We start from the raw sequence: 138,949 nt of genomic DNA on the forward strand, positions 1-138,949 counted from the left end.
TGTGAAAGCTTTGATGGTGGAAAGAAGAAATGGAAGCCCCTGGAAATCGCCCCATCTATATTAGGCCAGTCTTTCATTGCTATAAAGAAATACCTGACGGGGGAGGGATAGCATTAGGAGATTTACCTAATGTAAATGACAAGTTAATGGGTGCAGCACACCAACAAGGCACAGGTATACATATGTAACAAACCTGCACGTTGTGCACATGTGCCCTAGAACTTAAAGTATAAAAAAAAAAAAAAAATACCTGGCCGGGCGCGGTGGCTCAAGCCTGTAATCCCAGCACTTTGGGAGGCCGAGACGGGCGGATCACGAGGTCAGGAGATCGAGACCATCCTGGCTAACACGGTGAAACCCCGTCTCTACTAAAAAAAATACAAAAAACTAGCCGGGCGAGGTGGCGGGAGCCTGTAGTCCCAGCTACTCAGGAGGCTGAGGCAGGAGAATGGCGTGAACCCGGGAGGCGGAGCTTGCAGTGAGCTGAGATCCGGCCACTGCACTCCAGCCTGGGCGACAGAGCGAGACTCTGTCTCAAAAAAAAAAGAAAAAGAAAAAAAAAAAAGAAAGACCTGAGACGGGGTAATTTATAGAGAAAAGAGATTTAACTGGCTCGCGGTTCGGTTCCGCAGGCTGTGCAGGAAGCATGGTGCTGGCATCTGTCCAGCTTCTGGGGAGGCCTCCGGGAGTTTTCCCACTCATAGCAGAAGGTGAAGAGGGAGCAGGCACATAACATGTCGAAAGCAGAAGCAAGAGAGAGAGGACGGGAGGTGCCACACACTTTTTAAAATTTTATTATTATTAAAATGTTGAGATATCACCCAGGCTGGAGTGCAGTGGCACCATCTTGGCTCACTGCAACCTCCACCTCCTGGGTTCAACTCCCAGCTAATTTTTGTATTTTTAGTAGAGATAAGGTTTCACCATGTTGCCCAGGCTGGTCTCAAACTCCTGACCTCAGGCGATCCACGCACCTCGGCCTCCCAAAGTGCTGAGATGACAGGTGTGAGTCACCACGCCAGGCCTTGCCACGCAGTTTAAAATAACCAGATGTCTTGTGAGCTCACTCATCACCATGGGGATGGTACTGTAGCGGGACGAGCCGCAGACGAAACTCCTCAGACACTGGATTAAAGAAGGAAGAGGTTGGCCGAGCGCAGTGGCTCAGGCCTGTAATCCCAGCACTTTGGGAGGCCGAGGCGGGCGGATCACGAGGTCAGGAGATCGAGACCATGGTGAAACCCCATCTCTAAAAATACAAAAAAGTAGCCGGGCGCGGTGGCGGGCACCTGTAGTCCCAGCTACTCAGGAGGCTGAGGCAGGAGAATGGTGTGAACCCGGGAGGCGGAGCTTGCAGTGAGCCGAGATCGCACCACTGCACTCCAGCCTGGGCGACAGAGCGAGACTCCCTCTCAAAAAAAAAAAAAAAAAAAAAGAAGGAAGAAGTTTTTTATTTTCATTTATTTAATTATGAGCATGTTGTATGGCTATTTTTAAAGCCTGCATTTGCTTTTGTTAAGGTTAATTTCTTTAGTTTCTGGAGGTCACCTTTAATTTAACTTATGATTTGGAGATGGCCGACTGAACAAAATCTTATAGGGCAAATACCTAGTTTGTTTGGTGGGGGTGCACCTGACTCGGAGGAGGACCATAGGCAGAAACCTGATTTTATCTTAAATGAGCAAACAAGCACTAGCATGTACCGATAACCTCCAGCACAGGTACTTCTGTGAAGTCTACAAACAAGTTTTCACAAGGTATGGCTCTTTTTCCTGTTTCAGTTTCTTAGAGGAGGGATTCTTCTCCCCCCATTTGTAACTCTATTTAGTGGCTTAGCCTTCAGCGAGAAATTGGAATCCAAATACGGCAGAATCTTGCTGTTTTTAGCTTCTAATGTGACCATAAGCTCCCGGGAGCCTAATGAGAAGGTGCATATTCTGCCCTAGTCTTTACATTCTTCAGCTCCTGTCAGTCTGATCAGATCAGTATTTGGTTCCTCCAAGGTGAGGCAGCCCTTGGCCAATGGCCTCTTTGTCTTGTGGCCTTGGCCATTTTCTTTATTGCCTTGTGAACATTTACCCTTCTAGTGTCCTTTCTTTCTGCACCTCGCATATTAATCTCTCTCTAGCCTTGTCTGGCTCTTGAATCTTTGCCTAACTTGACTTTTTTTTTACACTTACATCCACGTTCATGTCCTCTCACATTGCTAATTTTTCTTTTTTGTACTCACTCTTAGTCTTTCTTTTTTCTACCAGCTCTTAACCTCTGCAGAAGTGCTTCTCAGTACTTCTGCAAATGTTGAAGCTGAATTGCATTTTCTGGGTGTTTTTCTCCTTTTTCCTAGAGCTTAACAGGCTCTTTTCTTTTATATAATTTTTCGTTCACTTGGAGGGTGAAACAGGCATACCGAGAGTCCGTGTAAATGTTTACAGTCTTAACTTCACTGAGTTCTAAGGCCTGAATTAAAGCAATGGGCTCAGCTTAACGACAGTGTCCAGGGTTACCACCGCATGCTCTGCACATCTCTCTCCTTGTGGGTTGATGAAGCTGTTCCCGTCCACGAATAGCTCCTGGTCTACTGATGCCCAAGACTGGTCCCGGAGGTCAGGTCTGCTGGAGTAAACTTGAGTCCAACACCTCTACACAGTCATGCTCCACAGGGCTCTAGCTGCCAGGAGCAAGGTGGCGGGTTCAGGGTGTTTCCAGTTTACTAGATCAGTGGTTGAAAAGGGCTGATAGATGAAAGTCTGTTGCCCCTATGGGTGTGGGTCTGGTCACTATAATAGACAGGTCCTCGCGTCTCCCTGAGACGCATTTGCATAGCTCGAGCAAGACCAGATCTGAGACGGCCCACCTGGCTATCTTGACTTCCTTCCTTGGTCTCTCGAGACTCCGATCCTCCCCTTCCAGGTGAGACCTGGGGCGTGTTAGCTCCTGAATCTTGTTTCTGAGGGGCTGTTGGCCTCGGTAAAGCGGGGTAGCCTGGGACACATGGAGAAAGAATTTCTGTTATCTCTGACGGCTCCTGCAAAACTGGCTTCTCTTGCTGTTTCTGGGACTGTCTTTTTTAACTGTGTCTGCTGGTGAAGCTGCTCTTACTTTTACTTTTGGCTTTTCTGCAATAAGCTGTTAAACAGGGCTAAATTTATGCTGGTTTTGTCTGTGTTGTATTTAACCATGAGTCAATATAAAAGAACTTGGTCTAGGTACACTGGCTGTCCTCCGACCCTGTCACCACCTGAAATACATGGCCAATTGTTCCTTGTCTATAGTTCCTTCGGTGGGCCATCCAACACCAAAAGAGGGCAATTCTAATTCACACAGAGATCTTAACCTCTAAGGGGTTAACTTAACTCTATAATTTCCTGCAAAACCTTTCTTAAGGTTCTGTAACCTGCATTTTAATAGAGTAAGTTTTGATGATCTGATGACTTTCCTTTTTTTTTTTTTTTTTTTGAAATGTTTTAACACAGTTCCTAGCAGAGTGGGCTTACTGTGTGTCCGACCTATTTTTCTCTCGAGACAAAACAACATTCACACTACAAGAAGGAAAGGGTAAAAGGTCACTCACTCATCTCATTCACACGAAATCAAAACCAAAACTAAAACCAAGTGTTGTTAAAGGCACACCTGTTCGTCAAGCAATTTAAGCCAAGTCAAAATAAAGGCACACCAATAAAGGCATGCCTGTTTATCAAGTCATTCAAGTCAAGTCAAAATAAAAACTAAAACCAAAGTATCAAGCAATTAATTCAAGTCAAATCAAAAACAAAAACCAAAGTGCCGGTACAGGTGGGTGATCAGGCCACGCTTCCACTCAAATGGAGTGAGCGAGTTCCAAAGACCAGTCTTACCAAGTTTCAGATGTCCGGACTTAAAGTGCCAGTTCGTTCCCGGTGTTCAGCCCCTGTGTGGATCCTCCGTAGGGGCCTGCTGTGCACTGCTCTGATGAGGCGTTCCACCGGGGCAAATGCCTACCCAGGAGCGCTCTCAGGATCCGCGTCACTCAAGCTGGCCAGAGTCTCCCGCAGGGATGCTCTACAGGGCAGGCATAAGCTGCCTAAGGGGCTGCCTCCACCGTCCTTTAATCATCTCGCTTCCCGGTCAGGGAACCAAGAAAGGTAGCAGGACGAGCTGCAGACAAAACTCCTCAGACACCGGATTAAAGAAGGAAGAGGTTTTTTATTCCGCCGTGAGTGTTGGCAGACTCGCGTCTTAAGAGCCGAGCTCCCTGAAAAAGAAATTCTTGGCCTTTTTAAAGGCTTACAACTTTAAAGGGTCCACGTGAAAGGGTCGTGATAAATCGAGCAAGCGTGGGAAGCGTGGCTGGGGGCTACGTGCATCAGCTAACAGAACAAAAAGTTTTTACAATGCTTTTTTCATACAGTGTCTGGAATTTACAGATAACACAAGTAGTTTAGGCCAGGGGTTGATGTTATTATTATTACTTTTTTTAACTCCTAGGGCCGGGTGGTGGTGCCAAGGTTGTCTGGCTATTTATCTTACTTTTGTTTCTTTCTCTCTTTCCTCCTGTCTTGTGAACGAGGCAAGGTCGGGGGAGAAGGGCAGCAGGAGTAGTGGTCTCCTTCCTTAGTACTAAATCATTCACGAGGGGTCCACCCCCAAGATCCAAACACCTTCCACCAAGTCCCGCCTCCAACACTGGGGATTCCATTTCAACATGAGATTTGGCGGGGACACAGATCCAAACTATAGTATCATCCTTCCCAGATAGTCAACCCAGGGAATCACAGAGATTAACGCCAGCATCAAGCCTTGGAAGACATGGGGGGGTGGATGGGAGGGTGATTCCTAGAACATTATCCTTTGATTCACAAGATTAATCTGTGCGGGAGCTGATGGATCTTGGAAGACAGAAGTAAGAAATGGTGATACCAGCCGGGCTTGGTGGCTCACGCCTGTAATCCCAGCACTTTGGGAGGACGAGGTGAGCAGATCATGAGGTCAGGAGATTGAGACCATCCTGGCTAACACGGTGAAACCCCCTCCCTACTAAAAATTCAAAAAATTAGCCAGGTGTGGTGGGGGTGCCTGTAGTCCCAGCTACTTGGGAGGCTGAGGCAGGAGAATGGTGTGAACCCGGGAGGCGGAGCTTGCAGTGAGCCGAGATCGCACCACTGCACTCCAGCCTGGGCAACATAGGGAAACTCCCGACTCAAAAATAAAAAAGATGAAAAAAAGAAAAGAAAAGAAACAAAGAAAAGAAAGAAAAAAGAAAGGGTGATACCTTCGGGGGTGGCTGGCCTTCTCAGGGTAAGGTCTCTTCAGCAGATCAACACAGCCTCTGGCCCCTGGTATTCAGCAAGTGAACTGGAAAAGGCATTTTGCCTATAGAAGTTAGCCTGAATGAAGAGTTTTCTTTACTCCAACAGTTTGATTCCCTTTAGACTGTCTGGGACCTCGGTCATCTTATCAACCCATAAGACATCACACTGTTCCCCCTCACTCCTGGGTAGCAATTTATCCTCACTGGGATGGATACTTATAGATGTTTATTCATTTCTCAGTAAGATTTGTTGAATGAATTAATTAATGATTTCTTTTTTTTTTTTTTTGAGACAGAGTCTCGCTCTGTCGCCCAGGCTGGAGTGCAGTGGCCGGATCTCAGCTCACTGCAAGCTCCGCCTCCCGGGTTTATGTCATTCTCCTGCCTCAGCCTCCCGAGTAGCTGGGACTACAGGCTCCCGCCACCTCGCCTGGCTAGTTTTTTGTATTTTTTAGTAGAGACGGGGTTTCACCGTGTTAGCCAGGATGGTCTCAATCTCCTGACCTCGTGATCCGCCCGTCTTGGCCTCCCAAAGTGCTGGGATTACAGGCTTGAGCCACCGCGCCCGGCCGAATGAATGATTTCTTTAGCATGAGATTGGAGTTCTTTCAGATCTGCTCTCTGCCCACCTCACCAGCCTCTTCTCCTATCTTTACTCCAGCTACCCAGATGTCTGTGAATGTTTTTCTCAGCACTCTAGGTTGATTCAAACCTCAGGGCCTTTGCACACACCGTTCCCTCTGCCTGGTAAAATCTTTCTCCACCAGCCAGGGCCTACTTCTCTTTCTACTTCTGGTTGACCCCAGATACAGTTGGCTATTCCCTCCTATGTTTGAAGTCAAACTAAACAAATCTCTTATTATAATACTCATCACATTGTCTGTGGCTTTGCCTGTTTTTCCTTTCTTTTATCAGAGTGAAAAAAGCTTCTTCAGGGTAGAGACAAGTCTATTCATCTTAGGGGATATCAGGCTAACTCCACACCGAATGCTGATGAAACCTCAGGCAATATCGCTTAATCTGAATCTGACTATGTGTGTCACGTTATCCAGGTCCACACTCGGGGATCTGGTCTGCGTTTTCATGTAAGCTTACTTCACTCTCACTTTCCCTGGACTTTCATCCGGGATTAGATTTTCTTTTTCTTTGAAATGGAATCTCGTTCTGTCACCCAGGCTGGAGTGCAGCGGCGTCATCTTGGCTCACTGCAACCTCTGCCTCGCTGCAACCTCTGCCTCCTGGGTTCAAGCGATTCTCCTGCCTTGGCCTCCCGAGTAGCTGGGATTACAGGCATGCGCCCGCACGCCCAGCTAATTTTTGTATTTTTAGTAGAGATGGGGTTTTGCCATGTTGGCTAGGCTGTTCTCGAACTCCTGACCTCATGTGATCCACCGGCCTCAGCCTCCCAAAGTGCTGGGATTACAGGCATGAGCCACCATGCCCGGCCGCGATTAGATCTTTGATCTCATTTCAGGTGAACCAGTCCACACCCCTACCCGGGTTTTCCGGCTTGCTCGCTCCTCACACTGTGTCCTGTGTTGCTCGTTTCCACCGAATCCAGCCCGTGTTTTCGCTCTTCCTGGCCTTGCGGGGAGCCAGGATGGAAAGATCCCGGAAGTGACAGGGGCCTGACTCATCATTTTGTAAGAGAGCTGGGGTTCTCCTAGCTCCATCCTCGCACCCAGGCCAGAAATGAGGAGCCAGGGCAGGGAGCCTCTTGGGGGTGGGCTGCCAACCCCGGGGCAGGCAGGGAGTGGCGATTTTCACTTGTATCGTGGCGGGTGTCACGCACAGACGTGAATCGGAACAGCCTGGACCGTGTCCTGAGGTCAGAGGTGGGGCCAGCCAGGACCTGCCCGGGGGCTACTACCTGTCAATCAATATCTCCCGGGGCCCTACGTTGACACCCAGGGCCTCCCACTCTCCACCCTCCTTCCTGCGTGAGGCACGTAGTGCTCACTGGGCGTCTGTGTAGTGGGTTGAAGGCTGGGGCTGGAATAAGGGCGTGGCGGCCGCAGGCTCCAGGGCACGACGGTCCTCCCTCTTCCACTTCTCAGCCCCATCTGGGGCTCCATCCCTGCCGCCAAGGCTCCCTGGCGCTGTCCTTGGTGCTGACGCGGTTCTGGAAGTGCGGTTCCAGGATGGCTGGTGCCGCTCCCGACGGAAAACCCCACCAACCCCACAAAGCGCAGACTCAGGAGAGAACGCACCACACGTCTTTAGCGAATCTTACCAGCCCAGGGCCAGAGCGTCCTGCACCCCAGAGCAGCACTCGTGGTGGGAACACAGGCTGATGAAATCAACAGAAAAGTGACTGCGGAGGATGGGGAAGGTGGGATGTCCTTAGCGTCCCATGGAAAAAAACATATTTCCTCCAGAGGGGATCATCAATAACTTTTTTGAGTCTTGAGTCAATAACCATGGGCCGGGCGCGGTGGCTCAAACCTGAAATCCCAGCACTTTGGGAGGCCGAGGCAGGTGGATCACTAGAGGTCAGGAGTTCGAGACCAGCCTGGCCAATATGGTGAAAACCCCGTCTCTACTAAAAATACAAAAATTAGCTGGGCGTGGTGGCATGCTCCTGTAATCCCAGCTACTCGGGAGGCTGAGGCAGGAGAATTGCTTGAATGCGAGAGGCAGAGGTTGCAGTGAGCTGAGATGGTGCCACTGCACTCCAACCTTGGTGACAGAGTGAGACTCCGTCTCAAAAAAAGAAACGAAGGGCCGGGCGCGGTGGCTCAAGCCTGTAATCCCAGCACTTTGGAAGGCCGAGATGGGCGAATCACGAGGTCAGGAGATCGAGACCATCCTGGCTAACATGGTGAAACCCCGTCTCTACTAAAAATACAAAAATTAACCGGGCGCTGTGGTGGGCGCCTGTAGTCCCAGCTACACGGGAGGCTGAGGCAGGAGAATGGCGTGAACCCGGGAGGCGGAGCTTGCAGTGAGTGGAGATCCGGCCACCGCACTCCAGCCTGGGCGACAGAGTGAGACTCCGTGTCAAAAAAAAAAAAAAAAAAAAAAAAAAAAAAAAAGAAAAAGAAGAGAAGAGAAGAGAAGAAAGAGAAAAGATAGACTATGAGAAAATTCCATCCCCCAATTGTTCAGAACCCAGGAATCTGGGCACAGTTGAGTTTTCCATAAAAACTGGTATATTCGTTTGCTAGGGCTACTGCGACAAAGAGTACAGACTAGGTGACCCAAACAGCAGAGATCTGTTTTCTCACCGTTCTGGAGGCTGGAGGTTCAAGATGAAGATGTGGGCAGGTTTGGTTCCTCCTGAGGCCTCGCTCTCCTTGGCTTGCAAATGGCCACCTTCTCCCTTGTCTTCCAGGTGTCTGTGCCCTAACCTCCTCTTCTAATAAGGACACCAGTCAGGTTGGATTATGGCCCACCCTAGTGACTTTTTTTTTTTTTTGAGATGGAGTCTCGCTCTGTTGCCCAGGCTGGAGTGCAATGCCGTGATCTCGGCTCACTGCAACTTCTGCCTCCAGTATTCAAGAGATTCTCCTGTCTCAGCCTCCTGAGTAGCTGGGATTACAGGCACCCACCACCACACCCAGCTAACTTTTTTGTATTTTTAGTTGAGATGGGGGTTTCACCATGGTGGCCAGGCTGGTCTTGAACTCTTGACCTCAGGTGATCCACCCGCCTCAGCTTCTCAAAGTGCTGGGATTACAGGCGTGAGCCACTGCGCCTGGCCTAATTTTTGTATTTTTAAGTAGAGACAGGGTTTCACCATGTTGGCCAGGCTGGTCTTGAACTCCTAACCTCAAGCGATCCACTTGCCTCTGCCTCCCAAAGTGCTGGGACTACAGGTATCAGCCACCGTGCCCAGCCTGGCTAACTTAAAAAAATTTTTTTTTTTTTTTTTTGGAGATGGGGTTCTCACCATGCTGCCTAGGTAGATTTCAAACTCCTGGGCTCAAGCGATCCATCTGCCTCACAATCCCAAACTGACCTCATTTTAACTTAATCACTTCTTCAAAGACCCTATCTCCAAATACAATCACATTCTGAGGTACCAGAGGTTAGGACGCCAACTCACAAATTTTTGAAGGAGGATGTAGTTCAGTTCATAATAGCAGTGATGAGCTTTGTGGCTTCTGAAAAAGACATACTTCCCCAGGTGGATTCACCTCTTGGTGGTTTTGTTTGTTCTGAGACAGAGTCTCACTCTGTCACCCAGGCTGCAGTGCCGTGGCATGATCTTGGCTCACTGTAACCTCCACCTCCCGGGTTCAAGCAATTATCCTGCCTCACCCTCCCGAGTAGCTGGGATTACTGGCACCCACCACCATGCCCAGCTAATTTTTGTGTTTTCAGTAGAGATATATTGGCCAGGTTCAGTAGAGATATATATCGCCATATTGGCCAGTCTGGTCTGGAAATCCTGACCTCACTTGGTCTCCCAAAGGGTTTTTTTTTGTTTGTTTGGTTTTTTTTTTTTTTCTTTCGAGATGGGGTCTCGCTCTGTCACCCAGGCTGGAGTGCAGTGGTGCCATCTCAGCTCACTGCAAGCTCCGCCTCCCAGGTTCACGCCGTTCTCCTGCCTCAGCCTCCCAAGTAGCTGGAACTACAGGCCCCCTCCACCAGGCCCGGCTAATTTTTTGATTTTTTGTGTTTTTAGTAGAAACGGGGTTTCACCGTGTTAGCCAGGATGGTCTCAATCTCCTGACCTCGTGGTCCTCCCGCCTCAGCCTCCCAAAGTGCTGGGATTACCGGCGTGAGCCACCACGCCTGGCCCCAAAGTGCTTTCAAAGTCTTAATTCAAAACTATGGCACAATCCCACCCCACTGCTCAGAACCCAGGGAGCACTGGGTTTGGTTAATTCCTTCTTCCACACCCAGAGTAAGTTTTCTCAGCTCCATTCCCCAAATGACGCTGACTTGGGGCAGGGGAAGAATGCTTTGGTAGCTCAGGGGAAAGGACTGTGGAGTTCCTGCCTTTTCCCCTTCCAGGATCCAAGGGTGCTAGAGACCTTTCTGTGTTCCTGGTCAGAACTGAGGAGGTAGAAAGACCAGGAGCCACAGCTCTTAGTCATCTCACAGACAAGAAACATCCAACAGAGGCCAGCTACTGTGGGGCACACTGGACCACATCATTTTTGCCAGTGTCCTGGAATAAGGAAGTGAAGGAAGGCAGACCGTGGGGCTCCTCCCGACCATGCTCATCAGGGTACCCAGGTGAGGGGTGAAGTTGTCCTAAAGGCTTCCCAGAACTCACATACACGTGTCCCCACCTCTCCCTTCCTTGATCAGGTCTCCATTTTAGGTATTTACTGATCATCTTATGCTATTGTTAAAGTCGAAGCTGAGGGGTGAAACCACAGCAGAAAGCAAGGAACGCTCAACCCCAGATCACGGAGGAAGAGGTGGACAGAGAGCATGGTTCCGCCCATTTGCAGCCATTTCTGGGCCTCTAGGCTCTGGCGGCTCCTGGGATCGCTGTCCTCGGTGCTGAATACACGTTTGTTAGGGGCACACCTGACAAGTCTGTCATTCTCACGGAAAACCCAGTCTCTTGGTGCTGAGAAGAAACCATGGCACAGCCCTTCTCAGTTCTCCAGCAACCCTGGACTCTGCAGGAGAACAGAGAGACTCCCTACATTTGTTTCTATGAGAGAAAGGAAGGCTGGAGCAGGGAGTGGGGGAAATCTCTGCAGTCCTCTCGGAAAGCAAACCCTTCCACACCTGTGATCCCACGCGATTTAGCAGAGCCCTGAGTTAAAACTAGGCCATTGCTGGGTGTGGTAGCTCATGCCTGTAATCCCAGCACTTTGGGAGGCCGAGGTGGGCAGATCACAAGGTCAGAAGATCGAGACCATCCTGGCTAATACCGTGAAACCCCGTCTCTACTAAAAATACAAAAAATTAGCCGGGTGTGGTGGTGGGCACCTGTAGTCCCAGCTGCTGGGGAGGCTGAGGCAGGAGAATGGTGTAAACCCAGGAGGCGGAGCTTGCAGTGAGCCAAGATGGCGCCACTGCACTCCAGCCTGGGTGACAGAGCGAGACTCCGTCTCAAAAAAAAAAAAAAACAAACAAACAAACAAAAAAAAAACTAGGCCATGATGACGCTTAGTGACACAAACATCTGACAAAAGAGCTGTACCCTTTATATTTTCAAAGGCTTCCTACAAATTAAGGGAGGCAGAAGACCCATTTAATGGGCAATGGACTTGAAGAGACATTTTACCAAGAAGGATATCCAAATGGCCACACACACACACACACACACAAATGGGAAGGTGTTCAACTTCATTAGTCATTATGGAAATTAAACCACAAGGAAGTATCAAAACACTGCAGCAGCATAACTAAAATGGAAAAGATGAACAACCAACTATTTGCAAGTATATGGGGCAAATGAAGCTTCCTCACATTGCTGGCAGGATGGTAACCTGGGAAGCTGCTTTCAGAAATGGTTTGTCAGTAACCATGAAAGCTAAAGGTACATATATCATCACTGAGCAATTCCACTGCTAGGCAGACACCTGAGAGAAAGAACTTTCTGTGTGCTCCAAAAGACATGGACAGAAATGTTCATGGTAGCTTTATTTATAGGAGCCCAAAACTAGAAATACAAATTGTTCATGAAGAGAGGGATGAAACAATAAATTGCAATACATTCATATGATAAATACTACACAGCAATAAAAATAAAAACACACAGCATGGATCCACACTTCATCCACAGTGTTGAGTGAAGAAAGCCAGGATCAAATAACTATATACTGTATAATTCCCCTTAGAGAAGGTTCAAGGACAGACTACACTAATTTACGGTGATAAAGATCAGGAGACTGGCCACTCTTGGGGAAGGCGGGTACAAACTGGAGAGGAGGCAGGAGAACCTGCTAAGATGCAGAAAATTTATTTTTGAGACGGAGTTTTGCTCTTGTTGCCCAGGCTGGAGTGCAGGGGTGTGATCTCGGCTCACCACAACCTCCGCCTCCTGGGTTCAAGCGATTCTACAGGCATGTGCCACCATACCCGGCTAGTTATATATTTTTAGTAGAGACGGGGTTTCTCCATGTTGGTCAGGCTGGTGTCCAACTCCCTACCTCAGGTGATCCGCCCGCCGTGGCCTCCCAAAGTGCTGGGATTGCAGGCGTGAGCCACCACACCAGGCTATTTGAGACAGAGTCTCACTTTGTCACCCAGGCTAGAGTGCAATGGCACGATCTAGGCTCACTGAAACCTCTAGTTCCCGAATTGAAGCAATTCTCCTGCCTCAGGCTCTCGAGTAGCTGAGATTACAGTCATGTGCCACCATGCCCAGCTAATTTTTGTATTTTTAGTAGAGATGGGGTTGCATCATGTTGTCCAGGCTGATCTTGAACTCCTGACCTGGTGATCTGCCTGCCTTGGCCTCCCAAAGTGTTGGGATTACAGGCGTGAGCCACCATGCCTGGCTATTTATTTTTGGAGACGGAGTTTTGCTCTGGTCACCCAGGCTGGAGTGCAGTGGCGCGATCTTGGCTCACTGCAACCTCCACCTCCCGTGTTCAAGCGATTCTCCTGCCTCAGTCTCCTGAGTAGCTGGGATTACAGGCATGCACCACCACATCCAGCTAATTTTCTTGTATTTTTAGTAGAGACAGGGTTTCATCATGTTGGCCAGGCTGGTCTTGAGCTCCTGACCTCAGGTCATCTGCCCACCTTGGCCTCCCAAAGTGCAGGGATTACAGGCGTGAGCCACCGCACCTTTCAGCCCACACAATGAAGGTTTATGAAGCCCCAGATTCCAGGGCCTCCACCACGACTCCCTCTCTGCCACATTTCTGGTCCCACTGGGGACTGTGGTCCCTGCCCACTGGACCCAGTAGGTGTAGGTGTGGGGGTCTGGGCCCAGCGGGGATATACACCTTAGTGTCACAGAACTCGGGGTCTAAGCCTGTATCCTCAGATCCACGACCTGACCGGGCAAGGAAAGGAAGGGAAGGGGGTCAGGGTTCCTGCAGGAAGGTTCTCTGAGTGGCCTTAAACAGACCCAGTTGTCTCTTACTTGTAGTTCTCAAAAGTAACTGTAGAATGTGCTGGGAATGCAACATCCCGAGATATGGAGGGACCGGCCAGGCAGCCTGGGCTCCATTCCCGCCTACCCTAGAGACAGAATGCCCTTCAATGCTTGAGCCCAGTGACTCAGGTTTCACCCAGAGTAGAAAACCCAGGGCTGGGTACTTTTTGGGGTCCCTCAACTGCCATACAAGTGAGACACACACAATTGTGACCCTATCCTGCCTAGGCCACTTTCCTAAGCCTTGGGGGATCAGCTCACAATGGATCCTGTCCCTTGCTGCCCATCTGTGAGGAACAAACCCACTTCACGTAACTTTTTGCATGTGTGGCGTTCTGTCTCATCGGGCTCTGGTAAGTTGGTAACCAGTGCACAGGGAACCTGCTTCACAGACCACACGCCATAGTCCCCGGGCCTCCAGAGCCAAGGGAAGCATCCCCTCCTTCCCACAGCCCTTCTTGTTATGGAGGCACGCACCCTATCAGTGGAGCCCAGAAGCCAGAGGCCTTACTCCCCAAGCCCGGGGTGCTCTCGCCCCTCTCACCTGTGGCCTCTGTGAGCATCTGGCCGGGGCTGTTGACCTCATGCTACTGCGCCCACATGCTGGTCCCTGCAGTCAGGCCCTCCACAGGCACCCTGATGTCTGAGGAGTCACTGGCCCAGTGGAGCCAGTAGGGGCAGGTCTTGGGGTCTGGGCCTGTAGGGGCCTCAGGGTGAGGGAGCTGGTGGTCTGAGCCTGCGTGACCAGGCCAGGGACTAGTTTGGGAATGTGGAAAGAAGAGTCATTTGATGAAGTTTGTTTGTGGCTCTAATCATGAGAATAAAGTGCACAGCCTGGCACTTTTTACAAATGTGCACACACACACGCACGTGCACACACAGGCACACACGCACATGTTGCTGGGCAGTGGACAGGTGGTCCCTCTTACCTGTGGACATGCTCAGGACGTCCCTGGGGCCACCTATTCCTTTCCTCTCGGCCCACACAGAGAAGGTGTAGAGGGTCTCAGGCTGAAGTCCCTCCACTCCTAGCCAGCAGTCTGACGTGCTTGTGTTCCCGCTGGTCATGCCCGCCCCCGGACCCAGTAGATGGAAGTCTGCAGGTCTGGGTCCTTGGGGCTGCCCAGCTCAGGGTGATGGAGCTGGAGGTCCGAGCCTCCGCACTCAGGATTCTGACTGCCTTGGGGGCTGAGACATGAGGAGAAGGCTCTGTGGTGAACAGAAGAGGGAATCCCACGGCCCTTCCTAGACGTGCAGGATGGAGGCTGATGGGGTCACTAACCTGCTGCTGTGGCCTCTGTCCTCCAGAGGGCCTGGGGAGGGACCAGACAGGGAATCAGACCCAGGGGTGGTCTGACCTGCAGGATCGGAATGAAGGCTGCTGAGTCCCACCCCACCTCATCCCCACCAGCCACCCTGACTTGAGAGGGAAGATGGAGACGGCGTTTTGCTCCTTGCCCCAGGTCTGGGTCCTGGCAGGGCTGGAAGGAGCCTGAGGGGGATGTGCACAGCGCCTCTGAGAGCTCTGCTTTAGAGAAACACGAATCAGACTGTGAGAAAGCAGACCTTTGAAAAGTCAGACGAAAGGTCGTCCGGGGGCCAGAATCAGGGAGGAGAGACAGGATGCTGGGGCTGCGGGATGCTGACAGGAGAGCAGCGTCCTGTCGCTTTGGACAGCCACGTCTGCAGGCCCCATGCACCCCTGGAATCTGCACACCCAGAGCCCCGTCCCTCCAGCTGCACTTTCCTGTGGAATTTCCTCTTTCCCCGCCTTTCATCAGGTCTGAGTGGAGAGGAGGGTAGGAGATGAGGAGGAAGTGGAGGTTTCAAGCCTGAGTGCAATTCTTCAGATCCTCCTCACGCCTGACTCTTACTGAGGGAAATCCCTCAGCTTCTACTTCTCCTCATTCCAACTGTGGATTCCTGTCCTCACTTTCCTTCCTGGTCCCTGTCCTCCAGGATCCCCACCTTCCCTTCCCACCTCTGTACTCTCACATCCGAGAGTCCCGAAATACAGGTCCTGGATGGAGAAGTCGCCTCTCTGCTGTAAGAGTCTCTAAATGCTGACCATGGATGGAGAAGTCACCTCTCTGCTGTAAGAGTCTCTAAATGTTGACCAGGATGGAGAAGTCGCCTCTCTGCTGTAAGAGTCTCTAAATGCTGACCACGGATGGAGAAGTCGCCTCTCTGCTGTAAGAGTCTCTAAATGCTGACCACGGATGGAGAAGTCGCCTCTCTGCTGTAAGAGTCTCTAAATGCTGACCACGGATGGAGAAGTCGCCTCTCTGCTGTAAGAGTCTCTAAATGCTGACCACGGATGGAGAAGTCGCCTCTCTGCTGTAAGAGTCTCTAAATGCTGACCACGGATGGAGAAGTTGCCTCTCTGCTGTAAGAGTCTCTAAATGCTGACCACGGATGGAGAAGTTGCCTCTCTGCTGTAAGAGTCTCTAAATGCTGACCACGGATGGAGAAGTTGCCTCTCTGCTGTAAGAGTCTCTAAATGCTGACCACGGATGGAGAAGTTGCCTCTCTGCTATGAGTCACTGAAAGCACATCATGGATGCAGAAGTCAAATAGGGTCTTGGAGAGCAGCTTGGACCCTGTCAAGTATTCAGATGCAGAATCTGAGGACCAGAGAGGGACAGCAGCTTGCCAAGGTCACACAGCCTTGACAAGGAGCACAGCTGGGTTCCTCCTTCCCATTTGATTCCTACCCCCTTGCCACCCTCCCTCCTCATCCTCAGGCCTCCTACCCTTCTCCCGATACTGCATGTGACTGCAGCGGGTTCTGTCCCCTAAAAAGATATGTCCAAGTCCTAACCCCAGGTACCTATGCAGGTGACACTACTTACAAACAGGGTCTTTGCACACATACTTAAGGATCTTGAGATGGAATCACCCTGGGTTTATGGTGGGCCCTAAATCCAATAGCCTGTGTCCCTAGAAGGCTGCAGACACAGAGGGAGGCTGCCCGGTGAAGCCAGTCACGTGAAGACGGAGAGACACAGCCACAGGCCGAAGGAAGCCAGGGATTCCCGGGAGCCTCCAGAAGCCAAGAGGGCAAGGATGGATTCTTCCCGAGAGCCTTAAGAGGGAGCATGGGCAGGAAAACACCCTGATTTTGGACTTTGGGTCTCCAGAACTGCGGGAGAGTCCGTTCATCTTGTTTCAAAGCATCTAGTTCGGGGTAATTTATTTGTGGCGGCAGCCCCGGGAAACTAACACAGACCAAACAGTTCTCTTGGCTCAGTTCTGCACAGTCCTCACTTTATCTCCTCAAATCCACTCCCACCCGACGGCCAGGGAGGGTCCCACTGGGCACCAGGCCTGGTCCATGGGGAGTGACCAAGAACCGTTTGCTGTCATTAACCACGATGGTTAATCACAATGATCTTCCCTGAGGCCTCTCCCACGGCAACAGCAACATCGATGGTTCCACACCCACTTTACTAAGACAAGGAAAACGGATTCAGAGCAGGAGCTGGGGGCAGGCAGACTGTGGGGCCGACACAGAACACGGAGGCGGGCTGGTGGCTGGGAGGGCCACATGTGGGCCTGGCTGAGGAGCCAGGGATCTGGAGTCAGAACCTGGAGAAGGCAGCTGGAACGCAGCAGTGGACTTGGAATTCCGCAAATGGTCCTCAAACGTCTTCAGCTGGAAGCGGCGGCGGCGGTGGCGCCTGCAGACAGGCGTGAGGAAGCTTCGCTGCTGAGGGTGTTTCTCGGGCTGGGCTGATCTGGGAGGCCCAGGTCTTTGCAAGAGGAGAGCGCCTGAATACCGGCCCTTCAAGCTCTCTAGTCAGTCGGTCTTCGCCATCTGGCTCCTGAGGGCCGACAGTGTGATGAGGAGCTGGGCAGCGTAGTAGGTGGTCATGACCACCAGGCGGGCATGGGGCAGGGGCCGGACGAAGGTGTCCCAGGCCAGCACGCCATCAGAGAGTGTGAAGAGCAGCGCGCCCCAGCCGGCACTCCTGCCCCGGGCCAGGCCGCGCCACAGCATGGCCATCAGGATCAGCCCATAGGCTGCCACAGGCAGGCCCATATCCGGCTCAAGGTGCTGGAGCACAAGGCTGAGGTAGGGGCCAGAGGCCAGGATGATGAGCAGCAGCAGGCCAGGCTGCAGGGGAGAGAAGCCGAAGGCCCAGACGTAGAGAAGGTGGGTGGTGGCGAAGGCGGCCATGCCTGGTGGGAGAGGGGTGGGGTGCCAGTGAGGAAGGCCCATCCTGGGAATGGCCCCGAGGTCACCCCTCAGGGCCTAAAATAAGGGCCGTCCCAAAACACCAGGCCCCACCCTGGCCAAGCCTCCTTGCAGGCCTCCCCACATGCAGTGTCCATCCTTGCTCTGCTCAGAACCGACAGGAGGCCCCATCTTCTCTTGGCCTCCAAAGCCCCATGCCCTCCGGCTCACCAGCCACTCTGCCCGGTCACCCTGGCCTGCCTGGCCACAAGCACCTGGCACACCCCTGTCCCGGAGCCTTTGCACTTGCCCTTCCCCCACACAGGCACACAGCACCTTCTGCTCTGCCCAAATGTGACTTCCTCAGCGACACCTTCCTCAGCAACCCTGCTTCAAACTGCAGCACCCCCAGCGGGTCCTCACTGCCCTTGCCACCCCCAGCTACTGCCCTACACCGCCAGCCCCCATCCCTCGCTGGAGCGTGAGCTGCCTGGGTCATGGCTGCACCCCCCACCGTGCCTCTGACCACCAGAGCTCTCACAGGAGCCCTCTGCACCGCAGGCTCCCATCCAAGTGCTGGGGCCTCCCTCACACGGGTATCCGGAAGGCGTCATGGCAGCTTCCGCTCACCAGGGAGGAAGGCTCCAGGCCAGATGAGGCAGGCGTCCCCCACTGCCGAGCACAAGAGGGCTCCCTGGAGGAGCCGGCTGTAGCCCCCGCCCGGGCACACGACCCACAGGAACCCGGCCAGGCCGAGGATGGGCAGGCACTTGACCAGGGCAGCGACCCAGGACGGCTGGTCCTCGGGAATCCAGAGGCAGAAGTACACGCAGCAGGAGAGGATGAAGGGGCTCAGCCACCTGCAGACATCTGGGCGCTTTGGGGAATGGGGAGCTGCTGAGCCGAAACCCACCCCAGCCCCCGTTCTTGGGACTGAGATCTTGTGGCTCCTGTCCCACCCCTACCTGGGACCCCAGCTGTACAGGCTATACCCATTCAGGGACCAGGCTGCCAGAACCCAGCTTCCCAGGGTCCCAACCAACTCAAGGACAGCAGCTCCCAGACCCACCGGCTGCTGGGGTTCCAGGGGCCTGGCCCCCAGCCCCAGGCACACCTCAGAAGGCTCTCACCTGGGCTGAGCAGCGAGTCTTCAGGGTCTGCCCCGCTTTGCCAGCGTCCATGCTGGCCTGATACCCCCAGAGCGACCTAATCTGGGAGCGAGTGGCTTCAGGGGGTGGCGGGGACGGCTCATGGTTACACGTTAACCCAAGGAGCGTCCTGTGGACTCTGTGACTGATAACAGGGCCCGGAGAGATGTTGTCCTCACCCTGGGGACGGCCTTGCCTGGCACCCGCTGATAAAGCACTGTTGGCATCGGGGGTCCCTCTGCCCTGCCTGCTGGGACATGGTTTCCTCCTCCTGTCTGCCTGGGGGGGGTGAGGCCCACAAATGCCCGTCCCCTTGTCCTGGGCCCAATCAGCAGAGATGGAGTGCAGAATTCCAACGGCCACCCCTTCATGAAAGCGGGGGAGGGGCTGGCTGGCAGGAGCACCCCTGGAGGGATGGGAAGGCGAGTCCGTCCTTCACTTGCTGCCCTAGCCATCTCCCTCCCTGCTCCACGAAACCTTCCCTCATTCTGCTCAACCCCACCAAGCCCTCATGGGCTCCACCACAAACACTGCTTCAGTGGGTGACGAGGAGGGACCACCATGAATGCGGCGAATAAGCACCCTCTCCTGTTAGCTGAGTGAGCCCCGGGTGACCTCCAAGCCAACTGCCATCCAAGTGAGGACACTGTCCTCATGGCCCGGTCCACACGCTCCGGTTTCCCAGCGCCGCTCACCCGTGCCACTCGCTGCACACCCAGCCTACATTTCCACCTTCCACCTGAAAGACTCAGACCTACTGGGCGCCAGAGCCCAGCCTCAATGCTGGGCTTGGTTACTGGGGGTAAGTGCGGGCAGGAGCAGGGATGTGAGCACGTCGGTGGCTTCTATTCTCTGCCCACAGGCCTGCCCACAGGTGGGGTAGGCCTGGTAGGAGCCCTCACAGCCAGCGCCTGGCCCAGCCTGGGGCCTCTGCAGCCTCAGGCTTCCCCCTGGCAGGACGCAGTGTTGGGACAGACTGGGTCAGAAGCACCCCCAGCCTCTGAGGTGCAGGGATAACACAGGCTCCCCACCCCGCATCCCAGAACGTAAGGTCTGACCAGCAGAATCGTAAACTGTCTTCCTTTATTTATATTTGCAATATGAAATAGAAGCTCGGCACGAACGCACGCACACTCACACCAGCCTGGAGGAGGGAGCTGGGGACAAGGCCACTTGGCAACAGGGCTGGGACCCCAGACCCTCAAGGCCCCTAGGGGTGTTGCCGGGGAGGCCCCTGCTCCCCAGAGCCGGACTGGCCTGGTTGAAAGTGCAGGGTCTGGGCAAAGGCACGGCCCCCACTCGGGATCCTCTGGCACCCCCACCTGCGCTGGGCCGTCCCCCATGGTGGACCTGAGCTGAAAGGCTGGGTATGGGCGTGGCCATCTGCGCTGGAGCATGGGACGGCTGGGCACGTGGGCGGCAACCTTGGGACCCCTAACACCAGCCCCCGCTGGGACGGAACAGGGAAGGCTGTGCTTTGGAGCCGCCAGCCCAGCTTGGTGTCCTCACTTTCTCTCGCTCTCCTCCCTCTCTCTCTATATAATATATAATATACGTTTCTCTCTCTCCATTCTCTCTATTTGACTCTCTTTATCTTTATTCTAGGAGGCAATGCTCCAAAACTTCTCTTCTCAGTGCAAATGGGGGTGGGTTGGGCCTGTCTCCCTGACACCCGCCTCCTGGGGGTCCAGAGGAGAGAATGTGGGGGGTTCAGGGTGATGAGGGCACTGGGGGCCATCATGGGACCCGCCCTGCCCCCACCCTGGGAGATCCACGGAAGGACGGAAGATTTGGCCGCCGCTGCCGCACCAGGCAGCTATCTGGAAACAGAGGGAGACGTCGTGTGAGGGTCCAGCAGGCCCAGCCCCACCTACCCAGCCCCAGGCTGCAGCCACACTCACTGGGAGCCTGGGGATGCAGGCCCTTCCGGGGCAGAGCCATTGGGTATCGGAGGAGGCGTGAGGGCCTGGGCACTGTCACGGGAGAGAGGGGATGTACAGAGGTCACTTCCTGCCCCACCAGCCCTGCCGCGCCCCGCTGCCCTGGTGCTCACCTCTGGCTTTGGGGAAGCCCCAAGGGCTCTGGGCTCTTCTCCCCATCTGTGGTCTGGGGGCGCTGGTGGGCCCCGGAGGCTGGGACAGAGGTAGCGGGGTCTCTGGTTGCACTGTGGGTGAGGAAAGTGCGGCTGTCAGCGTGGCCCCCACTGTCACCTGCTGACACCCTCACACCCCAGACGACTGCAGTCGGCTCACTGGGTGTGTGTCTGCCACCTGCCCGACCAGGAGGGGCCTCCCAAGGACTCAGCTGGCTCAGCGTGGAGGGATGGCATGGCCCTGGGCAGGAAGACAAGCAACCCTCTTCCCGCCTCCTGTCCCTGTGGAAGAGGCACTCGAGGCCAGCTGAGACAGCCCCAAGGGGCCTTCTGCATGCTCTCACCCTCCCAATCCTTCACACCCTCCAACGAGCCTTTCCCAACCCTGGGGCTCAAGGGCCCCAAGCATCCCAGGCTACTAAGAGAAGAACCAGCCTACAGAGTGCAGGGGGCCGGGGCACAACATGAGGCTAGGCCTGGGGGTCCTGCCAAGGAGACCTGGAGCAGCTCAGGGACAAGATGAACCCAGAGCCCACCTCACCGCGGAGGAGAAAAGGCTTCTCCTGACACGCGGCCCTCACCTTAGCAAGCCCCACCTCGCCGCTCACCTGTCCGAGGAGTTGGGGGCAGAACGGATCCCGTGGAAGGTGGCCTGAAGGTCCCCGATGCTAACCAAGGCCTGGCAGGGGGCTGTGGGGGATGAGAGATCTCAGCTGCAGCCTCCCAGCAAGCTCAGAGCTGGCCAGGCTGCTGTCTCTGCCCAGGGCCACAGGTGGGCAGGGCAAACTGGGGCTCACCTGAGGGCTCTATGACTTTGCTGCCTTCTGTGGCTTCCTGAGGTGCTGAGGGGGGTGTGGGGTCCTGAGACCTGGCAGATGAGAGGCAGCCCAAGGGGGCAGCTAGGGTTAGCACTCGAGCCTATGAGAGGACTGGGACCCCATGGCCACCTCCTGGTCTCGGGATACCAGCGCCATCCAGCCCGTCCCATCTGGTTCTCACCTGAGCTGCAGGGCATCACGGGCAGGAGGGCTGGCCAGGTCCTCGGTGGGGAGGTCCTGGGACACACTGAGGGGTCCCTGTGGGGCTGGAGGCCCAGTGTGCAGCTCTTCCTCCCTGGAGACTCGGGGGCTGGTCGGGGCATCTGTAGGCACTGGGTCAAAGGTGGCTGTCCAGCTGGGGCCTGGGATGGAGTTGGGGGAGCGGCACAGAGGGTGAACTCGGTAGCAGGCAGACAGCCCAGTGTACACCTGACCACACCGCCCATTCATTCACCTGGAGGCTGAGGGCCAGGGCTGGGGTAGGACATGGGGGTGGCCCCTCCACGGGCTGCACAGCCAATGCCCTCCTCGTCTTCCTCCTCCTCCTCGTCCTCCTCTTCTTCATCCTCACTGTCTGTGCTGCCTCCACTCCTGCCCCAGAAACCGCCTCGTCAGCTAGCTGTGTGGGACAGACCAGCCGACACCCATCCCGTTCCCTGCAGCCCAGGGTCAGCCCGAGGAGAGTGGGCTGGGATGACCGGCAGGTCACAGAAGGGGTCAGGGAGTTTGGGGTGTGGTGACACCAGGAGAGGCTGGGAGAGTTCTGAGCCAAAGGTGAGAACACAAGCGGGCAGGGACAGAATGAAGCCGTAAGGAGACCATTCGTCCCCAATCATCCATGCAGAGTAGGCCCTAGGAAGTGGGCTGAGACTCAGCCATGGCAGCCAGAGCAGACAGACCCACTCACCAGCTCTCAAGTCACCTCCCAGCTGTCATCTCACACTGTCACCACAGTGACAGGCCTTCCCACCAGCAGCCCCACCCTCTGGACGGAAGGCTTCACACTACTCTCTCTCTCCCTCCAACTAGAAACTCCAAGAAGGCAGAGATGGCTGACTCTTGCCACTGCTGTATCCTCAGCCCTGAGAAACCACCAGGCACCCATAGCTGCTCCAAAAATACTGGCTGAATGTTGACTAACACACACCTGTGAACATGAAGAAATCCAAGCAATCTATGTGCTGATCAACCAGGAAAGGGGTAAGCAAAGTCACATTAAAACTAAGCTTTAACAGGGAGAGTGCGTGCTGGAAAATGCAGCATTAGGAGATTTTACTATCGTGTGAACATTCTAGAGTGCACTTACACACACCTGGATGGGAGCGCCTACTACACACCTAGGCTCTATGGTATAGCCCTATTGCTCCTAGACTACAGACCCGTACAGCATGTTATGGTACTGAATACTATAGGCAATTATAACACAATGGTAAATGTCTGTGTATCTAAACATAGGAAAGAAACAGTAAAAACAGAGTATTATAATCTTACAGGACCACTGTCTCATATATGGTCCATTATTGACCCAAAGATGCAGTATGGGACTATATACTATGTCTAAAATGCTGACTAAATATTTTTGTCTTAACAGAGTAACTGACTACTTTAACTGGAAAGTAATATATCTGTATATAGTTAAAAGTAAACGAAAACACTCAATGACCAAGGAGTATAAAGGAAGCCCCTCAACCTAATACAAGGCATCTGTCCAACCCCACGACTAACAGCACACTTAAACGGTGAAAGGCTGCATGCTTCCCCTAAGATCAGGAACAAAACAAGGAGGCCTGTTCTTGCCACTTCTGTTCAACATTGTACTGGAGGCTAGCTAGGCAACCAGGCAAGAAAAGGAAATTAAAAGCATCCAGATTTGAAAGGAAGGAAAATGATCTCTATTCACATGACATGATTCTGTACCTAGAAAATCCTAAGGAATCCACTAAAACTATAAGAATTCATAAATTACTTCAGCAAGGTTGCAGGATAATAGATCAACATACAAAAACCTATTGTATTTTCATACACTTGTAACAATCTGAAAACAATTTCAAGAAAATTCCAATTACAATAGTATCAGAAAGAAGAAAACAGGAATAAACTTAAAAGAAATACAAACCTCATACTCTAAAACCTACGAAACACTGTTGAAAGAAATTTTATGACCTATATAAACAGACACCCATGTTCATGCATTACAAGAACCCTTTAAGAAACTTAGCTGGTTTCTTCTTTGAAATTAATAAGCTGATCCTAAAATTCACATGGAATCTCAAGAAATCCCAAATAGGTCAAAACAATCTTGAAAAAGAAGAACAAGGTTGGTAGACTAAAACCTTCCATTTTCTTTTTTTTGGGAGATGGGAGTTTCCTTCTTGTCACCCAGGCTGGAGGGCAATGGTGCAGTCTCAGCTCACTGCAACCTCTGCCTCCCAGGTTCAAGCGATATTCCTGCCTCAGCATCCTGAGTAGCTGGGATTACATACAGGAAACCACCACCACACCCGGCTAATTTTTGTATTTTTAGTAGAGACAGGGTTTCGCCATGTTGGCCAGGCTGGTCTCAAACTCCTGACCTCAGGTGATCCACCTGATTGGCCTCCCAGAGTGCTGGGATTGCAGGTGCAAGCCACCGTGCCCAACAAACCTCCCATTTTCAAAACTTACTATAAAGCAACAGCAACCAGGGCAGTGTGGTACTGGATAAAGACAGACTGATGGAACAGAACAGAGAGGGAAGAAACACTCTCTCACACATATGGTCAAATATTTCTTTTTTTACACAGGTGCCAAGATGATTCAGTGGAGAAAGGACAGTGTCTTCAACAACTGGTGCAGGGAAAACTGGTTATCTACACGTAAAGAGATGAAGCTGGACTGAACCCCCACCTCACACCATATACAAAATTTAGCTCAAAATGAATTGAAAACCATAGAAATAATGCTATAAAACTCTTAGAAGAAAACAAAGGGCTAAGTCAAGATGCTGGATCCTCCCAAAGTGCTCCTCCCAAAGTGCTGGGATTACAAGCTTGAGCCACTGTGCCTGGTTAATTTGTTGATTTCTTAATGCATCATCTAACCTTGTTTTTGAGACAGGTCTGGCTCTGTTGCCCAGACTGGAGTGCAGTGGTATGATCTCGGCTCACTGTAACCTCTGCCTCCCTGGCTCAAGCAATGACACACTTGTGCACCAACAACACGTTCAGGAGTATTCATAGCAGCTGCACTCACAGCAGTGATCAACAGGAACCTGCCCAAAGGCCTATCAACTGCAGAACAAGCAATTCAAGCTCATCACGTACAGCATGGCCCCACTACACGAGAGCAAGGGGCACCCAAACACACAATAGGGAAGGAACTCACGAGTGGAGTGCTGAGCAAAAGAGGTCAGACACAAAAGGAGATGCTACATGCTGTATTAAGTGAAAACAGAGACAAAACTCATCTACAGGGTTAGAAGCCAGGACAACTTGACCCTCAGGAGGGAGGATACTGGCTAGCAGAGGGGATGTGGGTACTGGGAAGGTCCTGCTCCTGGGTCTGGGCACTGAGGAAGGATGTCCATTGGCCACACACTCAGGATCTGTACAGTCGTCTATACTCACGTTACATGTCAATAAAAAGTGAAAACAGCCTAATTCCCAAATCAAAAGTCATAAGGCAAAAACTCAGTTGTAGATGGTGACTTAGTGTTCATGCTGTCAAATCTACATGGCATGAACCCATTTCATCACAGCAATTCTGGGGCGGGCCAGTAATAAGAGAAAAAAAACAATGTAACATTTGCACTAAAAACTGATCACAGCCTCACTGGAGAAGGACGTCATCAGCTCTCATTTTACTGGAATTAAGAGGAAAGAGAAGGTGCCTGGGACCATCTTACCCCCCTTTCTAGGAAAACATGCATGAGAGCTAACAAGAGGAAGTGAAGTTAAGGGATGAAGGAAGGAGAGGGGGGAGGCGGGGAGAGAGACGCACACAGACCAAGCCATATCTCAAGGACCTGCCTATTTTTTCAGCCACAGAGATTATCCCTTTCTATTTATAACTTAAACTCATTTGAATTATATTTCTTTTAATTTGTTGATTCTGTTTTTTTTTTTTTTTTGAGACCAGGTCTTGCTCTGTCACCCAGACTGGAGTGCAGTGGTGCGATCTCAACTCACTGCAACCTCCGCCTCCCAGGCTAAAGCGATCCTTCCACCTCAGCCTCTCAAGTAGCTGGGACTATAGGCGCATGTCACCAATCCAGGTGATTTTTGTATTTTTTTTGTAGACACAGGGTTTTGCTATGTTGCACAGGCTAGGTCTCAAACTCCTGAGCTCAAGTGATCCATCCACCTTGGCCTCCTCCCAAAGTGCTGGGATTACAAGCTTGAGCCACTGTGCCTGGTTAATTTGTTGATTTCTTAATGCATCATCTAACCTTTTTTTCTGAGACAGGTCTGGCTCTCTTGCCCAGACTGGGGTGCAGTGGTATGATCTCGGCTCACTGCAACCTCTGCCTCCCTGGCTCGAGCCATCCTCCCACCTCAACCTCCCAAGTAGCCAGTACTACAGGTGCACACCACCAAGCCCATCTAACTTTCATTTTTGTAGAGACAGGATCTCCCTATGTTGCCCAAGGCTGGTCTCAAACTCCTGAGCTCAAGGAATCCATCTGCCCTGGCTTCCCAAAGTGCTGGGATTACAGGCACTCACGAATTACATGAGCCCACCATGCTTGGCCTTGAATTAGACTTATATCACCACAAAAGTGGAAGTGCCCCCAACTAATACACACACCAATGCAGCTTCCTTATTTTTTTCATTCACTTCAGCCTCAGTCCAAATGTGTTGGTAGACCCCTTGGCCCTGCTGTGTGGTGGAAGCTTGGAGAAGGGAAACTGGAGGGGGACTCACCGGACACCAGGAGGCTGGCTCAGACGGGCCCCCCTGGCCAACTGGCTGCCCTGCCAGGCGCCATCTTCTCCATCAGACTCCCCTGAGCCCTGGGCCTCTTCCTCATCCTCCTCTTCCTCATCATCATCAAACTGCTGGATGCGGTCCTTGTAGCATATCTCAAGTAGGTTGGCGTTGGGCTGCAGGGCACAGGGGTAGGAGGATGGGCCACACTGCACACAGACCCACGCCCCTCCACTCGCCACAACCAGGGGACAGGGCAGTACTCACGTTGTCATCGTCGGCGTTGAGGGAGAAGGTGATGTTGGCTGTCTTGTCAAAAGGTGCGCTAGGAGAGAAGGTGAGGCATGGTGAGAGGGTACACCTGGGGATGGGGGCAGCACAGGACAAGGCCACATTCCTTTCTTCACTCAACGTAGAGCTGACCCTCACTACTTGCAGAGTCAGTATCTGCAAATTCACGCACAACCCAAGCCACTGGTCCTAAGGAGCAATGTATATATGAATATCAACATCTCACATAGATGATCACTTTAAATCCTTAAAACCACTCATTGAGGTAAATTGTTTCCCTTGGCTCTAGAAGTGAGAAAACAGGGCTCAGAAATGTTAAGTGACTCTCCTCAGGCTTCTCCAAGGACAGGTGCCAGAGAGGGATTCAGACCCATGCCCTTGTCCCCATCCTTGGGGCATCTGTAGGAGGCTAAGACTCACACCAGCCAGGCACAAGCAGCATGTGAGGCTACAGTCCAGTAAAGCACATCCCCTAACCTCAAGATGTCTATGGTCTGTGGCTGAAATTCTAAGTTATGGGCAAAAGAATCACATCAGAACTTGAACTGAGCCTGCCAGGACCCCACCTCCCTCAACATGAGGGTCCACATTCTGTCCCACGTGTTAGGGACACTTCAAGGGATCATTTGTCTCAAATTCATGAAAAATTGTGCCACAAAGATCAACGGATAAAGGGCAGTTAATTATTAATAAAGGACACTAGGCATGTGACAGACATCACTCACGCACTTCATTCTCCCAACCACCTTCCAAGGCAAGTGTCCTTAGTCCCTCCTAGACACTGAGAAGCAGAGGAGCAGAGATCACGCTGGGCACGCAGGGGATCTAGGGCGGGGCAGCCCATGTCCCCTCGGCACTGGCAGCCTCAGCTGACCTGGCTTCTCCTGCCACAGGAGCTCTGCAGGGCAGCATCTTCAGCCTTGAGGTGCTCAAACCAGTCATCCACTTTCCATTCCGGAACTCTTCCTAGGTTTCGTTTTGTTCGCTTAACTTTTTAACCTCTCTGGAATTTTCTTGGTAGAGGAAGTGCTAATAGTTTCATCCCAAAAGGGCAGCTGGTGATACTAATGCCATCTACCAGTCAGGCCCTTCATCCTCATGCCAGGATGGAGTTTTTTTTTTTTTTTCTTTTAATTAAAAAAGCAGAGATGGTCTCACAACATTGCCCAGGCTGGGCTGAAATTCCTGAACTCAAGCGATCCTCCTGCTTCGGCCTCCCTAAGTGCTGGGATTAAGATGTGAGCCACTGTGCCCAGCCCAGTTTTCACTTAAGCATCTTCTCCAGGGGTCTCGGCACAGGCCACTGACCCACAAAGACCAACACTCTGCAAGTCTCCACGCCGGGCACGGAGGCAGCACACACGGGGTCTCATGTCTGCACCTGAGAGGACCTCTGTCCAGCTGTGGACTAAGTGAGGCACAGCTGACTATCCCTCATCGTGGTGCCCCTCACGCTGTGCTGTACAGGAACCCCGGGGCAGCCATAGGCAGCCATCCAGCTCCCACACACTAACCGGCTATGTCCTGGGGACTCAGTCTCCCTGGCCGTAAATGAGCTCATTGTGGAGAGCGAGATGGAGTCTCGCTCTGTTGCCCAGGCTGGAGTGCAGTGGCACAATCTCAGCTCACTGCAACCTCTGCTTCCCGGGTCCAAGCGATTGTCCTAACTCAGCCTCCCAAGTAGCTGGGACTACAGGCACATGCCACCATGCCCGGCTAATTTTTGTATTTTTTGTAGAGACGGGGTTTCACCATATTGGCCAGGCTGGTCTCGAACTCCTGACCTCAGGTGATCCGCCTGCCTCAGCCTCCCAAAGTACTGGGATTACAGGCATGAGCCGCTCCGTCCAGTCACTTTTTTTCTGACTCTAGAAGCAACACACGCTTGTGGCAAGAAACTCAGAAAAGTTTATGATCATAACACCCAGAGGTGACTGATGTTAAGATGTTGTTGCCCCACAAATCAAAACAAGCAGAATTGGTAATTGGAAAAAAATGTTTAGTAACCTCGAGGCCTGTGGAGGGGAGAAGTGGACCCTCGTGTCTGGCAGACTCGTGACCCAGAGGGCATTCATGCAGGCGCAGTTTTGCCTCACAGTCCCTGCGCCAGGACCTGCTGGTCCCCACTACCCTGAGCCCCTCCCGCCTGGGACCCCTAAGGCTAGCTCCAGGAGTGGGAGGGACCTGCTCTGTGTCCCCAGCACAGAAGATGTTTGTGCCCCACCCTCATGGCCTGCCCCTCGGAGAGAAGAGACTGCAGAGCCGGAACTCATGTAAGAGGAGGCAGACACACGAGGCTGCAGACACGCACACAAGGCCATGGCCAACGTGTGCCCAGCAGCAGCCATAGCTGCAGGATGAGCCTCACAGGGCATGCAGGTGGGTGTGGGGGACAGACACAAGTAGGCGCGCCTGCTGCTGCAGAGGCAGGACAGGGCTCTGACCCTGCGCAAGAGACACTCACTTCACACTCTCCTCCTGCTCCCCAAACTCCTCATCATTGAAGCCAAAGTGGTCAATAAAGGCGGAGGTCATGCGCTGCATCTGGAAGTCCATGAAGGCCTGTGGGGGTGCGGAGGTTGGGGCTGGAGGGAGCTGGACGGGACCCCACTCCAGCACAGCCCCGCACAGCCCCAGGCCCACCTGCTGCAGCACGGCCTCCTCAGGGAAGTTGAACTCCTTGAGCCGGTCGTCCTCATCGTCACTGGAGGAGTGTAGGTGGTGGGTGTTCACCTGGGGAGAGGACGGGGCGTCAGGGCCTGCTGGAGCCCCCAGACGAGGGTGGGCAGGCAGCTATGAGGACGGGGAGGCTAAAACTGGCCGGAGAGAGAAGCGGTAGGAGAATCCGGGCCTCACCAGGTCCACCATGTTCTTCTTGTTGGTCTCCGCCAGGGGCCCCGATACAAAGGCTTCCCACTGCTCCTGCTGCTCGCTGGGCAGCTCTGCGTAGGTGAGAGGGGTGAAGACGTGAGGCATCCCCTGGCTTCAAGCCCCCCACGTACCCCTCAGGCTGGCCTGGGGACCCTCACCCTTCAGCAGCTGTCCCAGCTGCTCTGCATTGGGCCCCTTCTCTGTGCTCTGCACCAGGGCGTTGGCCATTCTCGTCAGGTGGCCCATGTAGCCTTTCCGAGGGCCTCCCGCAGACCTGGCAAGAGTGAAGGCCACGGCTAGAAGCCAGGACTGGACCCAACGATGCCCAGCCCCGACCCATCCCCCAACCCAGGCAGTTCCAGCCCAGCCCGACCCAGTCCCCCACCCAGACAGTCCCAGTCCCGACCCAGTCCCCCACCCAGACAGTCCCAGCCCCTGGAGACACAAAGGGCAGCAGGTGCTCACTGTACACGGTCGTTCTCCTCCCAGGAAGCCAGGATCCGCTCCACCAGGCGGCACTGCTGCAGCAGCTGTGGGACAGCAGGACAGGATGGCCTGGGGGGGTCTGCACACGTATGGGGAGCTCTGCACTGCGGCAGGGGTCCCTTCCTCAGCAGACGCTTCACCAGGCCCCAGCTCATCCACATGGGAGTGGGAAGGAGGGATGGAAGCTGGGGCTTGGGACCCTGGCATCCAGCCAAGTCTCCTGGTCTTTCTACGAAGAGTATGTGGTGCATGCACACACACTCACGTGTGCACACACATGCATACATGCTCACACACACACTCATGCATGCAGACTCACACATGCTCACACACGCATGCATGCACTGACACACTCATACACACGTGCACACACATGCATACATGCTCACACACATGCATGCAGACTCACACGTGCTCACACACGCATGCATGCACTAACACTCATACACACGCGTGCACACACATGCACACATGCTTACACACTCATGCGTGCACACACACACACATGCTCACACACATGCATGCACTAACAGACACGTGCTCACACACACTCATGTGTGCACACTCATGCACACACAGCCGCTCGCAGGTCTGCTCCCGCCCACCCCTAGCTCTTCGGTTCAAGTCAGGAGCCCACTGCTCCCTGCACCTGCATGTTTCATCCCCGTTTCTCCCTGGCCATGCCTCCCACATCCCATCTGGGTGCTGGCACCTAACACTACCCAACAAACACTTGTGGGAGGAAGAAGTGAGGAGTAGGCCTCTGGAGAGGGTGCGCCCACAGGGGATGGGCCCAGAAGGAGGGGATCAGGGAGTCCCAGCTCACATGTTTCACAACAGGGTTTTGGACGGGCGTCTCAGGGTTGCTGTCAGGAGGTGGCCCCAAGCTCAGCATGGTGCTCACGCATCCCTCCACTTGGGCATGCAGGAAGTTGTTGAAGACATAGTGGAAGAAGAGGTCCTATGGGAGGACACACGGTTGGTACCAGAGAGGCCCTGCCCCAGCCCCTGAGCCCCCAGCCCCTGAGCCCCCAGCGCCCGAGCCCCCAGCCCAGTCTGGTCCCCACCCTAGCCCCTGAGCCCCCACCCAGACCAGTCCCCACCCCAGCCCCCGAGCCCCCAGCCCAGTCCGGTCCCCACCCCAGCCCCTAAGCTCCCAGTCCCCAAGCCCCTAGCTCAGTCTGGTCCCCACCCCAGCCCCTAAGCCCCCAGCCCCCAAGCCCCTAGCTCAGTCCGGTCCCCACCCCAGCCCCTAAGCCCCCAGCCCCTGAGCCCCTAGCTCAGTCCGGTCCACACCCCAGCCCCTTAATCCCCAGCCCCCGAGCCCCTAGCTCAGTCCGGTCCCCCCCCAGCCCCCGAGCCCCTAGCTCAGTCCGGTCCCCACCCCAGCCCCTTAACCCCCAGCCCCCGAGCCCCTAGCCCAGTCCGGTCCCCACCCCAGCCCCTTAACCCCCAGCCCCCGAGCCCCTAGCCCAGTCCGGTCCCCACCCCAGCCGCTTAACCCCCAGCCCCCGAGCCCCCAGCCCAGTCCGGTCCCCACCCCAGCCGCTTAACCCCCAGCCCCCGAGCCCCCAGCCCAGTCCGGTCCCCACCCCAGCCCCTGAGCCCCCAGCCCCTGAGCCCCTAGCTCAGTCCGGTCCCACCCCAGCCCCTTAACCCCCAGCCCCTGAGCCCCCAGCCCAGTCCGGTCCCCACCCCAGCCCCTGAGCCCCCAGCCCCCGAGCCCCTAGCTCAGTCCGGTCCCACCCCAGCCCCCGAGCCCCCAGCCCCCGAGCCCCCAGCCCAGTCCGGTCCCCACCCCAGCCCCTGAGCCCCCAGCCCCCGAGCCCCTAGCTCAGTCTGGTCCCACCCCAGCCCCTAAGCCCCTAGCCCAGTCCAGTCCCGCACCAGCATGGTGTTGGGCACGTCCAGTGCCAGGAGCTCCTGCGTCAGGGCTGCATCATTGGCGCTCAGGGCGCTGGCCAGGAGCTTGACCACGTGCAGCCGCGTGTTGCCCAGAGGCGGAGCCAGCATGCCCCACGTCATCTGTAGCGGCTCCAGCTGCAGATACAGGGAGCCCTGGTTCCCAAGGGCTGCGCTTCCTGCTTCCCCCGCCTCCCCAAGGACCACAACCCCCGCCCCTGACCTTGGGAGGCTCCAGCAGGAGCTGGTGGAAGCAGCTGAGCCGCGGGCGCAGGGCGTGCAAGGCGCCCACACTGGACACAGTGCTTTCCAGGGCTCCCTGGGCCAGGAGCTCCAGCTGCCCATCCACACTGCTGAAGAAGTTGTTCACAGTCATGGACTCGGACCTGCAGCAGGGCAGGGTCAAAGGCAGAGTGAGCCTAGACGGCCTGCGTGCCCACACGACGCAAGGACCGAGTCTGCAGGGTCTGGAGGAAGACGAGGAGCCACATGCCCCCGGCTGCTCTCTTCTGAGGCCCTTCAGACTACACCTGGCTGGGGTGGGGTGGGGAGCTTGCCAGGTGGCAGCATTGGCAGTCCACTGTGGGGGCACCGGTGAGGGATGAGGGCGGGAAGGCACACCCAACAAGCTAGAGGCCTTTATGGTAAGGCAGGGGCACGGGGGCCTGAGGTCCCTCCCAACACAAGCTGCAGCAGTGGCCTCAGCCTCAGCGCCCTCATTTGTCAAACAAGACAGGAAGATTCCTCCCTTGGGCCCATACTGTCCACTGCACAGGGAGCACAAGCGGCCACCAGAGCAAGGCGCCACTTGGAGGCGGCAGTTTCACTTGGTGGACACCGAGACCCGCCTCTGAGGGGCCAGAGAGCCCCAGGGGATGGGCAGCATGCATGGTCTGCGGCCCATATCCCTCACCTCGGCCTCCTGGGCTCCAGCAGGGTCAGCAGCACCTGGATCCCACTGACGATGACAGACTGGCTCTGCTCCACCTCGAACATGTTGCTTAAGAGCTGCTCAATCGTCTCCTGCCTATGGGGGTGGGGGCGGGGGTCAGGGTGAGGGGCCAGGGGCCCAGGGCATCCCCAAGTCAGCTCCCCCCAGCCTTAGCTTCGCCCGCACACCCACTTCTCCAGGGTGGCCAGCAGCTGGTCAGGCTCCGGGCTGTCCTGGACTTGGATCATCTGCTCCCGGCTCAGGCGGACGATGTCACACAGGGACTGGGACGCGTTGGAATGTTGCTGGGATGGGGAGAGACAGGTGAGGATCCTGGGTGGGCCACCGGGCCCTCTGCAGCCTGGTGCTGGAAGCCCCTCCCCCGAGCTGACCATCCAGGGAAAAACGGTCACCCAGACACAGGGACACGAGTTAAGAAGAAGGGGGCACAGGCCGGGCGTGGTGGCTCAAGCCTGTAATCCCAGCACTTTGGGAGGCCGAGGCGGGCGGATCACGAGGTCAGGAGATCGAGACCATCCTGGCTAACACGGTGAAATCCCATCTCTACTAAAAAAAAAAAATACAAAAAAAACTAGCCGGGCGCGGTGGCGGGTGCCTGTAGTCCCAGCTCCTCGGGAGGCTGAGGCAGGAGAATGGCGTGAACCCAGGAGGCGGAGCTTGCAGTGAGCTGAGATCCGGCCACTGCACTCCAGCCTGGGCGGCAGAGCGAGACTCTGTCTCAAAAAAAAAAAAAAAAAAAGAAGAAGGGGTCACAGAAGCACCAATTGCTAGAGGAAAAATGGTGGAGAGAACAGGAACCCAGGAAGGCTCCCCAGGACAGGAGGCATCCACAGAAGGCCCGCGAGCTCGCACACAGGGCCGGCAGCACTGCCCGCAACGACCCAGACAGCTTCGACTGACGAGTGGGTATGCCCAACCTGGTCTGTCCGCACAGGGGAGGGCTAATCAGCCAAAAAAAGGAGTGTAACTGATCCACGCAACCACGTGAATGAGCCACAAAGACAGTGAAACTGATCCACACAGCCACGTGAATGAGCACAAAAACAGTGAAACTGATCCACGCAACCATGTGAATGAGCCACAAAAACAGTGAAACTGATCCACGCAACCACGTGAATGAGCCACAAAACATCATGCTAGTGAAAGAAACCAGACACAGACCACATGGTGTATGATCCCATTTTATGAAATGTCCAAAGACAAATCCAGAGACAGAATAGTCTGGTGGTTGCCAGGGGCTGAGAAGAGAAAGGGAAAAATTGGGAGGGGGTGCTAATGAATACAGGGTATCTTTTTTTTCTTTTTTCTGGAGAAAAGGTCTCAGCTGGGTGTGACAGCACATGTCTATAATCCCAGCACTTTGAAAGGCCGAGGTGGGAGCATCACTTGAGCCCAGGAGTTTGAGACCAGCCTGGGCAACGTGGCAAAAACTCCATCTCTACAAGTACAAAATAATTAGCCAGGAATGCTGGTATGCGCCTGTAGTTCCAGCCACTCATGTGGCGGAGGCAGGAGGATCGCTTGAGCCCAGGGGGTCAAGGCTGCAGTGAGGCAAGACCACACCACTGCACTCCAGCCTGGGACCACACTACTGCAGTCCAGCCTGGGCAACGGAGCAAGACCCTGTCTAAAAAAAAAAAAAAAGATACGGCCTCTACATCACCCCAGGCTGGAGTGCAGTGGTATCATCGTAGCTCACTGCAGCCTTGAACTCCTGGGCCCAACAGATCCTCCTGTCTCAGACTCTTGAGGAGCTAGGACTACAGGTGTGCACCACCAATGCCAGCTAAGTTTCAAATTTTTTGTAGAGACAAGGTCTTGCTATGTTGCCCAGGCTAGTCTCAAACTCCTGGGCTCAAGCGATCCTCCAGCCTCACCTGCCAAAACGCTGGGATTACAGGCAGGACTTGTTTTTTGGAATGATAAAAAATAATCTAAATTCAACAAGATGATAAACAACGCTGTGAATACACTAAAAGCACTGAACTGTAAGCTTCAGTGGGTGAGTCATATGCTGTGTAATTTATATCTCAGTAAAGCTGCTACAGAAGAGAAAAGCATAAGCAGAGCTGAGTCTAACCCAACGGGCAGCCGCCAGGGCTTGGCTGTGTTGCTCCCGGGCCATGCCTCAGGGCCCTCACAGGGACAGGCCCTAGCCTGGGTGAGCCCAGAGCCGTATCTCTGCTCTGCAGGCCTGTACGCCTCTCAGAGGCAGCAGCTGGCATGGGGAGGCACACGTTGCTCCCGGGGCCTCGGACGTCGGAGGCTCTTGACAAACACCTACTCTACACTAGGCCCTGTGCTGGACACCAGGACAGAGATGGAGACGTAAGCTGGAGAAACACATGGATGTGGGGCCCCCCCAGAACTAAAGGGGAGGATGTGAGGGTCCTTGAAAGCAAGGCTGCTGGATGGACCCTTAGAAGGACATGGAGGGGTTCAATCAGGCAGGAGACAGGGAAAAAGCTGCCAAGCCCAGCAACAGCACAGGTCAGGGTGGGCAGGGAAGGATGTGGGGCCAGGGCTGGGACAGGTGATGAGGAGGGCCCCTCCCTACAAGGCATTATGTGCCAAGTTCCTGGGTCATGAAAAAAACCTTTCTAGCACTTTCGGAGGCCAAGGTGGGAGAATCATTTGAGTCAAGTTTCCTTCCTTTTCTCAAAGGGCATGGATATACCTGGTTCTCAAGGCTCTCTTTTCTCACGAATTTCTTTTTTTCCTTTTTTGAGACGGGGTCTGTCACCCAGGCTGGAGTGCAGTGGTGTGATCATGACTCACTGTAGCCTTGACCTCCCAGCTCAAGCAATCCTCCTACCTGAGCTTCCCAAGTAGCAGGGACTCCAGGTGTGCACCACCACACTCAACACACATAAGTTTTTATGTAGAAATGGGTGTTACTATGTTGCCCAAGCTGGTCTCAAACTCATGGGCTCAAGAATCCTCCCACTTCGCCCTCCCAAAGTGCTGGAATTACAGGCTCGAGCCACCACGTGCAGCCCCAATTCCTCTTTTAAAAGCGGGGAGCTGGGCATGGGGAACGGACTCTAAGGGGAAGCTGCAGGGGCACCGGCAGCACTCACATTCTCATCCTTCGACGGGTGGATCTGCTCAATCAGCCGCTGGACGATCTTCTCCTCGTTGAGCCACTGAGGGTGAGAAGGCGGGGGCTGCATCACCATCCACCGTGTCCAGCCCCCTACCCCCAGAGGAGCCGGCCCTGCTCACATTGACAACGTCCTGCCTCAGCTGGGGCCGCTCCACACAGGTAAGCAGGCGCAGCAGCAGGTCCATGATGGCCGAGGTGCCGATGTGCTGCAGCAGCAGGTCCACGAAGTCATCCTTCTTCCGCAGAAAGGACACAAGCTGGGGGCGCATGGGCTGCGTCATGCACAGGGCCTGGCCCGGCCGCCACCCCCAACCCCACGTGGCATCAGGGTGGGGGCCAGGGCACCTGGTCCGTCTTGCGGTTGATGAGGATGCCCATGACCTTGCTGAAGAAGCTGGCCAGCAGCGGATTGAGGCTGCCGGTGCTCTGCAGGAAGCCGTAGAGCCGGTTCAGGAGGGACTCATCAGCACCCAGGGCGTCATTGATCTGCGGTACGTCTGAGGTCAGAATCTCGCAGGCCACACTGGGGTACCTGGGAGGCAAGCACAGGTGTGTGGGGGCTCAGGCTGGGGTAGGGGGCAAGGCTCTACCCTCTTCTCTGCACCGGGCACTGGGTTCCTGGGGCCGCAGAGACCCCATCCCGGAAGGGGAAAGGGCATGACAAGGCAGAGGACAGGGCTGACGCAGAAATAAGGGCCCACACCAGGCCTCCCCTACCCTGCTAACACCCAGCCGTCCCATCCTAGGCTCCTCACCACCCCCAAGACAAGCCTGGTCCTGAAGCTCCCGTGCTTCCCAATCCCCCAACAGCTAACGCTCATCCCTTCTGACTCAGCGGCTTCACTTGCGGCCCCGTACACTGCCCCAGTTCCGCAGACTCCTGGAACCTTGCTCAGCTTCCAGCCCCACCTCCTGCCTCCCTTCTCCAAACTCTCACACGGTGCCTGACGGCTCCAAGACAAGAGCCACCCCAGCAGCAGCCATTCAAGGCCCTGAGGGACCACAATCTGCTCTAGGACTGTGCGGAGGTGCCCCTTGGGAGGCCAAAGCAGGCAGATCACTTGAGGTCAGGAGTTTGAGACCAGCCTGGGCAACATGGCGAAACCCCGTCTCTACTAAAAATACAAAAATTAGCCAGGTGTGGTGACTTATAGTCCCAGCTACTGAGGAGGGTGAGGCAGGAGAATCACTTGAATCCGGGAGGCAGAGGTTGCAGTGAGACAATCAGGCCACTGCACTCCAACCTGGTGACACAGTGAGTCTCCAAAAACAAAAAAAAAGTGTCTTTTGAGTATCACTTGGATTAAAAAATAAGTAATCTTTTTTTTTTTTTTTTTTTTTTTGAGTCAGAGTCTCACTCTGTCACCCAGGCTGGGGTGCAGTGGCCGGATCTCAGCTCACTGCAGGCTCCGCCTCCCGGGTTTACGCCATTCTCCTGCCTCAGCCTCCCGAGTAGCTGGGACTACAGGCGCCGCCACCTCGCCCGGCTAGTTTTTTGTATTTTTTTAGTAGAGATGGGGTTTCACCGTGTTAGCCAGGATGGTCTCCATCTCCTGACCTCATGATCCGCCCGTCTCAGCCTCCCAAAGTGCTGGGATTACAGGCTTGAGCCACCGCGCCCGGCCAAAAAATAAGTAATCTTAAAATGTCTTCAATAGCAGACAAACGTCTCGCAAACACACAAAAAATTTTTTTAATAAAAAATAAATAAAATAAAAAGCGTCGAATAAACAGAAAAACCAGCCAGGCATGTTGTCACACACTTGTGGTCCCAGCTACTCGGGAGATTGAGGCGGGAGGATCGCTTGGGCCCATGACTTTGTGGCTCCTGTGACTATGCCACTGCATTCCTTGGTCTGCACTCAGTGAGCTGTGAGGCCTTGTGCAGGGGCCTGGCTGCTCCCTGCCTCGCTTTCCTGATCCCCAAACTGGAGTTTACTGATACTGACGCATTTCAGGGTAGCTGTGAGGCTTGCGTAGTGAAGGTATGTGTGATGCTGATAGGGACGGGCTGGCCAGGAGCCAGGGAACTCACTTGTAGCGAAGCCGCTCCTCACCGCTAGCGGGCGGCTCCTGGGTGACCCAGGCCACCATGGCCTGCAGGTGGGGTGGCTGCAGCAGGAAGTCCAGCAGCTTGCGGTTGACCACCTTGCACTCCTGCAGCACGTCTTCCTCGTCCAGCAGCTCCGGCAGGCTCAGGTCCTCCCGCTCCAGCAGCGTGTCCAGGTGTGAGCTTGTGTGCAGGTCAAACTTCCAAAACATGGCGCCCTGCAGGCACAGACGCAACCAGCGCCCCGTCAGACGCCCCAGGGGAGTCCCTGCTGGACGAGGGGCTGACCACAGGGGCTGAGTGCCCACCTTGGGCACAGCCTCTCCCCAAGACCCAGCCCTCTCCCTCACACTGAGCCCAGCCCCACCCTGGGACTGCCCACAGGCTCAGTGCCTCCATCACTCATGCTTAATAAGGCTCCCACTGAGTACCAGGCTCCTACAGCTGCCCTCGAGCCCACCCCTCTTCCCCACCTCCAGCCTCCAGGCCGCCTCGCCTGAGGTCCGGGGGGTCACTTCACACCCGAGGCCTCGGGCCTGGTGAAGTCCCCAGTGTGGACTGTGTGCAGGGCATGCGAGTAGAGGCTGGACGCTGTGCACTGAGAGGCCTCAGGCCCTGTCTCCCCATGAGGGTCTGGGCCCACTATCCCCACTTTTGGGTGGGACACTGCAGGGGCGGGGCCTGAACCTCTGTCTTCAAATTTGCTTCAACCTGTATTTGTTCAACAAACTCAAACGCCCGATGACTTTCAGCACACGGCTGCCGCTTGGCCCAGCAAATCACCCGAGGCTGCGTGGGAGGCATGGGGCGGGGGCAGGGGGAAGAGAGGAAGTCTGTGTGTCTCCAGGCTGTGGCCGTTGCCTGGACACCACTCACACACAAACACACCCCAACCATCCTCTCACCCAGCACCTGGGCTGGAACGAGGAAGAGGAAAAGCTGGAAGGGAGGGGCCCCCAGAACAGTCACTGACCAGGACCTGAAGGAACCCAGGGTAGGACAGACACATTCTGCAGAGGAAGAGCAAAGCCAGCAACACCCAGCCCTGACCCTGTCCCCATCTGGAGCTGGCTCCCGCCCTCTGGAGGACAGCGTCTGGCTCCTCGGCCTGGGTCCAGCCCCTAAACACTCCTGCACAGGAACTCACTGGCAATAAGGACACACACACAGAGCATTAACAAGATGCCAGGCAACCCCATTCTGAGCCCCTGCCCTGTACTATGTCACTGCTCCGCAGGGCCCTACAAAGCCTCCACACAGACCATCCACTGCAGAGCTCACCTGCGACGTGTGCTCTCGGCACCTGGTGACAATGGTCCTGGCTCTGCATGTGTGCTGTACACACGATGTCCAAGCCACCAGCAGCCCCCAAGCAAGCTGCCATCACCCGCCACAGAGGACAAGGGGCAACCAAAGCCCGGTAAGTCAGGCAGCATCCTGGCATCTCAAAGGCCAACTGGTCCCAGCAGACAGCCTTTGTGGAGTTCTCATCAGTTAAGACACTGACCAGAGCTCAGGCTCGTCACCGGCCTCCTGACAACCATATCACCGGCTAAGGCCACTGCTGCCCCCAACTCACCACAAAGCAGGCCGGGAACAGAGCAGAGCCGGCACGGGAGGCCGGGGTGCCTCTCCCACAGCCCTTCGCCGCCGTCACTCCCAGGCACACGTTAGTCCCTTTCCTTCAACGCCGTTCTGCAGCTTCTTCCAGTTCCGTCATTCCCTTAGCACAGGCCTCCACTGTGTCCTCCAGCCCCTCTGACCTGTCACCTCAGTGCCCATCAGCCGCCAGGCCTGACTCAGTCCCAGACCCCAGGGAAGAGACAGGGAGACATGGAGCACCAGGCCCAGGGAAGAGACTTCATCCAAGCTTAGGCGAGCAGTCCAGGCTGACAACGGGCAGGACAGAGTCCCACACATGGCCTCAGGCAGGTCAAACAAGCCGCCTAGGCCTCCTTTCCTCTCCTTCCCGCCTAACTTGAAGCCAGGCCAGCCTGGGGCCAGGATCTCCTCACTCATCCACCCTGACCACCCTAAGGCTGGGCTCAGCTTGGGAGGCTGCAGTCCAGACCTCGCTCCCAGGCTGCCGGTCTGCCTCGGTGACTCCAGGCTGGCAACAACCTTGATATGACACTATAGGTCCCTAAACCTGGCCAATGACATTTGAGAGTGGAGCAGAGGGAAGAGCTCTGTGACCAACGTCAGTCATGGCGGCAGCGGGAGGACTGGGGGAGACAGCAGCAGCCTCCAGGCATTTGAACCCCTGCTCCTCTGGGGGGTCTGCCAGGTCCCAGTCCGCAGCACCCAGCGACTCACCTCTTACCCCTCACCAGTCCACTTTTCCCAATAATCCTTTTTCTTTGAGATGGAGTCTCACTCTGTCGCCCAGGCTGGAGTGCAGTGGCACAATCTAGGTTCACCGCAACCTTCGCCTCCCGGGTTCAGGCAATTCTCCCGCCTCCGCCTCCCCAGTAGCTGTACTACATGCATCCGCCACCACGCCCGGCTAATTTTTGTATTTTAGTAGAAATGGGGTTTCACCATGTTGGCCAGGCTGGTTTCAAACTCCTAACCGTGGGTGATCCGCCCACCTGGGCCTCCCAAAGTGTTGGGATTACAGGCGTAAGCCACCACGCCCAGACTCCCAATATTCCTTCTAAGGTCGGGCACAGTGGCTCACACCTATAATCCCAGAACTTTGGGAAGCCCCGGCGGGCAGATCACCCGAGGTCAGGAGTTTGACACGAGCCTGGCCAACATGGTGAAACTCCATTTCTACTAAAAATACAAAAATTAGCCAAGTGTGGTGTTGGGTGCCTGTAGTCCCAGCTACTCGGGAGGCTGAGGCAGGAGAATCGCCTGAATCCGGGAGTGGAGGTTGCAGTGAACCAAGATTGCGCCACTGCACTCCAGCCTGGGTGACAGAGCAACACTCAGTCTTGGAAAAAAAAAAATTCTTTTAAAGCACAACCATGAGTACCTCCACCTGCTCAGTGATGTGCACTCCACCAAGCCTGCATCCAGGCTCCGATGCCCCTGCCCAGCCAGCTCACCGACTGACCTCCGTGCCCACGGTGACCCCAGTGCCCTGGGGAGGCCGTGCCCCACACCACCTCGCCAGTGCTCCTGGGGCTGCCACTTCAGGTGTTTCCTGCACAGCCCGTGGCTGCCTGAGGCACAGGGCTGGATGGATGTCCAGAAGGCCCTGCAGGTCTGGGTGGATGGGGGCATCCCAGGCACTCCAGGCAATGATGTCAATGGTATCGGCCAGGGCGCTCCGGCACCTGCACTGTGCTGACTGCTCTAAACAGAACTTCACAGCCATTACCTCCACCAACTCTCACAACCACCCTCCAGGGAATGGCCTCATTTTACAGGAGAGGAAACTGAGGCACACCAAAGTAAACGCCCATGCCCCAATCTAGGGGTTGGTGGGCAGTGAAGTCGGCACTCTCAGCCTTTAGAAGTTGAATTCTCAGGGTGCAGAGCCCCAGCACAGGGCCTGTGTAGTGGACACTTATGGGATGAACGAGCGAGTTCCGGCTGGGCCGGCTCCAGCACTCGCTCTGCCTGAGGGACTAGCCCTGCCCACAGTGACCCCGACTCTCATCTCAGGGAGGAACCTGTCATTCCAGGCCCACCCTGGAGGGACCTGTCTGGATGGTAAGCTCCCTGTCCGCCTTGTCCCAGCTCCTAGTGCTTACTCAACAGACACCCCTGGATTCAGGGTGGAGGGCTGTGGTCCTCAGGTCCCTCCCAGACCAGCTGTGACAGCACAGCTCGGCCAGAGACCTGAGTTCTCCTCCAGCCAGGCACCACCAGAAATCTAGGGACTTCTCAGGCCTCCCACCCCGACCCAGGCACCACTGACCTCCCCAAACATAACCATTCCACCCCTTCTGCCTGCATGACCACCAGGTGACAGCAGGCCCCCCACACTCGACCGCAGGTGCCCCCTGCTCATCCCCCTCCCCACAGCCATGCAGAGCTTGCTGAAGGGAAAATCAGACTTGCCCTCTCGTCAGGTCAGCGCCTGGGACTCTCAATGGCCTCCCACTTCCTACTCGCCCTGGCCACGCTGGCCTTCTGTTTCCAGAACACACTAAGCTTGGGTCTACCTCAGCGACTTTGTCTTCTTTTTGTCTCACTTCTTCTCATCTTCGGATCTCTTACCAAGCATTCAGCTCACAGAAGGGCCTTCCCTGGCCTGCCTGGCTCAAGCAGCGAGCCCCGCCTTTGTCACCACTGTCTCCGTCTCCCTGAGCTGTGCACTCTGACCTGCCGCCTGGAAGCATCTCTATGACACAGCAATGAAGCGCTGGAGGTGCACACTCGTGGCTCTACAAGGCTTCCTCTAGAACCTTCCTCCTAGGTTACCATGGGCACCTGAGGGCGGCACCTAGCACGGAACCTGGCCCTGGCAATAAATGCTCAGAAATATTAGCTGAAAAGCAAACCTCATTTTCACAAGGCCCTAGCTCCTCCCAGGCAAGGAGGCTGCCGCACCTCTCAGGGCGTGGACAAAGTGAAATCACTCCCACCCTGGCCCCTCCCAGCCACTCCTACAGGGTGCCTGAATCAAGAGGTGGGGGAAAGTGCAAGACCGCCCTGGGCAGGCTGGGGAGGCTGGGGCTGGCCCTCAGGGCCGACCCAGGCAGGCAATGGGTGTGTATTTTCCCCTGTGTCGAGAGTGACGAAGGCACCACCACCTCACAAGGAAATATAACTATGTCCTTTCCTTGCTCTGAGAACCTCTGTGTGCACAGCGGTAACTCCTCACCGCCACTTCTGCCCAGACGCTAGACCTCCTCGAGGGACCATCCCCTACTTCCCATCCCACTTGACAAGGAATGCGACGGGCCGACCACCAAGTGTCCATGTCACAGAAGAGAAAACTCAGGCTCAGCAAAGGTGACTCACCAGCGTGCTGACGGCAGCCGGGGCATGGATTTCCTGATCTGGGTGTACCTGGGACCAGAATAATCTCAAGGGGCAACCGCCACATTCATCATGACTCTGCCAATTTCCGGCCTAAGGCTGTGGCGAGCGAAGCACCGAGACGTGGCAAGCACACACACAGAGGCTCTTTCTCCGTGGGAGACCGGGCGGGCCGAAAGGCTGACCGCGCCACGCCAGCAAAGCCAGTCCCAAGGAGCGACACGCCACAGACTTCCACCTATGTGAAGCGTCCAGAACAGGCAAATCCATAGACACAGAAAGGAGATTATAGGCTTTCAGGAGCTGGAGCGGATGGGGGGAAGTTCCTGAAAGGAAAGGGTGATTTAAAAAAAGTTCCAAAATTAATTATGGTGATGTTTCCCCAATGTTGTGAATATACTAAGAACCACTGAATTGTATACTTTATTTATTATTGTTTTTCTTGAGACAGAGTCTCGCTCTGTTGCCCAGGATAGAGTGCAATGGCGCCATCTGGGCTCACTATAACCTTCAGTTCCCGGGTTCAAGCAATTCTCCTGCCTCAGCCTCCCGAGTAGTGGGGACTACAAGCACGCAACACGGTGCTTGGCTAATTTTTTTTTGGGACAGAGTCTTGCGCTGTCACCGAGGCTGGAGTGTAGTGGCGCAATCTCGGCTCACTGCAACCTCCGCCTCCCGGGTTCAAGCAATTCTCCTGCCTCAGCCTCCTGAGTACCTGGGATTACAGGTATGCGCCACCACGCACAGCTAATTTTTTTTTTGTATTTTTTTTTTTTTTAGTAAAGATGGGTTTCACCATGTTGGCCAGGCTGGTCTTGAATGCCTGACCTCAAGTGATCCGCCTGCCTCGGCCTCCCAAAGTGCTAGGCTTATAGGCGTGAGCCACCACTCCTGGCTGTGCACTCTAAATGGATGAACTGTATGGAATACCTCAATAAAAACTGTTGGAAAAAAAAAAAAAACCTGCCTCAGGCCATCGGCCATGGCAGGGCCAGAGCCCGGGCCAGGCTCAGGCCTTGTACTATGCCCCAGCGTCCACAGAGCTGACGAGATGCCGGCCAGCCTGGCAGAGCTGAAGCTGCCAAGGCTCCGCCCTGGGGCACTCACGCAGGTTACCCCTTCCTCATCCCTCACCACCAACAGCCCTAAGCTAGGTGAGCCCCTCCACCATGGGGGCAGGACAGGAGCAGCACCAAACCCACATCTGTAGAAAATCCATGGACCCGGCCGGGCGTGGTGGCTCAAGCCTGTAATCCCAGCACTTTGGGAGGCCGAGACGGGCGGATCACGAGTTCAGGAGATCGAGACCATCCTGGCTAACACGGTGAAACCCCGTCTCTACTAAAATACAAAAAAAATTAGCCGGGCGAGGTGGCGGGCGCCTGTACTCCCAGCTACTCGGGAGGCTGAGGCAGGAGAATGGCGTGAACCCGGGAGGCGGGGCTTGCAGTGAGCTGAGATCCGGCCACTGCACTCCAGCCTGGGCAACAGAGCTAGACTCCGTCTCAAAAAAAAAAAAAAAAAAAAAAAAAAAAAAAGAAAATCCATGGACCCGCACTTGCAGACACTTGTCTCAGCTCCACAACAAGACCAAGTGAAGAATTCTGATTATTCCGACAGTTTCATGTTGAAAAGGGGCCCAGAGCGGCGGAGCCACATGGCTAGCAAGAGGCTTCCAGGATGCCCTAGTCTCTAAACAAGAGGCAGAAATTCTCATACTGAGGCCCACCGTTCACTTCTAAGATACCTGATTAAAGGGCACAGGCCATAGCCCTCGGCCCCCAAACCCCCTACCCCTGCTACAGACTAACCCTCTGCTTCGGGGATAGTTAAGCATCACGCTTCCCCTCCAAACCCAGCTCCCCAGAGAACTGGGGCAGGGGCTGCCAGAACGAGACAGGAGGGTGCTTGCTGGTGCGTGGCATCCAAGAACCTTGGCCCCGAGAACCCAGACAGTCCCTTGAACTCTCCCCCTCAAGTGGCTCCTCTGAAAACCAGAGTAGACTGAAAGGCTCAAATGCAATCGGGTGGTCGACACTACAAACTTCAATTCTCAGGCTCTAAACAGAATGAAGATGCAAATACGGAAGAACAGAAAAAAAGAGAAAAAAAAAAAACTTTCTTCCACCACAAACTCTGAATGCACTATGGCCTGAAGCCCTCTCAGTCCCCTCTCCCAACTTAATGAAGCCTGCTAGAACCCCTGGGAATGGGGCAGGAGAGGTGGGTTTCACGCTCACTCTAACTAGGTGAACCTGGGCAGACACTTGACTTCTCTGAGTCTCATTTCCTCATCCGTGAAAACGAGACACAGCCCACCAGGGCGGGCTGCTGTGGAAAGGCACAGAGCTAAAGCAGGTGGCCCTGACACAGCAGGAGCTTGGCAGGTGCAAGTCCCTTTCGGTCCAACCCTGAGGCCACGTCCAGACGCTTCCTGGCAGGACAGGTAGGGACCGTCACTACCCCAAAGGTGATGGTGCTAAACACAGAGGAGCAGGAGACAGACTCTACCCATTTGCCTAAGTGACTCAAGCACTTTTCCTCAGACCATTCGGATACTACTGCAGGCGCCGTGCACCCCGCCACCCCCATTCTTTGCAACTTTTAGCAACTTCAAGAAAGCGGAAGTGACTACCACTAGTTTTTAGCTACCGTTTGAAAACCAAGAGTCTGGCTGCAAACGGAAGAAGGGGAAATTGTAAATGAGAAAGGAAGCCATTAAAAACGAAAACTACCTCTGCCGTTCTCCCTCCACCAGCTCTGCACTATTGCCTCTGGTTTCTTATTTTGCTGTGGTGTTCTAGGGCCTTCAACACCAGTCACCCCTCAAGGGCCTAACAGCCCCTTCCTTCCCCTGCTTGGACAGGCACTAACGGCGGCTCCCACAAAGCCATCCCCACTGCTGCAGGCATCCGTCCAAACACAGCTCTGCCGCCAGGGGACTGACGGGCCCACGCTTCATCTGTCACCCCTCCTCAACCCGCGCTGACCCATGAGCACCCAGAAATGGAGGCCAGGGCACAAAGGCCCCGGGGGCCTCCAGAGACAGCCGCCTGAGCTGCCCCCATGCTCAGCGGAAGCTCCAACGCCTGGCCCCCGGCCAGTACCCCAGGAAGAGAAAGAGCCTGCTACCAGCAGCAGGTTGGCCAGCACCCAGCTCCTTAAAGGGCCCAGAGTCCCAAGGACAGCAAGACCATCTCCCTCTAATATCTCCCAAGCCTCCGTCAGCTCTCAGCCAAATCTGAAAGGGGTTTGGGAACACCCAATTCCAGGGACGCAGCGACAGTAATGGCCACCCCACCATCTCTGAGCAGGACCTACGGGGTGTGCCAGCTGCAGAACCCAGCACCACCCACTCAGCAAGCAGGAATCAGGGACACCAATTTGGTAGAAGGGGACCTGTCCAAGACCCAACAAGATGATGAGCGAGGGCTTTCCTGTGGCTTGGGAAAGCCTTGGGGAGGGTCCCCACTTAAAGAGGACCCTCAGTGGCTCCCCCTCTGGCCCCAGAAGCACACCCTGCCAAGGGAGCTGGTAGCCCTGGTCCAACCCCAGGGAATGGAATAACTGGGAAACAGAAGAGTCTAGAAACACTGGCCGAGGACTGGGACGGGGACTTGAACGCCCACATTCAGATCGTCTCCTGAACTGGCCACAGGTTTAAAGGAAAAAAAGGAAAAGATCAACAAACAGATTTTGAAATAGCTCTCTGGAAAAACAGAATGGGGTAGAGTTAGTGTTACAATGTGATCCGAAGTCAGAAAAGCGTGCATTCCCATTTTACCTCCCCAAACTGAAATATCTGTGGCCCAGACCAAGGATCTCACCCCACCGAGCCCCAGTTTCCTTATCCGGGAAATACCTTACAGATGGGGCTACTGTAAGGCAGCACCCTGTGGAGAAAGACCCACAAAACTGGCGTGCAAAGGAAAAACCACGGTTTGGCATGGAAAGGCGGGTGAGCCCCACCAAGCCGGGTGCCGAGTGATTCCTACTCTGGGAAGGCCCCTCACTCTCACCAAAGCTCCCAGGCCTCTCTCACCTCATCTCTTGCTATCTCCCGCATGGGTGCCACACCTGACTGCCCTCGGCCCAGACTGGGCTACTCCCTCCTCCTTCCCTGAGCTCTTCGAGCCTGACTAGCTCCTCCTGGGTCCTTCAGGCCCCCACACAGACACCACTTCCTCCAGGGAGCCTCCCCACTGCATCTGTGTCAGGGGCCTGCTCCACACTGCTTCCACAGCATCCCACAGTCACCCGAGGACAGCACGTGAGCCTCGGCTCTGTGACAGGATGTACCTGTTCAGTCATCTGCCTCCCCTGAAACACGCTGACTTCCCAGGATCTAGCGTCAGGCCAGGCCCAACTAAAGCTACTTGTGAATTAATGAAAACTGAAGCCAGAGAAAGGTGTTCTGTTAAGATCACTGGGCCACACATCCCAGAAAAAAAAATGGGGAGGGTACCAGACAAGCAGGTTCTCCTCGAATGGAAAGAAACAGTAGATTAACCAACAAAAGCTAACGGCCACAAAGATGGTGGCAACTCGCAATACACAACTCACCAACACACAGCTCAGGAGTCACAACAGAGCAAATGAGCCACAACGACACACAGCACCCCGGCAGTGGAGCAAAGCTCTCCTCCTCTGCGCTGCCCACATTTGGGCTGGACAGTTCTTTTTGGTGCTGGGACTGCCCGTGCATTGGAGGACACTTAGCAACATCCCTGGCCTCCACCTCCACTCACCAGATACTGGCGGCACTCCCCCCAGTTGGAACAACCAAAAACATCTCCAGATATCGCCAACTGTCCCCAGCTGAGAACCACTGCAACAGACACTCCCAAATCAAATAACAATCGAAAGAACGGCCAGATATGGTGTCCCACACCTATAATCCCAGCTCTCTGGGAGGCTAGGCAGGAGGACTGCTTGAGCTCACGAGTTTGAAATCAGCCTGGGCACCATGGCAGGGCACCATAGCAAGACCCAGTCTTTACAAAAAATACAAACATTAGCTGGGCGTGTACAAAAAAATACAAAAATTGAGCAAGCATTGCAGCACGTGCCTGTAGTCGCAGCTACTCAGGAGGCTGAGGTGGGAAGATCACTTGAGTCCAGCAGTTCAAGGCTGCAGTGAGCAATGATTAGACCACTACACTCCAGGTTGGGCAAAGGAGCAAAACTCAGTCTCAAAATCATCACCATCATCCAAAGAGCTACTGATTGCAGAGCACAATGTACCTTGCATTCTGCCCCAGGCTTCTACAAATCTTGCACTTAATCCCTAGAACTACCCTCTGAGGAGAGCAGTCTGCTATCCCCACTTACAGATGAAGAACAACTTGTCCAAGGTCTCACCACTTGGAAAAGCAGAAGCCAGACTCGGCCTAGGTCTGTCTGACAAAAGGTCCTCTAACAATTAGCTGGACTGCCTTCTCATGATCCCAATCCCAGAACTAGAGTTAGGTGGTCTCATGTAACTTATGCAAAATGATACATGTTGGGCAAAAGTTAAAAAAAAAAAAAAAAAAAGCATAACATTTTAAACAGCACAAGCAGCTCCAACAGCCGTTCCACCACTAGTAAGCACACGTGGCCGGGTGCCGTGAGCATTTCCACGTGTGTTGTGCATGGATGTAAACCAAGTCCTCATCACGGGTTACTCAGGCAATCTCCAGTCCTTGCTGCATTTGCAGGGCACGGTGATGGTTAGATCCTCGCCCTTGGGCTGGATGAAATCCCACTGCAGTTTCTCTACAACTGTGAACCCAGTACCGCGCCTGACAGTCTACGCAGCTGCCTTTACTGAAACATCTTGCTTTTCAGGCGGATGTTTATGGTCATGTCTGTGTGTACAAAGAGCGAGCAAGAAAGACCCCAACCAGAGGTCCCATTCAAGGCCTGGACAAGTACCCCGGGCCGAGCTACTCTGCCCCTCACCCTCCCAACACATCTTCACTCAGGACTCCGACCTTCCTTCCTTGACATATCTGCACGTGCTGCTCCTTCCCCCCTCCCCGCCACGGAAGGCCCTTCTTCCCACTCTCCATCTGTCACCTCCTACTCATCCTTCCTAGACAGAAAAAGCCATCCATCCAGCCAGTCTCACCAGTGCCTTGCGCTCTGTGGCCCCCTGCAGCTCCCTAAGTTACCTCCATCACAACACACAGGAATTGTGACTGTCCGGTTCTGCCTTTGTCCCCCCCCCTCCAGGGACCGGCCCCACCTCCAGGGCAGGGCCTAGGACTGATGACCCCTCCTCGGAGCCCAGCGCCAGGCGCCCTGCCTGCCCTCAGCAGGCTTCATCTCACTGAAGCAGGCCGGAGTGGTGGCTGCTCCAGAGAAGCCCCGCTCCCAGGTCCCTCGCACAAGAAACCGGAGGCGGGAGAGGGTCGGTCAAGGTGAAGACAAGCCCCGCTCCCCCAGTCCTGAGCTCCGGGGTGACAGGCAACGGATCTAAGGAGGCTGCGCCGGGAAGAGGCGGCGGGGCAGAGATTGGGGCGAGAGAGATGGGTGTAAGCGGGCAAAGTCCAGGGTAACCAGGAGGAAAGACTCCTGGGGAGCCGGGGGACCGGCCAGAGAGGCAAGAGAGCGGACCTGAGGCTCAGGGACTGGGGAGCGCAGCTGCAAAGAGAGCGGGTGGGAAAAGCCCGAGGGCAAGAAACTGAGAGGTGGGTGGCGGGGGAGCTGAGGAGAGATTAAGAGACTGGAGAGGGTCGAGGGGGAAGAAACGGGGGCCCGTGGAGAGGGAACCCGAAGGAAGGAGGATCCCAAGCAGAAAAGACCGGCGGGGGTCCGGAGAGGGGAAGACGTGGGGGCCTGGTCCTGGAGAGGCAGGGTCGGGCGACACGGGCCGCTCACCTGCGAGGGGGGGCGGCGGCTCCTCGCACTCGGGGCTCATCGGGGCGCCCCCCCCGCCCCGCCGCCGGCGGCTCCGGCCCCTGCTGCGGGGCCCGGTAAGTAGGGGCGGGGGCGGCGTCGGGGACTTGCGCAGGCGCCGGGGCTCGCGGGGTCCGCGCAGGCGCCCGCGGGTCGTGGGGTCCTCGCGCGCCGGGTCCTGCAGAGTTGAGGGGGTCAGAGCCGGGTGGGGTTGCCGGCGGGCTGGGGCTGTCACGAGTCCGCGTAGGCGCCTCCGGGGTCCGCAGGCGAGGTGGGCGCGCCGACCAAGGCGGGTTGCGGGCGAGCCCGGTCGCGAGGCCCGCGCAGGCGCCTCAGCCGGGAAGACGGGGGAAGTTGCCTCGGTTTCCACACTCCAACCCAGCGCCCCGCGGGAGGGGAAGACGTCCTCCTCCGCGGTCCAAACGGGCCGCAGAGCCGAGCAGCGACCGACGGACGCCGAGGCCTACTTCCTTAACCGCCCCTTCCCCAAAGCCGCTCAGTCTCCGGGCTCTGCGGCCCGCCTCAGGGCCTCCGACGCCCGGCTCCCTCCGCCACTATCCCACAATCCCCCTAGCGCAGGACGACGCAGGAGGCCCCGCCCTCCCGCGGCGGTCTCGGTGCGCAGGTGCGGGAGGGGCCGCACGCCTGGGTGGTGCAGTGCGCGTGCGCCCGCGTGCTTCCGACCCCGCCCACTCCTGAACCCCGCCGCCGTAGACGCGCTTGCGCCCGTTGGTGCCAACGGTCTGGCCCGGAATAAACCCAGACAGCGCAATGAGCCGGAGCTGCGCACCGGCTCCGTTCCAAGTCCCCGTGAATATTCCGCCCCAGGATTTCCCTTCCCACTCGCTCCGTTTGGGAATCCGTTCGCTCTTCTGTCTCCTCTAATCATAGTCCGGCTTTGGCTCCAGGGTCGGGCTCTTGTGAAATCCAGACCTGGTTTTCACTCCAGCCAAGGCCAGGCGCCTTAGTCCCGCCCGGCTCTCGAGATAAGCGGCCTGCGAGCCTCAGGAACCCTCAGTCCTTTCCATTTGCTGGCGATAGTCCCGGCCGGGTCGCTAGTGTTGCCAGTTCCGCCCAAAGCCGCCTCTAATAGCATCAACTGGAAGAGACCACCTAGACCTTGTGTCTAGATTGATGAAGGCCCCATCTGGCTTTGAGCCTCAGTTTCCCCAACTTTAATAGCCCCCCCCCCGCCCATGTTAGAGGCCCACTGTAAAAATCGTGTGGGCGCGAGGAACTTTTTTTTTTTTTTTAAAGACTGCAAATTGGCCAGGCGCGGTGGCTCACGCCTGTAATCACAACACTTTGGAAGGCCCAAGGCAGAAGGATGGCATGAGCCCAGGAATTCGAGACCACCCTGGGCAGCCTAGGGAGACCCCCGTCTCTACAAAAGAAAATTTACAAAATTAGTGGGGCATGGTGGCCCGCGCCTGTAGCCTCAGCTATTCGGGAGGCTAAGGCAGGGGAATCGCTTGAGCCCAGGCTGCAGTGAGCCGGATTGCACTAGTGCACTCCGGCCTAGGAGACAGCGAGAACCTGTCTCAAAAACAAAGGGTCTGGCGCGGTGGCTCAGGCGTGTACCTGAGCTCAGGAGTTCCAGACTCCACACCTGTAATCCCAGCACTTTGGGAGGCCGAGGAGGGCGGATTGCGTGAGCTCAGGAGTTCGACACCAGCCTGGGCAACACGGTGAAACCCCGTTTCTACTAAAATACACAAAAAAGGCCGGACGTGGCGGTGTGCGCCTGTAATCCCAGCTACTCGGGAGGCTGAGGCAGGAGAATTGCTTGAATCCGGGAGGCAGATGTTGCAGTAAAAAAAAAAGGCCGGGCGCGGTGGCTCACGCCTGTAATCTCAGCACTTTGGGAGGCCGAGGCAGGCAGATCACAAGGTCAGGAGATGGAGACCATCCTAGCTAACACAGTGAAACCCCGTCTCCACTAAAAAATACAAGACAATTAGCCGGGCGTGGTGGCAGGCCCCTGTAGTCCCAGCTACTCGGGAGGCTGAGGCAGGAGAATGGTGTGAACCTGGCAGGAGAATGGCGTGAACCTGGGAGGCAGAGCTTGCAGTGAGCCGAGATCGCGCCGTCACGCCACAGCACTCCAGCCTGGGCAACAGCAAGACTCTGCCTCAAACAACAACAACAACAACAACAACAAAAATCCAATCCATTTGTCCTTCACATCTGTTACCTTTTATTTTTATTTATTTATTTTTTTTTGAGACGGAGGCTGCAGTGCAGTGGTATGATCTTGGCTCACTGCAACCTCTGCCTCCCGTGTTCAAGTAATTCTCATGCCTCAGCCTCCTGAGTAGCTGGGATTACAGGTATGCACCACCACTCTTGGCTTTTTTTTTTTTTTTTTTGAGAGACAGTCTCACTCTGTCACCCAGGCTGGAGTGCAATGGTGTAGTCTCAGCTCACTACAACCTCTGCCTCCTGGGTTCAAGTGATTCTCCCACCTCAGTCTCCTGAGTAGCTGGGACTACAGGTGCTCGCCACCACACTCGGCTAATTTTTGTATTTTTAGTAGAGACGGGGTTTCACTATGTTGGCTGGGCTGGTCTCAAACTCCTAACCTTGTGATCCGCCTGCCTCCGCCTCCCAAAGTGCTGGGATTACAGGTGTAAGCCACTGCGCCTGGCCTAATTATTGTATTTTCAGTAGAGATGGGGTTTCTCCATGTTGGCCGGGATGGTCTCGAACTCCTGACCTCACGTGACCCACCTGCCTCGGCCTCTCAAAGTGCTGGGATTACAGGCATGAACCGCCGTGCCCAGCCGTAATTGCTTCAACCTTTGTCACTTTCACCAGCATTCACTAATGAACACTTGTCAGCAGTTTGGTTTTTCAGCCATGTCTCTTCCGGTCTCTGCTATTTCTAGAGTTTTTGTTGAACACAGTGTTGTTCGGTCCCTGTGTTACCTATTGTTGCATGACAGTCTCAGTAGCGTGTGTCATGTGCACAGTTCGGAGCTGCAGGTATGAAGGTTGGTAAGACTGGTTCTGCTCCCCATCTTTCATGCACCATCTCATAATAAAAGGCAGGTACACATCAATGAAGCCCAACTGTGTTAGCATATTTCAAGTCTCCAGTGGCCTCCCATCTGCTACTGTCCGTTGATCAAACAAAGTCACATAATCCGGCCAGGCTCGGTGGCTCACGCCTGCAATTGCAGCACTTTGGGAGGTCGAGGTGGGTGGATCATGAGGTCAGGAGTTTAAGACCAGCCTGGCCAACATGGTGAAAACCCGTCTCCATTAGCCTGGCGCGGAGGCAGGTGCCTGTAGTCCTAGCTACTCGGGAGGCTGAGGCAGGAGAATTGCTTGAACCCGGGAGGCGGAGGTTGCAACAAGCCAAGATCGTGCCACTGCACTCCAGCCTGAGTGACAGAGCGAGACACCGTCTCGAGAGGAAAAAAAAAAAAGGAGAGAGCAAATTCACCCCTTCTTTGCCTTCTTTGTTCTATTGAGATCCTCAATGGATTGGATAATGCCAGTTCACATTGGTGAGGGAAGATCTTTATTCAGTCCGCTGATTCAAATGCTAGTCTCTTCCAGAAATACCCTCATAAACACACCCATAATGTTTTACCAGCTATCTGGACATTCCTTAGCCCAGTCAACACCTGAAATGAACCATCACAGAGAGGCATTTCCTTTTCCTTGTTTTCTATAGGGATGTTTTGTCTTTTACCAGCATTTGGCTTCCTTGTTTTTCTCCACAATGTGATGGCATCATTGCCACATTGTTTTAACACAGAGGTCAGGAACTGAGGGATAGGGATGTGGCTATTGTCCCTATCCTTCAAATGGAAGCTGGGAAGTTGTGGGGGCTTTAAGGACTGAAGTCTGGATTTCCACCCAGCAGAACTCACAGATAAACAATTGTGTTTGCATTAGAATTGGAACTTTTTATTTTCTTTTTTTTTTTTTTTTTTTTGAGACGGAGTCTTGCTCTGTCGCCCAGGCTGGAGTGCAGTGGCGCGATCTGGGCTCACTGCAAGCTCTGCCTCCCGGGTTCACGCCATTCTCCTGCCTCAGCCTCCCGAGTAGCTGGGACTACAGGCACCTGCCACCACGCCTGGCTAGTTTTCTTTTTTTTTTTTTTTTTTTTTTTTTTTTTGAGACGGAGTCTCACTCTGTCACCCAGGCTGGAGTGCAGTGGCCGGATTTCAGCTCACTGCAAGCTCCGCCTCCCGGGTTCACGCCATTCTCCTGCCTCAGCCTCCTGAGTAGCTGGGACTACAGGCGCCCGCCACCTCGCCCGGCTAGTTTTTTGTATTTTTTTAGTAGAGACGGGGTTTCACCGGGTTAGCCAGGATGGTCTCAATCTCCTGACCTTGTGATCCGCCCGTCTCGGCCTCCCAAAGTGCTGGGATTACGCCTGGCTAGTTTTCTTGTATTTTTTAGTAGAGACAGGGTTTCACCATGTTAGCCAGGATGGTCTCGATCTCCTGACCTCGTGATCCACCCGTCTCGGCCTCCCAAAGTGCCGGGATTACAGGCTTGAGCCACCGCGCCCGGCCAGGAACTTTTTTTTTAAGAGACAGGGTCTGGCTCTGTCGCCCAGGCTGGAGTGCATGGCACGATCACAGATCACTGCAGCCTTGGACTCCTGGGCTCAAGCAATCCTCTCACCTCAGCCTCCTGAGTAGCTGGGACTACAATTGGAACTTTTTTCTTGAGACAGGATCTCAGATCCTGCATCTACCTCTCAATTTATCCTGGATTTAGGAAGAGGGGTGATAAAAACCAATCCAAAAATCCCAGATGCACAAGAACAATCTACACAAAAGTAATGAGTCTGACATCAAATTGTCCTAGGAAACCAGTACACAAGAAACAGGAGGATTGGCCGGGCGCGGTGGCTCACGCCTGTAATCCCAGCACTTCGGGAGGCCAAGGAGGGTGGATCACGCAGTCAAGAGTTCAAGACCAGCCTGGCCAAGATGGTGAAACCTGGTCTGTACTAAAAATACAAAAATTAGCCGGGCACGGTGGCAGGCGCCTGTAATCCCAGCTACTCGGGAGGCTGAAGCAGGAGAATTGCTTGAACTCGGAGGGCGGAGGTTGCAGTGAGCCAAGATCGAGCCACTGCACTCCAGCATGGGTGACAGAGTGAGACTCCGTCTCAAAAAAAAAAAAAAAAAAAAAAAAAAAAGGAAAAAGAAAAAAAGAAAGAAAATAAAAGAGAAAGAAAAAGGAGGATGGCTCTGGAATTGGCCCAGGTGTGAATCCTGGCTGTGAACTTGGTCAGGGCTCAGCCTCCTCTGAGCTCAGCCTCCTCTCTTGAAAAACGACAGCAGTCAAAGCTCTTGTCTGCAAACGACAAAATTTCTTGTAGCTAAACAGAAAAGCAATTTATTAAAGGAGTTGAGGCAGCCCTCGACACCCCCACCTCCCACCCCAATCCCACATTTGAGAAAGCTACAGAATCCGCTTGGCGCTTTGCAGTCAGGAATGAAGCCCACACCCAGCCACAGGCCTGCTCCTGAGACACAGTGCAGCCTCTATCACCCGCACCTGGCTCAGACACTCCCGCCCGAATCTGTGCCAGCCCCCTCCAGAAGCCAGGTGTGTCTGCTCCTGTGCTAGCCAGAACGGAACCTGGGCGTGGGCATCTCCGCCGCCAGCTCTTGGCCCGAAGACCGGCGGGCTCTGATTGGTAGAGGAGCTAGACCACCAGCGGATTCTGATTGGTGTACGAAACATATTCCCAGGGAGAGTTCTGATTTGTGGAGCTAATGTCACATGACTACCCTACAGCAAAGGATGCTGGGAGGGGAAATGGCGGCTACCCTAGGGAAGATTTAGATGTCTAACCTGGGAAATTCCTCAAACCTAGAATTCAGGTCTGCCAGGTGGCCGAAAAAGGACAGATGTCCCACGCACTCTTGCTCAGGAAAGACAGGGAAGATTAAATGACACAATGGCTCTGTAGATGATAAACAGCAACACTTTTATTATTCCTCCAGTGGCTCCCCAAGTCCCTTAAACTCGTGCCCCTCCTCCCGTCCCCCATGCACCCTCCAAAGGAGGTGACAAAGGCGGCAGTGAAGGAGGAGGAGAAGGAAGAGAAACACCTTTATTGGAAGAGCTGTGTGGACAAGAGAACGGGGATGAGAGTGAGAGCATGGGAGGTGGGATCCAAGGAGCTGGTGCCTTTCTCAGCGGCCCTTCCAGGGACTGCACAGAGACGGGCTGGCACGCCCTGGGTCCAGGCACCTAGGCCGTGCGATCCCTTGGGAGAGGGCCTTGTAGGTGGGGAGGGAGGCAAGAGGCCTGGGGTTCCCACGGAGAAAGGGGCAAGAAGCCACCCGGTTTCACCGATCCATGCTGTCGTCCGTCGGGCTGGAGAAACAGGTCTGTAGCAGCTTTTCGCAGAACTCCAGCTCCTCCTGGATTGGGCAGGGGCAGGGAGCAAGCGGCCTGAGTGCAGAGGCCAGACCCTGCCTCCAACATTCTTGGCACCCAGAGGTGACTCCTCTTCTCTCCTGGCCACCACCCACCTCCCCTACACCAGAGGTTAGGGTTCTCTAATCACTGCTCGGATCCATGATTCACTGTCTTCACACTGGTGTCTGAACTACTTGAACTAGAACCCGAGGTCCCCCAGACTCGTCTCACTCCATTGGTCTGCCTCGTATCAGCACTCTTGGGCTCCTTCTAACTCCCAGATATTGACCACTGTTCAAAACTTTCTACAGATACAAACCCCAGAAACCATGAAAGAAAGCACTGACAGGTTAAACTACGTAATATAAAAGATACTCCCAGGGCAAAAAAAAAAAAAAAAAGAAAGAAAGAAAGAAAGAAAACGAGGTTGGGGAAAAATATTTGTGATTCATAGCACAAATGGCTAATATACTTAACACTTAAAGAGCTTAAAAAAATTGTTCGCAAAAACCATCACCCAATAAATAGATAAGTGGGCAAAGGATGAGAACAAACAGTTCACAAGAAAGAGAAAAGATGCCAAATTTCACTCATGGGAGAAATGTAAACTGGACTGGAGTACTACTTTTCAACAGTCGGCTTGAAAAAAGGTCAAATGGTTCATTGAGGCCACTTTATCCTGACCAAGATTTGGGGAGTTGGGCACCCTTATGACTGGAGTGTCAATGGTTGAACTCCTGTGGAGAGGAGCTTCGTGATAGCTAATGAAATGGCCCTTAACCCTTTAACATACCTGACCCCAGCCATTTCCCTCGTAGAAATTGTTCTACAGACATATGAAATAACATATACAAAAGGTTATTCTTTTAGCAGTGTTTGTCACAGTGGGAGTGTAGAAACAACCTGCATAACCACTCTACAGAAAAGAGGCAATCCGCACTGTACAGCTGCAAAATAAAAGAGCCGCAAGCGAGACATGCAGTGCCCGCAGAGCAAGGGGCAGAGCAGCCATCACAGCGTGGCGGGCTTATTTTAGATAACACAGAGAAAAAGGAGAATTCGTATGCACCTTTGTTCGTGTGCACCTAATATCTTAGGGAGGACACCTGAGCAACTGGGTAGCTAGAGGGAGGGGCAGGAAAGAGACTTTTCACTGTTTACCCTCCTGTGGGTCTTGTATTTTCAACCATGTGACTACGGAACCCACTCAGAAAGCATTAGTAAAATCTATTATAAATCTAATTTCAATGTTTCCACGGGTGTATACCTAAGTCAAAACTTCTTATGTAGTACACTATTTTTTTTTTTTTTTTTTGAGACGGAGTCTCGCTCTGTCGCCCAGGCTGGAGTGCAGTGGCACATCTTGGCTCACTGGAACCTCTGCCTCCCGGGTTCAAGCGATTCTCCTGCCTCAGCCTCCTGAGTAGCTGGGATTACAGGCGCCTGCCACTATGCCCAGCTAATTTTTTGTATTTTTAGTAGAGATGGGGTTTTACCATGTTGGCCAGGCTGGTCTCGAACTCCTGACCTCATGATTCGCCCGCCTCAGCCTCCCAAAGTGCTGGGATTACAGGCGTGAGCCACCATGCCCGGCCATGTAGTACACTCTCAATATGTACAGACACTTCACAGTGTCTACACAGGAATGAACTCAATAGAATAGAACGTCCCAAGGAGGTGGGTGCGTTTGCTAAGCTCGGCTTTGCTGAAGCACCAGCATTGATTCATTCGCTTCAACAAAGTAATACATTACTTAATCAATTAAGTATCTGAATTTTAATTAGTTGTGATTTAGCATTTGTTACTTATCTAAATCAAATGAGTTATTTGCCCCTTATCTATTTAATTAAATATCTGATGACTTGTTATTTGTCACTTGTTATTTACCTAAAATAACTGTTTATTATTTGCCATTATAATGGCAATTATATCTTGTCACCCTAAGAGCAGCCCTTAGGACCTCCCTCTAGAGGCCTCACTGACCCCACCCTATCGCCCGCCCCATCCCCTGGCTCACTCAGGAGCCCGGCAAGTCACTGCCACACAATGGGCCTCCGTTTCCCCTCTGCGGAACGGACCTCACGCTGCCCCTGGCCCAGGGTGGGTGCTGAGGGGCTCAGCACAGGGCCTGATATGTGTCAACTCTGGTGTGCTGTTCAGAGCTCCAGCATCATCTGATTAGAAATGGCAATTATATCTTGTCAATTTAAGGAAATAGTTAATCATTAAGACATTTGAGTGATATTATATTCAATTTACATTTATTTAATATAAACAACTGTATTAGGTAATTTAGATAATAATTCAGTGACTTGGTCAACCCTTTAACAGTCTCAGAGCTCCTGTCTCCTTGCTGTCTCTCCTACTCTGACACAGCACGGGACGAATGCTAGGCATGAAATAAATGTCTGCTGAATGCAGGATGAGTGAAACGCACGAGAACGCAAATGAAAGCCTGAACCAGCAGACCCAAGAGCCCCCAAGGGCAAGGACTGGCTGGCTCTGCCCCTACTAGGGTCCCTACTACCACACTTGGTCTAACCTGGGGAATTCCTCACCCCCAGGCCCCTCCCCCTCACACCTGATCTTCCTCACACCCTGTCCCTTCCCCAGCTCACCCGCCCTTCTGGAGCTGCTGTCCCCTCCCCCGGCACATGATCCTCTTTGAACCCCATCCCCTCCCCACACACCTGGTCCTCCTTGCACCCCGTCCCCTCCCCATATACCTGGTACTCCTCATGCTGCTGCAGCAGCTGACAGCGGTGGCGGAGAAGCTCCTCCAGGCCCAGTTCTGGCTCCCGACACTCGCGCACGCCCTGCGGGAAGTCTGTCACCAGGCTGTGAGGGACATAAGAGCAACCCTTAGGACCTCCCTCTAGAGGCCTCACTGACCCCACCCTATTGCCCGCCCCGTCCCCTGGCTCACTCAGGAGACCAGAGAAGTCGCTGCCCCACAATGGGCCTCCGTTTCCCCATCTGCAGAACGGACCTCATGCTGCCCCTGGCCCAGGGTGGTGCTGAGGGGCTCAGCACAGGACCTGATGTGTGTCAACTCTGGTATGCTGTTCAGAGCTCCAGCATCATCTGATTAGACACTAATTCACTGGTGGGGGCGTGTACAAAAGCCTCTCTCCCTCCCCCAGGGCCTCTGTGCCAGCCCTACTGGTGAGGAAACTGAGGCTCCCTGACTCCTACTTCTTTCTGGCCCCACACCCTTCCTCTCCACAGGGAAGGTCCTGACTCCTGAGTCCCTACGGGCTGATTCCTGAGCCACCCCCACCATGGGGCACCCACCCCAGGCCCCATCCTCTCAAGGAGCCAAAGTACCTGCACAGGGCTCCAAGCACGTGCTCGTGGAAGGGGCTGTGCTCTGTCCGCACCAGGGCCACCAGCTGCTGGACCATCCCCATGGAGCACAGGGTCCCTGGCGGGAGGGCTGCAGGGGTCAGAGGGGCAGCCCCACCCATCTCCTATGCCCTCCCCGGGATGCCTGTTCCTCCCCTTCTCCCACACCTGCACCCACCCCAGGGCGTCTGCTCCCCACTCCTGCCCTCACTCAAGGGCTGCCACACCTTTGTGTTCGGGGTGGCCCACCAGCAGGTTCTGAAGCAGAAATGCCGATTTGACCTTGAGCTTCTGCACCTGCTGCTGCATGGCCCGCATCAACACAGAGAAGCCGTCCAGGCGGAGGAACTGCAGCAGCCCAGCCTCCTGCTCTCGGACCAGACCTAGGAGAGGGGGACAGAGTCCTGAACTATCATCACCACTATCATCACGACCACCACCACCATCACCACCATCACCACCATCCTCACCACCACCACCATCACCATCATCACCATCCTCACCACCATCACCACCATCCTCACCACCACCACCATCATCACCACCACCATCTCTATCACCATCCTCACCATCACCATCATCACCACCATCACCATCATCCTCACCACCATCATCACCATCACCACCATCATCACCACCACCACCATCCTCACCACCACCACCATCACCATCATTGCCACCACCATCTCTATCACCATCCTCACCACCATCGCCACCATCATCACCACCATCACCACCATCCTCACCACCACCATCACCACCATCTCTATCACCATCCTCACCACCATCATCACCATCATCACCACCATCACCATCTCTATCACCATCCTCACCACCATCACCACCATCATCACCACCACTATCACTATCACCACCATCACCATCGCCTCCATCATTACCACCATCACCACCACCACCATCACCACCATCACCTCCATCACTACCACCATCACCAACACCACCATCACCATCTCACCATCACCTCCATCACTACCACCATCACCAACACCACCATTACCATCTCACCATCACCTCCATCACTACCACCATCACCAACACCACCATTACCATCTCACCATCACCTCCATCACTACCACCATCACCAACACCACCATTACCATCTCACCATCACCTCCGTCACTACCATCACCACTACCATCATCACCACCATCACCATCACCACCATCACCATCACCACCACCACCATCACCATCATCACCATCACCTCCATCACTACCACCATCATCAACACCACCATTACCATCTCACCATCACCTCCATCACTACCACCATCATCACCACTATCACCATCACCACCACCATTAACAATATATTCATTGTCAGTCATCATCACCATCATCATCACCACGAACCACCACCATCATTACTTGCCAAGGGCTGGCATATGCAAGCATCATCTTTTTTTGAAGTATGTTTTTGAGACATAATTCACAATCCACACAGTTCAGTCTTTTAAAGATATTCACAGGGCTGTATAACCATTGCCACTAACTCTAGGAAATGTTCATCACCCCCAGAGGAAACCCCGTACCTATGAGCAGTCATTCCCAATTTCCCCTCCCTCTGGGCCCTGCAACCACAGACATGCTTTCCGCCTCTGTGGATTTACCTGTCCCAGACACTTGATAGAAATGTGTTCATAAAATATGTGACCTTTTGTGTCTGACTGCTTTCACTTAGCATGGTGTTTTCCAGATCCATTCATGTTATAAGTGGTATCGACACTTCATTCCTTTTCATGGCTGAATAATATTCCATTGTATGGATATACCACATTTTATCCATTCCTCCACTGATGGAAGCATCATCTCTTTTTATTTTTAAATTTTATTTATTTACTTACTTATTTATTCATTTTGAGATGCAGTCTTGTTCTGTTGCCCAGGCTGGAGTGTGCAGTGGAGTGATCTGGCTCACTGCAACCTCTGCTCCCTGGTTCAAGCTATTCTTCAGCCTCAGCCTCCCAAGTAGCTGGGATTACAGTAACCTGCCACCACACCCAGCTAATTTTTGTATTTATAGTAGAGATAGGGTTCCACCACATTGGCCAGGTTGGTCTCAAGCTTCTGGCCTAAAGTGATCCACCCGCCTGGGCCTCTCAAAGTGCTGGGATTACAAGCGTGAGCCACTGTGCCCAGCCGCATCATATATTTTTTTTTTTTGAGACAGAGTCTCACTCTATTGCCCAGGCTAGAGTGCAACGGCAAGATCTCGGCTCACTGCAACCTCCGCCTCCTGGGTTCAAGCCATTCTCCTGGCTCAGAATCCCAAGGAGCTGCGATTATAGGCATGCACCACTACATCCCACTAATTTTTATATTTTGAGTAAAGACAGAGTTTCACCATATTGGCTTGGCTGGTCTTGAACTCCAGACCTCATAATCCACCCACCTCAGCCTCCCAAAGTGCTGGCATTACAGGTATGAGCCACCGTGTCCAGTCCACATCATCTTTTTTTTTTTTTTTTTTTTGAGACGGAGTCTCACTCTTTGCCCAGGCTGGAGTGCTGTGGCGTGATCTCAGCTCACTGCAACCTTCGCCTCCCAGGTTCACGCCATTCTCCTGCCTTAGCCTCTGGAGTAGCTGGGACTACAGGTGCCCGCCACCACGCCCAGCTAATTTTTTTTTTTTTGTATTTTTAGTAGAGATGGGGTTTCACTGCATTAGGCAGGATGGTCTCCATCTCCTGACCTCGTGATGCACCTGCCTCGGCCTCCCAAAGTGCTGGAATTACAGGCGTGAGCCACCGCGCCCGGCCATCTTTTTAATCCTCACAATTATCCTGGAGGGTGGGCTTTCAGAATTCTATTTTACAGATGAGGAAACTGAGGCCCAAAAGAGCCAGGCTACACAGCATGCATGACCTTTATCCAGAGGGCAATGAGAACTCTGGAAGGCCTCCCAGCAGGATGAGAACTGACCTTTGGGGGGCACCTCCAGTAAGGTGCTCGCTCCTTGGTAAGCTCTAGGTCTGGGCTGCCCAAGAAGGACAGAAGCCACTAGTAGCTTGTGGCCACTAAACACCTGATATGTGGCCAGTGCAACTAAGGAAAATAGTTGTTCATTTCATTTAAGTTCAATTCATTTAAACTTAAAATGAAAAACTGAAACAGTGTAAAATATTCTCCAGTAAACACAACGTTGACCAGGCGCGGTGGCTCACGCCTGTAATCCCAGCACTTTGGGAGGCCAAGGTGGGCAGATCACTTGAGGTCAGGAGTTCAAGACCAGCCTAGCCAACATGGTGAAACCCCATCTCTACTAAAAATAAAAAATTAGCCAGGCATGGTGGCAGGCGCCTCTAATCCCAGCTACTAGGGAGGCTGAGGCAGGAGAATCATTTGAACCTGGGAGGTGGAGGTTGCAGTGAGCTGAGATCACACCATTACACTGAGCCTGAGCAAAAAGAGCGAAACTCCATCTCACACACACAAAAAGAGAAAACCAAAAAGAAAAACATACACAACGTTGTTGCTCTGGTACACTCCACACCACCACTGAAAACTCACATCTGAGTTGTGATGTGCTTTATTTGTAAAATGTACACACTAGGTTTTGAAGACTTAGCATGGCAAAAAATATAAAATGTCTCATTAATATTCCATGTTAATTACACATTGAAATTATAATAGTTTGGATAGATTGGGTTAAATATTTATTTTATTTTATTTTATTTATGTATTTTTTTGAGACAGAGTCTCACTCTGTCACCCAGGCTGGAGTGCAGTGGCAGTTGGCTCACTGCGACATATGTCTCTTGGGTTCAAGCAATTTTTTTTTTTTTTTTTTTTTTTTTTGAGACGGACTCTCGCTGTGTTGCCCAGGCTGGAGTGCAGTGGTGCGATCTCGGCTTACTGCAAGCTCCACCTCCTGGGTTCACGCCATTCTCCCGCCTCAGCCTCGGAGTAGCTGGGACTACAGGTGCCGCCACCACGCCCGGCTAGTTTTTTGTATTTTTAGTAGAGATGGGGTTTCACCATGTTAGCCAGGATGGTCTCGATCTCCTGACCTCGTGATCCACCCGCCTCGGCCTCCCAAAGTGCTGGGATTACAGGCTTGTGCCACGGCGCCCGGCCGGTTCAAGCAATTTTTATGCCTCAACCTACCAAGTAGCTGGGATTACAGGCATGCCCCCACCACGCCTGGCTAATTTTTTGGTATTTTTAGTAGAGACGGAGTGTCACCATGTTGGCCAGGCTGGTCTTGAGCTCCTGGCCTCAAGTGATCCACCTGTCTCGGCCACCCAAAATGCTGAGATTATAGGCGTGAGTCACCGCGCCTGGCCAAATGTTATTTAATTAAAGAAAGAAAAGAGAACAGGCATGCAGGGAGTGGAAAACACGAAGATTTCTCTCATTCAATCTGTAAGCAAGGCCTGTCAGCTCTGCCTTCAAAATGTACCCAGGAGAGACCTGTCCCCTTTACGCCAGGGTTTCTCCACCTGGGCACGGTTGGTATCTGGGGCCAGATCATTCTGGATTGGGAGGCCCGTCCTGTGCATTGCAGGATGTTGAGCAGCATCCCTGGCCTCTACCCAGTAGATGCCAATAGTCCCTCTCTCCCAGCTGCGACAACTAAAAATGTCTCCAGACATCTGTCTAAATATCTTTTGGAGGACATGATTGCCCCCGTTTGAGAACCACTGCTCCCTACCACAACCTTGATCTCCTGCCTAGGTTATCGCCATAACCCCCTGGCTCACCGCCCACCATCCACCCCCCCTCGCCACATTCACCCTCTTCTCCGTGCAGCAGTTGGGGGCAGGGATCACAGTGTGGCTGCCGTCATTTTTGGAGAGAAAGCCAAAGTCATCACTGCAGCCCACACATCTCCCTTAAAAAAGTTACGCTTATTCAGCGCTAAAAAGAAATGAGCTATCAAGCCAAGAAAAGACATGGAGGAACCTTAAAAGCAGATTACTAAGCCAAAGAAGCCAGTCTGAAAAGGCTGCAGATTGCATGGTTCCAAGTATATGACATTCTGGAAAAGGCAAAACTATGGAGACAGTAAAAAGCTCGGGGGTGGGATGGCTAGCTGGAGCTCAGAGGATCTGTAGGGCAGTGAAATTCCTCTGTATAATACTACGGGGGGGGATCCATGTCATGATACAGTTGTCCAAACCCACAGTATGTACAACATCAAGAGTGAGCCCCGGTGTCAGCTGTGGACTCTGCGTGACAATGCTGTGTGCATGCAGGTTCTTCGATTGTAATAAATGTGCCACTCTGGTAGACTGTAACAAGGGACCACTTTGGAGTGGCTCAACAGAGGGGGAGTGAGTCCATCCCCTCCTGTCCTGCTGGCAAGGGCAGTGGCACCGCCGCCTCAGGCAGCAGGAGCTGAGGGGATGTAGCCTGCAAGTGGCTCCCAGCACGGAACTCCGGTAATGGTACTGGACAGCCACACAATGGCATACCCTGCAGCCACCAAAAAAAAAGGACAGATGCCACTGAATGGTATACTTTAACATTTTCATGCGAATTTTACCCCCAAGCAAAAAAAAAAAAAAAAAAAAAAAAGGGCATCCGAGCTCCCAGAGCTCTTGCCCTGCGCCGTGGACAGCTTTCGTTGGGGAAGCCGACCACCATGTGGTGAGGTCGCTCAAGCAGCCCAAGCTTCTGGCCAACAGCCAGTAAAACTCTAATAGCCCCAGGGCAAGCCACGGTGGAAGCCCATCTCTAGCACCCCTCCCTCGGAGGAGGATTGTGAGGGATTAACGAGGTGCGGCGCACAGGGCTGAGTGCAGTCAGACCTTCGGGTAACGCGGCCCGGCTCACGGCTGACCACAACCTCATGAAGACAAAGCCAGAAGCAGCCCTCCTCGATGGGGGCCACTCCTGCATTCCTAACCCACAGGAAGGGGAAAGATAAGCTACTGTGGCTTCAGAAAAAAGGACAGAGGCAGGTCAAGGTGCGCAACAGTCAGGATGGTCTGCCCAGCCGTGCACATCCGAGGAAAAGAGATGAATCTGTGTGTCTATGTGTGCACACACCACACACACCCACTACACACACCACACACCCTACACACACACCACACACGGCACACTCCATATATGCACACACCACACACCCTACACACACCACACACACCCTACACACACACACCACACACGGCACACTCCACATAGGCACACACCACACACCCTACACACACACCACACACACCCACTACACACACACCACACACACCCTACACACACACCACACACACCCACTACACACACACCACACACCCTACACACACCACACACACCCTACACACACACTACACACCCTACACACACACCACACACACCCTACACACACACCACACACGGCACACTCCACATATGCACACACCACACACCCCGCATACACCCACCACATACACACATCCCACACACCCTACACATGCACCACACACCCACTACACACACCACACACACCCTACACACACCACACACACCCTACACACACACCACACACCCTACACACACACCACACACGGCACACTCCACATATGCACACACCACACACCCTACACACACACCACACACGGCACACTCCACATATGCACACACCACACACCCTACACACACCACACACACCCTACACACACACCACACACACCCACTACACACACCACACACGGCACACTCCACATATGCACACACCACACACCCTACACACACACCACACACCCTACACACACACCACACACACCCTACACACACCACACACACCCTACACACACACCACACACACCCTACACACACACCACACACACCCACTACACACACCACACACCCCGCATACACCCACCACATACACACATCCCACACACCCTACACACGCCACACACACCCACTACACACACCACACACCCTACACACACACCACACACACCCTACACACACACCACACACACCACACACACACCACACACATCCTACACACACACCACACACACCCTACACACACACCACACACACCCTACACACACACCACACACACCCACTACACACACCACACACACCCTACACACACCACACACACCCACTACACACACCACACACACCCTACACACACCACACACACCCACTACACACACCACACACACCCACTACACACACCACACACACCCTACACACACCACACACACCCTACACACACCACACACACCCTACACACACACCACACACACCCTACACACACACCACACACGGCACACTCCACATATGCACACACCACACACGGCACACTCCACATATGCACACACCACACACCCTACACACACACACCACACACACCCTACACACACACCACACACACCCTACATACACACCACACACCCTACACACACACCACACACACCCTACACACACACCACACATGGCACACTCCACATATGCACACACCACACACCCTACACACACACCACACACATCACACACAGCCTACACACACACCACACACACCACACACACACCACACACACCCTACACACACACCACACACGGCACACTCCACATATGCACACACCACACACCCTACACACACACCACACACACCCACTACACACACCACACACACCCTACACACACCACACACACCCTACACACACCACACACACCCTACACACACCACACACACCCTACACACACACACCACACACACCCTACACACACACACCACACACACCCTACACACACCACACACACCCTACACACACACACCACACACACCCACATTTGTCCTTACAGATTTATCAAAATCTCTGGAAGCAGAAACTGGCATGACAGTGGTTTTCTCTGGAATGGGGACCAGGTTTGAGGACAGGGACCGTTTGCTATGTACTCTTTTGTACCTGGTGAACGACGTGACTGTCTCACAGGTTTTTTAAAATATGTAATGACTTTTTTTCTTTTTTTTGAGACAAGGTCTCACTCTGTCACCCAGACTGGAGTGCAGTGACACGATCTCAGCTGACTGCAGCCTCTGCCTCCCAGGCTCACATGATCCTCCCTCCTCAGCCTCCCAGGTAGCTGGGACCAGGTGTGAGCTACCAAGATGGCCTAAAGACTTCCTAGACATCCCCTTTTTTTTTTTTTTTTTTGAGACGGAGTCTCGCTCTGTCGCCCAGGCTGGAGTGCAGTGGCATGATCTCTGCTCACTGCAAGTTCCGCCCCCTGGGTACACGTCACTCTCCTGCCTCAGCCTCCCAAGTAGCTGGGACTACAGGCACCCGCCACCATGTCTGGCTAATTTTTTGTATATTTAGTAGAGACGGGGTTTCACCGTGTTAGCCAGGGTGGCCTTAATCTCTTGATCTCGTGATCTGCCCGCCTCAGCCTACCAAAGTGCTGGGATTACAGGCGTGAGCCACCGCGCCCGGCAAGACTTCTTTTTTAATGTAAGCTGTTGGAAGAAAACTCTGCCAGCCCCTCTCTACCCTGCTCTGACCCTCAAGGACACCATGTCCTTCTCTCTGCCCTTTGTGGCCAAGCTGCCCCATGTCTGTCGGTCCCTCTATCTCCCTAGTTTTGGCTGTGACTTTCCAAGTGCCACCTCCTCCAAAGCTCCTTTCCTCACCTCATCAGAATGCTTCCTTCTTCCAGAATCTCCTCCTACCCAAATCCTCCCTGTTCTCCTCCCAGCCTCTGCATGGCTGGGGCCACCAACTGCCGGGAACACAACACTGATTCCAGGGCTCAGGATACATGGAGGTGAGGGAGAGAAAGGGGGTGTTGGACCCCCCTCGCAACCCCCATTTCAATGACCACATAGGCTGCTGGAGTTAAAAAAATAGCCAACCTCAGGCCAGGCACGGTGGCTCACACCTATAATCCCAGCACTTAGGGAGGCTGAGGCTGGTGGATCATCTGAGGTCAGGAGTTTGAGACCAGCCTGGCCAACATGGTGAAACCCCATCTCTACTAAAAACACACACACAAAAAATTAGCCAGGCATGGTGGTGTGCGCCTGTAAACCCAGCTACTTGGGAGGCTGAGGCAGAGGAATCCCTTGAACCAGGGAGGTGGAGGTTGCAGTGAGCCGAGATTGCGCCACTGCACTCCAGCCTGGGCGACAGAGCGAGACTCCATCTCAAAAAACAAAAAAAGAAAGAAAAAAAGCCAACCTCGGACAGATTAAATGCAGAGTTACAATATGACCCAGGAGCTCCACTGCTAGGTATACACTCAAGAGAACGGAAAACAAATGTCAATGAAAAGACCTGTGCAGCCGTGTCCACAGGAGCACGAGAGCCCAGAGAGAGATGGAAACCAGGGGCTGTCAGCAGACAGGCGGAAGGAGAAGAAGGGCATGGTGGACCCACGCAACAGGACACATTCAGCCACAAGAAAGAGCACAGCACTGCCACCCGCCACCACTCGGGGACCTCGCGCTGTATGAAAGGAGCCAGCAGCACTGCCACCCACCACCACTCGGGGACCTCGCACTGTACAAAAGGAGCCAGCGGCACTGCCACCCGCCACCACTCAGGGACCTCGCAATGTATGAAAGGAGCCAGCGGCACTGCCACCTGCCACCACTCGGGGACCTTGCATGGTATGAAAGGAGCCAGTGGCACTGCCACCTACCACCACTCGGGGACCTTGCATGGTATGAAAGGAGCCAGTGGCACTGCCACCCACCACCACTCAGGGACCTTGCATGGTATGAAAGGAGCCAGTGGCACTGCCACCCACCACCACTCGGGGACCTTGCGCTGTATGAAAGGAGCCGGGCACAAAAGGCCTCACAGTGTGGGATTCCATTTGTACAAATGTCCCGGAGAGGGATATCCTTAGAGGCAGTAAGTAGATTCATGTTGCAGGGGCTGGGGGAGAGGATGGATGCCGACTGATTGCTTAACGGGTACAGAATTTCTGCCTGGGGGAGAGGATGAAAATGTTCTGAAATTTTGGCCAGGCGCAGTGGCTCACACCTGTAATCCCAGCACTTTGGGAGGCTAAGGCAGGTGGATTGCCTGAGGTCAGGAGTTCGAGACCAGCCTGGCTAACATGGTGAAACCCAGTCTCTACTAAAAATACAAAAATTAGCCAGGCGTGGTGGCAGGTGCCTGTAATCCCAGCTACTTGAGAGGCTGAGGCAGGAGAATTGCTTGAACCTGAGAGGAGGAGGTTGCAGTGAGCCAAGATCACGCCATTGCACTCCAGCCTGGGTGACAAGAGTGAGACTCTGTCTCAAAAAAAAAAAAAAGGAAAGACAGAAAAAAAGAAAATGTTCTGAAATTAGTGACTGCCGACAGCCATACCACCCGAACGCGCCTGATCTCATCTAAAATTAGAGAGTGATGATGGCTGCACAACACTGTGAATATACTAAGTACTACGTTGTTTTTTGGTTTTATTGTTTGTTTTCAGACAGGTCTTGCTCTGTCACGCAGGCTGGAGGTGCAATCATGGCTCACTGCAGCCTCAACTTCCCAGGCTCAGGTGATCCTACAACCTCAGTCTCCTGAGTAGCTGGAGTTACAGTCACGCACCACCAGATCCAGCTAATTTTTTAATTTTTGTAGAGACAGGGGTTTCCCTATGTTGCCCAGGCTGGTCTCAAACCCCTGGGCTTGAGCAATTCTCCTGCCTCGGCCTCCCAAAGTGTGGGGATTCCAGATGTGAGCCACCATGCCTGGCTAAAAGTACTAAGTTACACACTTTATTTTATTTTATTTTTATTTTTATTTTTTTGAGATGGAGTCTCGCTCTGTCACCAGGGCTGGAGTGCAATGGCCGGATCTCAGCTCACTGCAAGCTCCGCCTCCCGGGTTTACGCCATTCTCCTGCCTCAGCCTCCCAAGTGGCTGGGACTACAGGCACCCGCCACCTCGCCCGGCTAGTTTTTCGTATTTTTTAAGTAGAGACGGGGTTTCACTGTGTTGGCCAGGATGGTCTCAATCTCCTGACCTCGTGATCCACCCATCTTGGCCTCCCAAAGTGCTGGGATTACAGGCTTGAGCCACTGCGCCCGGCCAAGTTACACACTTTAAAAGGATGAATTGTGTGGCCTGTGAATTACATCTCAATAAAGCTGTCAGGGAAAATAAAAGGAAACAGCCCAGTGGGGGCGCTAGTGCAGCACATGCAGGCAGGCATCCAGCACACACGAAGAGCTCCCCGGGCTGGGACCCTGGTTCTGTGTGTCCTCTCCAGACCCCCGGCCTGATCCCTCCCGTGTGGAGGAGACACAGTGAGCCCAACTTCAGCAGGTGTGCATAAGGATTCAGCCAGGCAACACCTGGCATGGAGAAACTGCCCCACAGATGTTGGTTTTTGTCCCATCCCTGGCCCTGACCTGGCGCCTGTGTCCCAGGAGGCAGTGTATGGGGGAGTCCTGGCCAGATCTGCCCTGTGGAGCTGCACAAACCTGGCCATGTCCCTCTGCCCACACCTCAGTTTCTTCCCCTGTCAAATGAGGATGCAAACGGTCCCACTTCACAGGCCATTAGGATAAAAAGAATTTGTGGCTGGACATGGTGGATCACACCTGTAATCTCAACACTTTCAGAGGCCAAGGCGGGAGGATCCCTTGAGGCTAGGAGTTCAAGACTAGCCTGGGTAACAAAGCAAGTCCTGTCTCTATATAGGTTAAATTTAAAAGAAAATAATAAGAAGAATTCATGTACAGCAGGGGTTCTGACCATGGGGCTTTCTATGACATCTGGGGGCATCTGCGCTGTGGTAGGTGGGGTGACAGTATCTCTCCATGGCATGGAGGCCACCCACTAGATACTGCTCAATGTCCTGTAGTACATAGGATGACCCCTGAGAGAGTGAACCAGCCCCAGTGTGAACAGTGCCCAGCTAAAAAACTGCTGCGCGCAAAGCGTTCACGCTGAGGGCCGGGCAGTCTCCTCCCAAAGTGGTCATGTCTGCTTCGTGGCTAGCAGGGAGTCTGGCCGAGTGCCCCACTCACTCTGCCTGCGGCACTCAGTTGCCAGAGGCCCAACAAGCATGGGAATAAACGAGTGAAGGCGATGCCTGTCCCTCTGCCCCAGCAGATCCCGAGGGCCCACCCGACACCCCCCCAGCACCCCTGCCCCCAGCCCCACCCGGACACTCACAGGAGATGGCGAAGAGGGCCTTGACGCGCACTGTGTCGCAGGCGTCGCGGTCCAGCAGCCGCAGCAGCTTACGCAGGGCGCCCAGGCCCAGCACCTGCTCCTGGATGGCTGCCACGTTCTGGCTGCACGTGCCGATGAGCTGTGCCGCCCGCCACCGCAGCCCCGCAGCCCCCGCCTCCAGGTACCGGCCCACCAGCAGATGCATGCCCGACAGCTGGCAGAAGTCTGTGCCACAGAGGGGAGCAGAGAGAGGCCAGATGTTAGGGACTGAACTGTGCCCCCCAAAATGCATGGGTTGATGCTCTGACCCTCAGGACCTTGGAATGTGACTGTTCTTGGAGATGGGATCTTCAAAGAGATAATTCAGGTAAAATGAAGTCCTCAGGGTGGGCCCTACTGCAATCTGACCGCTGTCCTGATAAGAGGAGATGAGAACACAGACACCCACAGGGGGACAACATGGAGGGAGGACACAAAAAATGCCTTCTGCAAGCCAAGGAGAGAGGGGCTCAGGAGAAAGCAGCCCTGCCCACACCCTGATCTCAGACTTCTAGCCTCCAAAGCCGTGAGAAAATACATTTCTGTTTTTAAAGCCAGTAGTCTGTGGTGCTTGGCTAAGGTGGCCCTAAGCCGACTACCACAGCTGCTAAGGCCGGAAGAGCCAGGCTGTCTCCCACAGGGACCTGGTTCTCTCCAAACACCCAACCAGAGGTCCCTCCAAGCCCAGTACAACTCGGTTCCATCGGCACTTGGGGCATCAGGGCCCCAGGCTCCAGACTACTAAATGCCAGGACTGATCCTGGTTTTTGTGACAATCTGAATGTCCCCAGGGTCAGCAAACCACAGCCCACCTCCGGTTTTTATAAATAAAGTGGCATTGGAGAGCGTAGCCGTTGCTCAAAAAGTGAAACACAGATTCCCTGTGACCGAGCAATTCCACACCAAGGTACAGACTCAAGAGAACCAAAAGTAGGGACTCAGATACTTACACACTCAGGTTCATGGCAGCATCATTCACAAATGACCCAAATGTCCTTAAAGGATAAAGAGATAAATAAAAACTGCTCTAGCCATACAATGGAGTATTACTCAGCCATAAAAAGGAATGAAGCAGCCAGGCGTGGTGGCTCAAGCCCATAATTCCAGCACTTTGGGAGGACAAGGTGGGCAGATCACTTGAGTCCAGGAGTTCCAGACCAGCCTGGGTAACATAGCAAAACCCCGTTGCTACTAAAAATACAAAAATGCCAGGCCTGGCCAGGCACGGTGGCTCACGACTGTAATCCCAGCACTTTGGGAGGCCGAGGTGGGTGCATCACGAGGTCAGGAGTTCGAGACCAGCCTAGCCAACATGGTGAAACCTCATCTCTACTAAAAATAGAAAAATTAGCTGGGCGTGGTGGCGGGCGCCTATAATCCCAGCTACTCGGAAGGGCAAGGCAGGAGAATGGTTTGAACCCAGGAAGCAGAGGTTGCAGTGAGCTGAGATTGCGCCATTGCACTCCAGCCTGGGCGACAGGGTAAGACTCCGTCTCAGGAAAAAAAAAAAAAAAAAAAAAATTAGCCAGGCCTGATGGCATGCACCTGTAATCCCAGCTGTTTGGGAGGCTGAGGTATGAGAATCACTTAAACCCAGCAGGTGGAAGTTGCAGTGAGCTGAGATTGCACCACTGCACTCCAGCCTGGGAGACTGACTCAAAAAAAAAAAAAAAAAAAAAAGAATAAAACTCTGACACACACCACAACATGGGCATGCCTTTAGCACAATCAGCCAGACACAAAAGGTCACATGTTATAGGCATCTATATGAAATGTCCAGAATGGGCAAATTCATAGACCCAAAACACCGATTAGTTGTTGCCAGGGGGCCGGGGGAGGGCCTGCCTAATGGGTGCTGGGTCTCCTTTGTGGGCAATGGAAAAGTTCCGGAAATAGAGGTGGTGTTGCACAACACTGTGAATTGACAGTAAGTGGTAGAAACGGCCATGTGGGAGGATGTTCCCCTCAGCCCACCTTCATCAGCCCTGCGCATCCTCATTAAAACAGAAAAGATACACATATATATTTATATTTATATACAGAGACAGCGCCTAGGCCAGGGAGGAAGTGGTATCTTTGGCTTTCGTTCTCATTTGATTACTAATAAGGTATAAAATTGCTGCTGCTGTGATTGGACACTCAGCACAGTGCTTAGCACACAGCAGCTGCTCAACAGATATTTCCTGAACAAGCAAAAAATGAATGAAAGAGCAAAGTCGTTAAAAGCCATCCTGTGGACTGGAGCGGGAGTTCTCTGCCGGGTTAAGACTGGGAAACACTGGGGAGAAGTAAGCTGGGGGGTGGCAACTGCACTGCGGGTGTTCTCAGGGCACTAAATGCACTCACAGAGGAGGGCTTCACAAACGCTGTTCAGCCCCTGTCCAAAATGAAGACACCTGACTCCCATGCCTGACATGTTACGTGTACTCTGTGCCTGGGGTTGTGCAGGCCTGGGGTTTTCTCTCAGCCCATCCTCACGAGCCTGTGTACAAGAGGAAGTCACCAGGACCTGCCCAAACCAGACTGCCATGTAGCAGCATAGCCTGAACTATGAACCAAGGAAGTGACACCCCAAATCCACACCCTCAATGGCTATACCACACAACCCCTCCAAATGGAAGTGGGCTCTCCTCAAACCTTCTGTCAGCTCTGCTGCTTGCAGTAAAACAGCATTTACCTCGGTCTGCGAGGCCCTGCCCACCCCCACGCTGTTTCCTACGCCTGGCCCCTCACTCACTCTACTCTGCCTCAAGGGCCTGGCTGCTGTTCCTGAACACACCAGGCGCGCTCTGGCCTCAGGGCCTTTGCACTGGCTGTTCCCGCGGTCTGGAATGCTTTTCCCAGAGATCATCCCACGACTCGCACCTCACTTCAGGTCTCTGATCAAACGTTGCCCCGGAGAGGCCTTCTCTGCCACCCCACCCATGCCACTTTCTCTCTTGTACTCTGGGGAGTGGCAGTGGACACCCAGAGGACTAGGAGAGAAACAGCCATCTCAGAACTGATCAGGGAAGTGGGGGACCCCACCTGCCATGAGGGTGAGGAAGAGCCTTGCTCCTTATGGCAATGGAGGCAAAGAGGCTGATGGTGAGAGGGCAGCAGGGAGGCTGATGGTGTGATCCCCAAGAGTAGGGGCAAGAGCTGAGAGGCAGCAGGACATGTACAGAGAGGCAGGACGTCCCGGTGGGGGAAGTGGGGTACCTGCGGCATTGTCCATGTTCTCACACAGGTCGGCCAGCAGCTCCAGGGCCCCCTCTCGCTCTTGCTGGTCGGCTGCCTGCTCAGCCTCCCCAGCAGTGGGGGGCATGGGCTGTGACAGCACTCGGAGGCAGCTCTTCATCTGCTCCACCTCCTCCCGCTGGCCTCGGAAGGCAGCCGACATGGCCTCCTGCAACCACTGACGCCTCTGGGGACCAAGGCGAGGAAGAAAGGAGATCTATCAGTCATTAATTAAAAAGGAACAGCCATTAATAAAGACAGCCAACTGAGGGCTGATGTTCCTTCAGTCAACAAATATTGGCTGGGCGCTGTGGCTCACGCCTGTAATCCCACCACTTTGGGAGGTCAAGGTGGGCAGACTGCCTGAGCTCAGGAGTTTGAGACCAGCCTGGGCAACACGGTGAAACCCCATCTCTACTAAACTACAAAAAGTTAGCCGGGCATGATGGTCCGAGCCTGTGGTCACAGCTACTCCGGAGGCTGAGGCACGAGAATCACTTGAACCTGGGAGGCAGAGGTTGAGGTGAACCGAGATTGCAATATTGTACTCTAGCCTGGGCGACAGAATCCACTGAACGTCTATTTTTTTCACAGACACTTTTCTAGGTACTAAAGGCAGCCCTGGGCCAGACAGAAACTCCTACCCTGGGGGTGGGGCTCACATTCAGGTTGAAGAACAGTCAATAAAGAAAATAAGCAAAAGTGTAGCATTTGACATGGTGAGATTATAAGCGTCCTGGGGTAAGTAAGATTAAGCACAGTGGGGGATCTGGAGTGCCGAACTGTGGCTGCAGAATTAAACAGGTCGGGGCCGGGTGCGATGACTCACACCTGTAATACCAGCACTTTGGGAGGCTGAGGCAGGAGGATCACTTGAGCCCAGGAATTTAAGAGCAGCCTGGGTAACATGGCGATACCCCATCTCCACACAAAAAAAGTTTTAAATTAGCTGGGCATGGTGGTGCATGCCTGTGGTCCCAGTTACTCAGAAAGCTGAGTGGAGTGGATGGCTGGAGCCTAGGAATTTAAGGTTGCAGTGAGTGAGACCTTGTCTCTAAAAAAAAAGAAAAGAAAAAGAAATGGGTTGGTCATTGAGGGTCCCAGGGAGGCGACTTGCGAGAAAAGCAGTAGGTGAGGGACTGAGCCAGGCCACATCTAGAAGTGGTTGCAGGCAGAGGGCACCACCAGGAGGCCAGTGTGGTGGAGGCAGAGTGAGCAAGGAGAAAGGGAGAGGGGAGGGGAGCAGGTGATTATCAGGTCTTGCAAACTTTTGTAAAAACCTGGGATTTCCCTCTGAATAGGTGTGGGAGCTGCCGGAGGGCTCTAAGCAGAGGAGTGGGGACACCTGCATTGCTGTTGATTGAGAACAGATGGAGGAGGGGCAACGGCAGGTGCAGGAATATGAAACAGGAGGCTACGGCTGGGAGCAGGCAGGAGAGAAGGTGGTGTGGAGCAGGAAGGAGAGAGGAGTGGGGAGAAACGGTCAGACCCTGGACTGACTTTGAAAAGAGAGCCCGTTTGATTTAGTGAGATACGAGGTGTGACAGAAAGAGAGGTCAAGGATGACTCCGAGGTCTCTGTTCTGAGCAACCAGGAAAAGATGGGGAAATGGTGGGAAAAGCAGGTTTGGGGTGGGAAGAGCAGGGATTTCAGCTCATTTTCAAATGTGTCAAATTTGAGGGATCTATTACACACCCAAGGCAAAAGACTGAGGAAGCTGCCTGAAGCCCAGGCGGAGGTGCAGCCCGGACCAGGATTTCCCAACTTCAGCTTTACTGACACTTTGAGCTGGATAGTTCTCCGTGGTGTGACCGTCCCGTGAACCACAGGATGCTGAGCAGCATCCCTGGCCTTCACGCATTGGATGCCAGTATCCCCCTTCCTCCAGTTGTGACAACCAAGAATGTTTCCACACCAATTGTCCCCTGGGGAATAAAAATCACCCCCAGTGAAGGATCACTGGCCTAGAGATATAAATTTGAGATTTGTCAGAATAAAGCCTTACAACAATATGAGGCCGGGCACGGTGGCTCACGCCTGTAATCGAGCACTTTGGGAAGCTGAGGCGGGCCGATCGCCTTGAGGTCAGGAGTTCGAGACCAGAATGGCCAACATGGTGAAACCCCGTCTCTACTAAAAATACAAAAATTAGCCAGGCATGGTGGCGTGTGCCTGTAATCCCAGCTACTCGGGAGGCTGAGGCAAAGGGAATTGCCTGAACCTGAGAGACAGAGGTTGCATGAGCTGAGATCATACCACTGCACTCCAGCCGGGGCAACAGTGTGAGACTCTATCTCAAAGAAAAAGGAGATGAGCGCTAATAAGTGACTGCTGGAATTTTGGGGGGTGAGGGAGGGGAGCAGAGGTCTCCTTAGTCACAGTTCTAAGTAAATTTGAGTGAGCTATTTAATGTTTCTGTGCCTGTTTCATGCCTCACTGTCGTAAAGGTTCAATGACGTCATGTACGTAAGTGGGTTAGCATAATGCTCTGTATACAGTAATTGCCAATTAAACATTATATATAATAACTATTCCTATTAATCTGCAAAACAACTCTATGAGGTATATGTATTATTGTTATCCCCACTTCACAGACGAGAAAGTTGAGTCATAGAAAGGTTGAGACTTACCCAAGGTCACACAGTCAGCAATTGACAAAGCCTGAAATCAAACCCAAGCAGTCTAGGCTGGGCGTGGCGGCTCACATCTGTAATCTCACCACTTTGGGAGGCTGAAGCAGATGGATCACTTGAGGCCGGGAGTTCGAGACCAGCCTGGCCAATATAGTGAAACCCCTTCTCTACTAAAAATATGAAAACTAGCCAGGCATGGTGGCCCATGCCTCTAATCCCAGCTACTAGGGAGGCTGAGGCACGATAATTGTTTGAACCGGGAAGGCAGCGGTTGCAGTGAGCCAAGATTGCGCCTCTGCACTCCAACCGAGACTGTGTCCCCCACCCCTACCCCCAACCAAAAAAAAAAAAAAAAAAAAAAACAAGCAGTCCGACTACAGAGCCTGTGCTCTTCATGAAAACATACTGCTGTCTTCAGAAGCACTGCCTGTATGCTGGACACTGTGTGCAGCCCTACTTAAAGTAGAACCTCAGAACTACCCTATACCGTAGTTATTATTATTATCAATTTGTAAATGAAGAACTTGAGACTCAGAAAGATGAAGTAATATATCCAAGGTCACACAGCTGGACAATGCTGGATCCAGGTCGGTCTGGCTCTGGAGAGGATATGTCCCCCCAGACTCTCTTGAGATCTGACCTTCAGTCAACGACGACCCCATCTAGCACAAATTATAGCCTACAATGCCTCCACACCTGGACTCCTGCCACCCACCCAAGAAGACCCTAGTCTTCTTGTGGCTCCCCAAGTCACACTTCCCAAGACACCTCTATCTGTCTCCAGGCCCCTCACCCCAGCTTCTTGGGTCCCCATCTTTTACCTCCTCACTCATGGGTTCTGGAGGAGGGTCTGGCTCTTCAGAGCCCGCGGTGATGGCCATCTGCAGCAAGCCTTGGAGGTTGCGTGGGGGCCGGGAATTGCCCGAGCCCCCAGCCGAGGAGGAGCCGCCGCCGCCGCCGCCGCCGCCGCCGCCGCCCCCTGAAGAGCAACCCTGGGAGGCCGGGGGCAGCGCCAGGGGCAGGCGGCTGCCTCTTGAGCCTTCGTCTGACATGGGCCGTTTGTGAAGAAGGGAAGAATGTGTTAGGGGGAGAAGGTGGTCACCGCTGAAGCAGCTCTGGCGTCCTGATGGGTCGATTCTTGAGGGTCTGCTGAGAAGGTGGCGTTTTAGGGGAGCTCGGCGCCCCCCCATGACCCCAAACGACTCTGTCCCCAGCCCACTCAACCACAGCCCCTTTTCCTTCCTTCATACCCACAGGACCCTTCCCCAAAGTCATAAGCCCCTCCTTTCTCCCTAGCAACACGCCCCACCCACTCTCCCTGGCAACAACCCCCCTTCCCCATCTCCAATGCGTGCGTCCCGTCTCTTAGCAACCTCACTGCCCCGCCTCCGTAGCAACAAGCCCGCCCTTTGGTCTCCTTAGCAACAAGTCTTCTCCCTCCTCTCCGAAGAGGGGCGCCGGAATAGGGCGGATCTCACCTCCCCGGGTCCTCAAGCCGCCGCTGCTCCTACGGACAAAGTCGTCCGCACCTGACTCTACTGGGGGCCGCCATCTTAACCGGAAATACGCACGGTTTCACCCGGAAGTGCCTGGCGTACCCACCCAACTTCGTGCCGTGGATGCCGCTGAAGCTGCTTGCCAGACTATTAAGCTCTTCTCACCTGGCCGGATACTGCCCTCGGCCCCGCCCCTCCCATCCAGGCCCCGCCTCCAAGCTAGGACGCACCTTCGTGCGGGCCCCGCCCCTTCACGCTCAAGTCGCTGGTCAAAGCTCCGCCCCTGGCCCAGTTTTCGCACCTCAGCGAGTCCCGCCCCCGATCTTTATTGCAAGCTCCACCCCTGTTCTAATGTGTTCCCCGCCCCCAGGTCTGACCCCGCCCACACTACTATTCCCGCCCCTGTTCTAGGTGTTTCAGCCTCTCCCAGTTAGGCCCCGCCCCCTTTCCAGGCCCCTCCCACTCATTGCTGTGGGTCATCCTTAGAAGGTTTGGGGCCTCGCCCCCCTAATCTGACTTTCGCTTCCACCGGGGCCACCACCCCATCTACTGGAGCCCTGGGGCCGCAACTGTGATGGCTGGCCTGTGAGCCTTGGGCCCCCGGCAACCCCTCTCTCGGCCTCAGTTTCTCCATCTGTCAAATGGAGCTGCGGCATGGACCCGTCTCATCACCCAGCCTCTCGCTCATGGACTCTTCCCCATGTCCTGCCAGGTGGAGAGGAGAGGATTCTTGAGACCTGGAGCCGGAAAGCAAAGTGCCCCAGAGCCCAGCAAGATTCAGAGCGCCAGAGGAGCCAGCTTGGTGGGGAGGCCCGAGGCCTCCGTGCTCCAGAAGTGGGGTTTAGGCCTGGGCACGTGCTGATGCGGCCCCAGTCTGCAGAGGTGTTGGCCCTGTACTGGGCTTAAAGAAAGTCTCATGTTGGTGCTGGATAGGAGGCGTTTTCCCCCAGGAAAAGGTTGTGCTCAACGCAAAACGGGCACGCAGTCACAAACGTATCGAGCACCTGCTGGGTGTGGTTGTGCAAGGGGATATTTTGGGCAGAAACAGGAAGACCCAACAGATAGGCTGTGTGTGTGTGTGTGTATGTGTGTGTGTGTATGGTGTTTCCAGCACTGTGTTGTGAGATGCGTCTGGGCCTGTGGATGTGCTATTATATTAGTTTCCTATTGCTGCTGTTAACAAATTACTAAAAATGTGGTGGCTTAAAACAGCACACATTTATTATCTTGCAGTTTTGGAGGGCAGAAATCCAAAATGGGTTTCACAGAACTGAAATCAAACTGTCAGCAGGATTGCATCGCTTCTGGAGGCTCTCGAGGAGAATGTTTTTCTTGCCTTTTCCAGCTTCTAGAGGCCACACTCGTTCTTTGACAGGTGGCCCCATCACCCCAAGCTCTGCTTCCATCTTCCCGTCTCCATCACTGACTGCTCCTCCTGCCTCCTTCTCACAAATACTCTTGTGATTCCATCGAGCTCACCCAAATAACTGGGATAATCTCCCTATCTCAGTCACATGGGCAAAGTCCCTTCAGCCATGCAAGGTAACCTATGCACAGATCCTGGGAATTAGGATGCGGACATCTATGTACACGTCTATCAGTTTATAATACATGGCCGAGGGCAGTGGCTCAGGTCTATAATCTCAATACTTTGGGAGGCCAAGGTGGGAGGATCACTTGAACCCAAGAGTTCGAGACCAGCCTGGGCAACATAGTGTGACCGCATCCCTACAAAAAAATACAAGAATTAGCCATGTGTGATGGCATCTGCCTATAGTCACAGCTATGCAGGAGGCTGAGGCAGGAGGATCACTTGAGCCCGGGAGGACGAGGCTGCAGGGACCTATGATTGCCCCACTGCACCCCAGCCTGGGCAACAGGGGGAAGACCCTGTCTCAAAAAAACAAAACAAAACAAAATAAAAAGAGGGTAATCATATAATTTTTCATCTACAGCAAGACACTTGAGAGCAAAAAGGGACCCATTAATGCCTCCAGAACCAGGAGGCAGATCCCTCCTGTTAATAGTTACAGAGCCAGGCCAGGTGTGGTAGCTCATACCTGTAATCCCAGCACTTTGGGAGGCTGAGGTGGGCAGATCACTAGGTCAGGAGTTCGAGACCAGCCTGACCAACATGATGAAATCCCATCTCTACTAAAAATACAAAAATTAGCCTGGCACGGTGGCAGGTGCCTGTAATCCCAGCTACTCGGGAGGCTGAGGCAGGAGAACTGCTTGAACCTGGGATGTAGAGGTTGTAGTGAGCTGAGATTGCGCCATTGCACTCCAGCCTGGGTGACAGAGCAAGATTCCATCTCAAAAAAAAAAAAAAAAGTTACAGAACCAGCCTGGCCAACAGGGTGAAACCCCATCTCTACCAAAAATACAAAAAAAAAAAAAAAAGCTGGGTGCCTAAAATTGCACCCTGCTCAACAGGCCCCTCTTAACCCCCTTCCCTGCTGTGGTCACCTCCTCAGCATGGACATGATTATCTAACACACCATACATTTTGCCTATTGACCTTGTTGATCATCTGTTTCATCCACCTGCATGGAAGCTCCACAGGACAGGCCTTTTTGCTGATTTAGGTCACTGCCATGTTCTCACCAACAGGAACAGTGCCTGGCTGAGATTTGGCACTCATTAAAGATTTGTGGACTTAAGGTGTTGAATAGGGGACTTGGAAATATCACAGAAGCCAAAAGGCTCCTGTGTACACTTCATTTTATTTTATTTTTGTTAGAGACAGGGCTTCACTCTGTTGCTCAGGCGGGAGTGCAGTGGTGCAAACATAGCTCACTGCAGCCTCGAACTCACTGGCTCAAGCCTCAGCCTCCTACGTAGCTGGGACTACAGGCACATGCCACCACACCCGGCTAATTAAAAAAAAAAAAATTTGTAGGGATGGGGTCTGGCTGTGTTGCCGAGGCTGATCTCCCCACCTCGGTCTCCCAAAGTATTGGGATTACAGGCATGAGCCACCTTGCCCAGTCCTGGGTGTGCTTTATAGAGGATTTGAGAATTAAATAGGTGTCTAACACTTTCGGTTACATGACATAGAGGGATCTATGGTTTATGTGGAAAGCTAATGGGGGCAGGTGGGTCACTCACAGGCAGAGCACAGGCTTGTGGACATGCTACAGTGGGGATGTATGGGCTATACTGGGGCCCACATGAAGGTATAAAGGACCCTATCATGAGCACAGAGAATATATGGGGGTCTAAAAACATACACAGGGACCTCAGGGGGTTCTGGAAGCTTCTCTGTAGAAGTAAAGAGAATCCTAAATCACTCTGGGCTGTGGGTAGATATGCAGCCTTGACACTGGTGGGGACATAGACTTACCCTCACCCTGGATGGGTGGGCTTAGGGGGCTGGGGAAAGAGACATGAGTTTGGGGCCAGCAACTCCAAGAATTATTTCCCTTCTCTGTCTCTGTCTCCCTCGATATGTCCGCAGTTCTCCCCAGCACATGTCCCTCCACCTGTGTGTACCCCCTGGCCCCTCCCTGCAGCTCCACCTGCGCCCCCCTCTCTCCCACCTCTCTGGCTGGCCTTCCTCTCTCTGTCTCTCCGAATCTCTGAGTCTCTCCATCCCTCTGTCGGCTTCCAGCAGTTCTCTCTCCTTCTCCCTGTCTGTTTTCCCGGCTTGCCATACCTTCCTTCTCTTCTGTCCCTGCCCATCTCTGCCCTCCCTCCCTCTCTGCCTCAGCCTGTCTCTGGTGGTCTCCATCCCTCTTTCGTCTCTGCCGGTCTCTCGTCTCTGTGTCAGCCAGGATCTTTCTTTGTGTATCTCCATCTCTGCCCCATCCGTTGGGTCCTCTCCCTCTCTCTCCATCCTTCCCTCCATCCTCTCTCCTGCATCCTCCCACCTCCTCTCCATCCCTCCAGCTGAAGGCCCGCCCCTGTCCCCCCCCCCGCGCTCCCCCTCCCCCCTCCGAAAGGGTTAACTTTGGGGAAGGGCCCGGAGTCCCCGGATGGTGATGTCAGCGTGCCGGAGAGAAAGGACGAGGTGGCGGGGGGAGGCGGAGAGGAGGAGGAGGCGGAGGAGAGAGGGCGCGTGGGGGGGCGGGGGGGACCTCGGCCTGCAGCATCCGCCGGCCCGCACCTCAGACCCCCCCGGCGGGGGGAGGCGCAGGAAGCGGGGGGCCGGCCAGAAACGGGCTGGGGAGGGGGGGCCCCGCAGCCCCCCCGGGCCATGCTGACTCCCGGGGCCTGACCCCCCCGGGCCAGCCCCCCCTCCCCGAGCTCCGCGGCCCGCCGAGTGGGGGGGGCCAGCCCAGCCCCCTGGGGACCCCCGGAGAGGTGGGGGGCAGCCGGGGGGGCCGGGACGGAGCGGTCGCCGGCCCCCACCGGAGAGACGGGGCGACCGGCCGCAGGGGGGGCGGCCGGGGGACCGGTCGGGCCGGGACCAAGGGCACCATGTCGTCCGGGGCCAAGGAGGGAGGCGGGGGCTCTCCCGCCTACCACCTCCCCCACCCCCACCCACACCCACCGCAGCACGCCCAATATGTGGGCCCCTATCGGCTGGAGAAGACGCTGGGCAAAGGACAGACAGGTGAGGCCAGCAGAAGGGGACACCTGGGGGGGGCAGGGTGGAGGTGGCGGTAGAGGCGGGACTCAGGGTATTCAAATGGCAGGGGCTGGCTCCCCAGACCCCTGGGCCCCTCATAGAGAAGGGACTTGGGATTCAGACTCCTGGGTCCCAGGATGGAGGGGCTGGGGGCGCAGACTCTGAGGTCCTGGAGGAGAGGGGCTGGGGCCTGGACTGCTGGGTCTGAAGGAGGAAGGCCTGGGGGTCTGGACTCCTGGGTCGGAGGGAGGAGGGGCCGGGGGCCTGGACTCCTGGGTCTGAGGGAGGAGGGGCCGGGGGCCTGGACCCCTGGGTCTGAGGGAGGAGGGGCCGGGGGCCTGGACTCCTGGGTCTGAAGGAGGAAGGCCTGGGGGTCTGGACTCCTGGGTCTGAGGGAGGAGGGGCCGGGGGCTGGACTCCTGGGTCTGAGGGAGGAGGGCCTGGGGATCTGGACTCCTGGGTCTGAGGGAGGAGGGGCTGGGGGTCTGGACTCCTGGGTCTGAGGGAGGAGGGGCTGGGGGTCTGGACTCCTGGGTCTGAGGGAGGAGGGGCTGGGGGTCTGGACTCCTGGGTCTGAGGGAGGAGGGGCTGGGGGTCTGGACTCCTGGGTCTGAGGGAGGAGGGGCTGGGGGTCTGGACTCCTGGGTCTGAGGGAGGAGGGACTGGGGGTCTGGACTCCTGGGTCTGAGGGAGGAGGGACTAGGGTCCTGGACTTTTGGGTCTGAGGGAGAAGGGACTGGGGGCCTGGACTACTGAGTTTGAAGGAAGAGGGTCTGAGGTCTGGACTCCTGGGTCTGAGGGAGGAGGGCGGTCGGAACCTTGAGTGTTGGGACAGGGAGTTTGGGGCCCTAATGCTCCAGCCCCCATAGGGGCAGAGGCTGGAGGGGCTCCAGGGCCGGGGAGGGGATGGAGGCGGCCTGCGGAGCGGAGCCAGGCCGGGAGTGAGGTTCTTGCTGCAGTACAGCTGCAGACTGGGGAGGAGCGCATCCGTCCTGGGAAGCCTCTTCCCTCCGGACCGTCCTCTGGCCTCCTGCTCTCCAGGCAGCGAGCTGGGGTGACAGGGGCTGTAGGGCCTGGGACATTCTCCCCTTCTCCGGCATGCTGGCTCAGAGTGGCAAACAGGATGGAGGGTGGGAAGGTGGGCTGCAGCAGGCACGTCTCCCGGAGCGGCTGTGGAAAGGGCGTTTATCCTCTGCTGTTGCTGAACGCTGGCCACCGGCTGCGGCCTCCTTCCTGCCGGATGGATGGTGGGTGGAGGTGACATGGGAGCTGAACGCCCGGGGTCTCTATGAAGCTCAGGGCCAACAGGAGTGGGGACTGGGCTGTGACTGAGAGCTGAGACCCTAGGGAAAAGGAGAAGGTCAAAGCCCCAGGTCCTGAGTGGTGAGAGTGTGAAGGTGCTGCTGACCTGAATTCCTGAGTTACAGGAGAAGAAGGGGTCAGACCTGGACTGGGTCTGAGGGAGGAGGGACTGGGCCTAGAGTGCAGGGTCTGAAGGAGGAGGGGCTGGGGGTCTGGAGTGCTGGGTCTGAGGGAGGAGGGGGCTGGGGGGGCTGGAGTGCTGGGTCTGAGGGAGGAGGGGGCTGGGGGGGCTGGAGTGCTGGGTCTGAGGGAGGAAGGGGCTGGGGGGCTGGATTCTTGGGTCTGAGGGAGGATGGAATGGGGTCTGGACTCCTGGGTCCGAGGGAGGATGGAATGGGGTCTGGAGTGCTGGGTCTGAGGGAGGAGGGGCTGGGGTCTGGACTCCTGAGTCTGAGGGAGGATGGAATGGGGTCTGGACTCCTGGGTCTGAGGGAGGAGGGCTGGAAGTCTGGACTCCTGGGTCTGAGGGAGGAGGGGCTGGGGGTCTGAATTGCTGGGTCTGAGGGAGGAGGGGCTGGGGCCTGGACTCCTGGGTCTGAGGGAGGAGAGAATGGGGCCTGGACTTCTGGGTCTGAGGCAGGAGGGGCTGGGGGTCTGGACTCCTGGGTCTGAGGGAGGAGGGGCTGGGGGCCTGAATTGCTGGGTCTGAGGGAGGAGGGCTGGGGCTCTGAATTGCTGGGTCTGAGGGAGGAGGGGCTGGGGCCTGGACTCCTGGGTCTGAGGGAGGAGAGAATGGGGCCTGGACTTCTGGGTCTGAGGCAGGAGGGGCTGGAGGTCTGGACGCCTGGGCCTATGGCTTTAGGGGCTAGTCAGGGCTGGGTCTTTGGCTTTGGGGGCTCAGGTCCTGGAGTCGAGGGTCCTGAGGAGAGGTGTGGGCTAGGAGACAGGACACACTGTTGGTGTCTGTGCGCTGCCTGTTAGGGCTGCCATGAAGACACAGGAAGGCCGTTGGGGCTGGGGGTTCGGGAGGAGGCGGAGGGTGGTCTGGGGAGGGGGCAGATGTGAGATTAGATTCTTTGGGAGTCATAGGGTCTTCAAAAGACTGAAAAACAGAGAATATAAGGAAGCGATGGGGAGAGAGAAAGTCGCCGGGGGGTTTGGAGGAGACAGACTCGGGGAAACACGGTGAGGAAAGAATGCGTGACAGGCAGAGGACAGGGGCACCTGGCTGGATGGACAGTCAGGAGGAACGGACTGGCAGGAGGGAGGGGAAGGCTGGTTTTGTGGGAGTGCGGACTGTCAACCCCAGGAGTTCAGGTCCGATGTGTTCAGGCCATTGTTAAACAGCCAGGCCGGGAGGAAGGAGCAAACTGGGTGGCCAAGGGAGGACATAGGTGCTGGGAATGCAGGTGACCTGGCAGAACACCCCACATTTTCACCCTGCTCCCCCAGGGCTGGTTAAACTCGGGGTCCACTGCATCACGGGTCAGAAGGTCGCCATCAAGATCGTGAACCGGGAGAAGCTGTCGGAGTCGGTGCTGATGAAGGTGTGTACGCCTGCTAGCGTGTCTGCGGGGGAGGCTGTGGGGCTGAGGGCAGGCAGGGGGCCTTGCTGACCTCTGTTCCTGTGTCTGCGCCCCTCTTGACCCTCAGGTGGAGCGGGAGATCGCCATCCTGAAGCTCATCGAACACCCACATGTCCTCAAACTCCACGACGTCTACGAGAACAAGAAATATTTGTAGGTATTTATAGACACCCAGCCCTACCCCATCCTCCCTCTCCAGGTTACCAGGGTGGGACTTCTCCAGAAACAGGGCCTAGCGGGACCTGGGGGACCTGGAGCTCTCCAGGCTGGACCGCTGAAGGCCCAGTCCCTTGCCTGTTGCACAGGGAAGCTCCCAACTACTGTTCTCACGTTGTGTTGGGCCTGAGGCGAAAGACAACCATCCTCCTACTGTGTCCCCAGCGCCAGCTCCTTGGCCTGCAGCACTACATGGAATGCCCTCTGCTAGATAAGCAGGGTGCCCTCGACCAGACCCAATTTGCAAGTGATCCGCCCACTTCGGCCTCCCAAAGTGCTGGGATTACAGGTGTAAGCCACCATGTCCGGCCAGAAGTGGGGGTTTTTAACTTCTAGGCGCTGATGGGCAGATGCCTCCTGTATGTAAGGCAAGGGGCCTAGCAAAGCCCAAAGGATCTTCCCAAACCCCCACTCTGAGGCACCGGAGAGCCCCCCTCCTCCCCCGGCATAACCGCGGGTGCCGTGGCAGGACACCCCAACAATGGGCCGCCTTAGGAGTTCTGAGTCAGTATCTCAAAGTCAATTACCCGCCAGGAAGGATGGGGGTGGCGGTCCAGCTGTCCAGACTCTAGAGAATGGGCCTCTTTGTCCAAACTCTGGTGACCCAAAGGACAGCTGGACTGGGAAGCTGGAGAGGGGACAGCCCTCGTGCCCCACCCCGTCCCCGCACCCAGTCCCCAGGATGAACTGACATCAGGTCATCACTGCTGGTGCAGGTTTCACACACAGGGAGCTGTCTGCCTGGCGCTCATGAGGCTTGCTCTCAGGCTTCCCCAGGTGTGGCGGTAGGAAGGGGCTATTGTCCGGACCAGCGCACTCTCCACTCTTGGCGGTCGCTCCCACTCCACTCTTGGCGTAGGGTGGCAGGGCCATGGGAGCTGATGCTTTGGGTGGGAATCTAGCCATCGAAGAGCTCATAGAAATTGAGCTTTTGGGGCCAGGCACGGTGGCTCAAGCCTGTGATCCCAACACTTCGGGAAGCCAAGATGGGCAGATTGCTTGAAGAGTTCGAGACCAGCCTGAGCAACATCGCAAAACCCTGTCTCTTCAAAAAATACAAAAATTAGCCCGGTGTGGTGGTGCGTACCTGTAGCCCCAGCTGAAGTGGGGCTGAGGTGGGAGGATTGCCTGATCCTGGTAGGTTGAGGCTGGAGTGAGCCATTTTTGTGCCCCTGCACTCCAGCACAGAGTGAGACCCTGTCTCAAAAAAAAAAAAAAAAATTGAGCTTTTGTTTCCCAGAAGCTGATGGGAATTAGTTTTAACCTCCCAGAGCCTGATGGGATTTGGAGTCTAGAATCCAAATGGTTGATGGAGGCTGGGCGCAGTGGCTCACGCCTGTAATCCAGCACTTTCGGAGGCCGAGGCCAGTGGATCATGAGGTCAGGAGTTCAAGACCAACCTGGCCAAGATGGTGAAACCCCGTCTCTGCTAAAAATACAAAAAAATTAGCCAGGTGTGGTGGCAGGCACCTGTAATCTCAGCTACGTGGGAGGCTGAGGCAAAGAATTGCTTGAACCTGGGAGGTGGAGGTTGCAATGAGCTGAGATCGTGCCACTGCACTCCAGCCTGGGTGACAGAGCGAGACTCCATCTCAAAAAAAAAAAAAAAAGAACTATAAAAGTCGGGAGTTCGAGACCAGCCTGGCCAACATGGCAAAACTCCGTCTCTACTAAAAATACAAAAATTAACTGAGTGTGGTGGCGCATGCACCTGCATTCCTAGCTACCTGGGAGGCTGAAGTGGGATAATTTTTTTTTTTTTTTTTTTTTTTTTTTTTTTTTTTTTGAGACGGAGTCTCGCTCTGTCGCCCAGGCTGGAGTGCAGTGGCGCGATCTCGGCTCACTGCAAGCTCCGCCTCCCGGATTCACGCCATTCTCCTGCCTCAGTCTCCCGAGTAGCTGGGACTACAGGCGCCCACAACCGCGCCCGGCTAATTTTTTGTATTTTTAGTAGAGACGGGGTTTCACCGTGGTCTCGATCTCCTGACCTTGTGATCCGCCCGCCTCGGCCTCCCAAAGTGCTGGGATTACAGGCGTGAGCCACTGCGCCCGGCCAACGAAGTGGGAGAATTGCTTGAACCTGGGAGGCAGAGGCTGCAGTGAGCCAAGATCGTGCCGCTGCATTCCAGCATGGGCAACAGAGCAAGACTCTTATCTCAAAAAAAAAAAAAACTCTAAACAACAACAACAACAAAAACCTAATAGTTGATGGAAACTGGAACCCCGTGTCCCAGAGGCTTATGGGAAGTGGGTGTTTGGTTTTTTGGTTGTTCTGTTTTTTTGAGACAGAGTTTTGCTCTTGTTGCCCAGGCTGGAGTGCAATGGCTCGATCTCGGCTCACCAGAACCTCCACCTCCTGGGTTCAAGTGATTCTCCTGCCTCAGCCTCCTGAGTAGCTGGGATTACAGGCATGCGCCACCACACCTGGCTAATTTTGTATTTTTTGTAGAGACGGGGTTTCTCCATGTTGGTCAGGCTGGTCTCGAACTCTTGACCTCAAGTGATCCGCCCACCTCGGCCTCCCAAAGTGCTGGGATTACAGGCGTGAGCCACCACGTCCGGCCAGAAGTGGGGGGTTTTAACTTCTAGGCGCTGATGGGAGTTGTCGTCTGTTGCCTCACAGAAGCTGGCTCGGACTGGTGTACCTTGCAATCGTCAATACCTGAAAATGAATTCAAATTTGAGTTTCCTCATCCCAGAGGGAATTAGAGGCTGGGCTTTCTAGGGGCTAATAGGAGTGGGGGTATCTTCACTTCCTAGGGTCCTATAAGAATTGGGGTCTTTGTCTTTCAGGTGCTAATAGAACTGCCTTATCTCCTGAAACCATTAGGAGTCACAGTGTTGATTCCTCTCCGAAGCTGACATGGGAGGCTCCCTGCTGCCCGGGGCTAATGGGACTTGAGTTTGGTTTCCTAGAGGCTGGTGGAAACTGGAGTCACTTCCTCCCAGGGCGTGATGGGAATTGGAGTCTCATCCTCCCAGAAATTGATGGGAACTGGTGTCTCTTATTCCCAGGAATTGATGGCAACTGGAGTCTCTGCCTCCCTGGGACCCATGGGAATTGGAGTCTCTTTCTCCCATGGATCATGGGAATTGGAGTTCTCTGCCTCCAGGGGCCAATGGAAGTGGGAGACCAGGCCCTCTGGTCCTCCACATGCCCCTTCCAGCCCTCTGCCCCCTCTATATCCTTTAGGTACCTGGTTCTGGAGCACGTCTCGGGAGGTGAGCTATTCGACTACCTGGTAAAGAAGGGGAGACTGACGCCCAAGGAGGCCAGGAAGTTCTTCCGCCAGATTGTGTCTGCACTGGACTTCTGCCATAGCTACTCCATCTGGTGAGTGGGTAGCTTGAAGGGGAGGCAGGGCTGAGGGCTGCCCAGCAGTCAGGCCCTTGGGGGCATGGGGAGGGCTGAGCAAAAGCCATGTGGTCGGCCCCCAAACCTTTATCCCATTGAGACATAACTCGTATACCAGAAAATTCCTCCTTTTAGAGTGTGCAATTCAGTGGTTTTTGATATATTTGCAGTGGTATGTATCTGCCACTATGGAATTTTAGAACATTTTCATCACCCCGCACCCATTAAGTGAACAGTCTCTCCCCATTCCCCTCCTGCCTCCCAGCTCCTGGCAACCTATTTCCTGTCTATGTGGATTTACCTATTCTAGACATTTTATATAAATGGAATCATACAATACGTGGCTCTTTTTGTATTGTGTTGTGTTGTTTTGTTTTTGAGATGGAGTTTTGCTCTTGTTGCCCAGCAGGAGTGCAATGGTGTGCTCTTGGCTCACTGCAAACTCTGCCTCCCAGGTTCAATTGATTCTCCTGCCTCAGCCTCCCGAGTAGCTGGGATTACAGGTGCATGCCACTGCACCCAGCTACGTTTGTATTTTTTTAGTAGAGTCGGGGTTTCACCATGTTGGCCAGGCTGGTCTCGAACTCCTGACCTCAGGTGATACACACGCCTTGGCCTCCCAAAGTACTAGAATTACAGGCATGAGCCACTGCACCCTGCCTCTTTGCCCATCTTTAATTCGGTTATTTTTAAAAATTTGATTTAGTCTTTTTATTATTGATTTGTAACAATTTTTTATTATAGGAACAAGAGATTACTCTAGGAATAACTCCTAAAAATTATTCTGTATGATGACAGCAAGAACAAGGAGGAAAATTTAACAAAGAAAGGAATTGTTTATTCTAGATGCAAGTCTTTAATCAGTATACATTTTTAAACCATTTTTATCCAAGTCTGTGCCATGTTTTTACATTTTTATAACAGTCTTGCGAAAAGCAAAAGATTTTTCAATTTGATAAATTTCAGTTTGTTGATTTTTTTATTTTATGCCTCATGCTTTTTCTGTCCTATTTAAGAAATCTTTGCCTGGCTGGGCACAGTGGCTCACGCCTGTAATCCCAGCACTTTGGGAGGCCGAGGCGGGCAGATCACGAGGTCAGGAGATCAAGACCATTCTGGCTAACACAGTGAAACCCTGTCTCTACTTAAAATACAAAAAATTACCCGGGCATGGTGGTTCACGCCTATAGTCCCAGCTACTTGGGAGGCTGAGGCAGGAGAATGGTGTGAACCTGGGAGGCGGAGCTTGCAGTGAGCCAAGATCACACCATTGCACTCCAGCCTGGGTGACAGAGCAAGACTCCATCTCAAAAAAAAAAAAAGAAAGAAAGAAAGAAATGTCATTTTCTTGTATGTTTTCTAGAAGTTGTATAGTTTTAGGTCTTGCATTTAGGTCTGGGATCCATTTCAAGTTAATTTTTGTATATCATGTGAAGTAAGGGTTGTGTAAGGGTTATTTATTTATTTTTAGTTTAGTTTAGTTATTGAGACGGGGTCTTGCTATGTTGCCCAGGCTTGTCTCAAACTCCTGGGCTCAAGGTGTGAGCCAGTGCGCCTGGCCCATATGTCCACTTTCAAACAGTTTTTTTTTTGGCTGAGCATGGTGGCACATGCCTGTAATGCCAGCACTTTGGGAGGCCGAGATGGGCAGATCACTGGAGCTCAGGAGTTCAAGACCAGCCTGGGCAACAAAGTGAGACCCCCATCGCTCCAAAAAATAAAAATGATTAGCTGGGTGTGGTGGCGTGTGCCTGTGGTCCCAGCTGCTTGGGAGGGTGTGGTAGGAGGATTGCTTGAGTCCAGGAGGTTGAGGCTGCAGTGAGGCAACAGAGTGAGACCCTTTCTCAAAAAAAAAAAAAAAAAGTTACTATTTTTTTCATTGAATTGACTTTAGCCTCCAAATAAGATATTAAATGTGCGATATTTTTATAACTGTTAAGGTACAAAATGAACGCCTTCATCTTTGAGCCTCCTTCATTTGCACATCTCTCCCACTAAGATGTGTTTTAGAGATGGGGTAGGGATCAGGGTAGAGGGACTCAGACTTGGGGTAAAGCTTGTTGATAAAAAGGCCACCTATTTCAATTTTCAGTTTTTGTCTTTTTTTATTTTTTGAGATAGGGTCTCACTCTGTCACCCAGGCTGGAGTGCAGTGGCGCAATCTCAGCTCACTGCAACCTCCACCTCCCAGGTTCAAGCGATTCTCCTGTCTCAACCTCCTGAGTACCTGGGATTACAGGCACGTGCCACCACGCCCGGCTAATTTTTTGTATTTTTAGTAGAGACGGGGTTTTACCGTGTTGGCCAGGCTGGTCTCGAACTCCTGACCTCAAGTGATCCACCCACCTCGGCCTCCTGAAGTACTGGAATTACAGGCGTGAGCCACAGCACTTGACCCTGTTTAAATTTTCGACACCTTCCTGTTGACAACATTGTCAAAACCCTGATACGGAAACCCGGCCTCTAGGGGGAGATATTCAACATATTTAATAAGTATGACCCAGTTGGCTGGGCGCGGTGGCTCACGCCTGTAATCCCAGCACTTTGGGAGGCTGAGGCGGGCGGATCACGAGGTCAGGAGATTGAGACCATCCTGGCTAACACGGTGAAACCCCGTCTCTACTAAAAATACAAAAAAAAAAAAAATTAGCCGGTCATGGTGGCGGCGCCTGTAGTCCCAGCTACTCAGGAGGCTGAGGCAGGAGAATGGTGTGAACCCGGGAGGCGGAGCTTGCAGTGAGCTGAGATCGAGCCACTGCGCTCCAGCCTGGGTGACAGAGCGAGACTCTGTCTAAAAAAAAAAAAAAGTATGACCCAGTTAATGGACAGGCCAAATGGAAACTGCAGAATCCGACACTCCCTCGCTCCCCAGACATCCACCCTTAAACCTTGAGGGGTTTGGTTCGGGGTGGGAAGGTCCCAAGACAGGGACCAAGGATTTTAAGAACCAGCTCCCGGTGGCTCAAGCCTGTAATCCCAGCACTTTGGGAGGCCGAGGCGGGCGGATCACAAGGTCAGGAGATCGAGACCACAGTGAAACCCCGTCTCTACTAAAAATACAAAAAAAAAAATTAGCCGGGCGCGGTGGCGGGCGCCTGTAGTCCCAGCTACTCAGGAGGCTGAGGCAGGAGAATGGCGTGAACCCAGGAGGCGGAGCTTGCAGTGAGCCGAGATCGCGCCACTGCACTCCAGCCTGGGCGACAGCGTGAGACTCCGTCTCAAAAAAAAAAAAAAAAAAAAAAAAAAAAAGAACCAGCTCCATATCAGCTTTACCTCAAAATATCTCACGTTGTACATATTCAAATACTTATGGATGAACTAATACAATGTCTGGGATCTCCTACAAACTAATCTGGGTTGGGGAGGAGTACGTAAGGGACCGAGATGAGATGAGATTGGCCCTAAGCTGATCATGGATGAAGCTGGGAGATGGGTAAGTGAGGCTTCCTCTTACTTTCTCTCCAGTTTTAGGCACGTTTGTGATTGTCTGTTATAAAAAGTTTCCAGGCCGGGCGCGGTGGCTCACGCCTGTAATCCCAGCACTTTGGGAGGCCAAGGCAGGTGGATCACCTGAGGTCAAGAGTTCAAGACCAGCCTGGTCAACATGGTGAAACCCCATCTCTACTAAAAATACAAAAATTAGCCAGGCGTGGTGGCAGACACCTGTAATCCCAGCTACTCAGGGGGCTGAGGCAGGAGAATTACTTGAACTCGGGAGACGGAGGTTGCAATGAGCCGAGATCGTGCCACTGCACCCCAGCCTGGTGGACAAAGTGAGACTGTGTCTCAAAAAAAAAAAAGAGTTTCCAAAGCTGGACACGGTGATGCATGCCTGTGGTTCCAGCTACTCAAGAGGCTGAGGCCAGAGGATCACTTGAGCTGGGGAGGTCAAGGCTGCAGTGAGCTATGATCGTGCTACTGCACTCCAGGCCGGAGGCTGCAGTGAGCGATGATCGTGCTACTGCGCTCCAGGCCGGAGGCTGCAGTGAGCGGTGATCGTGCTACTGCGCTCCAGGCCGGAGGCTGCAGTGAGCGATGATCGTGCTACTGCACTCCAGGCCGGGCAGCAGAAAGGGACCTCATCTCTAAAACTACACTTGATCCTAACCAAACGGCCGAGAAGCGATGTCCATCTCTTAAAAATAAAAAATAAAATAGGCCATGTGCAGTGGCTCATACCTGTAATCCCAGCACTCTGGAGGCCAAGGCAGGCGGATCACCTGAGGTCAGGAGTTCAACATCAGTCTGGCCAACATGGTGAAACTCTGTCTCTACTAAAAATACAAAAATTAGGCCTGGCACGGTGGTTCATGCCTATAATCCCAGCACTTCTTGAACCCGGGAGGCGGAGGTTGTGATGAGCCGAGATTGCGCCATTGCACTCCAGCCTAGGCAACAGAACGAGACTTCGTCTCAAAAAAAATAAAAATACAAAACTTAGCTGGGTATGGTGGCACACGCCTGCAATCCCAGCTACTCGGGAGGCTGAGACAGGATAATCACTTGAACCCAGGATGCGGAGGTTGCAGTGAGCCGAGATCATGCCACCGCACTCCAGCCTGAGTGTAGAATGAGACTCCATCTCAATAAATAAATAAATAGGGCTGGGCGTTATGACTCACACCTGTAATCCCAGCACTTTGAGAGGCCAAGGCGGGCGGATCACGAGGTCAGGAGTTCGAGACCAGCCTGGTCAACATAATTAAACCCTGTCTCTACTAAAAACAGAAAAATCAGCCAGGCGTGGTGGTGCGGCCCGTAGTCCCAGCTACTCAGGAGGCTGAGGCAGGAGAATCGCTTGGACCGAGGAGACGGAGGTTGCAGTGAGCCGAAATCGTGCCACTGCGCTTCAGTCTGGGCAACAGAGCGAGACTCCATCTCGAAAAATAAATACATAAATAAATACAATTAAAAAAAAAACTTTTTTTTTTTTTTTTTTTTTTTTTGAGATGGAGTCTCGCTCTGTCACCCAGGCTGGAGTGCAGTGGCCGGATCTCAGCTCACTGCAAGCTCCGCCTCCCGGGTTCACGCCATTCTCCGGCCTCAGCCTCCCGAGTAGCTGGGACTACAGGCGCCCGCCACCTCGCCCGGCTAGTTTTTTGTATTTTTAGTAGAGACGGGGTTTCACCGTGTTAGCCAGGATGGTCTCGATCTCCTGACCTCGTGATCCGCCCGTCTCGGCCTCCCAAAGTGCTGGGATTACAGGCTTGAGCCACCGCGCCCGGCCAAAAAAAACTTTTTAAGACCAAAATAAATGAATGATAATAAATGGTCTCTCACCCCCTAAAAAACCAAGAAGTATGCAGAAGCGTTCCTCTGTGAGAGCCGGTGAGTGGGGCCTGGGCCTCCTGGGAGGAAGAAGAGGCCTGAGCCCCACCTGGCTGTCTCAGCCACAGAGACCTAAAGCCCGAGAACCTGCTTTTGGATGAGAAAAACAACATCCGCATTGCAGACTTCGGCATGGCGTCCCTGCAGGTGGGGGACAGCCTCCTGGAGACCAGCTGCGGGTGAGTGGGGGCCGGGCTCCCGAGGCCCTGGGCAGGGGCTTAGAAGCCGGCTGGAGGCTCACATCAGCTCTCTCCCTCAGGTCCCCCCATTATGCGTGTCCAGAGGTGATTAAGGTGAGTGAGGGGCGGATGGAGGGGAGAGGGGTGGAGGCAGCAGGGAGGAGCGATGAAGTCACAACCGGCCCTCCCTTCCAGGGGGAAAAGTATGACGGCCGCCGGGCAGACATGTGGAGCTGTGGAGTCATCCTCTTCGCCCTGCTCGTGGTAAGGCGCCCTCACCTCTCCTGCCATTTCTAGATCAATCCCATCTGGTGGGAGCATAGGACAGTACCTTCCATCCTCACCCAGGGGTCATCTCCTGAACTTATTTATGTATTTTATTTATTTATTTATTTATTTTGAGACAGAGTCTTGCCCTGTCACCCAGGCTGGAGTGCAGTGGCGCGATCTCAGCTCACCGCAACCTCTGCCTCCCAGCTTCAAGCAGTTCTCCTGCCTCAGCCTCCTGAGTAGCTGGGATTACAGGCGCCCACCACCACATCCGGATAGTTTTTGAATTTTTAGTAGAGACAGGGTTTCACCATGTTGGCCAGGCTGGTCTCGAACTCCTGACCTCAGGTGATCCACCCGCCTCTGCCTCCCAAGGTGCTGGGATTACAGGTGTGAGCCACCGTGCCCATCCTATTTATTTATTTATTTTGAGACAGGATCTTGCTCTGTTCTTGGCTTACTGCAACCTCTGCCTCCTGGGTTCAAGCTATTCTCCTGCCTCAGCTTCCCGAGTAGCTGGGACTACAGGCACCTGCCACTACACCTGGCTAATTTTTGTATCTTTAGTAGAGACAGGGTTTCACCATGTTGGCCAGGTTGGTTTCGAACTCCTGGCCTCAAGTTATCCACCCTCCTGTCTCCCAGAATGCTGGGATTACAAGCATGAGCCACCATGCCCGGCAGCTGAATTTATTTTATTTTATTTATGTATGTATGTATTTATTTGTTTATTTATTTTGAGACAGGGTTTCTGTCACCCAGCCTGGAGTGCAGTGGCACCATCACAGCTCACTGCAGCCTCAGTCTCCCGGGTTCAAGCAATCCTCCCACCTCAGCCTCCTGAGCAGCTGGGATTATAGGCTCTTGCCAACATACCCAGCTAATATTTGCATTTTTCATAGAGACAGGGTTTCTCTTTGTTTCCCTGGTCAGTCTCAAACTCCTGGGCTCAAGTGATCTGCCCACCTCAGTCTCCCAAAGTGCTGGGATTACATGCGTGAGGCCACCGAGCCCAGCCCATCTCTCGAAGATTTCACTGGTAATGGGAAAGATATTACATTAACCAACAGACCAAGATTCTGGGGCTCCCCCACTCTGTGCAGAGCTAACCTTTCATTCACAGAACTGTGGGATAAAAAGATAAAAGAACTATGGGATAGTCTCCAGGAGGAACCCCAGAAAGGAACGAGGCATCCAGGAGCACCTGGAGGGCTTGATACCATGACCGTTTACCAGCTGATTCTAGAGCATTGCGATACTGTGATAACAAGTATAACCAGGCCAGGCGCGGAAGCTCACACCTGTCATCCCAGCACTGCAGGAGGCCGAGCGGGGGCAGATCACCTGGGGCCAGAAGTTTGAGACCAGCTTGGCCAACATGGTAAAACCCCATCTCTACTAAAAGTACAAAAATTAGCCGGGCTTGGTGGCGCATGCCTGTAGTCCCAGCTACTCAGGAGGCTGAGGCAGGAGAATCGCTTGAACTTGGGAGGTGGAGTTTGCAGTGAGTCGAGATCATGCCACTGCACTCTAGCCTGGGTGACAGAGTGAGACCCTGTCTAAAAAAATATATGTATAGCTAGATCATAGGCTATCAGCCCTGCTCCTACCACAGGGCCTTTGTGCCTGGGACACTCTGCTACCTACTAGCCTTATTGTTCACCTAGTTCATATCTAGACTTCTTCACGCTCTCTGCTCAGTTGTCACATTTCCAGGAAGCTTCGCCTGCCCCCGCTCTTCTTCCCCACTCCTGTGAGGTCAGACCCCCTGTGGTAGGCTCCCTTTTCCTGGCAACGATCAGAGTTGTTGCTGTGCATTTTGTTGCTTATTTCTTTTTTTTTTTTTTTTGAGACTGAGTCTGGCTCTGTCGCCCAGTCTGGAGTGCAGTGGCCGGATCTCAGCTCACTGCAAGCTCCGCCTCCCGGGTTCACGCCATTCTCCTGCCTCAGCCTCCGGAGTAGCTGGGACCACAGGCGCCCGCCACCTCACCCGGCCAGTGTTTTGTATTTTTTAGTAGAGACGGGGTTTCACCGTGTTAGCCAGGATGGTCTCGATCTCCTGACCTTGTGATCCGCCCGTCTCGGCCTCCCAAAGTGCTGGGATTACAGGCTTGAGCCACCGCGCCCAGCTTGTTGCTTATTTCTTTGAGTGGCATCTCCCTTCCTTTCTGTATCATCAGCTCCCGGAGGTCAGGGCCGATGTCTGGGCCGTTTCTCTTTGTGTGTTTTATTTCATTTTGTTGGCTGGCCTTTGCAAACCTAAAGTTGACACATGTAAGACCCTAATAAACACCTGTAGCGAGAATAAATGAGCAATTGGCCGGGCGCAGTGACTCACGCCAGTAATCCCAGCACTTTGGGAGGCCAAGGTGGAAGGATCGCTTGAGCCCAGGAGTTCAAGACCAGCCTGGGCAACATAGCAAGCAAGACCCCATCTCAAAAGAAAGTTAAAAAATTAGCCAGGCATGGCCGGGCACGGTGGCTCATGCCTCTAATACCAGCGCTTTGGGAGGCTGAGGCGGGAGAATGGCGTGAACCCAGGAAGCGGAGCTTGCAGTGAGCTGAGGTCGCACCACTGCACTTCAGCCTGAGTAACAGAGCAAGACTCCGTCTCAAAAAAAAAAAATTAGCCAGGTGTGGTGGCTCGTGCCCGTAGTCCCAGTTACTCAGGAGGCCGAGGTGGGAAGATTGCTCGAGCCCTGGAGGTCAAGGCTGTAGTGAGCCATGATCATGCCCCCGAACTCCAGCCTGGATGACAGAGTAAGACCTCATCTCAAAAGTAAAAAATAAAAATACAATAAAATAAAAAATAAGTAGAAAAGAAAAAGAATACATAAGTTTTTTGTTTGTTTGTCTTTGAGACAGATTCTTGCTCTGTCACACATGATGGAATGCAGTGGCGCCATCTCAACTCACTGCAACCTCCACCTCCTGGATTCAAGCAATTCTCCTGCCTCAGCCTCCCAAGTAGCGGGGACTACAGGCGTGTGCCACCATGCCCGGATAATTTTTGTATTTTTAGTAGACATGGGGTTTCACCATTTTAGCCAGGCTGGTCTCCAACTCGACCTCAGGCGATCTGCCCGCCTCAGCCTCCCAGAGTGCTGGGATTACAGGTGTGAGCCGCCGCACCCGGCCATAAGCAGCTTTTTTTATGCCAGGCACTGTTCCGAGCATGTTATTCCACATAATTATCTCAGCAGTCCCAGAGAGGGGAAGTGACTGGCCCACGGGCACGCAGCTAAGCGGCAGGCCTGGGGTTGGTCAGTCCTTGGTCTCTTCACCACCAGGCTACATAATGGATACTGAGGGCAATGAGGCCAGCTCCAAGCTGCCTTCCCGGGGCTCACCGCTGCATGGGGAGAGCAGCTGAGGTGCTCTGGGGACCAGCTCAGAACGTTCAGAACTCAGCCCTCCTTCACCTGGTGGCTAAAAGCCCTGTTCCCGAGCCCATCCAGCCGAGTTCCAATCCCTGCTCCCTCTCCCTGAGCAAGCCAGTCACCTTCCCTCAGTGTCCTCATCTGCAGCATGGGAATACACATCATATCTATCATTGTAAGGGTTTCGTTTTCATTTTTATTTTATTTATTTATTTTTTTAATTGTGAGACGGAGTTTCGCTCTTGTCACCCAGGCTGGTGTGCAATAGTGTGATCTCAGCTCACAGCAACCTCCGCCTCCCAGGTTCAAGCGATTCTCCTGCCTCAGCCTCCCTAGTAGCTGGGACTACAGGCACCTGCCACCATGCCCGGCTAATTTTTTTTGTATTTTTAGTAGAGATGGGGGGTTTCTCCATGTTGACCAGGCTGGTCTCGAACACCTGACCTCAGGTGATCCACCCACCTCGGCCTCCCAAAGTGCTGGGATTACAGGCGTGAGCCACTGCGCCTGGCCCATTGTGAGGGTTTAAAATTAAATGCTGCACATGAAGCCCCCGGCACAATGCTGGATGATTATTAGTAGTAGTTTATTCTTTTTTTCTTTTTCTTCTTCTTCTTCTTTTTTTTTTTTTTTTTTTTTGTTTTTTTGTTTTTTGAGATGAAGTCTTAGTGTTGCTCTATAGCCCAGGCTGGAGTGCAATGGCTCGATCTTGTTCGCAGCAACCTCCGCCTCCTGGGTTCAAGTGATTTCCGGCTAGTTTTTGTATTTTTAGTAGAGATGGGGTTTCACCATGTTGGCCAGGCTGGTCTTGAACTCCTGACCTCAAGTAATCTGCCCACCTCGGCCTACCAATGTGCTGGGATTACAGGCGTGAGCCACTGTGCCTGGTCTAGTAGTTTATTCTTGTTCCAGTAGTTCCTCATCATTTGCAGATTCCATATTTGCAAATTTGCCTACCTGTCAAAATGTATCTGTAACCCAAAATCAGTCCTGGAGGTACTTTTACAGTCATTGGCAGACATGCCCAGAGCAGGGGAGACCTGAGCCGCCACCCAAGGTGCAGGTTCCTGGCTGAGGTCAAAGTGACCCTGTTTCAGCTCTCATCCTGTAAACAATCCCCCTGTCGCCACCTGTTTTGTGTCATGTCTCTCGCATTTTTGTGGTGTTGGTGGCGATTTCGCTGTTTAAAGTGGCCGTGAAGCCAAGTGCTTCTGAAGTACCCTCTGGTGTTCCTAAGCGCGGGAGGCTGTGATGTCCCTTCTGGAGAAAGCCCCTGTGATGGGCGTGCTCTGTTCAGGAATGATTTGTAGTGCTGCTGGCCGTGAGTTCGGAGTCAATGACACAGTATATGTGAAAGGTGTCTTGAGGCCAGGCACGGTGGCTCACGCCTGTCATCCCAGCACTTTGGGAGGCTGAGGCGGGCGGATCATGAGGTCAGGAGTTCGAGACCAGCCTGGCCAATACGGTGAAACCGCGTCTCTACTAAAAATACAAAAATTAGCCAAAATTAGCCAGGCATGGTGGCAGGCGCCTGTAGTCTCAGCTACTCGGGAGCCTGAGGCAGGAGAATCTCTTGAACCCGGGAGGCGGAGGTTGCAGTGAGCTGAGATCGTGCCACTGCACTCTGGGCTACAGCGCTAGACTCCGTCTTAAAAAAAAGAAAAGTGTCTTTAAACAGAAACACATACAAACAAGGTTATGTAATGACTGGTTGACAAAAATGTGATGAGAGGATCAAAGGAACCTAACTAACTATATAGTTCCTCCAGTAGCCGTGACTCGTTCAGTAGTTGAGAGTTTGCAGTGACTTCATAGAACAGAACTCTCGAGAATAACAAGAATCAATTGTATTGTTGTTATAATTTTTTTTTTTTTTTTTTTTTTTTTTTGCGATGGAGCCTTTCTCTGTCACCCAGGCTGGAGTGCAGTGGTGCAATCTCGGCTCACTGCAGCTTCCGCCTCCCGGGTTCAAGCGATTCTCCTGCCTCAGCCTCCCGAGCAGCTGGGATTACAGGCGCCCGCCACTTCGCCCAGCTAATTTTTGTATTTTTAGTAGAGATGGGGTTTCACCATGTTGGCCAGGCTGGTGTCAAACTCCTGATATCAAGTGATCCTCCCCCCTTGGCCTCCCAAAGTGCTAGGATTACAGGTGTGAGCCACTGTGCCCAGCCTGTTATTACAACATCTAATCCATACCATACCCCTCCTGGCAGGATCATTGTGTCCATGTTTCACGGAGGAAACCGAGGCTCCGTGCTTGAGCATCAGGCAACCAGAAGTCAAACCCAGGCTTCTGTACCCCAAGATCGGCATTCAGAGGTGCCTTCTCTGTATCTCCCCATTCTCCGTCCATAGGCCTCAGATACCAGGGGCAGCTGGGAGCTTGCAACACCTGGAAAAGCCCTCAAAGGCTCACATCGTCACCTCCCATGAGTCTTTGTCCAATGGCAGCTCCTCCATGGCGGGTCACCATGGCTTCCCTCCAACCCTTGGCCTGGCAATTGGAAGCATTCCCTCCCGTCCCATATGATATGTTCATTTGTTTGTTACCTGTCCCCTCTGGAATGCAACTTCTCTGCTCATTCCACTGCCCTTGCTGATGACTTGAGCATCCAGTGTGTGTCAGGCAGTGTGCCAGGCCAACTCCAGGAGGGCAGGGATGTGATTTAGTGCCCTGCTTCATTGCTGGTGGCTACATCAAAATGCAGGATGTAGTGGGGTCTCTGGTAATGCATCACAGCGGCCAGCGTGTAACAGTCCTGACTGTGGGCCCGGCACTGTCATGTGCTAAGTCAGTTCATTCTGCTGCAGCCTGTGAGGTGGCTGCTGTGACAACCCATTGCCATTTTCAGAGCAGTGGCTTGCCTGAGGTCATGCAGGTATAAGCCCCAGAGCAAAGATTCAAAGCAAGGCAGGGGGCCGGGCGCAGTGGCTCACACCTGAAACCCCAACACTTTGGGAGGTTGAGGCGGGTGGATCACCTGAGGTCAGGAGTTCAAGACCAGCCTGGCCAACGTGGCGAAACCCCATCTCTGCCAAAAATACAAAAATTAGGCTGGGTGTGGTGGGTCACACCTGTAATCCCAGCACTTTGGGAGGCCGAGGCAGGTGGATCACTTGAGGTTGGGCGTTCGAGACCAGCCTGGCCAACATGGTGAAACCCCGACTCTATTAAAAATACAAAACTTAGCCAGGCATGGTGGCATGTGCCTGTAATCCCAGCTACTCAGGAGGTTGAGGCAGGAGGATCGCTTGAACCTGGGAGAGGCAGAGGTTGCAGTCAGCCAAGATCGCCTCATTGCACACGAGCCTGGGCGACAAGAGCGAAACTCCATCTCAAAAAAGAAAGAAAGAAAAGAAAAGGTGTCAGCAGCGCCCTGCTTCCTCTGGAGGCTCTAGGGAAGGATCCTTCCTTGCCTCTTCTAGCTTCTGGTGTCCTTGGCATTCCTTCAGTTGCAGCTGTTTCACTCCCATCACTGCCTGCATCATCACATGACTGTTCTGTGTCTGCGTCCTCCTCTCCTCTTATAAGGACACCAGTCATTGATTTAGGGCTCAGCCTCATTCAGGTCTCTGCTCCCATTACATCTCCTGGGAGAAACCTCACTCGGTTGCTCGTCATTGTATAGCTATTTGTCTGGAGCTGTGCAAGGCCAGAGGCCTGTCCACTGCTGGATCCCTGACCCATAACGGATGCTCACCTTTTGTTGAATGAGTGAATGACTGACAACCCCTTCGAAACTGCTGTGGGGGGAAACCTGTCTAAAAGGAACAGCCTCCACGCTGCAATTCTAGCCTCGTAAGCAGGGCTCCAAGCTGCTCCTTGCCAAGTGCCTGCTCTGCCACGGATGAGCTAGGGGCCTTGGGCAAATTGCTGAGCCTCTCTGTGCCTCAGTTTCCCTGCCCGTAAGGTGGAGATCACCGTAGTTCCCCACCTCCAGTGCTTGTGGTGAGGGTGAAATGTGCTAATGAGGGGTCCTGGTTATCTCTTGCTCAGGGGGCTCTGCCCTTTGATGACGACAACCTCCGCCAGCTGCTGGAGAAGGTGAAACGGGGCGTCTTCCACATGCCCCACTTCATTCCTCCAGACTGCCAGAGCCTCCTGAGGGGCATGATCGAAGTGGAGCCCGAGAAAAGGCTCAGTGTGAGTTGTGGGGGCACTGGCGGAGGGGGGAACAGTGGCCGATGAAGAGAGAACCCCTAGAAAAGTCATGGGGGAAACCCAGCTTGGGTTTCCGGAACCTGCCCATCAGCCCCCAGGGTGACTGGGATCGCCAGCTGAGCCGCAACCCAAAGTCCAGCAAAGTGCCGCTCCAAACTGGGGAGGGGGCTACGCAAGACTGGAGCGGGGCGTCCCAGGCAGCGGGGGGGCGCAGGACTAAGACACAGGATGCCACTGCGCATGCGGCAAAGTAATGCGGCGGGTCCGGGTACACGGAGACCGCGCGTGCGCGGGGCGATGCACTCAGTCGCCACTAGAGGGCGACGTCATATGTCATCCTGCCCCCAGTGGGGTGGGCGGGGAGACGATCAGGGACCCCAAAACCGCCCCAATCAACTTTCTTTGCGCGCCTACATGTGCATACGACCTCACTTCTGCTTGTCTACGACTCACCACCCTCACAGCTGGAGCAAATTCAGAAACATCCTTGGTACCTGTGAGTATGGGGTAACTGGGCTCTTGGGTCTCTGGCGGAAGTAGGGGTAGGGGCCAAAGCAGTAGAGGCGGCTGGGAGGGGTGGGATGCCAGGGCTCCTGAGTGGCAAGGGGCTAGGGACTCGGACTTATGGGCCCCGGGGAAGAAGACACAGCTGGAGAAGGAGTCTAGAGGTCAGAGGGAGGAGGGGCGAAGCTTGGGTCCAGGACTCCCGAGTTTGAGGGAAAAAGGGACTGGGGGCCTGGACTCCTGGATCCGAGGGAGGAGGGGCTGGGGGCCTGGACTCCTGGATCTGAAGGAGGGGCTGGGGGTCTGGATCCCTCGGTCTGAGGGAGAAGGGACTGGGGGCCTGGACTCCTGGATCCGAGGGAGGAGGGGCTGGGGGCCTGGACTACTGGGTCTGAAGGAGGGGCCGGGGGTCTGGACCCCTCGGTCTGAGGGAGAAGGGGCTGGGGGTCTCAACTCCTGGATCTGAGAGGGGGGGGTCTCGATTCCTGGGTATGAGAGAGAAGGGGCTGGGGCCTGGACTCAGATTTCGGGGTCCGGAACCCTTGAGTCTAGAATGAAGAATGCTGAATCTCAGAAGCCTGGTTCCCAATGGTGTTTCTCCTCTTTCCCCAGAGGCGGGAAACACGAGCCAGACCCGTGCCTGGAGCCAGCCCCAGGCCGCCGGGTAGCCATGCGGAGCCTGCCATCCAATGGAGAGCTAGATCCCGACGTTCTGGAGAGCATGGCGTCCCTGGGCTGCTTCAGGGACCGCGAGAGGCTGCATCGCGAGCTGCGCAGTGAGGAGTAAGACCCCGAGACCCCTGCACCCGTGTACCCATGTGGGGCGAGCTGCAGCAGCGCCCTGCGCACATGCAGAGCGCTGGCCAAGGCACCCTGGCCTCTCGTGGGGCGTGGTTTGAAGCTCCCGCCTGGGAGTGATGGAACCAGCTGGAAAACGACCCAGAAACACGCTGAGAAAGTATTAATAGATGCTGCCACATAGTACTTACATAGACATAGTACTTACAAAGAGTACGTGCCTGGATGTTAGGTGTTACAGTGTTATTATAATTGAGTGAAACACAGCTGAGATGTACCCTAAACCAGAGAAACTGGCCATACTGACACCTAGAAAAAGGAAACCATGGGCAGAAATACAGGGCGCAGAGGAGACCTCCTCTGAGCATTGATTTCCGACCTCAGCCCTCTTCTACCTCTTTCCACCTTTCCCACTCCCTGCCTTAGGGAGAACCAAGAAAAGATGATATATTATCTGCTTTTGGATCGGAAGGAGCGGTATCCCAGCTGTGAGGACCAGGACCTGCCTCCCCGGAATGATGTTGGTGAGAAGGCAGGGCTGGGGGACCAGACACCTGGGTCTCGAGAGGGGAAGAGGCTGGGTACCGGGACCCCAGATTCCCAAGGAAAGAAGGGGCTGCAGGCTCTGAGCTTCCAGGTTTAGACTGCTTGACTTGCTCTTTGACATTTATCAAAACCCCTGTCCACTCTAGGCCTGTTTCACCATCTGTGCAGTTTCCAAGGCAGTTGTAAGTGTGCACAGCTGGGTGAAACCATCTCTTGATTGGGTTGAAACCGTTGTCCCTCAGACCCACCCCGGAAGCGCGTGGATTCCCCCATGCTGAGCCGTCACGGGAAGCGGCGGCCAGAGCGGAAGTCCATGGAAGTCCTGAGCATCACCGATGCCGGGGGTGGTGGCTCTCCTGTACCCACCCGACGGGCCTTGGAGATGGCCCAGCACAGCCAGAGGTGGGAGCCCCTGTCCCTCCAGGAGGATCCACAATCCCTGGGTCTCGGAGTTCAAGATTCTAACCCCAGCTCTACCTCAAATGTGCTGTGTCCTTGGGACAATTCACCTCCCCTCTCTGGGCCTCATTTCCTCACCTGGAAGGATTGTAGAAGTGAGGGAACATCTGTGGTTTTTGAAACCCTCCCATCTGATTTTTTTTTTTTTTTTAATCTATCCTGGAAACAGATCCCGTAGCGTCAGTGGAGCCTCCACGGGTCTGTCCTCCAGCCCTCTAAGCAGCCCAAGGGTAAGGCCAGGTCCCCAGTGGGATTTAAGAAGGAGAAAGGGGTGGAGACATGGAGCAAAGATTGAGTAGCAGAAACTACAATTCCTGTGCAGTCTTGAGACTTGCTTCCTTGTCCCTGGAGGGCCAAAGACCCAAGGCCTCCAAAGTATTTTGGTCCATTGGCCATTTCTGCCTCCTTAGGATTGCATGCCTGAAGGGATTTTACAGAAGTTAGTTGAGTGCCTGCTGTGTACTAGTTTCTGCACGGGCTGGGTTTTCAGCCCACAGCATGATAGAAAGTCTTTGTCATCCTTGCACTGGTGCCTGGAAAGGAGGATAGTTGGACTACAAGTTCCAGCATGCACCGGGCCAGCCTCCGTGAGTGTGTGTGTGTCTCCTAGCGCCTCCTGGGAGTTGTGGTCCCCTCGCTCATCTCAGTCTCCTCTCCTCTGCAGAGTCCGGTCTTTTCCTTTTCACCGGAGCCTGGGGCTGGAGATGAGGCCCGAGGCGGGGGCTCCCCGACTTCCAAAACGCAGACGCTGCCTTCTCGGGGCCCCAGGGGTGGGGGCGCCGGGGAGCAGCCCCCACCCCCCAGTGCCCGCTCCACACCCCTGCCCGGCCCCCCAGGCTCCCCGCGCTCCTCTGGCGGAACCCCCTTGCACTCGCCTCTGCACACGCCCCGGGCCAGTCCCACTGGGACCCCGGGGACAACACCACCCCCCAGCCCCGGCGGTGGCGTCGGGGGAGCTGCCTGGAGGAGTCGCCTCAACTCCATCCGCAACAGCTTCCTGGGCTCCCCTCGCTTTCACCGGCGCAAGATGCAGGGTATGGGGGCAGGAACTGCTGAGTCCTAACGTGTGGAGAGGGCTAGGGGCTAAAAATCTGGTCCCAGGGATGTCGCTCTGGCATGTCTAGAGAGGAAGGGCCTGGGGGCCTGGATTCCCACGTTCCAGAGAAGAGGGGGTTTGGAGCAGAGGTGCACCTGTTGGGGGGAGAGGTGGGGCCTCTAGTTCTGGAGGAGGACCCCGATTGAAGGGCACGCCCCTTTGGGGCTCTGGATCACCTCCCATTGGCCCTTGGTTTGTGAGCCCGGTCCAGGAGGGATGGCTTGGCTGAGGCTGCAACTCCAGGCTCTGGAACCCTGGGAGGGGGTGAGTGCAGGCCTGTGTGCTGGCAACTGGGACGGTGGACAGGTGTCGACCACGTTCTCTGCCTTCCCCCTACCAGTCCCTACCGCTGAGGAGATGTCCAGCTTGACGCCAGAGTCCTCCCCGGAGTGAGTCTAACAGGGAAGGAAAGAGTGGGGATGCAGGAGATTCATGCCCTTGGCGCCTTCCTAACCCTCCTCCAAACCATCCCCTCCCACTCAGGCTGGCAAAACGCTCCTGGTTCGGGAACTTCATCTCCTTGGACAAAGAAGAACAAATATTCCTCGTGCTAAAGGACAAACCTCTCAGCAGCATCAAAGCAGACATCGTCCACGCCTTTCTGTCGGTGAGGGGCCTGGGTCCCCGTCGATCCTGGCCACCGCAGAACTACACGTCCCAGTTAACCACCTTAGCATAGGCCTGGCTTCCTCCGGGGGCTCCTGGGATTTGTAGTTTTTTTTGTTTTGTTTTGTTTTTTTTTTGAGACGGAGTCTGGCTCTGTCGCCCGGGCTGGAGTGCAGTGGCCGGACCTCAGCTCACTGCAAGCTCCGCCTCCCGGGTTCCCGCCATTCTCCTGTCTCAGCCTCCTGAGTAGCTGGGACTACAGGCGCCCGCCGCCTCGCCCGGCTAGTTTTTTGTATTTTTTAGTAGAGACGGGGTTTCACCGTGTTTGCCAGGATGGTCTCGATCTCCTGACCTCGTGATCCGCCCGTCTCGGCCTCCCAAAGTGCTGGGATTACAGGCTTGAGCCACCGCGCCCGGCCGGATTTGTAGTTTTATGGCCAGAGTTGGGTAGAACTCGGTAGGTAGGAAAGATTTATCGTGGCCAGAGGCCTGGAACTGGGGAGATAGGATCCTGAATTGCACTGTCCCCAAGGATTGTTGAGTTCCCATTCCCCTACTGTGAGCTTTCAAACTAGCGAAAGAAACTTCACAGGCAATTTTAAGGCTGCCCCATTGCTGGTCTGTGGTTTTTTTGCCTAGGGGCTGATGGGACTTAGAGTTTCTGTGACAGATATGGCTTATGGGAAGCATTTGTAAAAGGAGCAAGCAGTGTTTCATGTGGTCTTGGAGTCTGAGGCTGTCACCTAGCTATCAGAGTCCTCGTGACGTTAGGATTGGGTTGTCCAGCCATTCCTCCATTACTCGCTGATAGGATAGAAAAAGCTACAAGTCCTTGCAGGCAGTGGGGCCTCCCAGTGCATTTCCTGTCCTTCTTTCCCTCCAGTGGCTCGTGGGACTTGTAGTTCCTTGGCCACAGCTGGTTGCGGGGCTGGGTATCCGTTCCCTGGGCTCACCCCTTCCTGTGTTCCCACCTCGCTCAGATCCCCAGCCTGAGTCACAGTGTGCTGTCACAGACCAGCTTCAGGGCCGAGTACAAGGCCAGTGGCGGCCCCTCTGTCTTCCAAAAGCCAGTCCGCTTCCAGGTGGACATCAGCTCCTCTGAGGGTCCAGAGCCCTCCCCGCGACGGGACGGCAGTGGAGGCGGCGGCATCTACTCCGTCACCTTCACTCTCATCTCGGGTGAGTCTCTTGGCTAGGCTGCCCTCAGCCCAGAGCTGGGACCGTTCATGACAGCTCAGATAGTGTAGGAGCCCAGGATTGCAGCTACAAGAGGAGGAGATGGAGTTCAGCTGGGGCCGACTCTCTGTGCTCCTCCTCCCCACACAGACCCCCCCCCCACAACCCCATCCTCTATTTCCCCAGTCTCATCAGCATTTCCCCGGCATTTACAGTGTAAATAATGAATGCATGATCTCCTTGAAGCTTCCAAGCAGCCTCTGAGGTGTTAGTAATCACCCATTTTACAGAGGAGAAAACTGAGTCATAGGGAGGTCAATGGACTTGGCCAGAGTCACACAATACACTGTGGCAGAGCTGCAGCCCAACCCGGGCCTCTCAACTTCAGAGGGAGAGCCCTGCTCTTCCTATTACTTTACGATGGTAGAGCCAAAGGGTGAAGACACAGCACACTGCTGTCTAATATCAGTCGGCCCAGAGCAGACATCACCAGTTGATGGCAGTGCTTATTCCTGCTAAGCTCAGTGGCAGCCTCAGAAACTTTTAACTCCAGCAATAGTATCTATTTGAATAGAAACCAACACCTGTTATTTGAAGTTGAATGTACGTGAGTTTGACTGTGTTCCTTAAATAGCAGCACAGACCCATTTGCAAACCATGGATTGATGTGGTCCCAGCGGAGCAGGGGAGATGGAGACCAGAGTGGGAGGGTGGTTTGCTTGGTGGAGGGACTGGGTTCTGCAGGCTGGGACGGCCTTCCCGATCCTGGACCCCCAGTCAGTGTTTTTCTGCCCACCTGTCCCTCCAGGTCCCAGCCGTCGGTTCAAGCGAGTGGTGGAGACCATCCAGGCACAGCTACTGAGCACGCATGACCAGCCCTCCGTGCAGGCCCTGGCAGGTGGGGGACGGGGGCTGTGGGTGGTGGGGGCCATAGGTGGAGGGGGCCATGGGGGGCGAGGCCCGTGGGGGGTGTGGCCAGTGGGGGGAGGGGGCTGTGGGTGGTGGGGGCCGTGGGTGGAGGGGGCCGTGGGTGGTGGGGACCGTGGGTGATGGGAAGAGGTCCAGCATGAGCAGGTGCTCTGGGGTTTGGTTTGCAGAGGAGGCCCAGCTAGTGGGCTCCTTCACCATTGTCATAGCTGAGGTCTCATCTGCTGAGTTGTGAGCAGGTTCCCCGAGAGGCTGGGGCCTGAGGAGGGTCTCCCTAGCAACCTGAGGACTGGCTCCCAGGGGTCCCTAAGAAGACGACAGGCTCTGTGTTGGGGGTCGTGGAACATCCTGCCAACAGAGGTTCTGGACCTCTGTCCGGGAGGAGGGTGACCCACCGTCCTGGTTTGCTTGGGACTGAAGGGTGTTTCTGGGATGCAGGGCTTTGAGTCTAAACCCAGGACAAATTGGCCACCCTCTGCAGGTCTCAGACATCACCTCAGTCTGGGGCTGGGGCCGAATGGTCCCTAGCAATCAGAATTCTAAGCTGAGTTCATGAGAATGTGCAAGATCTTGCTCTGGGAGATCCGGCCTTCCCGGGCTTCCAGTCCTGGTTATCAAAGACTCAAATCCTCTAGCAATCAGGGCACAGCAGAGGTTCATTGTAAAGGTGTCTTAGCGTGTTCAGGCTGCAATAAGAAAATACCGTACATTGGGCAACTTACAAACAACAGAAATTTATTGCTGACAATTCTGGAGGCTGGGAAGTCCAAGATCAAGCCGCCAGCAGCTTTGGTGTCTGGTGAGAGCTGCTTCCTGGGTCACAGACAGCACGTTTGTGCTGTGTCTTCACATAGCAGAAGGGGCAAGGGAAGTCTCCGGGGCCTCCTTCCTAAGGACACTAACCCCATTCATGAAGGCCCCACCCTCATGACCTAATCACCTCCCAACTTGACCGCCTAATACCATCACCCTGGGGTTGGGTTTTGGCACATGAATTTGGGAGGATGCCGTGTTCAGTCCACAGCATGGGGTGCGCCCGCCCAAGCAACCAGAGGTAGCCAGAATTCTCGAGGGAAAAGAGCGCCGGCCCCGGAAATCAGCCCTCATGCCTGAGACCACGGCAGTCCCTCCCCTAGGAACAAGGTCGCGGGCGACGCGGTGAAACAGCGTACGGGGCCCCATTGCAGGGCACGTGGACAGCCGTCTGCTCTGAGGGGAGTCAGGCAGCATCAGCCTCATGGGGCCCAGGCCCCTTCCTGGACCCCGGACCCCTGCCAAAGGGAAACAGGGCCCAGTGTTGAGGCCAGCGGCCAGGGCAGCTTTGGCCTTGTCACCAGAAACTCTGAGTGCCAGGGTCAGGGCTTTGGCTCTGCAGCCATGCTTCTCAACTCGGGGAGCTGGTTTCGCCCCTGTGTGTTTCCTTTGGCCACCATCAACAAATGACACAGCCTCAGGAGCTGAAACAACACAAGTGGTGATTATTGTACAGTCCTGGAGGTCAGACGTCCAGCCCGGTCTCCGCAGGCTAACACAGGGTGCCTGGAGGGCTGCGCTCCCTCCGGGAGGCTCTCGGGCACAGTCTGTTTCCTTGTGGGTTCCAGTTCCTTGATGCTGCCCACAATCCTCTGGTTAAGGCCCCTTCCTCCATCTTCAAAGCCAGTGACGCCATATTTCCCTCTGACCGAACTTAGCTGGGAAAAGGTGACTTGGCGGGACCTGCACAGATCCTCCAAGATAACCCCCCACCTCACGGTCCCTAACCTTCCCCACAGCACAAGGTCTCCTCTGCTCCGTCAGGGAACGTATCACAAGTTCTCGGTACTTGCGTGTGGACCTCTTCGGAGGGGGCCGTTACTCAGCCTAGCACAACCCCCCAGGGACATTTAGCAACGTCTGGAGATGCTTTTCCTCATCTCAACTGGGGAAAGCAGGGGGATGCCAGTGGCCTCTTGTGGGTGGAGGCCAGGGATGCTGCAGAACATCCTACAGTTCACAGAACGGCCCCCCACGACCGCTGGGTCCCCAATGGCAGTCATGCTGAGGTGCAGAAACCCGCCTCTCATGGTTGCTAGGGGCAACCGGAAAGCAAATTAGGTCCACTGGACCCCGTTGCCAAGGAAAGCTGGCCTCAGCAACCAGGGGTCTCAAAAGGGGCACACCCTCGAAGATGTAGGACTAACAGGCACCCTGGGGGCTCAGCCACCCGTCTCATAAAGGAGAATGGAGCAGGGGGGCCAGGCCTCCAAGTCATAGTGGTTGCTATGACAAGCCCCCCAGTTCTTGTTTTTTGAGACAGAGTCTCGCTCTGTCGCCCAGACTGGAGTGCAGTGGTGCGATCTCTGCTCACTGCAACTTCCACCTCCCAGGTTTCAAGTGATTCTCTCACCTCAGCCTCCCGAGTAGCTAGGATTACAGGTGCCCGCCACCACACCCTGCTAATTTTTGTATTTTTAGTAGAGATGGGGTTTCACCGTGTTGGCCAGGCTGGTCTCAAACTCCTGACCTCAAATGATCTGCCTGCCTCGGCCTCCCAAAGTGCTGGGATTACAGGCGTGAGCCACAGCGCCCAGCCACCCCCTCAGTTTTTTTTTGTTTTTTTTTTTTGAGACAGAGTCTCGTTCGTCGCCCAGGCTGGAGTGCAGTGGCGCGATCTCAGGTCACTGCAAGCTCCACCTCCCGGGTTCACATCATTCTCCTGCCTCAGCCTCCCGAGTAGCTGGGACCACAGGCGCCCACCACCACACCCTGCTTTTTTTGTATTTTTAGTAGAGACAGGGTTTCACCGTGTTAGCCAGGATGGTCTCCATCTCCTGACCTCGTGATCCGCCGGTCTTGGCCTCCCAAAGTGCTGGGATTACAGGCGTGAGCCACCGCACCCGGCCCCCTCAGTTTGTCTTAAAAGAAAAACGAGGTCTCTGCCAGGGGACCTCAGGTAACATTCTGGGTCCCATGGAAATTGCTAGAGACCACCCAGCAACCAGTGTTTCCACCATAGTCCCAAAGAGGAGGTGGCCTCAGGACCCAGGAGAGAGTGACCTGAGTCAGGCTGGCCCAGCATGAGGGGCCTGAGACCCCTGCCACCAGGAGGCTCCCTTGAGCCCAGTTCCGTGGAACATTTCTCTCTAACAACCAGGGTAGGAGTCAGGGGGCCCTCTGGCTATGAACTTTGAGCACTGCCCTGGCGAGCTGTTTCTTAACAAATAGTATCAGAACCAGAATCTGAGAGTCTCCTAAAGTCAGGCCCAGCCCAGGTCTCCCTTGGACTAACCTGGCCCCAGGGTTGCGGGGGGCATAGGGTGCAGCCCCCATCCTAGGGGAGCCAGGCCTTGTCACTTGGGGTGTGTCCTCCGAGTAACCAAGTCTGGAGGCTTCAAGGCCAGGTGGTGGAGGGACTGGGTCTTACTGGGGATTGGAGCTGGAGCCTCGGGGTCACTGAGACCAACTGATAAGGAGACTCTGCCCCCATCCCCTGGTAATGGGAACCCCAACCCTGGGCTGTGGAACCCACGAAAAACCTCTTCCTCCCTTGCAGATGAGAAAAATGGGGCCCAGACCCGGCCTGCTGGTGCCCCACCTCGAAGCCTGCAACCCCCGCCCGGCCGCCCAGACCCAGAGCTGAGCAGCTCTCCCCGCCGAGGCCCCCCCAAGGACAAGAAGCTCCTGGCCACCAACGGGACCCCTCTGCCCTGACCCCAGGGGGCCGGGGAGGGAGGGGACCCCCCCACCCCCCTTCCCTGCCCCCCAACTGTGAATCTGTAAATAAGGCCCAAGGAACATGTCGGGAGGGGGGTGGACACAAAAACCGGCCTTGCCCTGCAGGGATGGGGCTCCGCGGGCCGTGCCCAACTGGGGGTGGTTCTAGGGGAACAGGGGGCGGGGGAGCTGTTTCTATTTTATTTATTGATTAATTTATTATTTTATTTATGGATCAATCTCTCTGCGGGGTGGGGTGGGGGAGGGACGGGAGCTGGTTGGGGTGGCTTAGCAGATCCGGACAGGGCCCTCTGTCCCTGTGTCGTCCCCAAACCCTCTTCCTGGGCCCCTCCTCCCCTGGTCCTCCCCTTCACGACCTTCTGTACGGATTTGCTCTCCGGAAGGAATTCTAGTTTCGCGTGATCCTGCCTGCGTCCGTGTCTCTGATTCCGCCGGCGGCAAAAAAAAAAAAAAAAAAAAAAAGATAATAATAATAATAAATAGCCTTGATCAGGGACAGCTGGCTGGCCTTGGCCTCTCGCTTCCTGGGTGCCCAATTGCAGGGGCAGGGCCCGAAGGCGGGGACGGGGATGCTGGCTGCCACCAGCCGTTCAGAGGCCCTCCGCGCTGGCACACAGGTCCTCCGGCTCCAGGTCAGTCAGCGGCAGCCCCAGCCGGTTGGAGAGATTCCCAGTGGCTCATCTTGCTGCGTGCGGGGCATTGCGATTGGCCCCATCTTTCCTGCTTCACTGGTGAGGGCGAGGCCCAGGTCAGGGTGGCTGCTACAGCTGGACCGGCAGGGAGATGGGGGAGGCCGGCGGGGGGCTGAGGCTGGTCCACGGTTGAACACACAGGGTGCAGCTCTCCAGGACGGAGAAGTCAACGGCGAAGAGACCGAAGAGGGCGAACAGCAGCATGGCCACGGCCCACTCGCAGGCCGCAGAGACGCTGCGCAGCGAGCAGGCGTGGAGGACAATCACTGCCCAGGGTCAAGGGCCACACTGCTACCGTGACAGACAGGGAGCCTGGCCTGGTCTCTGTGCCCCCTCGCGCTGGGCGGAGGCCATCTCTGGGTGTCCCCATCCTCAGCTCTCACCTTCCTCCATAACTCCGATGCTCTCCAGCCCCTGTCTCTATCTCAAGCTGCTTGCACACACTTTCCTTTGCATGCACCCCCGTGTTACTATTGCATTCCCAATATCCCAGAAAGTTTCTGTCTCCCTTCCCTGACCCAGGGAAGGGCCTGGTTGCCTCCCTACTTGTCCAGGACACCCAGCTGCCATTGCTCCTCCCTCCAAACACGCAGGGTTTCCTAAATACGCCTCCCTCCCCACCGCCAGCCTCAGACTGTGTTTTGCAACTTTCTCCTGAACATCCTCCCCGCTACCCAAGGCCCACAGGCACCTCCTGCTCACTCCCAGAGTCTAATCTCTTCCCTCTTCCCTGTAAAATCTATTTCTCTTTCCGAGTGTCCCTTCCTCCATGACAACTCCACCATCCACTCATGTGCCCCAGCAGACACTCCCGGCCCCCTCTTCATCCCTCTTGGCCAGCTGGTCACCCCAAGTCTTGTCCTATCTGCCCTACCTGCCTCTCTCCAGCCCTCTCCTCCTGTCTTGCACCTTTCTCTCCTGGTCTGCCCCATCCCTTCTCTGGCTCTCGCCTTCCACCAGCTTCTTAAGACCTTTTCCTGCTCTGCCAGCTCCTGCAGGCTCTAGGCTCCAGCCTAGCAGAGACAGCTCTTGCTTTCTGGAACTTCTCTCACTGGAGTCACTCATCACCTCAGCCCTCCCAGACAGTGTATTCCATTCATTCAGGGATTTCTAAGGGGGCTGAGAAGTGGTGGCTCATGCCTACAATCCCAGCCAAGGTGAGAGGCCAAGGTGGGAGGATTGCCTGAGGCTAGGAGTTCAAGACCAGTCTGGGCAACAGAGCAAGACCTGGTCTCTTTTTTTTTTTTTCTGAGAGGGAGTCTCGCTCTGTCCCCCAGGCTGGAGTGCAGTGGCGTGATCTCGGTTCACTGCAAGCTCCGCCTCCCGGGTTCACGCCATTCTCCCGCCTCAGCCTCCCGAGTAGCTGAGATTACAGGCATCCGCCACCACGCCTGGCTAATTTTTTTGTATTTTTAGTAGAGACAGGGTTTCACCGTGTTAGCCAGGATGGTCTCGAACTCCTGACCTTGTGATCCACCCACCTCAGCCTCCCAAAGTGCTGGGATTACAGGCGTGAGCCACCGTGTCTGGCCTGGGACTGTTCTTGGTATATCATTCTTCCAGTATTTACTGGTCACTCACTATATGCCAGGCACAGATCTAAGCACCGTGTGCATATTATCCTATCCACTCACAACCCTGAGGTCAGCCTGTCGTTATCCACATTTGAGGGACGAGGAAACCATTGACACCAAGAAGTAACAGCCCGCGGAAGATTCCCCCAGCTAGTGTGTGGAGGACAGGGCATTCCAACCTGGGCAACGTGACCCCAAAGTCGGCATTCTCGACGACAAAGCCATAATCCTGCGCAAATGTTGAAGCCCAGAGAAAGGAAGAGACGTCCCCAGTGACACACAGCCAGACAGGAAGACCGATTCCGGTGAAGAGCCACCCCCAACCCCTACCCCGGATACAAGGAGGATACTGGCCACAATGAGGATGGTGCAGAAGCTGCAGAGGCCCAGACGGAGTGGCCCGATCCAGGGAGCCCCGGGCTGGGGCAGGTTCTTCAGCCTCCACAGGAGGAGCTGCAGCCAGAAGTAGACGTTACCCAAGATGAAGGCAAGGAAGGCCCCTGCTAAGTGCGTAGGCCGCTGGTTCTTTTCCTGGGAGGAGAAGGGAGGAGTTGGGAGGGAGACTCTGGGAAGGAGGGTAAGGGGCACCAGAGGGCCAGGGCCTTTCACCAGCGTAGTAGACAGTGATCGCCAACTTTCCATACCCAGTGATGGCCTTGTTAAGCACGTCGGCTACTGTCAGCTCCACAAGGGCGGGCGTTTAAATCTGTTGTTCATGCTATAGCCTCAATTCCTAGGACAGTGATTGGCACATAGCAGATGCTCTGTAAATATGAGTGGAATAAATCTTGCATTCTCAAAGCAGAGGACAGATATTTCCCCAAAAAATTGGTCTTGCAGGTGAAAAATTCTCAAATATTAACAGTTGTATGTGACTCACAGATACACAGCATAATATTCCATTAAAATTTTAAAATACTTAAAATTTCGGCCAGGTATGATGGCTCACCTCTGTATTCCCAGCTCTTTGGAACGTGAAGCAGGCGGGTCACTTAGAGCTCAGGAGTTTGAGACCCGCCTGGGCAACATGGCAAAATCTCGTCTCTACAAAAAATACAAATATTGCCGGGCACGGTGGCTCACGCCTGTAATCTCAGCACTTTGGGAGGCCAAGGCGGGTAGATTACTTGAGGTCAGGAGTTCGAGACCAACCTGGCCAACATGGTGAAACCCCATCTCTACTAAAAATACAAAAAATTAGCCAGGCGTGGTGGCAGGCACCTGTAATCCCAGCTACTCAGGAGGCTGAGGCAGGAGAATCACTTGAACCCGAGAGGCAGAGGCTGCAGCGAGCCAAGATCGTACCATTGCACTCCAGCCTGGACCACAGAGCAAGACTCTGTCTCAAATACATAAATAAATAAATAGTTGCAGAGCACATTGGGAGGCTGAGGCAGGTGGATCATTTGAGGTCAGGAGTTCAAGACCAGCCTGGCCAACATGGTGAAATCCCGTCTCTACTAAAAATACAAAAAAAGGCCGGGCGCGGTGGCTCAAGCCTGTAATCCCAGCACTTTGGGAGGCTGAGACAGGCAGATCACGAGGTCAGGAGATCGAGACCATCCTGGCTAACACGGTGAAACCCCGTCTCTACTAAAAAAAATACAAAAACTAGCCGGGCGAGGTGGCAGGTGCCTGTAGTCCCAGCTACTCGGGAGGCTGAGGCAGGAGAATGGCATAAACCCGGGAGGCGGAGTTTGCAGTGAGCTGAGATCCGGCCACTGCACTCCAGCCTGGGCGACAGAGCGAGACTCCTTCTCAAAAAAAAAAAAAAAAAAACCAAAAAAAAAAAATTTAGCTGGGTGTGGTGGTGGGTGCCTATAGTCCCAGATACTTGGTAGGTTGAGGCAGGAGAATCACTTGAACCCGGCAGGTGGAGGTTGCAGTGAGCCAAGATCATGCTACTGCACTCCAGTCTGTGTGATAGAGCAAGACTCCATCTCATATGTGTGTGTGTATATATATGTACATATATATATACACACACATATATGTACATATATACACACATATATATACATACACACACACACACACACACACATATATATATATTCTCTGTGGTCCATGAGCAATAAGGACAGACCTAGCTAGAGTCTTTATGGAGATGGAATGAAGTCATGTACAAAATGGAAAGCCTGCTGCCAATGGCTGCCAAATGTTCAGTCAATTGCCTAACATGAAGAATGAGTAAATCTCAGTCATTTCTTTTTTGAGACAGGGTCTCACTCTGTTCCCCAGGCTGGAGGGCAGTGACACAATCACAGCTCACTGCAGCCTCAACCTCCTGGGCTCAAGCAATCCTCTATCTTCCCACCTCAGCCTCCTGCATAGCTGGGACTACAGGCCACACCACCACACCTGGCTAATTATTTTTTGTAGAGACAGAGTCTTGCTATGTTGTCCAGGCTGGTCTTGAACTCCTGGGTTCAAGCCTCCGCCTGCCAAAGTCCTGGGATTACAGGTATGAACCACTGTGCCCAGCCTCAGTAATTTCTTTTCTTTTCTTTCTTTCTTTCTTTTTTTTTTCTTTTTTATTTTCTTTTTTTGAGACTCACTCTCACTCTTGTGGCCCAGGCTAGAGTGTAATGGCATGGTCTTGGCTCACTACAACCTCCGCCTCCCGGGTTCAAGCGATTCTCCTGCCTCAGCCTCCTGAGTAGCTGGGATTACAGGCACCTGCCACCACCGCTGGCTAATTTTTTGTTTTTTTAGTAGAGACAGGGTTTCACCATGTTCGCCAGTCTGGTCTCCAACTCCTGATCTCAGGTGATCCACCCGCCTTGGCCTCCCAAAGTGCTGGGATTACAGCCATGAGCCACAGAGCCCGGCCAGAAATTAATGTTGTTTTTTTTTTTTAAGAGAAGTCTCACTCTTATCCCCCAGATTTGAGTGCAATGGCTCGATCTTGGCTCACTGCAACCTCCACCTCCCGGGTTCAAATGATTCTCCTGCCTGTGCCTCCCAAGTAGCTGGGACTAAGTCGCCTGCCACCACACCCGGCTACTTTTTATATATTTTAGTAGAGAGGAGGTTTCACCATGTTGGCCAGGCTGATCTCGAACTCCTCATCTCAAATGATCTGCCCGCCTCGGCCTTCCAAAGTGCTGAGATTACAGGCGTGAGCCACTGCGCCTGGCCCAGTAATTTCATCATTAAATGAGCTGGGGAGAGGGGCTGGCAGAAAATTATCCCAACCTCCTCGAAGTCAAAGAAGTCCTACATACAAACAGCCTCGCTCGGAGTGCCCCATTCAGAAAGCAAAGGAATCCAGCTGGTCCAAGGCAACTGGCCAAAGAAAAATACAAGTCCCAGGAGGCTGCGCGGGAACCAGCCGCGAGACAATAAGCCTATGGCCGCGGGGCATGCTGGGAGTTGTAGTTCCAGATGCCGGAGAGGGCAGACCCTGGGCACCGACTGGGTCTCACCTGGAAATTGCCTACCACGGAGGTGCCCAGGGCACAGAGAAGACCCGTCCATAGGATCAGCTGGTTAGGCCACCTTCCGACGCCCCAGTCCCGGAGCTGGTGGTAACGGACAATGCAGATCCACGCGGCTGGGAGGAGAGGGGAGAAGGAAGTAGGAGGGAGACCCACCCGGGACTCCTGGGACCCAGCGAGGGAAGGGAGGGGAGCAAAGTGAGGGAGAAGGCGGCAAACTCCCGGATTTTGAGGAAGGAGGGGCCTGGGGCATGGACTCCTGGGTTTGAGAAAGGAGCCGTCTCGGAGCTCGCTTGGCTGGGCTGGGGAGCACTAAACCAAAGGGCTAAGCAATATTTACCCAGAGCAGCTCCCATATTGAGCACCTGGCTGAAGATGCAGCTCTGAGGGGGGAAGGATCCGCAGATGCTGGGGAAGACAAAAGGGTCATCCTGGGCAGTCCAAGCCAGGGCCCTCACTTTCCTGCAGCGGCAGTACCCCCAAATCCCTACCCTCGGGCAGGACTACCTGATGTAGGGAAAGCCTTTGCTGAGGTCCACCGTCCTGTTGGTTACTGCAATGGCAAAACTACGGGGGAAATCAGAGTGAGTGGGCAACTCCCACCAACAACTTTTCCTTCTGTTGACCAAACAAACAAGGACTTCTAGCCCCCTCCGCCCTCAGACCAGGAGTTCAGAACCCCCAGCCCCTCCTCCTTCAGACCAGGAGTCCAGACCCCCAGCCCCTCCTCCCTCAGACCCAGGAGTCCAGACTCCCCAGCCCCTCCTCCCCCAGCCCCTCCTCCCTCAGACCCAGGAGTCCAGACCCCCAGCCCCTCCTCCCTCAGACCCAGGAGTCCAGGCCCACAGCCCCTCCTCCCTCAGATCCAGGGGTCAAGGCCCCCAACCCCTTCCTTCCTCAGACCCAGAAATCCAGGCCCCAGCCCCCTCCACCCTCAGACCCGAGTCCATCATGCCTCTGACACTCACACGATCCAGACGCCAGAGATAGCCCAGACAGCTAGGAAGATGGGCATCAGCGACAGGTAGCCCCACATGCTGGGCTCTGCAGGTGAAGGAGCGGGGCTGAGGCAGGACACCTGTCTCTCTCACACCTGAAGAACCAGCCCTCAAGGAGGGCCCAGGTGCATGAGATTGTGGCCCCAACCACTAGGCCCCCCCTTGGCTCTCAGGCAGAAGTCACGGGTGGGGGTCTGATCTAATTGGCCAGCTCTCCACTCCAGGCAATTTCCCCACCTATACCGCAGTGTTCAACCCTATCTCACGCATTCTTCTTCTTGGGGAGTTTCTCCCTGTCCTCCCAGCCCCTCCTTGCACCTCCCAGCCTCCAGGGCCTCCCTGAGATGCTCACCTCTCCAAGCTCCCTGGGGCTCTCAGTCCTGGGACTGGGGCTGGGTGAGCTTGGGGAAGAAGGGCTGGCATTCGGGATGGGGCTCAGGCAGGCCAAGGCAGAGGCAAAGTCCGGGCTGGAGCGCTGGAGGGCTGCCTGGGGCTTTGGGTCTGACCCACACTTCCTGAGGGGCTCTCTACCCCCAAACCGCCATGTCCTGTCTCCTCAGAACCTAGCAGGCAGCACCTTAGCTTCAGGGGCCCCTAACTTCCTTCCTCCAGCTTTGTGGGTTCAACGTCCAAAGTCTCAGCCCTTCCCTCCCCAGGAACCAGGAATCTGAGCCTCCAGCTCTCTCCAACCTGGAAGACCCAGAATTCCAGGGCCCCAGTTCCTCCTAGAATACAGACATTCTTCTCCAGCTTCTGAGGTCCAACCTCCCAGCTCTTACCTACTCGGGTACCCAAGAGTGAGGGCCTGAGGTCCGCCTGCTCTCTGGGTGCAGCTTCTGTTTCTGGTCTGTGAGATACGGAGCCCTGATGACCCCGCCTCCTCCCCTCCGCTCTCCTTCTCCTTCCTCTCACCCTTCCCCTTTTCCCTGCTGGAGTTCCCCAGGCAGGCTGAGTGTGGGTGGGAAGGGAGCTCTCAGCGATGACATCTCCATCCGAAAATCCCTCCAGCCAGACAAAGACTGCTGCTGCCACCTGACCCTTTTCCTTTTCTCTCCCAACAGCCACCTTCAGCTTCTGACCTCCTCCCGGCTTGGTACTTAGGGATTTGGGGTCATGGCCTCCTCTTTCTTCCCAGGACCCAGGAGTCCAGTCCCTCAGTCCCTCCTCCCTCAAACCCAGGGTCAGACCTCTAGGCCCTCCTTCTTTAGACTCTGGAGTCCCTCCTGCCTCTGACATTCATGAGGTCCAAACCCCGAGATAGCCCAGCCAGCAGGGACAGGGACAGGTAAGCCTCACATGCTGGGCTCTGCAGGGGAACGAGGGGCTGGAGCTGGGCCCCTCTCTTTCCTCTCTCTCTCTCCTCCCCTTCACACCTGAAGAACCAGCCCTTTGAAGAGGGCCCAGGTGCATGAGATTGTGGCCGTGGCCTCTGGGCCCTCATTGGCTCTCAAACAGAAGTCACGGGAGGGGGTCTGATCTAATCGGCCAGCTCTCCTCCACTCCAGGCAACTTCTCCACCTGTTTCAGTGTTCAGTCTTAGCTCACACATTCTCCTGCTGGGGGAGTTTCTCCCTGCTCTCCCAGCCCCTCCATGCACCTGCCAGCCTCCAGGGCCTCCCCGGGATGCTCACCTCTCCAAGCTTCCTGGGGCTCTCAGTCCTGGGGGTGGGGCTGGGCGAGCTCGGGGAAGAAGGGCTGGCATTTGGGGTGGGGCTCAGGCAGGCATCCTGCAGAGGCAAAGTCCAGGCTGCAGGACTGCCTGGGTCCTTTGGTCTGGCGGCCACTTCCAAGGGCTGTCTATCCCCAAACCACTGTGTCCTGTCTCCTTAGAACCTAACAGGCAGCACTTTAGCTCTGGGGGCCCCTAACTTCCTTCCTCCAGCTTTGTATATTCAACATCCAAACTCTCAGCCCTGGCCTCCCCTGGACTCAGATCTGAGCCTCCACCCTTGGGGACCCAGGAGTCCAAGCTCCAACTCCTTCCTCCTTCCCGAAGATGCAGGAGTCCAGGCCCCCAGAACTCTTCCCTTAGACATAGAAGTCCCAGCCACCTCCTCCCTCAGTATGCCACCTCGTTTCTTTTAATGGATGTAAAATCCACATAACATTAGCCATTTTAAAGTGTACGATTTGGCCGGGCGCTGTGGCTTATGCCTGTAATCCCAGCAGTTTGGGAGACCGAGGCGGGCGGATCACCTGAGGTCAGGAGTTTGAGACTAGCCTGGCCAACATGGTGAAACCCCATCTCTACTAAAAATGCAAAAATTAGCTGGGTGTGGTGGCAGGCGCCTTAATCCCAGCTATTCCAGAGGTTGAGGCAGGAGAATCCCTTGAACCCGGGAAGCAGAAGTCGCAGTCAGCCCAGATCGTGCCATTGCACTCCAGCCTGGGCGACAAGAACAAAACTCTGTCTCAGAAAAAAGAAAAAAAAAAAATGTGCGACTCAGCGACATTAGTGCACTCCCAATGTTATGCAACCATCGCCTCTTTCTTTTCTGTTTTTTTTGTTTTTTGTTTTTTTGAGATGGAGTCTCCGTCTGTCACCCAGACTGGAGTGCAGTGGCGCAATCTCAGCTCACTGCAACCTCTGCTTCCTGGGTTCAAGTGATTCTCCTGCCTCAGCCTCCTGAGTAGCTGGGATTACAAGCATGCACCACCACACCTGGCTAATTTTTGTATTTTTAGTAGAGATGGGGTTTAACCATGTTGGCCGGCTGGTCTTGAACTCCCAACCTCAGGTGATCAGCCCGCCTTGGCCTCCCAAAGTGCTGGGATTACAGGCGTGAGCCACTGTGCCTGGCCTTTTTTTTTTTTTCCTGAAACAGAGTTTCCCTCTATTGCCCAGGCTGGAGTGCAGTGGTGCAATCTTGGCTCACTGGGACCTCCACCTCCTGGGTTCAAGTGATTCTCATGCCTCAGTCTCCCAAGTAGCTGGGATTACAGGTGCCTGCCTCAATGCCTGGCTAATTTTTGCATTTTTTGATAAACACAGAGTTTCACCATGTTGGCCAGACTGCCCTCAAACTGCTGACCTCAAGTGATCCACCTGCCTCAGCCTCCCAAAGTGCTGGAATTACAGACGGGAGCCATCGTGCCCAGCCCCTCTCTGGTGTCTTTTATGCTCAGTGTAATGTTTTTGAGATTCACCCATGTTGCAGTATGTATTAGTGTTTCATTCCTTTATTTTTTTATTTTTACTTTTTTTTGAGATGGAGTGGCCGGATCTCAGCTCACTGCAAGCTCTGCCTCCCGGGTTCCCGCCATTCTCCTGCCTCAGCCTCCCGAGTAGCTGGGACTACATACAGGTGCCCGCCACCTCACCCGGCTAGTTTTTTTGTTTTTGTTTTTGTTTTTGTACTTTTTAGCAGAGATGGGGTTTCACTGGGTTAGCAAGGCTGGTCTCGATTTCCTGATCTCGTGATCCGCCCGTCTTGGCCTTCCGAAGTGCTGGGATTACAGGCTTGAGCCACCGCGCCTGGCCTCATTCCTTTATTTTTTATTTTAATTTTTTAAACAGCCAGGGTCAGCTGGGCAAGGTGGCTCACGCCTGTAGTCCCAGCACTTTGGGAGGCTGAGGCAGGCGGATCACCTGAGGTCAGGAGTTCGAGACCAGCCTGGCCAACATGGTGAAAACCCGTCTCTACTAAAAATACAAAAAAATTAGCTGGGTGGCCGGGCACGGTGGCTCACGCCTGTAATCCCAGCACTTTGGGAGACCAAGGCGGGCGGATCATGAGATCAGGAGTTTGAGACCAGCCTGGCCGACACAGTGAAACCCCGTCTCTACTAAAAATACAAAAATTCACCAGGTGTGATGGCGCATGTCTGTCGTCCCAGCTACTCGGGAGGCTGAGGCAGGAGAATCGCTTGAACCCGGGAGGCAGAGCTTGCAGTGAGCCGAGATCGCGCCACTACACTCCAGCCTGGGCGACAGAATGAGACTCCATCTCCAAAAATTAATAAAATAAAATAAAATAAAGTAAAGTAAAATAAATATAAAATAAAATATAAAATAAAATAAAATAAAAATAAATCCTGTCCCAGTGGGGCTGCTAGAGAGCAAAGGTCTCCCAGTTCCCTTCACCCCTTCTGCCCCCAAACGCCTCTCCTCTGGGTCTGGTCATCCTCCTTTCGCTTCTTTTTCCGGAAGTCTCCGTTTGCCCAGACATGAATCTGACCCTCAGTGGGGTCCCTGTCTGTGAGCAACACAGATAATCAGCAGGTGACAACTCCCCTAGAGGAAGTCACACAAGGCTATGAGGGAGCCCGGGGGAGGGAGGCGTCCATGCTACCTGCTCCTCCGTCAGCCCTGGGCACTGTTCTCCTGCCCTGCCCTGTGTTTGCCACCTGGCTGAGTCCCACTCCTCTTCCAAAATATTAATAATAATAAAGATGAAAAAGCCAGGCCGGGCGCGGTGGCTCAAGCCTGTAATCCCAGCACTTTGGGAGGCCGAGACGGGCGGATCACGAGGTCAGGAGTTCGAGACCATCCTGGCTAACACGGTGAAACCCCGTCTCTACTAAAAAATACAAAAAACTAGCCGGGTGAGGTGGCGGGCGCCTGTAGTCCCAGCTACTCCGGAGGCTGAGGCAGGAGAATGGCGTAAACCCGGGAGACGGAGCTTGCAGTGAGCTGAGATCCGGCCACTGCACTCCAGCCTGGGCGACAGAGCGAGACTCCGTCTCAAAAAAAAAAAAAAAAAGAAAAAGAAAAAGCCCAGGTGATCCTAAGGAAGACTTGTCCCTGCTCTGAGTCTCCATACCCAACTCTCGGTGTCCTGGCACAAAGATGGGTGTGGCTCACTGGTGTCCCCACGGTGCTTACGTGACCTGCTTGGGCCCTCCTGGGGAGGCTAGGGGACAGGGCTCCAGCCTGTCGGGCTACTTTCAAGTTGGGAATTAGACCCCTGTCACCACTGGCCACGGGTAGTTTGGGTATCTGGAGCCTTAAGGGTCCTTCCGGAAGCTAGGCTGCTGGCCTGGCTCAGCCGAGGGGAAGAGGCTGTGCTCTTCCTCTAAGAAAGATGACATTGCACTTTCATATTGAGGAAACCGCTTCTGGTTGGTGGTGGGGACTGGTTTTTATTTTTATTTTTGTATCCCTAGATGTCTACGTCCCCTGCCTGGAAGTTTCCCCAGAGAGGGGATGTAGAAGTCTAGGACCACAGAGGTCTCGGAACCTTCCCCAGGGAGGGGATGTACACCTCTAGGGATAGAGGGTCTCGGACCTCTGTTTTCCTGTCCGAAAAACAAGGATCATGATGGTCTGCCTTCAGGCAATTGTGAGGGTTTGTTGGGGTTATCCACGTGAGACCCTAAAAGGCTGCCTGTCTGGCTGGGCTCGGTGGCTCACACCCATCATCCCAGCATTTTGGGAGGCTGAGGCCGGTGGATCACCTGAGGTCAGGAGTTCAACACCAGCCTGGCCAATATGGTGAAACCCCATTTCTACTAAAAATACAAAAATTAGCTGGGCGCGGTGGCAGGCACCTGTAATCCCAGCTACTCAACAGGCTGAGGCTGGAGAATCACTTGAATCCGGGAAGCGGAGATTGCATGAGTTGAGATTATGCCACTACACTCTAGCCCAGGCGACAAGAGCGAAACTCTGTCAAAAAAAAAAAAAAAAAAAAAAGAGAGAGAGAGAGAAAGGAAGGAACAAAGGAAGGGAGGGAGGGAGGGAAGGAAGGAAGGAAGGAAGGAAGGAAGGAAGGAAGGAAGGAAGGAAGGAAGGAAGGAAGGAAGGAAGGAGAGAGAAAAGAAATGCAAGAGATTGATTGGGGATAAGGTTGGTGAAGCATAAAGGAGGAGAAAGGTCAGGCGCGGTGGCTCAAGCCTGTAATCCCAGCACTTTGGGAGGCCGAGGTGGGCGGATCGCTAGGTCAGGAGTTCGAGACCAGCCTGGGCAACATGGTGAAACCCCGTCTCTACTAAAAATACAAAAAAAAAAAAAAAAAAAAAAAAAGGAAGAGAAAGACCAGGAGTGGCTGGAAGAGACTTCAGATTGTGACGTGAGTGGGTCTGGGTCTGACACTGGAGAACGGCAGAGTGGAAGAATCACAGACCATGTGCAGTTCTGAGAACCCCAGTCAGGTCAGCTGGGAGATGTGGTGCAAAGATCACCCATACACAAGTCCATGGAGACTGAAAGCAAGTCAGTGGTTGCAAGGGATGGAAAGAGGGGAGGATGAGAAATGATTGCTTAATTGGAGTTTCCTTATGGGGTTATGAAACTGTTTTGGAACTAAATAGAGGCGATGATTGCACAACATTGTGAATGTGCTAAACTACACCGAATTGTACTTTAAAATGCTTAGAGTGGGCCAGGCATGGTGGCTCACGCCTATCATCCCAGCACTTTGGGAGGCCGAGGTGGGTAGATCACGAGGTCAGGAGATCGAGACCATCCTGGCTAACACGGTGAAACCCCGTCTGTACTAAAAATACAAAAAAATAGCCGGACATAGTGGCAGGCGCCTGTAGTCCCAGCTACTCGGGAGGCTGAGGCAGGAGAATGGCGTGAACCCGGGAGGCAGAGCTTGCAGTGAGCTGAGATCGTGTCACTGTGTTCCAGCCTGGGCAACACAGTGAGACTCGGTCTCAAAATAAATAAATAAATAATAAATAATTAAAAAAAATTTTTTTTATTTACTTTTTTTTTTTTGAGACAGAGTCCCACTCTGAGATCGCGCAGTGGTGCGATCTCAGCTCACTGCAATCTCCGCCTCCCGAGTTCAAACGATTCTCCTGCCTCAGCCTCCAGAGTAGCTGGGACAAAAGGCGTGCACCACCACGCCCGGCTAATTTTTTTTTTTTTTTTTTTTTTGTATTTTTAGTAGAGATGAGGTTTCACTGTGTTAGTCAGGATGGTCTCAATCTCCTGACCTCATGATCCTCCTGCCTCAGCCTCCCAAAGCGTTGGGATTACAGGCTTGAGTCACGCGCCTGGCCAAAAAATTAAATTGAATAAACAAATAAAGGCCAGGCGAGGTGGCTCAAGCCTGTAATCCCAGCACTTTGGGAGGCCGAGACGGGTGGATCATGAGGTCAGGAGATCGAGACCATCCTGGCTAACCCGGTGAAACCCCGTCTCTACTAAAAAATACAAAAAACTAGCCGGGCGAGGTGGCGGGCGCCTGTAGTCCCAGCTACTCGGGAGGCTGAGGCAGGAGAATGGCGTGAACCCGGGAGGCGGAGCTTGCAGTGAGCTGAGATCCGGCCACTGCACTCCAGCCTGGGTGACAGAGCGAGACTCCGTCTCAAAAAAAAAAAAAAAAAAAAAAAAAAACACTTTAGCACATTGACTTTAGAGGTGTCCACATTGGGCGGAAATGGCCAGGCTCTAGTCCCTACCCCACGCTTAGTCATTGGTCAAGGCCGCATAAAAAGAAGGTAACATCAATCCAAATCAAACGCTGCTGAAGGTGCTACCGCTGGAGCCTGGAGACCAGCGGAAGTCCTCCCAGCTGATCAAGTTCTTTCAGGAAGGGAGAGCCACCCTGGCTACCATACTTGCCCAGTGTCACTCAGCTACTGAGTGGAGCAGCTGGAGTCTGTCTGACGGTAAAATTTGCTTCCTTTGGCCGGGCGCAGTGGCTCATGCCTGTAACCCCGGCACTTTGGGAGGCCAAGGCGGGCGGATCATGAGGTCAGGAGATCGAGACCATCCTGGCTAACACAGTGAAACCCCGTCTCTACTAAAAACACAAAAAATTAGCTGGGTGTGGTGGGGGGCGCCTGTAGTCCCAGCTACTTGGGAGGCTGAGACAGGAGAATGGCGTGAACCCGGGAGACGGAGTTTGCAGTGAGCTGAGATCGCACCACTGCACTCTCCAGCCTGGGTGACAGAGCAAGACTCCATCTCAAAAAAAAAAAAAAAAAAAAAAAAGCCGGGCGCAGTGGCTCAAGCCTGTAATCCCAGCACTTTGGGAGGCCGAGACAGGTGGATCACAAGGTCAGGAGATCGAGACCATCCTGGCTAACATGGTGAAACCCCGTATCTACTAAAAAATACAAAAAACTAGCCGGGTGAGTTGGCGGGCGCCTGTAGTCCCAGCTACTCGGGAGGCTGAGGCAGGAGAATGGCGTAAACCCGGGAGGCGGAGCTTGCAGTGAGCTGAGATCCGGCCACTGCACTCCAGCCCGGGTGACAGAGTGAGACTCTGTCTCAAAAAAAAAAAAAAAAAAAAAAAGTGCTTCCTTCCTACGTGCCATGCAATGCCCTTGAATATCCATCCCTATCTTCACCCATCCAACCTTCTCCTGAAACATCCATTTATCTGTGCATATATTCATGCCTTTGTGCATTCCTCCAACTAGTTATTTCTCCACTCATCCATCCACCTGCCTGTCTAGCCAGCCATTTGCTCATATGTTCTTTTATTTATTTATTTATTTATTTGAGATGGACTTTTGCTCTTGTTGCCCAGCCTGGAGTGCAGTGGCGCCATCTTGGCTCACTGCAACCTCCGTCTCCCAGGTTCTAGCGATTCTCCTGCCTCAGCCTCCTGAGTAGCTGGGATTACAGGCACCTGCCACCATTCCACCTAGAGGTAGAATTGCTGGGTCATATAGTACCATTTTTAGGACCCGCTAAACTGCTTTCCACAATGTCTACACCATTTACACCATTTTGCATTCCCGCCAGCAATGCATGAGGGTTTCAATCTCTCCACATCGGCAACAGTGCCTGGTATGATCTTTTTTTTTTTTTTTGAGACGGAGTCTTGCCCTGTCTCCCAGGCTGGAGTGCAGTGGCACAATCTCGGCTCACTGCAAGCTCCTCCTCCCGGGTTCAAGCGATTGTCCTGCCTCAGCCTCCTGAGTAGCTGGAACTACAGGCGCCCGCCACCACGCCCGGCTAATTTTTTTTTTTTTTTTTTTTTTGTATTTTTAGTACAGATGGGGTTTCACCGTGTTAGCCAGGATGGTCTCAATCTCCTTACCTTGTGATCCGCCCGCCTCGGCCTCCCAAAGTGCTGGGATTACAGGTGTGAGCCACCGCGCCCAGCCTATTATCTGTCTCTTTAAAACTAAATTACAGTCTTTTTCAGGGACGGGATCTGGCTTTGTTGCCGAGGCCGGAGTTCAGTGGCTATTCACAGGTAGTATCATAGCACACTACAGCCTTGAACTCCTGGCCTCAAGAGATCCCTTTGCCTGGCTGGGAGTCACGCCTGTAACCCCAGCACTGTGGGAGGCTGAGGCAGGCGTATCACTTGAGGTCAGGAGTTGGAGACTAGCCTGGCCAACATGGCGAAACCCCATCTGTACAAAAACAAAAACAAAAACAAAAATTAGCTGGGCTTGGTGGCACATGCCTGTAGTCCCAGCTACTCGGGAGGCTGAGGCAGGGGAATGGCTTGAACCCGTGAGGCAGAAGTTGCAGTGAGCCGAGACCGTGCCACTGCACTCCAGCCTGGGTGACAGAGCGACACTTTGTCTCAAAAAAAAAAAAAAAAAAAAAGATCCTCCAGCGTCCCAGGTAGCTGGAATTACAGGCCTGTGCCACCGTCCTCCACTTGATGTGTCTTTTTGATGGTGATCACTCTGGTGGGTGTGAAGTGGCGTCTCCTTGTGGGTTTAATGCATGTTGCCCTAGTGACTTACGATGTTGAACATTTTTCCATGCGTTCATTGGCCGTTTGCATATTTCTTTGGAGAAATGTCAGATCCTTGTTCATTTTTGAAATTAGGTTGTCTGTATTTTTATTATTGAGTCATAAGAATTTTTTTTTTTTTTAAGGTGGAGTCTCACTCTGTCACACAGGCTGGAGTGCAGTGGCGCGATCTCGGTTCACTGCCACCTCCACCTCCCAGGTTCAGGTGATTTTCCTGCCTCAGCCTCTGGAGTAGCTGGGATTACAGGCATCTGCTGTCATACCAGGTTAATTTTGTTTTGTTTTGTTTTGTTTTGTTTTGAAATGGAGTCTCGCTCTGTCACCCGGGCTGGAGTGCAGTGGCGCGATCTCAGTTCACTGCTACCTCTACCTCCCAGGTTCAAATGATTCTCCTGCCTCAGCCTCCGGAGTAGCTGGGATTATAGGCCCCTGCCGCCATACCTGGCTAATTTTTTTTGTATATATATATTTTTGAAACTGAGTCTCCTTTTGTCGCTCGGGCTGGAGTGCAGTGGCGCGATCTCAGTTCACTGCCACCTCCACCTCCCAGGTTCAAATGATTCTCCTGCCTCAGCCTCCAGAGTAGCCGGGATTACAGGCGCCTGCCACCATACCAGGCTTGTGTGTGTGTGTGTGTGTGTGTGAGTATGTATTTGTGTGTTTAATAGAAACAGAGTTTCACCATGTTGGCCAGGCTGGTCTCAAACTTCTGACCCCAGGTGATCTGCCTGCCTCAGCCTCCCAAAGTGCTGGGATTACAGGTGTGAGCCACCGTCCCTGGCTTAAGGATTCTTTATATATTCTGGATTATAAGGCGATCATTATCAGATATAATGATTTCCAAATATTTTCTCCCATTCAATGGATAGCAATCCTCTTTTGACCTAATATTCCCTCTTTTATTCAGGATCTGAATACTTGCATTGGGTTCGTCATTGAATCATTCAGCAAATCTTTTTTTGTTTTGTTTTGTTTTTTGAGACTGAGTCTTGCTCTGTCACCCAGGCTAGAGTACAGTGGCTCAATCTTGGCTCACTGCAACCTCTGCCTCCTGGGTTCAAGCAATTCTCCTGCCTCAGCCTCCCTAGTAGCTGGGATTACAGGCGCCTGCCATCACACCCGGCTACTTTTTGTATTCTTAGTAGAGACAGGGTTTCACCATCTTGGCCAGGCTGGTCTTGAGTTCCTGACCTTGTGATCCACCCACCTCGGCCTCCCAAAATGCTGGGATTACAGGCGTGAGCCACCGCACCCGGCCTCATTCATCAAATCTCTATCTAATGCCAATGATATGCCAGGCACTGCTTTTTGATATTGAGACTCGACTCTGAACAAGACAAAGGTCCTGCCCTCCTGGCATTTATGTTCCAGCAACAAACGAATAAATAAAGAGATAGGTAGTGGTAGCCAGGGGGAGGTCCTACACAGCTCCAACTTCGCGGGCTGGCAACCTGTGTAGCCACCAGGGGTCCCATTCCCAGAAGCGACTTGCTCCGATTTAAAGCTCTGCTATCGGCCGGGCGCGGCGGCTCACACCTGTAATCCCAGCACTTTGGCAGGCCGAGGCGGGTGGATCACGAGGTCAGGAGATTGAGACCATCCTGGCCAACAAGGTGAAACCCCATGTCTACTAAAATGCAAAAAAGTAGCCGGGCGTGGTGGCATGTGCCTGAAATCTCGCTACTCGGGAGGCTGAGGCAGGGGAATTGCTTGAACCTGGGAGGCGGAGGTTGAAATGAGCTGAGATCGTGCCACTGCACTCCAGCCTGGCGACAGAGCGAGACTCCATCTCAAAATAAATAACTAAATAAGTAAATAGATAAATAAATAAAGCTCTGCTGGCCGGGCGCGGTGGCTCACGCCTGTAATCCCAGCACTTTGGGAGGCCGAGGCGGGCGGATCGCGAGGTCAGGAGATTGAGACCATCCTGGCCAACAAGGTGAAACCCCATGTCTACTAAAATGCAAAAAAGTAGCCGGGCATGGTGGCGGTGCCTGAAATCTCAGCTACTCGGGAGGCTGAGGCAGGGGAATTGCTTGAACCTGGGAGGCGGAGGTTGAAATGAGCTGAGATCATGCCACTGCACTCCAGCCTGGCGACAGAGCGAGACTCCATCTCAAAATAAATAACTAAATAAGTAAATAAATAAAGCTCTGCTATCAAGTGAGACTGTGTCTCAAAAAAAAAACACCAAAAAAACAAAAAAACCTCTACTATCGTCATCTTAAAATTCTTTTTCTTTCTTTCTTTCTTTTTTTTTCTTTTTTAGAGACAAGGCCTCACTGTGTCACCCAGGCTGCTGTGCAGTGGCATCAACATGGCTCACTGCAGCCTCAACCTCCAGGGCACAAGACGTTCTCACACTTCAGTCTCCCCAGTAGCTAGGACTACAAACGTGCCACCATACCCCGCTAATGTGTGTAGAGACAGAGTTTCGTCAGCTGCCCAGACTGGTCTCAGAACTCCTGAGCTAAAGTGAGCCGCCTGCCTCAGTTTCCCAAAGTGCTGGGATTACAGGAGTGTGCCACTGTGCCCAGCCCTGACATTCTTTTTTGTTTGTTTGTTTGTTTTTGAGACGGAGACTCACTCTGTCACCCAGGCTGGAGTGCAGTGGTGCGATCTCAGCTCACTGCAACCTCCACCTCCCGGATTCAAGCGATTCTCCTGCCTCAGCCTCCCGAGTAGCTGGCGTTACAGGCATGCACCACCACGCGTGGCTAATTTTTGTATCTTTAGTAGAGACGGGCTTTCACCATGTTGGTCAGGCTGGTCTTGAACTCCTGACCTTGTGATGCACCCACCTCGGCCTCCCAAAGTACTGAGATTACAAGCGTGAGCCCCTGTGCCCAGCTTGAAATTCTTAATAATTGTTTTTTTGTTGTTTGTTTGCTTGCTTGTTTTGAGACGGAGTCTCGCTCTGTCACCTAGGCTGGAGTGCACTGGCATGATCTCAGCTCACTGCAACCTCCGCCTCCTGGGTTCAAGTGATTCTCCTGCCTCAGCCTCCCAAGTAGCTGGGATTACAGGCGTGCGCCACTATGCGTGGCTAATTTCGTATTTTTAGTGGACACGGGGTTTCACTATGTTGGTCAGTCTGGTCTCGAACTCCTGACCTCAGGTGATTTACCTGCCTCAACCTCCCAAAGTGCTGGGATTAGAGGCGTGAGCTACCATGCACGGCCCTTAATAATTGCTGAACAAGGGGCTCTGCATTGGCTGGCAGTGGGTGGACTCTTCTAGTCAGAGCAGTCAGGTGAGACCTCCCAGGTGAGGTGACATTTCAGCAGAGACCTAAGGGAGGTGAGAGAGTGAGCCCTGCAGATATCTTTGGGCAGCACTTTCTATGCAGAGAGAACGGGGGAGGCCTTGAAATGTGGAAAGTGCAGCTTTCAGCGAGGAGGTGGATGGGACCTTACCAGGGTGAGTGGTGGGAAAAAGAGTTCCAATAAGGTGAGAGAGGTAATGAGGGGGGAAACTGGGTGGGGCCGGGGGCCATTGTAAGAAAGTTAGATTTTTTTTTTTTTTTTTTGAGACAGAGTCTCGCTCTGTCGCCCAGGCTGGAGTACAGTGGTACATTTGGCTCACTGCAACCTCCGCCTCCTGGGTTCAAGCGATTTTCCTGCCTCAGCCTCCCACCTAGCTGGGATTACAGGTGCCCACCACCACACTCGGCTAATTTTTGTATTTTTGGTAGAGACGGGGTTTCACCATGTTGGCCACGCTGGTTTCAAACTCCTGACCTTGTGATTTGCCCGCCTTGGCCCCCCAAAGTGCTGGGGATTACAGGCGTGAGCCACTGCGCCCAGCCTAGAAAGTTAGATTTTAATCTAGGTGTGTACTAATTAACCACAGCAACTCCAGAAAACAATAAACGTTTACTTCATCTGGTTTTTATGGGTCACAAATTTCGGAACGGCTTAGCTGAGCGATTCTGGCTTTGGGGTGCTTCGAAGGTTGCAGTCAAGACATGGGCCAGGGCAGCCAGGCGCGGTGGCTCAAGCCTGTAATCCCAGCACTTTGGGAGGCTGAGACGGGTGGATCACGAGGTCAGGAGATCGAGACCATCCTGGCTAACACGGTGAAACCCCGTCTCTACTAAAAAATACAAAAAAAAAAAAAAAAAAAAAAAACTAGCCGGGCGAGGTGGCGGGCGCCTGTAGTCCCAGCTACTCGGGAGGCTGAGGCAGGAGAATGGCGTGAACCCGGGAGGCGGAGCTTGCTGTGAGCTGAGATCCGGCCACTGCACTCCAGCCTGGGCGAGAGAGCAAGACTCCGTCTCAAAAAAAAAAAAAGAAAGAAAGAAGACATGGGCCAGGGCTGCACAGCCACCTGAAGACTTGATGGACGCTGGGGGATTATTGCCGTTGTGGCCCGAGCACGTGGCTGACGAGCTAGTGGGAGGCCTCGGCTCCTCTCTGGCTGCTGGCTTGAGGCTTCAGTTCCTCGAAACATGGACCTCTCCGCAGGGCAGCTCCAATGTCCTCTTTTTTAATATATTTTTTTTTTGAGATGTGGTTTCGCTGTTCGTCCCAGAGTGCAGTGGTGCAATCTTGGCTCACTGCAACCTCCACCCCCCGGGTTCAATGATTCTCCTGCCTCAGCCTCCCAAGTAGCTGGGATTACTGGCACCCGCCACCATGCCCAGCTATTTTATTTTTTGTATTTTTAGTAGAGACAGGGTTTTGCCATGTCGGCCAGGCTGGTCTCGAACTCCTGACCTCAGGTGATCCACCCACCTCAGCCTCCCAAAGTGTTAAGATTACAGGTGTGAGCCACCGTGCCAGTCCTGCAACGTCCTCTTGACGTGGACATCCCAGAGAGAGCAAAGTGAAAGTCACAGACTTTTTTTTAGGATCTAACTTTTGACACGCCATCATTTTTGCAATATCCTGTTGGTTACACAGCTCAGCACTATTCGAGGTGGAAAGAGCTACACAAGGATATGAATCCCACAAGTGGAGGATGGGGGACTGGGCGTGGTGGCTCATGCCTGTAATCCTAGCACTTCAGGAGGCTGAGGTGGGTGGATCACAAGGCCAAGAGTTTGAGACCAGCCTGACCAAAATGGTGAAACCCCATCTCTACTAAAAATTCTAGAATTAGCCAGGCTTGGTGGCGCATGCCTGTAATCCCAGCTACTCAGGAGGCTGAGAGAGGAGAATCCCTTCAACCCAGGAGGCAAAGGTTGCAGTGAGCAGAGATCGCACCATTGCACTCCAGCCTGGGCAACAGAGCGAGACTCTGTCTCAAGAAAAAAAAGAAGAAGTGGAGATTAGGGGGTCATTGAGGACAATTTTGGGAGCTGGCTACCACAAAATATCAATTCATTGCAAAATCTGAGCAGGAGAACGATGAGGTGTGTGTGTGTGTGTTTGTGCAATCATATATGTATATAGATATAGCTATATAGGTCCTTGTGTGTATATAAATTAATATATAGTATACAATAAGTATACTTATAGGGCCAGATACAGTAGCTCATGCCTGTAATCCCAGCACTTTGGGAGGCTGAGGCAGTAGGATTGCTTGAGCACAGGAGTTCAAGACCAGCCTGGGCAACATGGAAAGACCTAATGTGTACAAAAAATAAGAAAGTTAGCCAGATGTGGTGGTGCATGTCTGTGGTCCCAGCTACTCAGAAGGCTGAGGCAGGAGGATGGCTTGAGTTCAGGAGGTCAAGGCTGCAGTGAGCTAGGATCACACCACTGCACTCTAGCCTGGGCGACAGAGTGAGATCCTGTTTAAAAAAAAAAAAAAATGACTGAATATTTGACCAGGTATCCTCTGAGGCTGAGCCTTGGAATCTGTATTTTAATCACATTCTCAAGGTGACTTTGACTCCCCACACCCCACCTTTTTTTCTTTTTGCGTGTGTGGTACAACACAAAAAACATCAAATTCACCATTTTACAGCCAGACACTGTGGCTCACACCTATAATCCCAGTGTGTGGGAGGCTGAAGCTGGAGGATTGCTTGAAGCCAGGAGTTCCGGACCGGCCTGGGCAGAATAGGGAAATCCCATCTCTACAAAAAATTTAAAAATAAGCTGGGTGTGGTGGCATGTGCTGGTAATCCCAGCTACTTGGGAGGCTGAGGTGGGAGAATTGCTTGAGCCCAGGAGAGCAAGGCTGCAGTGAGCCATGACTGTGTCACTCCACAGTGAAACCCTGTCTCAAAAATTAATTAATGGATTAAAATGTTCATTTTAATTATTTTAAACTGTACAATTCAGTGGTAGGTACACGAGCAATGTCGTGAGGCCGTGCCGTGAGTTATGATCACACCACTGCACTTCCACCTGGATAACAGAGAAACACTTATATATGTCTCTAAATATATATATATATACACACACACACACACACACACACACACACACACCATTTTAACTTTTTTTTTTTTTTTTTTTTTTTTTATTGAGACGGAGTCTCGCTCTGTCGCCCAGGCTGGAGTGCAGTGGCCGGATCTCAGCTCACTGCAAGCTCCGCCTCCCGGGTTCACGCCATTCTCCTGCCTCAGCCTCCCAAGTAGCTGGGACAACAGGCGCCCGCCACCTCGCCCGGCTAATTTTTTGTATTTTTTAGTAGAGACGGGTTTTCACCGTGTTAGCCAGGATGGTCTCGATCTCCTGACCTCGTGATGCACCCGTCTCAGCCTCCCGAAGTGCTGGGATTACAGGCTTGAGCCACCGCGCCCGGCATTTTAACTATTTTATTTTACTTATTGTTTTATTATTTTTTTGAGGCAGAGTCTCTCTCTGTTGCCCAGGCTGGAGTGCAATGGTGTGATCTCGGCTCACTGTAACCTCCGCCTCCTGGGTTCAAGTGATTCTCCTGCCTCAGCCTCCCGAGTAGCTGAGATTACAGGTGCCTGCCACCGTGCCCGGCTAATTTTTTGTATTTTTAGTAGAGACGGGGTTTTGCCATCTTGGTCAGGCTGGTCTCAAACTCCTGATCCCAGGTGATCCAACCACCTCAACCTCCCAAAGTGCTGGCATTACAGGCTTGAGCCACCACACCCGGCCCCATTTTAACTATTTTAAAGTGTACAATTCAATGGTATTAGGTACAACCATCACCACTGTCTAGTTGCAGAACTTCTTCATCATCCCAAAAGGAAAGCCCGTACCTGTTAGCAGTCACTTGCCCCAGCCTCTGCAACCATGAATTTGCTTTGTGTCTCTATGGATTTATCTATCCTGGACATTTCATAGAAATGGCGTCGTACCGAATGTGGCCTTTTGTCTCTGGCCCCCTTCGCCTAGCGTGATGTTCTCAGGGGCCATCCGTGTCCCAGCATGAGTCATTCCTTCTTATTTTATTATGCCACCTGAAGTCTGAGACCCACCCCGCCAGCTATCAGCAGCTGGTTTCTTTCTGGGCAGTGCGGCCCGGAGATCAGGAGTGCAAAGTGCACCAGACTCTGGAGTCCTGTGACTTGGATGTTAACTCTGGGCCACTTACATCATATCTGTAAGCCTTACTTTGCTTATCGGTAAAATGAGCATTCAACAGCCCCTCCCTCACAGGGCTATTTGCAAAGCGGCTGCTGTGTGGTAAGAGTTCAGTAAAAACTGGCCAGGCGCGGTGGCTCACGCCTGTAATCCCAGCACTTTGGGAGGCCGAGGCGGGCAGATCACAAGGTCAGGAGATCAAGACCACGGTGAAACCTCGTCTCTACTAAATATAGAAAAAAAATTAGCCGGGCGCGGTGGCGGGCACCTGTAGTCCCAGCTACTCAAGAGGCTGAGGCAGGAGAATGGTGTGAACCTGGGAGGCGGAGCTTGCAGTGAGCCGAGATTGCGCCACTGCACCCCAGAGCCTGGGGAACAGAGCGAGACTCTGTCTCAAAAAAAAAAAAAAAAAAAAAAAAGGGTTCAGTAATAGCTTTCATATTATTCCATGTTGTGAGATATGCTAGAATTGGTCCAACCATCTCCTATTGTTGGACATTCTTTTCTGGGGTTTTTGTTGTTGTTGTTGTTTTTTAGACATTTTGCTCTGTTGCCCAGGCTGGAGTGCAATGGCGTGATCTCGCCTCACTGCAACCTCCGCCTCCCGGGTTCAGATGATTCTCCTGCCTCAGCCTCCTGAGTAGATGGGTTACAGGCACCCGCCACCACGCCTGGCTAATTTTTGTATTTTTAGTAGCGACAGCATTTCGCCACATTGGCCAGGCTGGTCTCAAACTCCTGACCTCGGGTGATCCGCCCACCTCAGCCTCCCGAAGTGTTGGGATTATAGGCGTGAGCCACCGCACCCGACCTACTTTTCTGTTTTTTAAACAATGCTGAGTGAGATTATTTGGCTCTGTGTCCCTACCCAAATCTCACCTTGAATTTGAAACCCCATAACCCCCACATGTCAAGGGCAGGACCAGGTGGAGGAAATTGAATCATGGTGAACCCCCATGCTGTTCTCATCATAATGAGTGAGTTCTCAGGAGGTCTGAAGGTTTTATTTTATTTTATTTTAGTTATTTATTCATTTATTTTGAGACAGAGTCTTGCTCTTGTCGTCACCCAGGCTGGAATGCAATGGCACCATCTTGGCTCACCGGGACAACAGAATGAGACTTCGTCTCAATAAAACAAAAAAGAATAAAACCCTGGAGGTGGAATTGATGTGTCAAATTTTATTTGTATTATGAAATATTTCTGACTTGTAGAAAAGAACAGACAGTAGCCAGGCGCAGTGGCTCATACCTGTAATCCCAGCACTTTGGGAAGCCAAGGCAGGTGGATCATGAGGTCAGGAGTTCAAGACCAGCCTGGCCAAGATGGTGAAACCCCACCTCTATTAAAAATACAAAAAAAAAATGAGCCAGGCGTGGTGGTGGGCAACTATAATCCCAGCTACTTGGGAGGCTGAGGCAGAGAATTGCTTGAACCTGGGAGGCAGAGGTTGCAGTGAGCTGAGATCATGCCACTGCACTCTAGCCTGGGTGACAGAGTGAGACTCCATCTCTTAAAAAAACAAAAACAAACAAACAAAAACAGAAAAGAACAGATAGTAGGCCAGGCGAGGTGGCTTACACCTGCAATCCCAGCACTTTGGGAGGCCGAGGCAGGTAGATCGCCTGAGGTCAGGAGTTCGAGACCAATCTGGCCAACATGGTGAAACCCCATCTCTACTAAAAATACGAAAATTAGCTGGGCCTGGTGGTGGGCGCCTGTAGTCCCAGCTACTCGGGAGGCTGAGGCAGGAGAATGGCGTGAACCCGGGAGGTGGAGCTTGCAGTGAGCCCAGATTGTGCCACTGCACTCCAGCCTGGGTGACAGAGCAAGACTCCTTAAAAAAA

General features: G+C 53.8%; 5 protein-coding genes and 1 long non-coding RNA gene across 20 annotated transcripts; 2 read left to right on the forward strand and 4 right to left on the reverse strand.

Moving 5' to 3' along the window:
• Positions 1–11,817: 11,817 nt before the first annotated feature.
• Positions 11,818–19,566, reverse strand: LOC105488185 (transmembrane protein 86B). Its single transcript, XM_011752044.3, has 3 exons — positions 18,615–19,566; positions 18,115–18,361; positions 11,818–17,489 (listed from the first exon to the last, which is right to left on the reverse strand). Exons 1-3 carry the CDS (start codon positions 18,663–18,665, stop codon positions 17,107–17,109), a joined length of 681 nt encoding a protein of 226 aa, XP_011750346.2. The 5' UTR covers positions 18,666–19,566; the 3' UTR covers positions 11,818–17,106.
• On the forward strand, positions 19,211–25,233 carry LOC139360502 (uncharacterized). The gene is made up of 3 exons (XR_011617897.1): positions 19,211–19,434; positions 22,572–22,742; positions 24,326–25,233. It is a non-coding gene; the product is annotated as an uncharacterized lncRNA (long non-coding RNA).
• Positions 19,697–50,046, reverse strand: LOC105488186 (protein phosphatase 6 regulatory subunit 1). 4 transcript variants are annotated; one of them, XM_011752046.3, is made up of 24 exons: positions 49,908–50,046; positions 38,091–38,323; positions 36,401–36,587; positions 36,175–36,312; positions 36,030–36,095; positions 33,121–33,233; positions 32,911–33,024; positions 32,221–32,383; positions 31,983–32,135; positions 30,922–31,056; positions 30,075–30,139; positions 29,768–29,883; positions 29,595–29,680; positions 29,382–29,471; positions 29,203–29,300; positions 26,715–26,772; positions 26,445–26,623; positions 21,997–22,133; positions 21,724–21,904; positions 21,522–21,592; positions 21,333–21,414; positions 20,686–20,796; positions 20,534–20,605; positions 19,697–20,452 (listed from the first exon to the last, which is right to left on the reverse strand). In XM_011752046.3, the coding sequence occupies exons 2-24, from the start codon at positions 38,315–38,317 to the stop codon at positions 20,449–20,451; spliced, it is 2,646 nt and encodes an 881-aa protein (XP_011750348.1). In that variant the 5' UTR covers positions 38,318–38,323; positions 49,908–50,046; the 3' UTR covers positions 19,697–20,448. The 4 variants fall into 4 exon arrangements, with proteins under 4 accessions (XP_011750348.1, XP_011750352.1, XP_011750351.1 ...); XM_011752050.3 differs by lacking the exon at positions 49,908–50,046 and adding an exon at positions 49,104–49,122; XM_011752049.3 differs by lacking the exon at positions 49,908–50,046 and adding an exon at positions 43,026–43,494.
• Positions 50,047–56,002: 5,956 nt separating this feature from the next.
• LOC105488183 (HSPA (Hsp70) binding protein 1) lies at positions 56,003–79,477 on the reverse strand. Of its 8 annotated transcripts, none has more exons than XM_011752042.3 (8): positions 79,378–79,477; positions 78,473–78,797; positions 75,001–75,205; positions 71,761–71,985; positions 59,900–60,055; positions 59,655–59,751; positions 59,054–59,165; positions 56,003–56,329 (listed from the first exon to the last, which is right to left on the reverse strand). In XM_011752042.3, exons 2-8 carry the CDS (start codon positions 78,701–78,703, stop codon positions 56,255–56,257), a joined length of 1,101 nt encoding a protein of 366 aa, XP_011750344.2. In that variant the 5' UTR covers positions 78,704–78,797; positions 79,378–79,477; the 3' UTR covers positions 56,003–56,254. The 8 variants fall into 8 exon arrangements, with proteins under 8 accessions (XP_011750344.2, XP_011750343.2, XP_011750340.2 ...); XM_011752041.3 differs by having other exon boundaries at positions 79,254–79,392; XM_011752038.3 differs by lacking the exon at positions 79,378–79,477 and adding an exon at positions 79,130–79,265.
• Positions 79,478–83,121: 3,644 nt separating this feature from the next.
• LOC105488181 (BR serine/threonine kinase 1) lies at positions 83,122–113,726 on the forward strand. 3 transcript variants are annotated; one of them, XM_071087892.1, is made up of 19 exons: positions 83,122–83,705; positions 86,475–86,569; positions 86,676–86,761; positions 90,018–90,158; positions 95,570–95,686; positions 95,767–95,800; positions 95,882–95,950; positions 103,334–103,480; positions 103,963–103,994; positions 104,615–104,785; positions 105,227–105,324; positions 105,589–105,748; positions 105,975–106,035; positions 106,470–106,839; positions 107,242–107,290; positions 107,385–107,508; positions 108,488–108,686; positions 109,492–109,581; positions 113,143–113,726. In XM_071087892.1, exons 1-19 carry the CDS (start codon positions 83,570–83,572, stop codon positions 113,298–113,300), a joined length of 2,337 nt encoding a protein of 778 aa, XP_070943993.1. In that variant the 5' UTR covers positions 83,122–83,569; the 3' UTR covers positions 113,301–113,726. The 3 variants fall into 3 exon arrangements, with proteins under 3 accessions (XP_070943993.1, XP_070943994.1, XP_070943995.1); XM_071087893.1 differs by lacking the exon at positions 83,122–83,705 and adding an exon at positions 84,693–84,967; XM_071087894.1 differs by lacking the exon at positions 83,122–83,705 and having other exon boundaries at positions 86,676–86,765.
• A 64-nt stretch (positions 113,727–113,790) lies between these two features.
• On the reverse strand, positions 113,791–120,895 carry LOC105488182 (transmembrane protein 150B). Of its 3 annotated transcripts, XM_011752036.2 has the most exons (7): positions 120,808–120,895; positions 119,999–120,123; positions 119,538–119,597; positions 119,371–119,438; positions 119,019–119,146; positions 115,941–116,121; positions 113,791–114,282 (listed from the first exon to the last, which is right to left on the reverse strand). In XM_011752036.2, the coding sequence occupies exons 2-7, from the start codon at positions 120,064–120,066 to the stop codon at positions 114,086–114,088; spliced, it is 702 nt and encodes a 233-aa protein (XP_011750338.2). In that variant the 5' UTR covers positions 120,067–120,123; positions 120,808–120,895; the 3' UTR covers positions 113,791–114,085. The 3 variants fall into 3 exon arrangements, with proteins under 3 accessions (XP_011750338.2, XP_011750334.2, XP_011750335.2); XM_011752032.3 differs by lacking the exon at positions 113,791–114,282 and having other exon boundaries at positions 114,330–116,121; XM_011752033.3 differs by lacking the exons at positions 113,791–114,282; positions 120,808–120,895 and adding an exon at positions 120,381–120,799 and having other exon boundaries at positions 114,330–116,121.
• Positions 120,896–138,949: the final 18,054 nt, after the last annotated feature.

Source organism: Macaca nemestrina, chromosome 20 (assembly GCF_043159975.1).
Source record: "Macaca nemestrina isolate mMacNem1 chromosome 20, mMacNem.hap1, whole genome shotgun sequence".
NCBI lineage: Eukaryota > Metazoa > Chordata > Mammalia > Primates > Cercopithecidae > Macaca > Macaca nemestrina.

Coding starts and splice junctions, on each gene's coding strand:
- LOC105488185 (XM_011752044.3), bottom strand. CDS start 18,665: ATGGACGCTGGCAAAGCGGGGCAGACCCTGAAGACTCGCTGCTCAGCC. Junction 18,362..18,614: donor AGACTCGCTGCTCAGCCCAG/GTGAGAGCCTTC, acceptor CATTCCCCAAAG/CGCCCAGATGTCTGCAGGTG. Junction 17,490..18,114: donor GCCTGGAGCCTTCCTCCCTG/GTGAGCGGAAGC, acceptor CTCTCCCACCAG/GCATGGCCGCCTTCGCCACC.
- LOC105488186 (XM_011752046.3), bottom strand. CDS start 38,317: ATGTTTTGGAAGTTTGACCTGCACACAAGCTCACACCTGGACACGCTG. Junction 21,593..21,723: donor CGTGATGCCCTGCAGCTCAG/GTGAGAACCAGA, acceptor CTCATCTGCCAG/GTCTCAGGACCCCACACCCC. Junction 20,797..21,332: donor GCCCCCAACTCCTCGGACAG/GTGAGCGGCGAG, acceptor CCTCACCCACAG/TGCAACCAGAGACCCCGCTA.
- LOC105488183 (XM_011752037.3), bottom strand. CDS start 78,841: ATGGGGGGGCGCCGAGCTCCCCTAAAACGCCACCTTCTCAGCAGACCC. Junction 75,206..78,472: donor CAGAACCCATGAGTGAGGAG/GTAAAAGATGGG, acceptor CTTGGTCCCCAG/AGGCGTCAGTGGTTGCAGGA. Junction 59,752..59,899: donor GGGCCACCCCGAACACAAAG/GTGTGGCAGCCC, acceptor CCCTCCCGCCAG/GGACCCTGTGCTCCATGGGG.
- LOC105488181 (XM_071087892.1), top strand. CDS start 83,570: ATGTCGTCCGGGGCCAAGGAGGGAGGCGGGGGCTCTCCCGCCTACCAC. Junction 107,291..107,384: donor ACGCCAGAGTCCTCCCCGGA/GTGAGTCTAACA, acceptor CCTCCCACTCAG/GCTGGCAAAACGCTCCTGGT. Junction 108,687..109,491: donor CACCTTCACTCTCATCTCGG/GTGAGTCTCTTG, acceptor CTGTCCCTCCAG/GTCCCAGCCGTCGGTTCAAG.
- LOC105488182 (XM_011752032.3), bottom strand. CDS start 120,066: ATGTGGGGCTACCTGTCGCTGATGCCCATCTTCCTAGCTGTCTGGGCT. Junction 119,598..119,998: donor ATCTCTGGCGTCTGGATCGT/GTGAGTGTCAGA, acceptor TTTCCCCCGTAG/TTTTGCCATTGCAGTAACCA. Junction 116,122..119,018: donor CCGTGGTAGGCAATTTCCAG/GTGAGACCCAGT, acceptor TTCTCCTCCCAG/GAAAAGAACCAGCGGCCTAC.